We start from the raw sequence: 139,273 nt of genomic DNA on the forward strand, positions 1-139,273 counted from the left end.
CCTCTGTCCCTTCCTCTCCGGTTGCATTATCTCTCTGCACTCCCAGAAATGTCATCCTCAGACACTATAAAACTGCCTTGCTGTTGATTTCATACAAACAAATGTTATATTAATGTAAGTTAAGTAATAATGGATGAAATAAGTAGACCATTTGAGCAACAAGATGGTGATACATGGGGTATTATCATCTTCATCTTGTTGTTTTTCTGGTTTGGTTTTGAAATAAGGTGAAATGTGACTTTGAAGCCCTGAAGCCCTACAGGTAAAATAAACAATATTTGCTTCTACTTCAAAACAATAAGGACACATATTTGTGTTTGTTTTAAATAGCACATTATTCATTGTAATTATAATCTCAAAGCGATAGTGATTTACCTCACAGTCTGATTCTGCTGTGAAGCTTTTCGGCATTTAGAGAAAAAAAAAGAATCAGCTTCAGTGCCTGACTCACTGTTTTGTTTTCATTGACATAGTAATAAACTATTCTAATTAAATGTTCTAATGAGTCTCCCACTCAAAGGAAAGTTTTCGATAGAGCCTAATAACACACAGGCTCATTGTCTGTGTAGGCCCTCGGCACTGAGGTTAAATCTAATTCTTATTATGAATGGCGAGTCATACGTTGCACTGAACCGTCTTTCAACTCAGTTTCCGTACTTATGGAGGATCACGCCCAGGTCAATCCTGCATCTGGATACGCTCACACATCCAGTCAGAGCGAGGAGACAGCTCGGCACAGGGGATGTCAGATCAAAACAGAAGAAGGCAGCTTGGCACAGGTTGCGTCTGATTAAGTCAGCATCTAGAGAGGAGCAGCGGAGAGAGGGAGCTGAGATAAATGACACCAGCTTGACGGCCTTAGATGGAGACGATCTCCAAGGGACTAATCAAGCACACAATAAACAAAAAGCAAACATCATACGGGATAGGAGCTCATTCTGTTCAAGACAAAAGGCATTAATATGTATTTCTCTAATGAGCGCCTCCTCTCAAGGGGATGGTGGGTGTTTCATCCCATTGATTTCCACTGAAAATCACTTGTATTGAACATAAACCGGTGGACTGTTCTGCAGCATCATTACAAACCCTGCCTACAATATGCCACCCCAAACCATTTACAATTAAATAGCCCAACTCAAGATAATTGGGGTCTACAGTATGTCTAACTAGTTCATTATGTATTAATAAACTCACAGTGTGCGTAGAGATGTGTTAATTGGCTCAAGTTGGTGGTAGGCACTATACAGAACTTGCCCACTGCCAGGGGAGGAGGAGGTGGTGGTAGTGACTGTCAGTCAGCTCGACTCCTTAGGGAGAGCAGAATAAAGAGGAGAGGGAGAGGAGATAATGTAGTATAACAGTGGGCATCAGTGGCGGCGCTAGGGGGTGGCTAATTGGGCTCAAGCCCCGGATGTTTTCTGAAAAGCCCCGGATGTTTCACTCAAAAAAATAAAAAATAAAAATTTAAATTTAATTTTTTTGAAAACGTCTCGGGAGTAATGTGCAGTACCGGAGTCCACCAGAGAGGCAGCCACTGTGGGACATTAGCCTGCGTACTGCGTAGCCTGCCCTGAAGAAGAAGTGATCCTTCCTAGTGCCTGACGAGTTTTAAGCTAATAGCCTATACAGTTATGGATATTAGAAAGTTATTGTCATTGAAGCAGCCAGCGCCACAACCTGCAGCAGCAGCAGTATCAGCAGCTGACAACAATGTCATCACCAGCAGTCAAGAAATGGATGATGTTTCAGGTTTGTTAATCTAATGGTGATATCTGCACTCTGGCTGGCTGAGTAAGAAGTGAAAAAGATGTAACGTTAATGTTATAGCTAGTAAACATGGAGTAACCACACTAAGTAGTATACCCTTATATGTTAGTATGTATACAGAACATGACTAAAAATTATCCTAAGATGTAACGTTAACCCTTCATAACTCAGTCTACTTTTAAGACACTAAAATAACGTATTCCAATTTTTATTTTGTTTTCACGCGTGGAATTATACCGGCTCTCGTTTCAGTACACATAACAACAGAACTATGGAAAGCCTCAAGTGCCACTATTCGCCCGTTTTTCGCGCGTAAAACGCGCGTTTATTTGATCAAATAAACGCGCGTTTTTTTAATATGATAATGAGCCCCACCTTCTGTTTTGCATAGCCAGTACATTTAAAGTGTGTGCAACCAATCAGTGAAGAGTTAAGCCAGACTAAAGCAATCTGTTGATGAAAAGTTCCTGTAACCTACCCCATTGTGAGATTTAGATAGAAAATAATCACAATAATTAAATCTAAATTAAACATTTACAGTAAATAATATAAAGTATAAACATATCTACAGTCACAATTTCATTAATGTTATTCATACTTTCTGTTGTGTAGTTTATTAATGTTCCCGTGCTTTCAGTTTCCATCCAGTAATATAATCAGTAGAGGAAAAGTGTGTGTGTGTACAAGATAGATATTAACTTTACTCCACAATTTCCTACCGTATTATTAAATAAGTCTGCTGAGGGGACACCTGTAACTCAATTCATGTGATTTTTGGGTGATTTATTCAATAAAAACCTCTGTATTTTCAGAGTTAATCAAATGACAGCCACATTGTTATCTAAAGTGTCTCAAACACGTTTAAGGAGTGCAATGCAACTGAAAGGTACACTAATAAAAGTAAAACGTTGTACCAACAAAAAAATATTAGAGTAATCAATCACACGAAATATTTTACATTGACTCAATTTCTTCAGATCAATCTGTATATTTTAACACCAGAGCACATTTATTTGAATGAAAAACAAGTTGTTCACACAACCAGCTTTGGCCTCTGAGGCAGCCATTACCTGATCTTAGACATGTTAATAAGTACCACAGTTAAAATGCAGTAATATGTGGGCCGCTTCCAAACATCAAACTCTTAGAAAAAAGACTTGTCCTTATTATCCACTGCACACTTTTTTAAAGCAACACTGACAACGTGCGCCTGTGAGACATGTAATCTCTGAAAATGATTAGACATGCATAACTTCTACAGTGAAAATCGGTCATACTGTAAGTGCAACTTCTGAACACAACACTTTTTCGCAAATGTTTTACAATGCATAATTATTATAAAACCTTGGTTTTAGAAACCTTACCATGTAACAATGGTAACTGTGAGTGAGTGCAACAAAGTGTCTACCAGCTGGGTTCTCAGTCTATTCACTTTTGGGCTCATCTTTTTCCCCTCCATCAGGACTTTTTGCACAACTTCAAAAGTGGATTGCAGTTATTTCTGATATCTTAAGTTCAGTCAGACAACTCACGTGTTCCTTTAACATGTTTATTAGAAGCAGCATATAGTTGAGTTTGGCGACTAGGCTCGGGCATCATCACTCCATAGATATACATAGCACGATGAGTGATGATCAAATAACTAACCCCCGAGCCTACAGGTGGAAGCTGGGGTGGTGGTGGGGCAGCGAGCAGCAGCGACGTAGAGGTAGCTGCAGCAATAGCAGCAGCAAGCAATGCATGGAGAGAGATCTGGCAGGTTCAATAGAGCGGCACATTAAGGAGACTCTGTTTGGTTGGTTGTAGAGTGGCAAGGGGGCGTTATGTATGAATGCAGCATAAGTGCTCGAGTTGACTGCCTGAACTAGCTCGCAGGCGTCGCCCCATTTCAGTGCGTATATGAGCCCGAAGAGCATGGCAAAAGCTGTCGCAACCGAGGGCAAGCCGCTGAGGACCTCTGTTCCTTCGATGAGAACCTTGACGTCTTTGGGTCGATGAAGCTGATCCTCTTTCCCAGTGTCAAAGGCTTCCATTGTTGCCTGCTCCAGTTCTCCAGCCTCAGCGTCCTGCAGATCATGCAAAAAAAAGGGGAATGGATGAGGACCACAGAGTGTAGTTCAACAGGCCTGAGGCGTCAGTTCAGTCGGCCCAAGAGGAAAGCTCAGGAGGTCATCACAAATGACTATCTTTCTAACCAAGCAGTTATTTGCATGCAGTACAAATATGTTTTCTTTTATGAACAAACTTCTTGTGAGTGAGTGGGAGGTCTTACCTGGAATTCTTTGATGAGATGGTCAACAGGTTCACCCAGGTAGATCATTAGAGATTTGAGGATGCATTCTCTTCTGATGGCGATGTCCACAGTCTGAGTAAGAACAGAGATATATATAATAAATTAAATGCAAATAAAGGAGGATTCAGCCACTGATCCCACAGATAAAAAACTCATTCATAGATACCTCATCCAAAACCTGCAAGATCCCGGTGGTCTTCTGTTTCACAACTCCTCCCCTGCTCCTGATGACCTGAGTGTTTGTCCAACTGCGCCAAGAACTTTGTCTCCAATGGAATTGTTGTTATGCGCATTAACTCAGCATTTACCTAGAAAATATAAGCAGCATAGAAAACAAAAAACACTGAGAATTTATAATACACATGTTTTTTATAAAGAGCCAATGGTTTGATTAAAAGTACTCCAAGTCAGCTTGTATGAATGTAACATTTAAATTAATTAATCCACATATTTATTGAAAACCACCACCAAATAAAGACACTAAGAGCAATAGATGTAAAGCTTATATTGTGATATATATTAAAAAATAAACGTCAACATATTTGCCTCGGCTGTCTATAGTTGTTAGTTAGTTGGGCCCTCAATTCTTCTCCACTACAGGCTTACAATCAAGGGTTTCATCAAAATAATTACCTCTTCCATGTGAAAAAGTGCAGGCCACCGCTCCAAGAGGCCTTCAATGCTTGGCCTCCGATGCACTATTTCTTGTCTTCGGTATCCAAACGCCTTCGCCATCTTTTTTTTTATTGATTGCCGGTTGTTTCTTTTCTGTTGTTCAGCCAAAAGGGAAATTGTCTCTTGCTCCATGCTTTCTGGAGTCTCACCGAGGCAGTGCTAGGCGAGACTTCTTTGCTGGCTGGGTTGATCGTGATGGCTGTGGTGGAGGCCTTTGTCCCGAGGTGTATCTTAATCTTGTGGCAGATGGAGATGGAGGCCACTGTAGTGATGATGGTCCTCTGGTCCTTTGCGGTGAAGGCCCTTGAGCCACGGTAGATCTTGACGTGGGGGCAGGGACAGATGGAGGTTCTTGCTGCTAGGCCCAGGCAGCTGTGAAATCTGAAAAAATATATAGGACAATAATTACTACTAAGTTTGTAAAATAAAGTTCAAGTGGAATGTTTCTCAAGCACAAATAACAATGCACAACTCAAAATAAAATTATCTCTCTCTCTGGAGGAGGAGGAGGAGGAGGAGGAGGAGCGTGTGAGAGACAGAAAGAGAGAAGTTGTTAGTATTTGGTGCTAGCTCGGAGCTAACGGAGATTAGAAGCCATTTCAACAATAAGGAGAGGGAGAGCTCTCTCCTGTGGGACTGAGAGAGATAACGTCAGCTCAGGGAGGTTTGGTCATCATTTCCATCTATGTAATATTAGTTGTATATAAAATGAGTTAATAAATCATTCCACTGTGTGCAATAGGTCAGTACAAAATAAAAAACACAATTTGAAAGGGGAGTGATTAGTAAAATATGCATAAATAAAAAGAAAGAATGCAGACTAGGTAAGATAAAGATAGGAGAGGAGTTGATCAAATATGTGTTATTGCTTGTGAGCAAGCAGGATTTTTGATGATTGAAATATATACTAGTACCCCCCCTAGAGGATGTGAGGTCATCACAAATAAAACAGGTTCACATGGATAGGATACTAGATAAGTGTGCACACTCATTATATACACTACACATTTTTCTTGGATTTATTAACACTATAGTCCCTAATATATTTGTAGAAAGGCAGGAAATGGAATTAAATTGAGAAAATGTTTCATTGCCCCCTGTTTTGTGTCCCCCCCACTTCGCAAACCAAAGTTACACCCTTACACCCACACAATGCAAGTACACTATTACTGTAATATTTACATTTACCTATCTTCAAATGGATCCTTGTTGCTGTATTCTTCTTCTTCAGGAGAGTAGAAGCCTCCAGGTTCTGATGCTCCATCTCCACTGCTGCTAGTGTTACAAGTCCGCTGTGCAGAGCTGGTAATCAGATAATAAGCCTGTTGATCAGGAGAAAATAATGAAGCAGAGGGAAAGTTGCTGCCGTTTGTGTGGTCGTTCTAGCCAGAATGTATTAAACAAATTAATAAATTCACTTACAAATTATATCTGTTTTCTCTATTTATCATTCTTTGTGTAACCGGTCTGGATTGACGCCACATGTATCTCTGCGTTGTGTCGAATGAAAACGACGTCCTTCTTGTCAACCAGGTTTATTATCTGTGCAAACAGAATATAATGACAGCAGGAAATGGCTTCACCAGCTTTCTACCTCAATACTTCGCCTCAGTGAGGCCTGAAGCTAACTGAGAATGTAAACATACATTTAGAAAATCAAAATAACCGTATGACATATGTGTCTCTAATAAAAAATGGACATAAATCCAGATGCCATATTATGACTTTGATGAAGGATTAAAGCCTTTTTCATTTACAGTATATAATACAGTGATTACAGATAACACACACAACCCGGTCGACTGTACTCACTTTAACATGGCTGTTGTACAGGCACACTATTAGCATAGCATTAGCGCTTTAGCATTTAAATAATATGAACAATTATGACCTCAGACCAGCATTTCACATATTTATACAAACAGAATAAACTTGAAATGTAAGCCAAACTAGTGCAAGGGAGTCATACACATGGTAACATGGTAGAGCCCTACATTATTCAGGGAGCAACAGCCTGAGCTAAAGAAGCTAGCGGACGCCATTAGCCACACGCTAGTGGCGTAGCTCACAGAATGACATTAAACTACACATAAAACAGTTTCAAACACACTTCTTTGATCGAAATATGACATAATCTGTGTCCACACTACTAACCTGTTGAACAGGAGAAATGAATGAAGCAGATGGGAACGTTGCTGCCATGTGTCTGGTCGTTCCATGGATGTATAATCGTTCTTCTTCATCTCTCGGTTCTTTGGCGGATTACAAACAACTTTAAGGTGCATACCGCCCCTTACTGTACAAGAGCGTGTATCAACATATCATCCTGTCAGCACTTGTGGAATTATACCACTGTGTTTACGTTGTTTTCAATTCTTCCAATCAATCCTTTTTCACTCAAATACTTAAGAATGGCCTTCCTGGTAGCTCTTACCCCCTCACCTTCTGTTCCCAGTATCCCCATCAGGCTCCACTCTCCCTGTCTCTTAGTTTTTCCCTCTCTGTTTTGTACATGTTGCAGTGTAATATGATATGTTCCACATTTTTTTTAACTCCACAGTTCCTACGACATAGAGTAACATTCAATGCTGTGTGATCCAGTCTGAGTCTAGCTATCATGATTTCCTAGATTAAGTTATATGAGTAATTCTTCTCTGACAGTTGTTGTTGACTGTATACTTTTTTAAATGGATAATGAATCTGTGCATATCACCACCCTATCTGGTCTGACCTCTTCAACCCACTGTAATCCTATTATTACAGCCAGCATTTCTGTTGCACACTGATAATTGATCTGACGCTCTTTTTGAAATTGATATTTTAAAGTCTGGGATATATATATACCAACTCCAACACACTCTTCCTTGTTCTTAGAACCATCGGGCGGTGGTGGCGAAGTCCATAGGGGCTTGGCAACTGGAAGGTCACCAGTTCAAGTCCCGGAAAGACCAAGTGCTACCGAGTTGTCCCTGAGCAAAGCACCGTTCCCTACACTGCTCCCCGGGTGCCGTACATAATGGCAGCCCACTGCTCCTAACACTAGGATGGGTCAAATGCAGAGAAACCGTTTCGTTACACGGTACCTGTACTGTGTAATGACAATAAGTTGAATCTATCTATCTGTGTTGGCTATATTTTGAGGTAATTGTGATAATGATTGATTAATTGTTGATTGCACCTATACACAACCGTAATGCTTTATATTGTAATCTATCCATTTTTAGTAATGACGTTTTTGCTGCTGCTGCATATATATTATACACCCGTAATCCAGAGTTGTCCTCATAATTGCCCTATAGATGTCAATTAGTGCCTGTTTGTCTGCCCCCAGTCTCATCCAGCCACTGCTCTTAATAGGTTCAAAACTTTTTGGGATTTTGTTTCCAAATGTTTAATATGGTTTTTCCATGTACATTTACTATCTAACCATAGCCCCAGATATTTAAATGCATTGACCTCATTCATCGGCTTTCCATATGATGTAAGCTTCTCAGTCTCCATCTTGCGTTTATTTGTAAATGTCATGAAGCAAGATGTGCTTGCTGACAGTTTGAAACCCCAGTTGTATGACCACTTCTGGAACATTTCTTCCCCTTATCCATATGTCCCCGTCATCTGCATACAACGCAGATTTGATGCATCCGTCCAACTTAGTCAATATGTCATTTATCATAATGTTAAATAATATCAGGCTGATTGAACTCCCTTGGGGAATACCATTTTCTATATTGAAGTCTTTCGAAACCTCTGCCCCTACTTGAACTCTGAATTTCCTGTCTGAGCCAAGATCCTGTTACTGTCACTGTTACTGTCACCTGTCACTTAATTTGATGAGTAACCCATCCCTCCACATAGAGTCATAAGCCTTATCAATGTCAAAATATACTATTGCCATAACCTCTTTCATTTTCAGTGTCTTCACACTGTATTCCCACCTCATTGATCACTCTAACCAAAGCATTGTGGATCTTCCTTTGCGAAAACCAGTCTGGAAATTACTCAGCAACCCTCTTTGTTCTAAGACATGTCTATGTCATCTTCTCCATCCATTTACACAAGTGTGATGTTAATGCTATGTCTGTAGTTACTGAATACCTTGTTTTGTTCTTTAATAGCTCTGCTACATTCCTCATTCCACCACGACACCACTTTCTTCCTATACCCTCTGTTGTTCTTTTTGGTATAATTATATTTGCTGCTTCTTTAATGTGCATTGTGATTTGATTTGAGCACTCCTCTATACTTCCTTCTAATGCTAACAATTGTGCTGACTCCTTACAGCAAATTCTACATTTCTCCCAGTCTGCTTTACCAAAGCACCACCTGGAAAATATACTCACTTCCTATTTGTGTTGATGATAGAGAATACTGGGTAATGATCACTTCCTATGGTATAGTCACGTTTATATTCCATTCACACGATTTAACTAAACTATCCGTCACAAGTGTGAGGTCCAAACATGATTGTGTCCCCCTATTCACGTCTATTCTTGTTTTTTGTCCATCATTAAGGCAAAACAATGATCTTTCCTCTAACATCACCATTACTGTCTGTTTGACTGCTTCCGCATAGGCTGTTGTGAGCATTAAAATCACCACACCATACTTCCCTTCTATGACTCGTCCCTGCTATTGTCTGTAAAGTTTCAATGTGAAGATTTTTACACGGGTTATAGAAATGTACAAGCTTTATGCTTCCTTCTTTCATTGGGCTGCACATTTCTACTATGACACATTCCTTGTCTTCAGGGGATGGAACTATGCTATTGGGTAGTAAATGTGTTTAGGTTAGGTAATTAATCTGGTACTGAGAGTTATTACAAAGCACTGTTCCTAAAGGCTAAATATAATTAATTGTTTACTTTTTTCGTTGTCTACTAAACCGGAAGCTAAAGAAATGGGCGGGGCAGGGCAGGGCTGGCCCTGACCAATTTGCCGCCCTAGGCAATATTTTAGCTGGCGCCCCCCCCCCCCAAAAATGCAGACACTCACTATGACTCGCGTGTGCACGGTTGTGGCATGACCACCAAAACAAAGATATTGACACAAGATGTGTGCAACTGTATTTAGTTTCCTATCCATTTGAACATGATTTAAGTGGGGGGGGGACCTCACCTCCTCGAGTGGGGTCCGGGGGCATGCTCCCCCGGGAAGACTTTTTTTTTTAATATTGAAGTTAAAAGCATCAATCTGGTACACTTTGAGAGCAACATTAGGAGATCTATGGATACATCTCTCAACATCCATATGAAACAGAACTGTAAGCAGATTTTCTTTTTCTTTATGGATATTTTACAAATCACTCCCCTTTCAAACTGTATTCTTGTTTATTAATAACAACCTATTTGTACTGTCAGTATTTTATACCTGTTTTTCACCTATTCTCTTATTTTTTTATAACTATAATGATCATATAAAGATGTGCCTTTACCTCACTGAGCTGAGGTTATCAGAGCCTCTCAGTCTTTCAGGAGAGAGCTCTCTAAAGCTCGCCCCCCGCGGCCGCTCACACAGTAAATTCCAATGTTAATAAAAGCACACAGAAGCTGTGTAAGTTTTTTTGGGAGTTTGATTTATTTTAAATGAATACAAATACAAAATTAAAACCTATAATTGCACACTAAAACCCTTATTTTAAAAAAAGAACAATTTCACATAAACCTCTGGTTTTTACTGGGACTGGGGCAGTTCAACTTGGGCGCTGTACGCAATATAGGCGTAGTTCTGTTAGTATAAGATAATAAGATGTACTTTGTTGATCCAAAATCGGGAAATTGTGTTGTTATGAAATAAAAAAAGTTTTTTTTTAAATTTCTAATTTATTTATTTTTCGGCGCCCCCTATGCGCCCTTAGCATTCGCCTATATTGCCTATGCCGAGGGCCGCCCTGGGCACAAGGCAGAAGGCAGAAGAAGAATCTTAGTTGTAGAAACAGTAGACTCGTCGAAAAATGTCCACGAGAAACTTCATCTTGCATTGCAAAAGGACAATAAATGACTGCACAAGACTTCTCCAAACAGATGATGGTCATGCTGTGTTACAATCCACAATAGTGAGGTAAGGGCCCAGCCTATCGCTACTATCGAACACAAAGGAATGCAGTTTGTTTTTGCATGTAACTTACTGAGGGGCTGTGAGATCTTTCACACTTACAAATTATGTCTTCTCCCCTATTTCACCAAACCGTTTACTGGCAGGTTAGAAACAATGGAGAGGAGCATCGAGTGGTCACGGGGCAGGCTAATTAACGTCCATACAGATCTTTTACTTCAGGACCTTCGGGAATATATAGATGAAGTCCGGAGATCTTGGCCTACCACAACCGCACAACAAGGTAGGTCGATGTGATGTTACTTTGGTGTTCGTGACAGGTCCTGTTTTAACTGCTATTACATGAACACAAAAACCATTAATCATCACCACATTTAATGTAACACCCTTTCAAACTGTAGATATTGTATCAGACTACTGGTGGTATACATGAAAAACTGCAGTAAATATACAAAGAATATACACCTAAGGGGATGGGCACATAAGAGCAGGAAATGTATCAAATTGTTGCGTGTGCCAGGTGTGATTCACATGGGGGGGATGGGCACATAAGGGGTGGGGGTGTGTGTGTGTGTTTTATCTGATCCGGATGGTTACTAATTCCTTTTCATTTTGGCTGTCATTTTTGAGTAAATCATCCAAAATTCAATGAAAGTGGTGATCAGCAATTGTATTCAAATGTCTACTGTGAAGGATATCATAACGCCTTAATGCAATCGAATGTAAAACTAAAAAGTTATAATTGATGAAAGTAGTAAATCGGTCAGATTTGACCCGAACACAACAGGAGGGTTAAAGTAATTATTTTGTATTAAAATATCGGTAATACCAATACAAAAAGTTTTTAATCTGTAGTTGCCAGCTATTAATTAGCACATTCTGGTGAGACGCTGAGTCTGGAGTTGTCCACTGAAACCTTAAAACTTGACTCCAAATTCCACCTTTATCTCCTGCTGCACTAGATGCTATTCCCCCTCCCCTATCGTGGGAAGTCTGGCCAGCTGTCATTGTAGAACACATACCACGTATCATCAAACGTGGGAATGAGGACATTGAAAGTGCGCCAGAGGGGGAGTCTCTGGCCCTTTCTCATTTCACTAATTCCCCTCCTCGACTCCTATCCTCATGTCTTAGTCCTTAGTTTCAGAATCAAACAGAGCACTGTCATAATAACGTCACACTATCAGAGACTGGATATATCCCCATCCACATTTTATGTTTTTGTTCATACTGTATACTACAACTATAGTGTGTTGCATGTCCACTGGTTTAATGCCAAACTGCATTTCCTTTTCATCGTAACTTTTGGCTGGGCAATGACACTAAAGTGTGGGTTTCCGGCACAACGACAGAAATGCAACAATGACAATAAATGTAATCTAATCTTTTGCTGTTGTTGCAGGTCATTCTGGCTACCACGCCCCACTCATTCTGTTGGGTGGCCGAGGTCCCCCACAATACAGCATTTCGAGGGAGCAACTCTCTTTTTTGAGGAGCTGTGGTTTTACAGCTACAAAGATGGCGCAGATATTAAAAGTATCTCTGTGCACAGTGAGACGGCGTTTGAGGTATGTAGCAATTTCTTCAATATTGGAATGGGCTTCTTGTCTCTTTATTGTAAACATCCCAAGGAGGGGTTGTAGCCATGTTACACTATGCATGTTGTAAAGTAATTCTGAATACCGTAGGTCTCATATATTTAAAACATGTTTATGTTTCAGGCAGTTCCACAGGCCTGCACCTTGTCGTGGTGAGTGGGCTTTCAACCAAGCCAGGCCACACCGTTGAAAAGTACTGATCTAATAACAGATTTGTTCTTGAATCAACTTTTTCATGTAATTTTATTTCATTTTAAATAAAATGAAACAGTCACAGTTAATGTAATTAGATTATACATTATTAATGCCATATATTTTTGCATACATTCACAGTACATATTTATTCAGTATGATAGTCTAACAGAAGTTACATCCATTTCTCACTTATTCTGACAATCTACTTAACCCAAAATGAAAGAACCCAATAAAAATAGTTGTTAAATAATAGAGAAGTCACGTTATAATATGAAGTCACGTTGTAATAACAATAACTAATCTAACTAACTAACTAATCTCTCTCGTTCAGATTAATATTGTCGGGTGTTCTTTTTCTGCTTTGCCAAAGACCACTGTGTCAAGTGTCCCATTTGGGTTGCCGTATGTAGCAGACCATCTCGCACATGCGCAGTACAGATCGGGCAGGGGGTGCAGATCATGTGGGCAGATCGGTAGTGACCATGGTAGTGACAGAGGTAATCGTCGTAACCAGCAGTCTTCATCCGCCTCTATCCAGTCTTTGACACTTGGAAAACGAGCACATGTGATACTGGTAAGGATAAACTAATGTTTATATATATATGTTTATATGTTTATATATATATGTTTATATGTTTATATATATATAATTATATATATATATATATATATATATAATTATATATATATAATTATATATATAATTATATATATATATATAATTATGCAACGTATAATTATATATATAATTATATATATATATATATATATATATAATTATATATATAATTATATATATATATATATATATATATATATATATATAATTATATATATAATTATAATTTCACATACCGAAACGTTAACGCTTGTCTGAGTATATCTTCCGTTGACTCTGACTGTGGGTCTTACCGGCTGTTGATAGCCCTTATAAGCTAACGCTAGCATGCTTTATTCAGACATTAGCCTTTAGCCCGCTTGGATTTATGGGTGGCTAACGTTACTACAGTCCGGTAGCTCATTTAAGAAAATGTAACGTTATTTATGGGAAACGTTAGCCTACGTGTGTCTGGCCGTGACTGACTGAGTAGGCTGTAAAAGCTTGCGCTAATGTTTAGCATGCGCTAACGTTTATCTTGTGCTAATGTTTAGCATGCGCTAACGTTTAGCATGCTTTATTCAGACCACGCATTATCCAGTGAAGAACACTCAGCAGAGCATATATTTCTCAACACAACATTAACTGTAACGTTAAATGTTCTTAACCGAACTAGTGGACTGTAAAAACACTACCCACCCATGACTCCAATTCGACTACAGGCAGGGGCGGACTGGCCATCGGGACGTTCGGGACGAATCCCGATGGGCCGGTAGCCCGGTACCGAAGTGGGCCGGTCGGACCAATCGACGCGGCTCACTGCCCCACTCCGATCGGCCCACTTCGGTACAGGTGAAATTGTAATCAGCTTAATGCTTGGCCCATGTAGTGAACGTGGATCGCTTTATTTAGTGATCGGATACGATCGGAAAAGCATTCAATGTAAACGGGGCTATTGATAGGTTGTCAAACTTGTCAATCTTATGTTTTCGAAAGTAGGCTAATAGAGAGGCGAAGTCCCTCCCCTTCCGAAAGCCTCCATGGGACCCCGGAAGCGGAAAATTATACATTGAAGTCAATGGAGAGAGAAAGGTTATCTTTTGATCCCGTTTGAATTGTGCCACGAATGACACATATGATGTTTGTCAATTTAAAAGAACATTTTGCAAGTCAAAAAAATAAAAATGTGTCGTAAAACTGAAGTTACACATTTTTTCGTGTGAAACCGCTCAGTGAACTACAGGTCTCTCGTCTCGCACAATACGCGTCACCAACATAAAGATGGCCGTCACGTTAGCACATTTCACCACATTCTTTCAGAATGAGAATAAAAGTATTTTACGAGGTGAAAATCACTACAAGTCTGGGCACGTTGAGAGCTGTACCTATATGAAAGGGGAGTTAGTCGGTTCTGCAAGAGCCAGCATGCGGGACCGGCTTTACAAGGTTTCGGTGAGTAATATGAGTGCAATGTGTAACGTTAATGTCAGCTAGCTAACATTAGCTAACAAGGTACACTAACGTGTTTTGTTTTAGTAACTAGTTTTCTCCTTAAGAACTTCGTGGTCTCTGTGTATGCTGTGGATAACATTAGTGTTCACAAGAACAAGGTACACTCCCGTGTTTTGTTTTAGTTGCTCTTCAGATTGAAGCGGCCAGTTTTATATCGACTATACTGTATGTGTGATCTCCTTTTTCTCGTTGTGTCATTTGAGTTTATTTGCTGTGTGTCGATTCAAGGATTTTGGTTATCTAGTCACAGCTGTGTGTGACTCCCTCTGGTACACCGGTATGTGTTTTCCTAATGTAGAGAGCATTGATTAATTAATAAACTACACACTGAGTCTAGATCCTGACCAAATCCTTTTTTATTGTTGATCAAATGTTTTTCAAAAATGTATTCATACACATTTAGAAAAATACAATGTACAATCACAACCAATACAACACAAATTACAAAAAATACAGAAAAAACAAACAATAACAACAGACAAGAGGACAAAACTATGGAAAAATAAACCCTCCCACCCCCAGATCCGGACCATCCTTGTATTATTGCTCATTCAATCTATTATAGCATGCTAACAAATGGTACTTACTTTATTTTTACAGATCTGCATGGGAGACGATGGCGCGATGCAGAGCGCTGTCTGTGATTGTGCACAGGAGATGTACAAATGCAGCCACGCTGCAGCATTGGCAATATTTGCCATGTGGCAGATCAGCTCCACAGATGTTGAGTGCCAGTGGAGGAAGCCTGGCACTTCCAAAGTAGTCCAGCCGGTGTCTCAACTTTACCAACAGCGAGAGGAGACATACAACCCACTGGCCAGAGACATCGCCAACTGTCAACTGGGGGGTTGTAAACGAGGCCGAAGGGGTGAAGGCTTTTGTGGAGGCCTATCAAGTGACAGTGTTCGAATCGAGTCTGGTCTCTTTGTGAGTGAGTCGGGTGTTCTGGGAGCATCACCCGATGGACTTGTGCAGCCATCTGCCCTGCTGGAGGTGAAGTGTCCACACAGCCAGAGGAACATGACCATCACGGAGGCAGTCCAGTTACCATCCTTCTGTCTCCGTGAGGAGGGTGGGTCATATATTCTCAAGGAGAATCACCCATACTGGCACCAGGTCCAAGGGCAGCTGCACATCACAGACCGGAGTCTCTGCTACTTTGTTGTGTGGACCACGAAGGAGGCGATCATCATCCCCATCCCCAAAGACCCTGCATGGCATGGAAATCTCCTCCTCCTGGAACAATTCTACACCCAGCATATGCTCCCTGTGTTGGCCAGTAGAGAGGAGGACATTTCAATAAACATACTCTTAACACCCTCGGACTCTGCGTTGTGTTTCGTATGTGTGATGGGGTGTTATGCAGAGGGGAGGAAAACAGGACACAGCAGATTGGGATTGTGGTGGAGATGCTGAGCAGTTATTTAATTGTTGCATGTAATTATTATTATACTGCGTGCTTCTTAGTTATTCCATCTTTTGCTGTAACATGGATCTGTATGTAACTCTATATTTACTTGTTATCTACCACACTTCCTTCTACATCATACACCATCATTATACATGATGGTGTATATAGGATATATATATTTGTATACATATCTGTAAATTGTATAATTTTATTTAAACGTCTTTTTGATCTCTCAAACTGAGTAAGATTGACAATAAAGTTGACTTTGAAAAATATATATATTCTTTATGAAAATAGTTGACTGTTGTCAAATGAATCCAAATGAAACGTTGGACTGAACTACAACTACGCCTTTAAATCTCTACGGACTGTTTTTCAGTGGGATGGCAAGTTCCTATCTTTAAACATTTATTAGTTTTTTCTCAGAACAGATTTGATTTTCTGAAGTTAATTTAACTTTGCCGACCATGTAAGGTCATCATTAAAAGGTACAATCAATTTGTTTAGGGTTGACTAAAATAATGAAAAACATTCATTTGGATAATTTACTGACAGAATAAGAAACTCAATGATGCTCTACTCACCTGTTCCCTTTTTATAAAGTGAAACAGTTGAAACGATAGATTTTAGTAAACTTAAAAACAACCTTCTCCAAAAGCTATCAAGGAATATACCGAATACTTGTTTTAGAACTTTATTACATATTTTTATATAAATAGTTTGAATGATCCATAATTGACAGAAGCTTGTGTTTACACTGACCTGTTACTCATATATTAATGTCTTTGTAACTTCAGTAAACCACTACCTCACTAATTTCTTTCATTCATCACGGTTCAGTAAACTAAGTGATACATGAACCAGTTTAATCATTATAATAACGTAGGATTGCAACTCTTTGAAAATGTATGTGGCTCTTAAAAGAGCTGTTGTGTTTGGGTGTGCTGGTCTCAGGTCAGTCTAAGCCCTCTCTCCGCGGATGCGGCGGGCCAGCTGGATGTCCTTGGGCATGATGGGGACCCTCTTTGCTTGGTTCATCTTACTGGGGGGCAGCTACATGGATGTCGGTGCAGTCCACAATCATTGCGCAGTTGAAGGCAGAATGAATTTATTATTGACTCCGAATGAAGCACAACTTCATGTCATACAATGCAATGACTTTATTTGTAATTGTGTAAAAAAATATGAGCATTGATTAGCAAGCAGGACCTGCAGGAACAGAGAATGGTGATGGAGCTGGGAAGAGAGAAGAATAAAGAAAACAGATCAACTTTATTATCGGATATTAAAAATTCAATTTCAAAACAAGTTGCCGCTCCTACAGTTTTCTAGTATGTAAAGATGATTTCACATCCATCCATCCATCCATCTTCTCCCGCTTATCCGTGGTCGGGTCGCGGGGGTAGCAGTTCCAGCAGAGAGCCCCAAACTTTCTTTTCCCTGGCGACATCAACCAGCTCTGACTGGGGGATCCCAAGGCGCTCCCAGGCCAGCGAAGAGATATAATCCCTCCACCTGGTCCTAGGTCTACCCCTTGGTCTCTTCCCAGCTGGACGTGCCTGGAACACCTCCCTAGGGAGGCGCCCAGGTGGCATCCTAACTAGGTGCCCGAACCACCTCAACTGGCTCCTTTCGACCTATGCAAAATATCACACTCAATACATGTGTGTCTCTGGGGGGTGCATTGTGCCTTTGATGTATATAAATAATATACCATAACCAAATACTATTACGTACAGTGGAAATCAGGTTGCCAGAGCAGGTCAGTGTGCATGTTCCTCAACGTCTCAGCAGTTACAGGTGAGGTAAAGAAAATAAAAGAGAAAAAGGTCAGTAACAACACTTTAAAGTAACAACACTTTGAATAATTATCTCTTCTAACAATTTTCTCTCAATAAGCACACAACGACTGTCTTTCCAACAAACAGATTGTCATCACAATGAAACACGTCCAGAAGAATGTCATGCAAAGCTCCATGCCTGCCTTCGACTCTCCCTGAACTGCTTCCTTAGCACCCGGTGGAGGGCGCAGTAGGCTACTCTTCAAAAGTTTCACGAAATACTTACCATCATGTTTGGTTACTGTTTAACATTTTGGTTTACTTCATGTAATAAAATAATAACTTCATGGTAAGGCTACTAAAAATGACAAGGCTAAGTAATGTAATGCTAACTAACGTGCTCGCTACTCGTCGCTACTAGCTAGGTAGCTAACTTGACTATGTTCCATGCACAACATGTATATTACCTATGATATTACCTGATATGTCTGATCCAGCGACTCCTGGTCCTTTCATCAGACGGGAATCGATAGAAGGAGCAAGTGGTATGATCACTTTTATGACTACAACCTGGTACAAAGCACACAGGCATCTTGTAAAAGTGAATTTATTTTTAGCGATCTATAATTTATTGGAGGGAATAAATCAGTTATGAGATCTTCTTCTTCTTCGCTTTAATTACGAGTCTTATTATAAATCACCGAGCATGCCTGTGACATCACTTACGCGACCCAGAATGGGATTTGGGATTTGTAGTCTTTGTAGTAGCGTATTTTTCATAGTCTTATATTTCAGCAGTTTTACGACAAAATGTGACTTTTTTGACATGGAAATGATTGTTTAAGATTGACAAACATCATATGTGTAGTTCGTGGCACAATTCAAACGGGATCAAAAGATACGTGTTCTCTCTCCATTGAATTCAATGTAAATTTTTCGCTTCCGGGGTCCCATGGTCCGGAAGTAGATGGGCGTGACTTCGCCTCTCCATTGATGAACTGAAGGGGTTGGGCCGGGAGAGATGAGTCGTCTCTTCCAATTGTATAGAGGGCGAGGCCCGCGTCAGAGGTCCACTCATCAGACAAGCTCCCTAGCTTCGTTTGATGATTAATCAGTAAGTTAGCTAGCGAAATTGAGAAAGACAAGATGGAGAACAGTAAAAAAAGAAAGGGTGGGGCTGAAAAAGCCAGAATGAAAAAAACAAAATTGCTACACGAAGATGCTGGAACATTTTCGAAAATCACAGAGCTGTTTAGTAGAAGGGCTCCCGCTCCCAGTCGCAGTAATAAGGAGGAGAATGAGAAGGAAGATGATGAACCACAGACCCGGCATATAATGACAGCAGGTGCAGTGTGCAGGGCTGTGTTAATGTATGTTACTGTTAGCAATAGCATTAGTTGACTGAGAAAACCGTCAAGAAAAAAGTTTAGCGATGTTACGACTAGTATAATATGCCCACGGCTGTGATTGACAACCTGGACAGCCAGTCAGAAGCTAGAATGCTAACCTAGAGAGCCAATCAGAACCTAGAACGGGCTGCAGGGCTGGCCAGACTATTATATTGGGCATACAGTTAGATGCATTAGGATAGAGTCATATGCTCATGATATTCCAAGTTAAATTATATAATATTAATATTATAATTTTAAATAATTATATTAAATAATATTAATATTCAATAATATTAATATTGCATAATAAGGACACAGAGATGTGTGGCCAATTCACTATTGCATTCATTTTAGTGATTGACATTACTGTGCATGATATTGTATTCCTTGAAGTTGGTTATTTAATACTGGACAAGTGCTCTCATAATGACTATTAGAATCATTTGTTGGTTAGACCACATGGCATTGATTGAATATCTGAGCTGCATGTGCATTGGCACTTCTTTTTGTTTACAGCCAGGCACAGGCAACCATTTTTGACTATACCCATACTTTGTCCTTAATCCCAATTGTACATTCACGTTACTGACTCCTACAGTCAGCCCCTTTGACACACTTCACACATGACACAGACATTTTTAAGAAACCTTAACTAAAGGAAGGTTTCATTTTGCACCTTACTTCTGTTGTCCATCTCTTTTATGTTATGGCTTGACTCTGGGGAATCTAGCCATAACAGTATACAGTATATGAGCATAGTAGATGTATCATTCATTTATCTGTAGGCTACAAGGGTGGCCCGCATGCGTGGGCGGCGGCCCGGTGTGTGGGCCGGTGCGTCTGAACGTCCCGGGCTGAATTTGTGTCCCAGTCCGCCCCTGACTAAAGGCTAAAGTCAATGTCTGAATAAAGCATGCTAGCGTTAGCGGTCTACCAGCATGAGTCATGGCCAGATTCAAAGGTAAATATACTCAGACAAACATTAAGTATATTAACTTTACCTTTTCTTAACTGAGGCTTGGTGGCCTGTAAACAGTATGAACAGGTGGGCTGCGTGTTTTCTATTGTAAATAAATAGATAAGACTATGAATTTGTATTTATTACCAGAGTAGAAATTCTGGTGTTAAACGTCAATTTAAGGACAGAGTAAGTGTGTTAATTTCATATTGATGAGTGACTTTTTCAAGTTCAATTGATAAATATATTGTAAATGTAACTTTAGTTTACAACATCGTGTTATATATTTTTACATCACCAAAATGTTGACCACTGTCCTAAAATAAAGTATAGGCTTTGAGTAACGAATTTTAGTGGGCTGTCTTTCATTTTGACACACAGAACAATGTTATAATAAACATACATGCATGTATGTTAAATGGATATATCCGCCTTCTTTCATTTATCTTTCCATTCCCACAACAATATACATAAATAAATGACATATTTTGGACATAGTTCGAATGGTGATTAATCATGATTAATTAATTTTTAAGCTGTGATGTAATCGTTTGACAGCCCTAATATATATATATATATATATATATATATATATATATATATATGAACTTTGTATGTAATACTTTGTAAAGTACAACACAATGCAATTTGAAAAGAAAGAATGTATTGAGTGTACACCTGCATTTCATTAATTCCCTCTTCACATTTCTATTTCTATTTTTCTCTTAGAGCGCCATGGCTGATATTGAACCACCTGTTCGATTGCTGATCATCTTGAACGACCACAACAGCGTCAGACTGGAGCTTCGAAATGGGATTCCCAACTCAATGGAAGAGCTCATTGAGGAGGTCAAGAATTCATGTGGATTGGAAGATTACATAAGGCTACAGTATAAAGACACTGATTTTTGGAACACATTTGTTAATCTTACATCTACACATGCGATTAAAGATTTAACAGTTATCAAAGTTGTCGAATTAGACCCCGATTCTACAACTGTGGTCTTGTACCCAGTTGAGATACCATTAAATAGTACCCCTACAAGTGGACTGTACAGTGAAGACTCCTCTGGATCTGTGAATACAGATGACACAGTACTACTTAGCGGCTCTTCCTCAGAATCATTAAGAACACAGCAGTGGCCAAAAGTGTTTCCAATCCCGGTCTTCTCCTATGACACAGAATGTCAATTACAGAGAGGAAATGCAGAGTACACAAAGAACCAATCTAGACTGACACCAAGCTCAAATCATCTGCAGAGCTTGCTGTGAACTCGTTGAAGACCAAGTCTCAAGAAGAGTCCTACCCTGCGAAGAATTTTAAAGAGAGCCAGGCGAGCTGATGCCAACCATTTTCCATCCTTGCCGATTGGTGAGACTCCAGAAAGCATGGAGCAAGAGACAATTTCCCTTTTGGCAGAACAACAGAAAAGAAACAACCGGCAATCAATAAAAGAAAAGATGGCGAAGGCGTTTGGATACCGAAGACAAGAAATAGTGCATCGGAGGCCAAGCATTGAAGGCCTCTTGGAGCGGTGGCACTTTTTCACATGGAAGAGGTAATTATTTTGATGAAACCCTTGATTGTAAGCCTGTAGTGGAGAAGAATTGAGGGCCCAACTAACTAACAACTATAGACAGCCGAGGCAAATATGTTGACGTTTATTTTTTAATATATATCACAATATAAGCTTTACATCTATTACTCTTAGTGTCTTTATTTGGTGGTGGTTTTCAATAAATATGTGGATTAATTAATTTAAATGTTACATTCATACAAGTTGACTTGGAGTACTTTTAATCAAACCATTGGCTCTTTATAAAAAACATGTATATTATAAATTCTCAGTATTTTTTGTTTTCTATGCTGCTTATATTTTCTAGGTAAATGCTGAGTTCATAACAACATTTCCATTGGAGACAAAGTTCTTGGCGCAGTTGGACAACCACTCCACCAAACTACTGCAGGTCATCAGGAGCAGGGGAGGAGTTGTGAAACAGAAGACCACCGGGATCTTGCAGGTTTTGGATGAGGTATCTATGAATGAGTTTATCTGTGGGATCAGTGGCTGAATCCTCCTTTATTTGCATTTGATTTATTATATATATATATATATATCTCTGTTCTTACTCAGACTGTGGACATCGCCATCAGAAGAGAATGCATCCTCAAATCTCTAATGATCTACCTGGGTGAACCTGTTGACCATCTCATCAAAGAATTCCAGGTAAGACCTCCCACTCACTCACAAGAAGTTTGTTCATAAAAGAAAACATATTTGTACTGCATGCAAATAACTGCTTGGTTAGAAAGATAGTCATTTGTGATGACCTCCTGAGCTTTCCTCTTGGGCCGACTGAACTGACGCCTCAGGCCTGTTGAACTACACTCTGTGGTCCTCATCCATTCCCCTTTTTTTTGCATGATCTGCAGGACGCTGAGGCTGGAGAACTGGAGCAGGCAACAATGGAAGCCTTTGACACTGGGAAAGAGGATCAGCTTCATCGACCCAAAGACGTCAAGGTTCTCATCGAAGGAACAGAGGTCCTCAGCGGCTTGCCCTCGGTTGCGACAGCTTTTGCCATGCTCTTCGGGCTCATATACGCACTGAAATGGGGCGAAGCCTGCGAGCTAGTTCAGGCAGTCAACTCGAGCACTTATGCTGTATTCATACACAACGCCCCCTTGCCACTCTACAACCAACCAAACAGAGTCTCCTTAATATGCCGCTCTATTTAACCTGCCAGATCTCTCTCCATGCATTGCTTGCTGCTGCTATTGCCGCAGCTACCTCTACGTCGCTGCTGCTCGCTGCCCCACCACCACCCCAGCTTCCACCTGTAGGCTCGGGGGTTAGTTATTTGATCATCACTCATCGTGCTATGTATATCTATGGAGTGATGATGCCCGAGCCTAGTCGCCAAACTCAACTATATGCTGCTTCTAATAAACATGTTAAAGGAACACGTGAGTTGTCTGACTGAACTTAAGATATCAGAAATAACTGCAATCCACTTTTGAAGTTGTGCAAAAAGTCCTGATGGAAGGGAAAAAGATGAGCCCAAAAGTGAATAGACTGAGAACCCAGCTGGTAGACACTTTGTTGCACTCACTCACAGTTACCATTGTTACATGGTAAGGCTTCTAAAACCAAGGTTTTATAATAATTATGCATTGTAAAACATTTGCGAAAAAGTGTTGTGTTCAGAAGTTGCACTTACAGTATGACCGATTTTCACTGTAGAAGTTATGCATGTCTAATCATTTTCAGAGATTACATGTCTCACAGGCGCACGTTGTCAGTGTTGCTTTAAAAAAGTGTGCAGTGGATAATAAGGACATGTCTTTTTTCTAAGAGTTTGATGTTTGGAAGCGGCCCACATATTACTGCATTTTAACTGTGGTACTTATTAACATGTCTAAGATCAGGTAATGGCTGCATCAGAGGCCAAAGCTGGTTGTGTGAACAACTTGTTTTTCATTCAAATAAATGTGCTCTGGTGTTAAAATATACAGATTGATCTGAAGAAATTGAGTCAATGTAAAATATTTCGTGTGATTGATTACTCTAATATTTTTTTTGTTGGTACAACGTTTTACTTTTATTAGTGTACCTTTCAGTTGCATTGCACTCCTTAAACGTGTTTGAGACACTTTAGATAACAATGTGGCTGTCATTTGATTAACTCTGAAAATACAGAGGTTTTTATTGAATAAATCACCCAAAAATCACATGAATTGAGTTACAGGTGTCCCCTCAGCTGTGCAGACTTATTTAATAATACGGTAGGAAATTGTGGAGTAAAGTTAATATCTATCTTGTACACACACACACTTTTCCTCTACTGATTATATTACTGGATGGAAACTGAAAGCACGGGAACATTAATAAACTACACAACAGAAAGTATGAATAACATTAATGAAATTGTGACTGTAGATATGTTTATACTTTATATTATTTACTGTAAATGTTTAATTTAGATTTAATTATTGTGATTATTTTCTATCTAAATCTCACAATGGGGTAGGTTACAGGAACTTTTCATCAACAGATTGCTTTAGTCTGGCTTAACTCTTCACTGATTGGTTGCACACAATTTAAATGTACTGGCTATGCAAAACAGAAGGTGGGGCTCATTATCATATTAAAAAAACGCGCGTTTATTTGATCAAATAAACGGGCGTTTTTTACAAAAAACGCGCGTTTTAAACGGGCGAATAGTAGCACTTGAGGCGTTCCATAGACCAACAACCAATCACATGAATCTCCCGCCCCCGACATACAAAGCAATAGCAATGTTAAAACGAAGTAAACTGGATATAAAATCCCCAAACAGGCGAAAACCTACCAGTTTCACCCACTGTCTCTGCCTCCTCCCTCCATGCCTCCTCCCTCCATGCCTCCTCCCTCCATGCCTCCTCCCTCCATGCCTCGCTCCTCCGGTTTGTATCCCGGTAGATGAACAGAGACTGATCATACAGCACCGGGTGATTCACTACCGCTACAATGAATTTCCCCTCAATTTTTTTGAATATGAGGAAATGACCTGCGTAGTCTCTCCCAGCATACACGCGGTTTGATTGGCTATGCGATTGTACTGGCAGATTTGAATAAACGGGATTTCATTGGCTGACGCCTCCGTCGAGGCGTCAAAAGTTGAACATTGCTCAACTTTTGACGCCAGCTACGCCAGCAACGCTCCACGTCGCTTCCCAAAATGCATTTCGGCTAAAAGTGACGTCCCCCCATTCAAAGTGAATGGGCAGAAGCGTTGGAAGCTTCAACGCACGCCGCTGTGTGGACGGGCCGTTACCCCCTAATCGCACCAGGAGCGTCTGCGCCGCGCTGCGACCTCCTCCTGCGTCCTAACCCACCAGGCGCGTTTCAAAACGTTGCGGAAGCGGAGCGTCGTGTGTGCAGCCTCGCAGTTGTTGGATGAACATTCCACTTCCTGCCTGCGCCGCGCTGCGCCGCGTCAAAAATAGGATTCATCCTATATTTTAGAAATTCCTTGCGGCGAGGAGCTTCTGGGAATAGCACCCATTGACTAGAGTGGCCGCGATCGCTAAAAACGCCGCAGCGCAACGCAGCGCAGACGCTCCTGGTGGGATTAGGGGGTTACACTCTTTACGTCACAAACAAAGATGGTGGATGAGACTAGATCTATAAAACGATAAGCAATGCGCCAGAATCAAGGTGAGACTATCCCCATCCTTTAAAACTCTACGCACATTCGTTTCACCTTAATAAGTAAACGACTATTTGAGTGAGTTAAGGCATTAGTTTGCTTCATTAAAGGGTGTTAATGAGTGTTCTCCAGTGCCTTTTGTCCGCTTTAAGGTGTTATTAAGGTAGGGTTAATGTTGCTCTCAAAGTGCACCAGATTGATGCTTTCAACTTCAATATTTTAAAACAAATCTTCCCGGGGGAGCATGCCCCTGGACCCCCCGAGAGGAGGCGACGACCCCCCTAAAGGATGTTCGGTCCACCCCCCACTTGTAAAAAATAGCACTGCACCCCCCCCAACCCAACGACTCCTGGGCTAAGCCCCGGATCTCTTACAATCCTAAATCCGCCTCTGGTGGGCATGTTGGCGATAACAGTGTATCGCCAAAGACAGAACAACCATCAATGCTCTCTGCTCTGTCCTGACTATGTCGGACATTTTTGTTTCTTCCTTGTTGTCATTATGCCATTCACCAGAACATTGAGACGGCTTCAAACCTCTGATTCCCTGAAGGGGTCATAGGATCATTGAATGGCCTGAGAAGGCATATAGCCTTACTGACTGTCCCTTTGTTACAATTAAAAAAAAGAGAGATTTATAAATCTTCTGCTGTAGATATTAATCAGAAAGAACACAGCATGATGTATGACTAAACTATTACCATACACTGGACTGCCAAATGTGACATCTATTGTAATGGTGTCTTTCTTGAGGCTGAGAGCAGTGTACCGTTTATCAGTGACAGCAAAAATACACATTACAAAATAAAATACAATTAGTTGTACTCTTTGCTGACATTATCTAAACACACTTAGTGCCATGCCCATGCATGCACACACATACGCACGCGTGCACACACATACAAACACACACACAGCTACCAACACATAAGGGCTGCAGGGTGGTGTTGCCATAGGAACGGGGAAAGGTAATGGCCATGTTCTTGAGCTGATACCGCAGGGGGTGAGGGGCAAAAGGGGTGTGTGTGTTCGTGAGAGAGGGGGGCTAAGTGAGTCAGACTTATGGACTAATGATAACAGCTTTAACTTCCAAATCCATCAATTCACCACCACTGCACTGAATGAAAGCAACAACCACTGCAATCCCAGGGTAGTATAACATTTGGAGAGGTTCTAGGCAACACTGACACCATTTGCTGATAACATCCAGCTAATGTGGTTAGTCCTGTTAGCTTTGATGAAGAGATAACGGCTGGGCATCTCCATGCAATGTCTTCCCTCTCCACATCCCTGGGGTATGCATAAATGATCCCTAATGCAATGAGCTAACCTTTTAACCAACACTGATGACCATTGCTCTGAGTGTGTGTGTGTGTGTGTGTGTGTGTGTGTGTGTGTGTTTAAATATTACTGAGAAGTGCAAATAATATTATTCATACCTCAGCATAGGGCTGGGCAATTTGGCCTAAAAATAAAATCGCGATTTTTTCTAACTAATGGACAATTTTCGATTTAAACCTCGATTTTTTTCTGTTTTTTTCTAAACAAACCAGACCAAGGCTCTTTTAAGTGAACGACGGGAGCCGGCTCTCGCCCGCGAACGAGCCGTTTTTTTTGCGGAGGGATCTAGATCGGCATGAAGGCACATTATGCAATGTGCACATCATCCCGTTTATTACACATGGCCACATTCTCAACAAAGTAACGACATGACTCCCAATATTAATTGAAATGCTTTTATGGATTTAGAAAATGATTTTATTGACTTAAAAAATAGTTGTATGTATTGATTTAAATTGACAAGCATCCGCTAAGAAAAGTAGTCCGTTGTTACTGTTTGAACTAACGTAGCAACGGCAGGAACTGCTTCGATAGTGTTTTTGAGGAGCTTTTTGATTACAGATTTGAAAACATCGTTGCTTGCTTTAAAAGTAGCACACTTCATGATGTCAGACCTTGGGAAGTATCTAGATATCCCTGCCCTAATGCCAAAGTAACTGCCAACTGAATATGTGTCGCCGTTTGATGTCTATGTCTGGACCGCTGCGTAAAAAGGAGGGTTTCTGCCCCATTACTTCTCTTCTTACTTCTATAAGAATAAAACACGGAGGACTAGGGATGGGTATCGTTTGAAATGTATCGATTCCGATTCCGATTCCGGTTATCAATTCCGGTTCTTATCGATTCCCCGTTTCGATTCCAAAATTGTAAAAGAAAGAGGTCAAACGTTTAGATAACAAAAATATCTTTATTCTTTTCAGCTTTAACTGAAATTGTTACAAATAAAAAATATACATGCAATACAAATGTATTGCACAATAGCTGTGCTTTATTTTAACTGAGCTATGCCTGTGGCAAGCTATTAACACTGTGCCCAATTGTCTTTTTATTTTTTAGTGTAGTGGAGCCTCACTTCAGAGCGTTTACCGCGACCCATCTTTGGTGTTATGAAGTGACTGAGCTCGTGAACTGTCTACGGGAGGGCGGGGGGAGCCTCGCTGCGGGGCAACTGTGGACCTCTGTCGCCTGTCAGCGCAACTTACATGATGCCGTTTAAAAAAATTAAGGGCGGTGCCGGCCATCAGCGTACCGAGCCGGCCGTCAACGGCCCGCTGACGACCGGCCGTTCTGTGATTCTCCAGGTCCGCCCTGTATTCCACCGGGTCGCCGCGGTACAGACGGACCCGCTGGAATACAGGGTCTACCGCGTTTAGGAACCGTTAAGCAGAACCGAAAAGGTGTATTTTGTACGGGTACCCGGCATTTTCTTATCGGTTCTCATCTGGAACCGAGTTTCGGTTCCCAACCCTACGGAGGACGGAGATCTCTTTTCCTCGCCCTCTACAGACCGCCCAGCAGCTGATCTCAGAGCACGCTCCCCTCTCCTGGAGGGGGGCGTGGTCAGCTGCAGCTCACAGAATCAGCCTCTGCAAAAACAGCGCTGGAAAAAGCAAATGGAGCGAAATGAGGCATGGCTAAAATGCAAGATATTTTTGGTATTTTGAAAAAAATAAAATATTTATATACTTTATATAGGTCGATACAGTAGCCCCTTATTTTTAAAAATAGTTTGTATAGGTGTTGCTATCTGTTTTGTGTAGCGTGGTTCTACAAGCAAGTCAATGCATTCATTGGGTGGTATCAGAGATTTACACGGGTCTGTAAATGCAATGAAAACAATTGGCCACAGCAAATCATTTATATTAAACTTTATTTACTTTATTTACTCTTGAATACTTCAGTACAAAGGATGTATTGAATAATTTAAGTGATATATGTGTACACAGAGCTGCAAAAGACCTCATGAAAGACGACACAAGAAGTGAGGATACCCGGACCGGAGGAAGCCCGGGGTCCCCTTCTGGAGCCAGGCCCAGAAGGAGGACTCGTCGGCGAGCGTCTGGTGGCCGGGCTTGCCACGGAGCCCGGCCGGGCCCAGCCCGAAAAGGCAACGTGGGCAACACCTCCGCTTCTCCGTCCCGTGGGCCCACCACCTACGGGAAACATCGATGGGGTCGGGTGCGCTGCCAGAAGGGTGGCAGTGAAAGCGGAGGGTCTCGACGGACCAGACTCGGGCGAAAGAAGCTGGCTTTGGGGACGTGGAACGTCACCTCTCTGGGGGGGGGAAGGAGCCGGAGCTTGTGCGGGAGGTGGAGCGTTACCAGTTGGATCTGGTTGGGCTCACCTCTACGCACAGCGTCGGCTCTGGAACCTTACTTCTGGATAGGGGTTGGACTCTATTCTTCTCCGGAGTTGCTCAAGGTGTGAGGCGCCGGGCGGGTGTGGGGATACTCACAAGTCCCCCGGTTAGGTGCTTCGTTGTTGGAGTTTACCCCAGTGGACGAGAGGGTCGCCTCCCTACGCCTGCGGGTTATGGGGGGGAAAACTCTGACTGTTGTGTGTGCTTATGCACCCAACAGCAGTTCAGAGTATACGGCCTTCTTGGAGACCCTGGAAAGAGTCCTGTATGGGGCTCCTGAAGGGGACTCTTTAATCTTGCTGGGAGACTTCAACGCACATGTGGGCAATGATGGAGACACTTGGAGGGGCGTGATTGGGAGGAACGGCCCCCCTGATCTGAACCGGAGTGGTGGTTTGTTACTGGACTTCTGTGCTAGTCATGGATTGGCCATAACAAACACCATGTTCGAACATAAGGATGCTCATAAGTGTACGTGGTACCAGAGCACCCTAGGCAGAAGGTCCATGATCGATTTCGTTATCGTATCATCGGACCTGAGGCCGTATGTTTTGGACACTCGGGTAAAGAGAGGGGCGGAGTTGTCAACTGATCACCATCTGGTGGTGAGTTGGGTCGAGTGGCGGGGGAAGCCTCTGGATAGACCTGGTAAGCCCAAACGTGTAGTTCGGGTGAACTGGGAACGTCTGGAGGAGGCCCAAGTTCAGGAGGCCTTCAACTCACACCTCCGGCGGAGCTTTTCGGGCATTCCTGTGGAGGTTGGGGACATTGAACCAGAGTGGTCGGTGTTCAAAGCCTCTATTGCCGAAGCCGCGGCGGGGAGCTGTGGTCTCAAGGTCCTAGGTGCCTCAAGGGGCGGTAACCCTCGAACCTCCTGGTGGACACCGGTGGTCAGGGAAGCCGTCCGACTGAAGAAGGAGGCCTTCAGGGATTTGTTATCCCGGGGGACTCCCGAGGCAGTTGCAAGGTACCGACAGGCCCGAAGGGCAGCAGCCTCATCCGTCGCCGAGGCAAAGCAGTGGGTGTAGGAGAAGTTCGGAGAAGACATGGAGAAGGACTTTCGGGCGGCACCAAAGTTGTTCTGGAAAACTGTCCGACACCTCAGGAGGGGGAAGCAGGGAACCATCCAAGCTGTGTACAGTAAGGATGGGACGTTGTTGACCTCAACTGATGGAGTGTTAGGGCGTTGGAAGGAACACTTTGAGGAACTCCTGAACCCGACAACTCCGCCCTCTATGTTAGAGGCAGAGCTGGAGTATGACGGGGGATCAACACCAATCTCCCGGGGGGAGGTCACTGAGGTCGTCAAACAACTCCACAGTGGCAAAGCCCCGGGGGTGGATGAGATCCGCCCGGAAATGCTGAAGGCTCTGGGTGTTGAGGGACTGTCATGGTTGACACGTCTCATCAACGTTGCGTGGAAGTCGGAAACGGTACCGAAGGAGTGGCAGACCGGGGTGGTGGTTCCCCTTTTTAAAAAGGGGGATCAGAGGGTGTGTGCCAATTACAGAGGCATCACACTACTCAGCCTCCCCGGGAAAGTTTACTCTAAGGTACTCGAAAGGAGGGTCAGGCCGATTGTCGAACCTCAGATTGAGGAGGAACAATGCGGATTCCGTCCTGGTCGTGGAACGACGGATCAGCTTTTTACTCTCGCAAGGATCCTGGAGGGGGCCTGGGAGTACGCTTATCCGGTCTACATGTGTTTTGTAGACTTGGAGAAGGCGTATGACCGAGTTCCCAGGGAGTTACTGTGGGAGGTGCTGCGGGAGTATGGGGTGAGGGGGTCTCTACTCAGGGCCATCCAATCTCTGTACTCCCAAAGCGAGAGCTGTGTCCGGGTCCTCGGCAGTAAGTCGGACCCATTTCCGGTGAGGGTTGGCCTTTGCCAGGGCTGCGCTTTGTCACCAATCCTGTTTGTAATATACATGGATCGGATTTCGAGGCGTAGTCATGGGGGAGGGGGTCTGAGGTTCGGTGGACTAAGGATTGCACCACTGCTTTTTGCAGATGATGTGGTTCTAATGGCTTTATCGGTCTGCGACCTTCAGCACTCACTGGATCGGTTCACAACCGAGTGTGAAGCGGCTGGGATGAGGATCAGCACCTCCAAATCTGAGGCCATGGTTCTCAGCAGGAAACCGATGGACTGTCCACTTCAAGTAGGGAATGAGTCCTTACCCCAAGTGAAGGAGTTCAAGTATCTCGGGGTCTTGTTCTCGAGTGAGGGAACAATGGAGCGTGAGATGGGCCGGAGAATCGGAGCAGCGGGAGCGGTACTGCAGTCGCTTTACCGCACCGTTGTGACGAAAAGGGAGCTGAGCCAGAAGGCAAAGCTCTCTGTCTACCGGGCCATTTTCGTTCCTACCCTCACCTATGGTCATGAAGGATGGGTCATGACCGAAAGAACGAGATCGCGGATACAAGCGGCCGAGATGGGTTTTCTCCGCAGGGTGGCTGGTGTCTCCCTTAGGGATAAGGTGAGAAGTTCGGTCATCAGGGAGGGACTCGGAGTTGAGCCGCTCCTCCTTCGCGTAGAAAGGAGCCAGTTGAGGTGGTTTGGGCACCTAGTTAGGATGCCACCTGGGCGCCTCCCTAGGGAGGTGTTCCAGGCACGTCCAGCTGGGAAGAGACCAAGGGGTAGACCTAGGACCAGGTGGAGGGATTATATCTCTTCGCTGGCCTGGGAGCACCTTGGGATCCCCCAGTCAGAGCTGGTTGATGTCGCCAGGGAAAAGAAAGTTTGGGGCTCTCTGCTGGAACTGCTACCCCCGCGACCCGACCACGGATAAGCGGGAGAAGATGGATGGATGGATGGATGGATGGATGGACAGAGCTGCAGATCGGGTAGTCACAGGCAATGTGGCTGAGTTGTGTGCGCGTTCTGGAAAGTGAGAGAGTAAGCTACTACGGAGTCCCTTAAAGCAAAACAAATCTGCGGAGTCTAGAAATGTTTTTAAATCGCGATTTTTTGGTTCAGCCATTTCACAAACCGTAGGAAAGTAAAAATGCAAATTAATCGTTAAAACCGAAAAAATCGCCCAGCCCTACCTCAGCAGTCCATACCCTATAGCGAGCTGTAAAAGTGACAGAATGTGCTCCATGGTCTCATTCATATTTCACATAATGTCTTATATGGTTCTTGAAATGTTCTAATAATAATTTGTAGATGTTCAGAGTGAACTTGTACTATGACTGCATGGTCTCATTTATAATTTATTTTAAGGCTTGTATAAATAAATACCATGATATCATCAAGAATAATTAGTCTTATGTGTCACATGTAGTTGTGCTATGTGACTAAGTACATTTACCCAAGTAAATGAGCACACTTTTGAAGTACATGTACTACCTTGATATTTATGTTTAACCTACTTTACACACAAAACCCAACACTACTTCAATAAATATGATGCACTGATTTGAACGATACTACCTTACAGCATATTGAGTAGCTAAAGTCGGCTTTATCGTGACCAGCTACAACCTTGAAGTACTGCAAAATGTTAATTCACCAACACTAATGATCAAATGATATTATAGCACATTTTGCATAATTAGCGTTTGTAATGATCATGTCAGTACATTTTGTTGCTTATACGTATGTACTTATAGAAAACAATTTTTATTTTAGATGAATACACTTTGCTTGTAAAGCAAGGTGTTTTCTCGTTTTATTATAAATGTTATCTGTGAGCAATTATTTGACATATGCAATATGGCTATGTTTTGCAAAATAACATATAATCACATAAAATGTAATACAAATGGATATACTTGTATACACTATAAGAAAAAAATATTTCAAATGTGGGAACGAATACTTTAAATAACCCTTCATCTATAGCTTTAACAGCAATTTAAAGAATTGTCCCAACTAACAAGACAACATGATTATATTATCAAAAAAAACAGTGAAAATAAATGTGATATATTTCTTGCAGTATCCATCTTAAGTCTATAATTTCATGTTGTCTTAAATTTACCAAATGTGGATTGTATTTCTTAAGTGATATTTTTGAAGCACTCATTTTTCTTATTGTTCCTAACAAAAAGAAAAACATGCTTTTTTACAAAGGAGTGTGAGGTGTGTGGGCTGCACTGGTAATCAGGATATCAATCTTTAGACAACTTTGCCAATTAAAAATAGTTGGCTCATCCCTTGCAGAGTTGGTCATCACCTGATGCTGCAGTTATTCCCATCACCCCCCCTTCCCACTTCTCCTCCTACTTCACCGCTTGATTCTTCCCTTTGTGTCACTTTACCCACACAATGGCAGGGGGCTTTTAAAAATAGAGACGAGCCACCCAGATTACAGCGTTTTAATTACAGAGCTGTAGATGCGATGAGGGTGTAGAGGCCCCCAAACTGACAGGGAGTGGGGAGGGAAGGAGAGTTGGAAGGCAGAGAGGTACAGTGTAAACCGTGTGCTAATTAGTATCGTCTGCCATACTGACGCTCTGTAACCCTCCATTATACATGGCTTGTTGGCTGCATTCTGAGCATCCATAAACACACACCAGTGACCACATCACTGGTATGTTAAATAATAATAGCAGTAAAGCATCTGTGGGGAGACTGGGAAGTCAAGGCAAGGCTGCTATACTGTAACTCTACAACCAGGGAAAAACTAGAAAGAGGATACCACTCTGCATGGGCTCAGAAGTGTTCTCTCATTTTGCTGTAACACCAACATATACAATGTTGTTTATTTCTAATCTGTGAAGCCCACTGAGACAAACTTGTTTTGTGATATTGGGCTATACAAATAAAGTTTGATTTGATTTAATAACCTGAGAAAAATACTTAAAGGAATGCTCCACTCATTAGATAATTAATCAAAACTTCAGTATTTAGTGAAACATTATGTTTAAACCATACCCTGAAGAAATCAGCGATATTCCCCGGTAAATAATGATTTTATAGCTCTTTTTTTATCAAAACCTGTATATTCCGTCAGGCCGCTGCCATTTTGCCCATTTTCAGTAGTCACGTGATGGTCGTGACGTCATCCATGCGTTCACTTTGTAAACACACGAAAACATGGCGGAGTATTTGAGTTCGGACTCGTCAGCCGAGGAAGAAGTTTTGAGCAATATGAAGAGATTGGATGGGGGAATTCAGCCATACAGGTTCGAGCCTACTTAGTACTACTTAGTAGATACAATGATTTTGATTACTAGATATGTATGCATGTAGTACCACCCTTGCTAGCGATTCCCTCTCTAGTTTAGCATACTCAGCCTCGTTGTCCCTGGCCCTAGAACCACGATTTTATGGGGCCGGAAAAACTGGGGAAAAATACCCGCTAGCCGGTACTACGCTATATGGAAAGGCCACCAAAAACTGGCCTGGCCTGGACGATAAAGGACGTTTAAACGGGGCTACCCGCTGCAATGGAAATGCGCCATAACATACCTTATTCTTACTCCGAGCACTACTTCTGGTCCTCCGTCGCTTCACACTTGCAGAGGGCGATTTCTCAACTGGCCGAACTGGTGTCCTGGTCGGTGATGACACCAGAAAGACCGATGGTACTGCATCTCCATTAAGTAATGGTTGTTCAATAAATCCCATGTTATGTTTTATCATACTCTCAGAGTAGTCGTCTGGAAACTTGAAATGTTCGCTGCATACATGCGCCTGTGGATCTTTCGGTTCGGGCCGGCCACATTTCGCTAGCCACTGCCTCCGAACGTACTTCCTACGCTTACCTTTTGGCAACAGATGGAACCGAGCATTCCGTGGATTGTTCCTATCAGAATTGTGGCAATGTTTCGCGATACAATGAGGCATATTTGAAGAGAGTAACTACAGTAAATAACATGAACATCAACGTGTCCTCGAAACCAAACGCATGGTTTACGTCACGTTCGGTAAAATGGCGCCGCCCACAGTGTTGATGTTATTTCGGTAATTAATCAGTTTAAAATCACTGATAATGTCATCGGATTAAAAAAAAAAAAAAAAGACTGGCATTGACTGGTCTGAAATGAGTGTCATGAGCATACCATTCCTTTAAGTGAGTAACCCTTCATATTAGTCTGCAGCCGGACTGGTCTGCGACCTCCCCAAGTTCTCCCACACTACCCCACTCCTTAGCTTCGAGGCACACTCATATTGTTCGAAGCACACTCATATTGGAGTTATGCATAGAAACCTATCATGGCTTCCAGTTGAGAAACGTCTGCAATCTCGTGTTATCACTTTTCTAAAAAAAATCCAATTTCGCAACAAAACACTGTATTTTTATGATCAAATAGTTTACACAAGAGACGAGCATGACCATAAGACTAGACAAGCTACATCAGGCCATCTACTGGCACCTAAACCCAGGACAAATCTTCTGAAATCTTCTGTGTCTTATAGAGCTATAAAGGAATGGAACTCATTGCCAAACTACCTTGCTGAAATAGAGTCCAGAGCCTCTTTCAAGAAGAGATTGAAGGGCCAACTACTAATGACCATGTACCCTTGTGAGCTGTGAACCCCAACTTAATTTAATTTGATCGCATGTTGTTGATGATATTGGTGATGTTTTTAATGTTGTTAATGATGTCAGGACTTATGTCCTAAATGTTGCTGTATTATTGTTGTATTATTGTTGTATTGTTTTAAGTGTCGGACCCCAGGAAGAGTAGCTTTTGTCAAGAGCAAAAGCTAATGGGGATCCTTAATAAACATAAACATAAAGCTCCCTCAACTGGCTGCTAGTGGAGGGAAGAATCCGCTTCAAGACACTGGTGCTGGCCTACCAAGCTGTGAAGGGAACAGCTCCTTCCTACTTCCAGGCCTTGGTTAAACCATACAGCAGCACATGCACTACACTCGGCGTCAGCCAATCGGCTTACAACTCCATCGGTGGGACCCAGGTACCCCTCAAAAACACGCCCATTTGCTATCCTGGCTCCTAAATGGTGGAATCAGCTCCCTCAGGACAGCAGAAACTCTGCATATCTACCGTCACAAACTGAAAACGCATCTATTTTGACTGTACCTTGGCAATTAAGTTATTGCTGGAAAAAACTAAACTAAAAAACGAAGTACTTGTTGAGTTAATTTAGGCCTTGTTACTAATTCACCAGCAATAACTATGATATGATCTTGCTTGAAGTGAATATATCTGCACTTTCCTTGTTGTTCAGAGCTTGATTCTTTATGGTTTTTGCACTTATTGCAAGTCGCTTTGGATAAAAGAGTCAGCTAAATGATATGTAATATATGTAACGTAATGTAGTCTCCCTACCATACCTACCTGTATAACAGTATTAGCAGTATAAACAAATCATGTCAAATGCTATGGAGACAAAACATTTTGGCTGTGGTGCTCAAGATCAATTCAGTTGCTTCACAGGGGTTGACATGTTATGAATATCTAAAAAAAACATATTTTCATAATTTCCAAATAAAGTTTTAAAGTGTGTAAATCAATCAAATAAAAACATGAGTATGGATATAGAGCATTAAACTAATAAAACATTTTTAAAGCAAATATGTCAGAAAATGTTGTTCACCCTCACAAATCTGGAAATCTACATTCTTTCTCTGCTTTAAAAATCTCAAAGGACAAAAAAGCTGGGATTGACATTTTCTCTTTTTGAGACATGTTATAGACCAAATAATTAATTAATTAATCTAGGAAATAATTAGCAGATTATCAACAATTAAATATTCATTATCTGGAGCCCTCTATAAGTTAAGGTAATTTAATAAAAACACACAATATGTTAGATTGTTTTTTTAAAGCATTCATCAACTGTAATACTACACCAGTTAAGGTTGGTGTGTATAGCAGTATAGGTTTAACAAATACAAACACATATACAGACCACAACATACACCTACATCTCCTTACTAGTTTGTGCTATACTGTTGTTATACTATGAATTAATGTCATCTAGGAAATAGGGGCATTTAAATAAGCATTCTGCATTTTCTAATATAAACATATCTGATTAATCATTAGGTTGATGAAGGATGTAGTCTGTGTTATCACCTCTAGCAATATTTGAGCCATTATATGCCATAAAGCATCCTCTCTTTGCGTTCACATGGTCGGATAGAAAACGTGTCCTTTATTTGTGTATTATAAATATTGAATCTAATTGAAAAGCTATAAACATTTTCTCTATAATTTTAGAGACAGAATTGTGCTTCAAAATAAAATATTTATCCTAGAAAAGCCAGCATGCAGATTCAATCACTCACAAAATGTCAGTCACTTAAAGTCTAATCAGCTTTGTAATTACTTTCTATCTAGGTGGTTGTTAACTTATACATAAAGTCTAACGTCATTACAGACTGAGCATCTAGAACCTAAGTCTTCATTTTAAATCAAATTGCAGATCATTTTTAGCTTGACATTCAAGACCTTCGATTTCTCTTCTTTGATAAGTGTAATAAAAAAGTAATTGCTTCCACTGTGATTCATTGTAGAAAAAGAACATAAAAAGTCAAGAGTGGGTGGTTACTTTTATAGACAGTGTATGCTAGTTTTAGTTATTTTAGTTCCCAGCTGCTCTGCTTTTGGCTTCCAAAGTGAAATTAACAGCCTGTACTGCATACTGTAGGTCAGTGCGCTGATAAAAGAAGGAGGAAGTGTGTGTGTGTGTGTGTGTGTGTGTGTGTGTGTGTGTGTGTGTGTGTGCATATGTGTATGCAGACTCTTGTGTTTTGACACCTTGGCAACCTGCTACTTTGTGCCTCTGCATCTCAGCAAACAGGTTAGAATTACATACCGAGTATCTTGTATCTAATTAATATCACCTCAAGCTTTCAAATATGGCGTGGACAGAAGTTATTTATGAACACTTTGAGCCGTATGATCCTCAAGCTTTTGGATATTTCCAAAAGTGTGCTTTCTTTTTCCTCTTTTGTGGTTATCAGCTAAAGCCTCTTATCTTAGCAACAACTAACCTCCTGATATGTTTAGTTCAAACACAAACCAATCACTAAGTTCTTATATTACATACACTACATGATGCTTTTCTTAATGTTTGCATATGTGAAGATGTTCTTTCGATTTGTTTTACCTTCCTGTGGAGAAGAGCTTCACCTCCTGCATGTATTGATATAGTTTATTCTCAGCCACTGTGCCTCAAGGTAGACAGCCTCATTACAGTCCCATCTCTCCTCCCAGAATCCTCAGCAGCCTACCACTGTCCTGCAGCAGCTCCCAGTGACCATGGCTTCGCTCCTTCCCTTAGGCCTGGTGGTCACGTCAAGGAGTGTATGGCAGACTGTCACCACACTAGTCTAAATCTGAGGATTTCTCCCTCACTGCTGTTCTTGCCTGTCTGTCACATTACAAGCTTGCTATAAGCAATCACATATATTATTTATGGTCTACTCCTGAGCTTGGATATGACTTAAAATGTGTGTATGAGTTTGCAAGTGAGTGAGTGTGTGTGTGTGTGTGTGTGTGTGTGTGTGTGTGTTTCAAATTCATATCCAAGTACGTAAGTGTGTTTAAGTTAAGGTTTACCAATTCTTAAGGGATAGCATAATAATTAAATATGAAGTTATGTAAGACAGGGACATTTAACTTAGAGAACACACGCCAAAAAGTCTTTCAGCAGATTGTTTTTGTGAGGCAATGTATTAAAAAAAAGTCAAATAATTGGATATTGATTAGGCGTTATAACAGTTGGCTTTCTAAACCAAGCTACTGAGTCACTTTGAGTTTACTCCGGTTATAAAACAGTCCTATGCTCTAACTTATATATAAATCATTCAAAGCCAAACTTTTGGTTTGACACTTACTGTAAGCTGCATATCCAAACTATAAGTTATGATACAGATACTTGAAAAATGTCAGAACTCAAAAACCATATTTGAAGAGTTTTAGCTGATTGCATATCTGAAGTCAAGCTCTAGTGACTAGACAAGTGTAAAGCAGAAATCTTTGAAGGTCCATCAAAAGTTTTTTCTGATGGATCACACATAAATTCAGTTTTAACGTTTCAGGTTTTTTTTAAATGGTCTTATCAATAACCATATGTCTCTTTTTAGGTCATTATTGATCAGCAACATATCAATTAATTTGATTGATTGATTGAACATTTTCCATGTCACATGGCTGAGAAAACCATGTCCATTTTACCTTTAACAATATTTGCCAAAGTTTCCAGTACATTAGTAGCCACAATAAAAGCAACTGCATTTGTTTATATGTCATGTGGAGCATTCATTTCAAACATGTACTTAGTATCAAGCGCACAATCAGTTACATGTTTATGAATCTAGCAAAAGACAGAACACTGAATTCGAGAAAAAAGGTTATTTTCTAAGTGGACAACACTATAGAAGGTGACTGACAACACTGATAGAATAATTTCACGAGAGAGGATACAGCAGCTGGATGTTACAGGAAGCGTCATCTATGAGATAGAGACCAGGCTTATCAAGGCTAACCAAATGTGTTTAGCATGAAGAGTCCTCATACAGTTTTCATGTAATTACCCATTAAAAGGTATCACACAATGTGATACTGTACGTTGCATAATTGAGCTAACAAACTGCCCTTATATCATTCATAATGCCTGGAAAAGCATTTAATAATTTATCAGGGTGACAAATATTTCTTGAAAATAAGAGTGGAATCATCATAATTGAACATCCTAAAACTTGGTCAGAAAGTGTATTCCTAAGGCTGGAAGGACTGAAATCATTTTGCGAGCTGGTTGCCGAACAAAAATTGAGTGACAAGAAGGTGACGAGACTCACGTTCACCATCTCGGTTTAACACAATGTGGATGAATCACCTATTCACCCAGGACAGAATGGCAGGCTGATAAAAATACATAAGTCAATCAGACCACCATCAGATAGAGTTGATTGTGTGTGTGTGTGTGTGTGTGTGTGTGTGTGTGGATTCAATAAAATGAGTAGAGTTTTATTAAAACAAGTTTTGTAGTGGAACCTAAACAAATAATAAACAAAGACTGAAGTTGCTCATGAATTGCATTTTTGAATTTAATTGTGATATAATAATATGTAGAAAAGTGAATTGAGTTCTACCAAGCTACAACAAAACATTATTATTCCACTGCAGATCATAAACAATATCCAGATGTATTATAGGTTCATTTAATACCAATTCACCAAGTTCCTGATATGAATTTTCTTGAGATACAGTAAGTTGTATTTTTAATCAAATTCATGGAGCCTTGCGATCTCCTATAGCTCTAAATAATATTTTATTTATGAATTATACATTTAAAAAATGCCTTCCCAGTTGCTTGTGTTTCATTGGACTGGGTTGAAATCTGACCATCCAAGAAACATTAAGGATCTTTTACAAATTGCAAGTGAATAATAAATATATATAAACAATAAATGCATTTTAAATGCAACGTCTAAAGACCTGAGGTGCACAGAAAGTTTGGGCTGTAAAGATAAAAGATGAATCTTTTTGTATAGAAAACTATGGGCCACAGGTAGAACAATTGCATCATTTTCTTATTTCAGCAGGTGATCATTTTAAATTGGAATTTACTGAATCTTCCTCGCTGTCATTATTCTATAACGCAAACAAGACCATTTATTTTCCTTTTCTTACAGTATCAATCAGTGAACTCAAACTTAAGCAGCCCTGAGCCTTAAGCACAGGACTGTTGTTTCCTTCACTGTGTGTCAGGCCAAGAGAATGAGGCTGACCCAGAGATACAGTATACCTCCACATTAGCAGCCTGACCCTCAGCTGGCAGACATGCATGGCTCCTGTTTGGGCCACACTGGTCTACCAAGATCCACAAACACACTCCTTCTTTCCTGAGTCTTTGACATTTACTTTAACTAATTACTGGGGCATCAACTAGGCTACTTTGGAAAAATGCAAAACCAGAAAAGTACACAAAAGTACATAATGTGCTATTTCAGGCAATATAAATCGATGCAGTTCCCAGTTTTGTGAGCTGTCAATGTGGGTATGTTTGCTCAATTATACCTCGTTGTCCTAATTCTTCCCAGTTTGGTAATCGTCTCATAAAGATGTCTGATATCCTTAAAGTTTCTTCTTGAACAGTTACTACCACTTCCGAAAAAAAGGCGAACAAAACTTCTCTGACTAGCTAACGCGAGCAGTTAATCCTTTTTTCCCTGGAGAATCACTACGCGTTTGGTCTTATTTTTTCTAATAAGAGGAGTTGACAACAACAATATCAGAATCAGAATACCTTTATATCCAGTGGCTGGTGGGCACCGAGGTGTTTAATCTCCAATTCATCTACAAAAGGCAGGATTTAAAAAGTCTTACTAATTTATGTCAACAAGAACTAGCCAAAGTAGGCAGTATTTGGCAAACAGCCAATCAAATTGCACCTGCAGTCAACCCGGTTTTGAGCATGCGCAATGGCACACAATCGTGAGTTTGCCTCTTCTGGGGACAAGCACATTAAAACGCCTTCTAAAAACTCAGCCAAGGACCTGAAATGTAGAATAATAATACATGAATAATAACTCACAACAGGGATTGGGCATTTTCTTTTGTTGCCATTCGCACCAAATGACATTTCGCCTCTACTGGTGATGCAGGCGATTATAAAACAGTCAACCGCTTCTCGTTTCGTTAAAACACTAGTTTGTTCCTGCTCCTTTCTGATTATGGAATGTGGAATGAGTTTTGATTCATTAATAATAATTTGTGCAATACCATGAGAAGAATAGAAAAAAAAATGACATGCACATTCATCTTTCTGAAAATGAAAGGAAAATCCTTAAAACTAATCAGACACTCTTCTTCATTTCAACCTAATGATTAGTTTGTATGAAATCAATCACCCGAATGCACTTGCAGGCTAAGACATTTCCTTTATAGCAGGCACCCAAATCGAATATTCACAGAGCCAATCTCTGAGGTTTTGATTAAAAAGGGAAGCGGCATTTGCTCTCCAGAGGCTCCACCGTGTCAGGCAGATTCAACCTGTGTTTTCTTTTCATGAAACTCATCCCTTTGGCTTAAACCCATACATGCTCAAAGACATTGGGTGTTAACACTGCAGGTGTGGCCCTTACTTTAAGAACGATATTTGATACATTTTTGATACATTTAAGTTTAAGAAAAACATGCTGGAAATGTATTTTAAGGACCGTCAGATGATCATTGAGGTTCATTCATTTGCCAATGCACTGGGACCAACATCACACTTGCATAAAGTAAAACAAACACAGCATCACCCAGAAAATAGCCAATTAACACTGTCTGCTCCTGTATTGTCATAGGAGCCGTGAAAGCAAGGTGACAAGAGGAGCTGCATCGGCAGGCATTAGAGTGATTGTTTATTGATTGGGGATGTTGCAAGTGATTATGCTGGTGATTGTGAATGGATGAAGAGATTAATTCATCAGAGGCTTTTGATGTGTGTTATTTTTGTATTTTCTTTTCATACCAAACAACAGTACTGATGAGGCAGGAGCAGAGAGTGATCATCTATCCACTTGCCAGATATCTTGTCTGTCAAATTACAACTATGAAAACAAAATCGAATCTTGCATTCATTAGTATTCACTTAACGATCAATATTTCACACTGTGTATGAAATGTACTAGCTTAATGAAATTCAATATTTGTTATGTTAATGAGCAATAGATGAAACAAGACAAATCTATTTAAGTCCCATGTGAATGGTTTTTTTGCCTTTCTTTGTTCATCCTGCATTTCTCCAATCATCCAGTAGGGAGCAGCAACATATGTTAAGTGGTATGCTTAAAAGACCACAAGAAAGACTAATGTTGCGTTCCGATAATCCAAAAATCAGCTCCTAAATTCTAACCCTATCTCCTATTCCTTGACCTCTGAGTGAAACGCCACGAGGTTAAGGGATAGTGGATAGGATAATTCAAAAGGATTTAGGAGAAGAGACTGCGGTGCTTTAGAGAATCCGAATGCACTTTCACTATCTGACGTGTTTATGATGCGCCAGCGGACGTCATGAATGTGCGTCTGCTGCTGTGGGGAAACTATGAAAACTACAGCTTTCTATACAGCGGACTACAACATGGATGTTCAATAAGAACGAGGGACTACTGTAAACTCATCTAGAGACTCTGCACCGTGCTCTGATGCTGTTGTTTTATGCTTTATGAACGTGGACAACAGAGAAACATATTCTTCATGGGCCGAGGCTATATACAGGACGGTCCTGTACACAACGCCAAATGGCTATATACAGGACCGTCCTGTACACAGCTCTCTGAAATTGCTATATACAGGACGGGCCTGCACAGAAGCCCTGAAATGGCTATATACAGGACGGTCCTGTATATAAGGTCTCTGAAATGGCTATATACAGGACGGTCCTGTATATAAGGTCTCTGAAATGGCTATATACAGGACCGTCCTGTATACAAGCTCCGAAATGGCTATATACAGGACCGTCCTGTATATAGCCATTTCAGAGAGCTGTTTACAGGACGGTCCTGTATATAGCCATTTCGGAGCTTGTATACAGGACGGTCCTGTATATAGCCATTTCAGGGACCTTATATACAGGACCGTCCTGTATATAGCCATTTCAGAGGGTTGTGTACAGGACGGTCCTGTATATAGTCATTTGGCGTTGTGTACAGGACGGTCCTGTATATAGCCATTTGGCGTTGTGTACAGGACGGTCCTGTATAGGCTATAGCCAGTCCCTTCTTCATGACCAAAGTTGGAAGTGAAATAAAAAAGGAAAGTGAAACTTATGCTCATCACCCTCTCCCTCCGGTCCACATTAATACAAATGATCCCAATACGTATGATTGTATGAACTATGAAAATATCTTAAAATCAATACAAATATATTTATTATAAACGTTAGTCCTTAACATCTATCACTGTGTATATCACCATTCAAACATCTTTTAAAAGTTGAACAAACCCCACACAGCTCAGTAAAGACTGTGAAATGTTGACTTTATTTGATCATTTCAGTAAAAACTAACGTTCATATTTCTCTTTTTGATTATAATACTGATGAACGTTCAGAAAAAAGCACTTTGGCAACTTACCACATACGTTTTAAAATGCTTAATAAGCACCGTAACTTTCATGATATCATTTCTCGGTCATAATCGGTTGTTTCCGTGAACGGCCGACTGTTGAGTGACGGCAAATGCTGCGGCTGCAATGCATTGTGGGGCAGCATTTTCTCCTCTCCTTTCGGTTAGGGAGGTCCAGTGGTTCCTAAGCTAACGGAGGTTATAAAGGAAGTTTGAAACCTCCTTTCCTTTAATTTGGAGAATTGGAACGGCACTTATCATGGCTGCCAGTGACGTACTTCCGGGTCATTTCACTCCGTTAGGAAGGTTCCTAAGCTAAATGGACTATTGGAATGCAACCCTAAGTCCTGTTTTGACCTGGTGAACAGCTTTCAAAGTGACACTGAAAGCTATTTGCTGATGTAGGTCATAACATGCCACTGTATGGCATAGCAGGATTGTCACTACACACAAGATCGATTGCAGTGTATCACTGTCTGACCTTGTCTTTAAATACACTGTGATGAGTAGTAGGCAAACTGCTCAATCAAAAGCTAGGTTTAAATGAGAACAACAGTTGAGGTTTTATTTGTATTCTTCACTGATTCAAACTCAGGTGTTGAGTGTTGCATTAACTTAATGGCAATGGCATATTGGTTGAATTTGCCAAATGGGATAATTCAGTTAGCAGAATAGCTGAAACAGCTGAGTAGGAAAGAATTTCTATATCAATTTACAAGATGTTTTCCGTGACAACACATGGCATATCAATTCCCACATTCCTTGGCATACACTGAAAATAGTTTCAAGGTTTGGAGGCTCATTTTGAGTTTGAACTGTGACAGTGAAGGGTGCTGAGGACCACAGGATTCCATCAACACTGTGGGAGGGTCCTTTTAAAGATAGAGGCTGAAGGCAGCACACCTACATCTCTGATAAAACATGAGGATTAAGAGCTCAAGTGGTAAGGATCTGCCAATACAGCTGTCTCTGCACTGTCTCCACGGTAATGCCAATGTTTACCCAGCTATTAATATCAAACCAGCACACGGTGCCTATCATAAAGACAAGTGAGAGTGAGAGAGAGAGAGAGAGAGAGAGAGAGAGAGAAAGAGAGATAGGGGGGACCAAAGAAATTGGCAAATGAAATCAGAAGAGGAATGAGAATGGCGACGTATAATAAATGATAGATCAAGCTTATTATAGATTTAGGGAGCAAATGAAGAAGAGGTAGTGCAGTGCATTCAGTAAAGCTCTGCACACCAACAAGGGAACAGTACGCTCTGTGTTGGAAACTAACAAACACACGTATGGGAACATGAATGATAAAGAGGGATTTAAAGTGGTGAAGTGGGGCTTGCTCATGGGGTTGGTGGACACGGTCACAGTGTGTCTGTATCCAAATTATAGGTGAGAGAAATCCAGCTATTTATTTCAGTCTTTCTAGCACCATGGTACCACGCCCCTCAAATTAGTTTTTTCATTATCGATGTTTCCCTGTTATGGTTTTTTTCTTCTGTTTTACGGCTGATGTTATTCACATATTTTCTTTTCTCATTAATCAGTGTTATAAACCCTGTTTGATGTAGTTCTATTTATCCCCAGTTCTCTCTGTTGTATCCAGCTTTCTTCTGTCTACAACTCAATATCCGCAGGGAACAATAAAGTCCAATCTAATCTTACACAGTGTTATACAGTGATAAACCAAGTTAACTACAATAGTGTCGAGATAAAAGTGGGTACTTGGAGCTTAGCTAGAATCCTTGTAAACCAGGTTACAATGAGCTATGTTACTTGTCCATAAGTGTGCTATCATTACTTTTTCAGCAGTGTTTGAATGACCAAACTCTCACTATCCCCCAAAGCTTTTCCCATTCTCCATTGAATATAAAGATAATAAGTTGCATACAAGAGAAAACACATGTAGTGAGTTTCAGAGACGCTTTTATTTGGAAAAATATAAATATCTAGGTAAAATATTCCAACATGATCACAAACATTTTAAATCAATTCACAACACCACCATTCTCAGCTAATACAGTGACCTTTGGATATAAATATCTGCCACTCGACTAACAAGAAACACAAACACATATTTACAGCTGCAGCCAGAGCATTCTGTACTTTACACAGAGATCAGAGACTGTCAAGAGCTTGTATAAAAACCCTACTCCGACTCCTCACCCCCCCCCCCCCCCATTCCCCTCTGATTCATCTTCCTCATGCACGTCATTTTCCATCTGTCACTTTCTGCGTCATTGCATACCTTTATCAGCTTCTACAGGTATGATTCATGAATCTAATGTCCTCAAGAACACTTTCATTATACCTTTTCAATGCAAAAAAATAAAAAATAGTTGGGTCGCAGTAATTTCACTGATCAACAGATATGAGGCCAGCTGGCAAGCACAGGCTGGGATCAGCCCATGGCACAGCTGAGAACACACACCCTGCCTCTCCACCACAATGCCCTCACAACCATCTGTAATACCACTGACCACCAAATGCAGACGATGACTGGTGCTGTGCTCGCCAAGAAACACAGATAGCGCTAAAGATCTACAGCTTTTAATACGAGATTTCTGTATATATATTTTTGTTCAAGCCAATTCCTAAAACACGTACTATATTGACTATTGGCACCCATCTCGTCTTTCCCTAACATCCCCTCTTTCTGGTTTTGTTTATCAGCCTCTCTGGGCCTCTATGGACAGGGAGCGACGCAGGTCTCTGGGCCCTTTGAAGAAATCCATGGCGCCAGGCTTGACTGGAGGGAGGTCTTTGAGGATCTCGTTCACGCTCCTCTTGCTGGGACAGGCTCCATCTGGGGCCGTTAAGGGCAGCAGGTCCTCTTCTGTGTGTGGAGCTCCACGTCCGAGCCTGATGCCCAGCTCTGCAGGGGTGAATATGGGTAAGGGGAGGGTTCTTCTCTTTGGCAGCAGCTGGTGCTCCCTCACCCCACTTTCCACAGTGCCCACTCTGAAGACACCGGAGGGGCAGATCTGTGTCAGCGAGCGGGCCTGCCACTGCCGGGACAGAGTCTCCCTACGAGAGTCGTCATTCATGTTCATTGTCTGCCTGTGGGCATCAGAAAAAAAGTTGGAAACTGTTGGAGCATTCAATGTGATTAACATCTGCCTGATTTTGAACTGCCTTCGAATATGAGATCATCAACTATCGCCTGGTATACATGAGCAAGAAGCAATCTATTTCTAATGGTAACGTTAATGGTAACTCTTCAACTCTCATTCAGTGAGGGATCAGGGGACCTGCAGAAGGTTCTCTGATCAGTCTGTGAGTCTCACCTGTCCTGAGGGTGAGTCTTGAGACTGACACTAGTCCAGTCAGCGCTGTAGCTCTCCCTGTTAGCCTTGTTCTCCTCCCGTACGCTGCAGGCCAGCTCCGCTCCCACCATCACACCGTTTTGCTTCTCTAGGACGGTACAGAATGGCATCGTCTCTGCTCTAGGAAGATCTGTCTCAGATATTTAGTCTCAAATGGGTTTTGTTGATGGGTCTTCTGTGTCTGTGATGAGGGTCTTCTGTGCTCAGTGATGCTCCCGATGGCTGTGTCTCCTGGCTCCTGTCTCTCTTTTTGTGATCTGTCTGGCTGGGCTTACGTCTGTCTACGGCTTTTATAGATATCCTGTTGCTATTCCTGATGCATGTTGTCACTCTACAATCAGTATGCACTGACATCCAACACCAAGTGCACCGTGTCTCATTCCCTGAGAGCCCAAACTCTGAGGAGGGGTTACGGGTAAATGGGCTGTGAATCCCCCTGATTCTCAAAGTGTATGCCCAGCCTCCACTGTTATCGCTCACCCAAACACTTTCCACTTCAGCCGGGTTTCAGTGTCTCAGAGGAGAGAGTATCATGGAGACACTCTCTACCAAGATTATATTAACATGGAGACAGACAAACACAACAGGTTTAGTCTTCCGAGGAATCTTAATATACTTTGGCTTTGATGTACACAAAGTGACACTGTGTTAATGTGGAAAGATAACAATGATGCAGCTGTTTTACTGTACACAAAGGAAATATCCGACATGTATGATCAGAAATAACACATCTGTCACTTGGGGATAAAAGGTGAAAAGCTCATTATATCCTGCTGACTTTAAAATCATAATGCAGTTCAGAAGGAGTTTTTTTAACAACAGCTGTGCCCTCCGACAACATCAATGGCATTAAATGCCATTACAGTGCGCTGCCTCACTGTAACAGCGAAAGCTCTTTCCCTAGTGATTCATTACTTTAGTGACAGAGCACCTCAAGAGCCACACACACACACACACACACACACACGCACACACTCACACATACACACACATGCATACACAAACACACACACACTGTCTCAAACATACACACACACACACACACTGACAGTTGTCTGCTGGTATGATGTTACTACCGGTCCCTGGCTCTGACTCATTCATCCACATCAGGTACTGATATCACCAAATACCAGAGATCAGGTATCATGCACACGCGCACAGGTGCACACGCGCACAGGTGCACACGCGCACGCACGCACACGCACACACACACACACACACACACACTGCTACATGAAATATAATGATCCTAATGACAAGATAATTCACACTGACTTTAAATGTGTTTTTCATTAGTTTCACATGCAATGACAAAAGTATGCCATCTGCTTAAATATGTGCCTCATTATGACATCTAGCTGTTTCACTGCATATTTTCAAGCCTAAATGACTGCCATTCCTTTCCACTGACTGTGCATGGCCTGTTTATCTAATGTAACAGTTATGTCCCTCTGCCTGTTAAGTGTGACAGTATTTCCTTTCATTTCTGTCACTTCTCAGCAGGGGGACATTTCATTGGTAAATTATTGCTCAATGTCAGAGTGGGGAAAAAGAGCCTGAGTCTTCAGTCATGTTGTGACACCATGGCAACCATGAAATGCCATTTCAGAAACGTAGGAAGTCACTTTGCAGGGTCCTTCAGCGTTAACATTAGGCATTTCACAATATTAAGATTCTCTTCTAATAAATGTGTAGAAACACAATTACAAAAGAAATACATGAAAAACATAAAATAAACAAACTATTTTCTAAGTCTTATTAATCTTTGATTGCTGGATTTCATTACAGGTTTAGTCTTTTTTTGCAAATGACTCACAAACTTAGCTAGAATGCACAAGATACTGAGCAATATAGTGGTTTGTAATAATTTGGGTACTGGCCTGCTGAAACTGCAAAAGGACATCACAGGCTGTCTCATCCCTGCTGTTTTTGTGTGATTCATGCAATGCTAATGAAAGCCAGGGGTGTGGAGGGTCTGTAAAGGTGAACAGTGACTAGGTGAACCCTGTCACAGTGATCACCCTCCTCCCAATCCTCACCCCTCCACCTCTGCCAGACCACGACAGGACAGGAACAGCTTTGTGTTGCATAACAGCACGGCACAGTTGCTGGGAAATGACATTTAGATGAGCTGTCACTGACTGGAAGTGGGGGGGTAGAGAAGGGCAATTTCAGGATATATCCTGCCCTGTCAGGAAGTGATGAAGTTTGTAAGTCTGAGTAAGTCAGATCGTTTTTGTGGCAAATACATTGATTTGGGAGGACAGAATATCCACCTACACAAGTAAGATGTGACACTGTGCTTATCTAGCAAAAAAGTATGAGTAGAAGTGAACTTTCTATTGATTCATGCTCACAGTCTCCAACTCCACTCAGTTATCAGCTATTTCAGTATCAGTGTGTGTGTGTGTGTGTGTGTTGTGTCTGAGACAACGCGCCAGCAGGCTGGTGTTCAAACATGTGCCCTCAGCAGTGTCTCTCTTACAAAAAAACAGCAACAACAACAAGCAGCTGACGACCCAAACACCATATTCTTCGTCCATCTTGGAAACATGTTTGGTCAAAGTGGGATATTTAGAAAGTCAGGGAGCACCAGACTTGGATTTGAGGTATGTCTGTGGATCAGAGTGTAAGCCAGAAATGGGTAAACAAACAATCTAAATGAGGGCATAGGATCAGACCAAAGAGGACCATTGTTTCCACTGCAAAGGAATGTTTCTCTCATGCCAGAGTTTCAGTGAAACCAATGCTCACTTGATCTCCATACACATTGCCAATTTGTATGTATTTAATTTTTACATCCTCTTGCCATTTTGGATCAAAAGGAAACTCATAGTAATGGACAAAGGACACACCCTGGGAAGTAACATACCAACATACATGTGACACTGTACAGGCTTCAGGCTGGAACTTTATTTAATCATAAACTGGACGTGATCACATGCACAAACTTCCAAATGGCTTTCACATTTTCAGTAAATTGCTGAAGGTGAAAAAACACCCTTTTGCATTACCCAAAAGTCACATACACAACCAATGCAAAATGTTCAACATAATGTACTTCCATCTGCTATCTTTCCAAAATGTTAGACTTTAAAATGTTTAAAGTTACACAAATATACATTCTTATGAAACTTTTAAGAAAATCTGACAGCAGTTCAGTTGGCTATTTATTCAGTGTCTTAACCGATCATGTGATTGAATAAAATGTGGGCTGATAATCATAGGACAAAAATAAAGAGGCTCTTCTAAAAGGAACATCTCTACCCTGAAGGTTCACAACAGCTAAACAATGAGCAAGCTAACAGTAACATTTGGATGCTACAAAATCAGATGCTGTTGGTACCTGTACTTGTGGTTAAATATGTAAATTGTAATCCCTGTACATTTTGCTGTATGATGTCCTTTTGTTGTTTATGTTTTTATGTCTTCTTGTGGAACCTACTGCTGCAGGTCTCCCTTGAAAAAGAGATCATTGATCTCAATGGGATTTTACCTGGATAAATAAAGGTTTTGAATTGAATTGAATTTACCAGAATATCAGCAAAGCCACATAAGATTTCGACAAGAGAAAAACCCACTAAGACTCAAGCTGTATAATTGGTGAGAAACTAGAAATTGTTCAGCCTAAAACTGCCAAGAAGCAGCAAAAGACACTTGATGGTTGGATCTATGCATTTCTGTCATCCTGGTCTTCGAGGTTGATGGCTACTGCCCCCTGCCTTGTGTCTATTATTACTGCAGCCAGTAGGTCTCAAGATCTGTCACTCAAGTTTCCATCTCCCCCGTTCTCGTCCTCACTTTCTGCATTGCCTTTCCTGGCCTCCATCCTGGCCAGCAGCAGCGGCAGGTTTATAGCAAGGCCCGGCTCATCCTCTTCAGAATTATCCATTGGAGGATAGAAGCGCTTTGCCTTAGCCAGGAAATCGTCTGCTACATCTAGATAGAGGAGACGATCCTATAAAGAGGTAAAGAAAAAGTGGTTGAGGCAGTGAACCTAAATGTGATTGTAATGTAATATGGCAACTGATGTGATCTGAAGCTTCTTTTGACCAATTAAAACAATGATGGACTTTAACTGTAGAAAGATCATCAGAAAATGAATAGTATATTTGTGCAAGAAAGAGATATTGTGAATGTGGGAAATGGAGTGAATTAATACATGTTTCAATAAGATTCAACATGCTATTATTAATCCCTTGGGGGAGAATTAGTATCTAATAAGCACTGTCTTCATACTAAAATAAACCCTAACCTTCAATTATAAACTAGTACAATAGAATGCTTTCAGTTACGGTCCAATAAATAGAATTACAGTTGAACACATTAAACTGTTTGCTGTGGTCATTTGACTAGTTCAAAATCAATTGGCTATTGTTGTTAGTTGTTATGGTGACACAAAAGTAAGCCATACCTTAGTCACAGTTTTTTGGAGTCCTGTAGAATACCAACATTGCTACTAGACACCACAACCAGATGTTTTCCTAACCCTTATCGAAGTTACAGTGTGTCCGCAGACAGACCTACTAACTTCTTTGCAATGGCAGGGGTAAATATAAAAATGGCCGCCACTCTGACCTTCCCACTCTTTTGATATTGTTGGGAATGTCGATTTCTCCGTCAGTTTTTTATAGTCACAGTACATCAAGTTTAAATGACTGTTTCCTTTGACAGCCTTACTCCTTCCAAAATGTAAGAGGATCACCATAGGTTCATACCGCGTTCATGCGCCTGATCTCAGAAATACAGTAAAAGGCGTTCAAATGACTTTATGGATAATGAAATGAGTGGCAGTTAGACATACTGGATAAGACTGCATCAAGAGGATAGGGACATTACATATTGTTGTGGCAGGGAAAGAGTAAACAGGCCCCCATTTTGGGTCAGGTTATAGTTATGATGAGTGATATGTCCCACAGCACCCAAGGGTGTTTTTATAACCCTTAACTCCAAGTCACAGCAAGGGTGCTCTCACTTCTGTTTTGATGTTTATTATCACTGACCAGCCCCAGCTCTCACCAGGATTAGTAGATATCTTTCTGGGGGTGTCTCTCTGCTGCTGAAGAGGGAAGTCTCAGTGTGGAGTGTATGAAGCAGATCACGTGCTGCAGGGGCGTTACGCATACGGTCATGTGAGGCTCCAGCTGACACATTGAGTAGTGAGTCTGCCTCTGCCATGAAACCTAGAAAAAGAAGGCAGACCCTGTATGGTTACTTTGTCCTGTAGAAGTGACAGTCTCTCCCACATCTCCTCTGCCTGGCGTTACCTAAGTTCTCCAGGATTTGCCTCCATTTGTCTCTGACTTCCCGACGAGTATCTCTCATGGCCTCAATGTCAACACTCAGTCGCCGATAGCCCTAAACAAGACAAGGACAAAGCTTTACAAAAGTATTTCTTTGTGCCAGGTCACGTGTCATTTCTCTAATAGAAAAGGCTCTTCTGGTCTACTCTCTATATTAAAAAAAACATCATTGTCATGCTGCCCCAAAGCTGATTTGAATAACTGAACACTCAAATGGGGATCTATTTGTACTACTGTTAATTGCCTTAATTGTAATCATTTTCAGGCAAACATGATTTAAATTAAGCCTCAAATCTGTATTGAGTGTGAAGACAATACTCCATACCGTGGATCCCATGGGGGTCTTGGTCCTGGCCTGCAGCAGGCCGTACAGCACCCGGTCGTCTTGTCTCTCTGAGTGGCTGGGGTCTCCCGGTTCACTCCACAGGTTGGTCTCCTCATCACGACGCTTCTGGACTTCACGGTTAAAATACTCCAAGGGATCCTGCCTGTGTGGTCAGCAAACAAACAGAAGTTTCATACAGTGGTTGTACATGCATAATCAAACAGATTTACCACACATGAAACTTTGTGGATAGTAACAATGAAGTTGTATGTTCTGACAACACTGTTTCTGGCCTTTTAAATATCTTCTTACGGTACTAAAGGCTGCTTTTCGTCATCCTCATCGTCGTCGTCAGCGGTGCTGCAGCAGCAGCAGCAGCAGAACTTCATGAAGGCAGAACCCATCTAGAGTCAATGGTTGCAATTCCAGACGCACAATGGCAGAACAACTTCTTTTGGGTCTGTAGGTGCTCTTAAGGGTTTCTTTATACCTTATTCACAGCCTGTTTCAAAACAGATGTGTCAAAGTAAGAACAGTTAGCTGTCACAAGTTCACTTGAATAAATCTTAATCATTTGGTTTAGCATTTGTATCAGAAGGATCAACAGGTCAGAAATAGTAACAAAGCTAAAAAGTCAACTCTACCTTATTTTCAGCTTCCCATTTTCAGGGCCCAGCCGCGGCTCCTTGTTCAGCAGAGGTCCGTCCTGCAGATTATAAACCAGAGCCCGCCCAGGAGGAAGGCAGCCCGTCGACTGGTGCTTCTCATTAGCCTGACATGAAGGACAATGAGAGCAGTGAGACGCTCGCTCTCTCATCGATGAAAAAACACACATATTCACACACCCACAGCCTCAGAAGACAGTCACAACTTAATCATGTGAGCGGCTCCATCTCTTGTCCTTAGCATTGTGTTTTGCCCCAGGGACAACGCATATCGTCTTCAACAGTACTTACACACACTCTGTTTCCATGACTTAACCAGGGCTGTATTGATTTTAGGATCATTTCCTTTGATTTGATGGATTAGTTTGAAAGATTGTTGATGTTCACTTGAAAGGAGAATTTAGTTTCCAAAAAAAGTGTTTTAATGAAAGAGCAAAGGTCTGGGAAGGAATTGTGAACATTATGGCCTTCTCTCCAACTATCATCCATGTGACATATGCTCAAGTCACAGGGTACAATTGTTCATGACAGAGAAATGGCCAAAGTGGGATAAAGTGTGTGTAGAATCTAGTGTGATAAGTCGAGTCTCATTCACCTCTAATGCTGTCTTCATGTGTGAGGGGAAAATAAAATAGAAAATAGAATAAAAAAATCGGTATAATTGCAAAAAAGTTGTATGTACATATGCAATGTACTCAGAAAGATAAACAAAGAGGTTTATATGATCCACTTCTTTTGTCTAAATGAGATTTGGAAGCTGTCATGAGTTCATAGATTTTATTAAACATAAGACACTGGTTAAGACTCAGTAACGGTTGGTCAGTACTGCTGTGATGGCTTTAAATTAACATGCCTGATGAATCATTGATAAGCCACATTCAATGTATTATACAAAAAAATATATCAAAGAGAAACAAGTCCTCTAAGCAGACTCTATAAGCATACATTGATTCAACTGTATAAAATAAATGCAAAGCAAAAGAAAGGGCTGACATGTAATGTGTCTTTGATAAAAGGCACCAAATTGTTTAATCGATTTAAAAGTGACGCTCTTTGGTCTCTACAGCTATTTGAACCAATAATCAGTCCTGTTTTAGTTTTATAACTTCCTCTGAGGCGGTTCATTTTTCATTTTGGTTTCCTTGTTATAAAAAAACTACAAGCCAGATTTTCACGACTCTTGGTTCAGGCCAAAGGAGAACCACTTACATAATGGAGTCATGGATCTGATACAGACATCATTTTAACTAATAGAATCAGCCGCTCGTTGACTGAGCTTCTAGTTACATATGCATTAAGAAATCACGATTTTCCGAGGTACATAATTTGAAACAAAGCTTAACAAGCCAGGGGCAACATTCTCTAATTGATTAAAAGAAGAATGTTATGCTTGATGAGGTAAGAAATGAAAGTAAAACATCATTAAGTGTCACATCTCAGGTCTGAGGGAGGACAGAAACATAATGATAATTAGTAGCAGAGATATACATTTTGATGACAAAAAGTGAGTCAGCTTTATAACACAAGGCCACAGGAGGTCATTGGCACCAAAGACAGCTCTAGTAAGCACACTGCAGCCTAATGTAAGCTGATCTTTTGTCTTAATGAGCTCGTAATCCATTTGCAACACAGAACAGCCTCCTGATCTGACTCAGTTGAGGATGATTACATGTAGCATTGGATATCATTTCACAAACTCAGAATGTAGATCAGTGGTGTCTCCCTCTAGTGGGGACAGGACTGAAGGGTGACTTCTTTTCACATCTACCCCAGTGAAGTTGAGAAGAATATACTGTCGGGGGTTAGTATTAGGGCAGGTGCAGAGAAACATATACAAGATGCTGCAGTGAAAACATGCACACAAAATGATCTTAACAAAGAAAAGAAAAACAATGGCTAGCAGTGTGTGCAGTAAGATAAGGCTCAGAGAGACAGCTGCTTCATGCTATTGCACCACTTCTGTTTTCACAAGTGAGATACCTTCATCAATGTTTCAGTAATGTCCATCCTGCAATGTCATTGTGAGGAAACACAGCTTTCAATGCACACAAAGGGAGACACAGCCAAACATATACAGGTCCACATTAAAATATATGTGACCACCCTTGATATTTGAAATCTGAATAACTCCTCTTCTATTGAGACTGAAATGTGGTGAATGTGTGGTCACATGTCTCATCTCCTATGCTCAGAAGTCCAGTATTTTCAGTCAGGGTAGCACATCCCTTTAGCTCAGGGTACTTCTGGAGTCCTCCAAACGCAAACACAGACACCTGCTGGGATGTCCCTCCTGTTTTAGGTGAGGTGGACGGAGCGGAAGGAAGGCCGCAACTCAGTGATGCGTTGGCGTAAATAGGACATGAATTCAAACATGGTGGCGGCCAGACTCTGGTGGATGAGGTAGCGGGGCAGTCGGCCCTGACAAGACACAAAAAGGGATTTTAAATGGTGTTCTTCAATCACATTGAACACTTTTGAACTGTTATATACACACATATGATTTAAACGTATGCATTTTGTTTATTTTCAAATGCATCTTGAATCATCACCCATTTCATGGCTCTATGGATGGCAGCTTGATATTGAAATATCTCCACTATATTAATGGATTGCTCATAGATAAAGGACTTATATAGGTTCTTGTTTTCTAATCTCAGGCCTTCGTCAGGTCAAATATCAATTTGTTTAGTCACAGTCCCATCAGGGAACCGTTTGTTTGCCTCAGTAGGGCTATACAGAAATCTCTAAGCTTTATTCTTAACGTTGGAATTCTAACTAAACGCTCCACAATTTTTCTTAATTCTTATTTTGCTTGTCTATTTATTCTTTGTAAAGCCAGGATTTCTCCACGGTTACAGATAGATTAGGCTACATTAATAGTATTAGTGTCATACTTTTGGTAGAATTAGATTCCAGTGGTGGCTGTTTTCCACTTGATCAAAACATTACCTATAACTCCAGTGTTGTAAAGTCCAAAGGTAAAACATTATGGAAATAAATATCCAGCTTCATGACATATTTGTGGGTTTTAAGCTTCCAAAAATAAAATAAACTGTTGGCTCATGCTTTTTTGTTTTAGGATGAGGACATCATAAACTGTGATAGATCAAATTTGAAGCTTTACAAGAAAATCTTAATACAAACTTCAGCTAAAACAACAAGACATGGCTACAGCCCTTTGTCTCAGTGTGTTCTGTATTTCAAATGTTTTTCAGTGCAGACTGTTATTCTCACCTTCAGGTCAGTGTTGAGGACCCAGATGAAGGTGCAGACGGACGGGTTGCTGCTGGATTTGAGAACCACAAATCCTCCAGGACCGTTCTCCCCCCTGATCCCGACAATCAAAAGAAAGAGTAGATAGGAAAGTTAGAGAAGAAAAAGAAAAACAACCGCACTTCTGTCAAATCGATAAGATGTTCACGGTCTGACCTGACGTAGCGACCGACTGGAGGTTTGGCGTGGTGGTCGGTTGCCATGCCAGCAGACAGGTAGCAGTCTCGTTTGCGCTCCACCCGCCGCACGTTAACAAAGTCCCTGAAACAAGAAAAATCCATCGGTCAATCAATTTACTTTATGTCAGACCTGCAGTTTGAAAAGAAGAAGAAGAAGAAGAAGAGATGAGAGGAGAGAGGCCTGCTGTTGTACCTCGCAGACACCACCCCCCCTGCTGCTCCTGAGGAGACATCGTATGATACCAGAGTGTTGTCGTCCACCCTCTGAAGGATCTGAGGAGAGGCAGAGACCACTGTTACAGTTTGGAAACACACAATGACAAATGTTCGGATCCAGATTGACTTTATTGTCCCACACAGGGAGAAGAAACACTAGAATATCTTATAAACAATATGACTACAACTTTAAATCATAAATGTGTCAGTCCAAAGCCCGCAATACTTAATTTGAAATGATAAAGCGGAGAAAACCCATACATTTTTCATACTTGAGAGACCGCAAAAAACACATTACTTCATTTTCAAATAGTTTGTGATCATTTCATCAACTAATGGTTGCAGCTCTAATCGTATAACAATAATTGTTCAGATGGATGGATAAAAGGTGTCACCTGGCAGGAAGAAACCGTTTTGTTCCACTGGACCATCTTCTCTGGTTGCAGGATCACCTCCTGATACACAAGCTCCGCAGTGCACTGCATGAGGCCCTGAACACAACAAAAATACACAAACATTTCAAAAGGAAGTTTTCCAACCCAGTTTTTTTGTAAACCGTGTCACTTTCCCTCTGATACCTCATTCACACCAACGGTGTTTCAGGGCCAGTTCGGAGCTAGAGCTTGAAAAGCACCGGGTTTTCCTCTTCACACCGCAGCGGAGCAGCCTCTTAGCTCCGGAATCCGGTTCGTTTCAAGCAGCAAAAAATTGTCCGGCCAGAGCAAAAGCACCACATACGTCACGCTTACGTCGAGGCGGGGGCAGGGGCAGGGGCGGGATCAACTCCTGAACAACAACAAGAATCCCGCGTTTTATCCAGCTTGTACACAACGATGGAGAAACTTAACAAGCAGCAGTGGTCCACTGAAGAGACCAGCTACCTACTGGGAATCTGGTCTTCCGAAGAGGTACAGAGGAAGCTGGAGCACAATCGGCCATTGTTGTTGTTGTTGTCGGTGTCAGCTGTGAGGGGTTTCCGCGCGGTTTGGCTTTATGAAGCAGGCACGCAAACGGTTATGTCACGACGCAAACGATGACGCAATGACGCAGCACCAGTCGGACTCTGGGCGGTGTGAAAAGAGCCTCCGCTAAACCGAAGAACCGGTTCTGAACCTGAAAAGCTCTAGCACGGAGCTTGAACCGGAGTTGCGTTGGTGTGAATGAGGTAACAGAGGACTAGACCGAGAGCTGGCTACATTAACCAAAGAGGACCTGAACTCACATGCTTTTATTTAATAGAATGGTTTTTTGATGTAGTTTTGTGTTTTGGTCATGGATACATCTTATTTTCTTGTTTGTGAACCACTAACCAAAGATCATTTTCTATCATTATGCGATATAAAAAAACAATGCTTTTTGAATCTTGAAGAGAAAGCTTCTTCTTGGTGCCTATCTCTAAAGATTTTCTTTAGAACCAAACACTGCAGGACAGGACTCGACACACACAGGACATCCAGCTGAAGGGTTGCTATGTGACTCCAGTTGATCTGAAGCCAGTGGAACAGCAGCAGGAAGTCTCTTTCATTTCTGATCTAATGTTATACCACATCAGTAACAAGTTATTCCACCACCATGTCCTAGGGGTTGTATCAGCTGCAATGTGTACGTACTTTAGTAATGGCAGAGCAGAAAATAAATAGTGAATTCTGATATACAGCATGGCTTCACACTGTAGTACAGAATCTACACATGAATTCCAATGAGGCTCAAAATGGCTTAGAAATGATTATAATTAGTGTTGTGTAAACATAGCACTTGCAAAAGCCTATGTTCCATTTGGATGCAAAATTCATATTTGTTTCTTGCCATTTAAAGACTCTTAAGCATTTTAGATGTTGATGATTCTTGGGATATTGTTGTAAATAGCGTTTATGTTGGCCAGGATAATCAAGATATGAAAAATGTTCTATTATCTCATGTCCATTAGTAATATTTGACACATTTGAAAATATTCATGTTAAACAACCAACACCTAAATGACTGCATGACATGAGCGAGCAATCACATTATTATGGTCTAAATATAATTGACTTTGGATAACTACTGGGGGATGCCTCAATACGTTTTATAATGAACGGACACGGCGCTGCTTTACCTTCAGAATAAAAGTCTTTCCATGGAAGGGAATCTCCAGAGTGTAGACAGAGTCTCCCATGTCCTGACAGAACAAAGTACTGTTAGACACACTGAAATGAAAGGGGAAGCAGTATGGTATCGATCCAAACGAAAGTAAAATACTTTTTACTTTTCGGTTGGTAGAATACAATTCAGATCATGCCAGCGCCTGCGATTCATTTTTAGCACTGCAGTTTGGAATGATACCAAAACCAAAGCGGAAGAGCAGACACTTCTCTATTTGATACATTACAACATGCAAAAGTCAAATCGTATACTCACATTGTTTTTTTCAAACTTCCAGTTCTCTTCCTGGGCTAGGATCTGTTCCAACACGGACATGGCCTCACGACCCTGTCCCACATACTCCTTCTCCTGGAAGAAAAGGAAACAAACCCATGAGTCCTGATCACAGGAGGAGTACACAGACCCTCAGACTGACTCAGGTACCTGTGCAGTGACAGCTCTGCGGCCAAGAGCCTCCTCGTCCAGATCCTCCTCAGAGCCTGTTCAAAGCAAGAGGCAGATTATAAATGGATAACCACATTGGAAAACAAACACCCTCAGAGCAGACAAACAAAGACTGTACCTGTATGTATTTAAAAAGGGCTCCCACACCTTCTTAAAAATATATTCAATCACTTTTTAAGTGATTTCATCAGGTCAAATGTCATCAAATTCATGTACCAAGAGAACTCTGCTCCATAGCTTCTCTTGGATAACTGGACTTAAACTCACAATGTATATTTTACATTTAATTTAAATTCCATTCCTTACACACTTAATGTTAATAATATCCTGCTTTATATTTTGTTTACTGTAAATTAGTATTTCAACATGTATATTTTCAACTTTTTTGAATGCTGTTTAATTTCAATTTTGAGATGTTTACATTTTAGAATTGTTTAATTCTACTAAACGTTCTACTTATGTGCAATGCCTTGTCTTTTATGCTGCTGCAACGTAAACAAATTCCAAGTTGGGTTCAATAAAGTACATCTTATCTTATCTCACAGCATAGTTTAAGACACAGATCAAGGTCATGGCGTGAACTATTATTGATGTGCTGCAGGGTCTGCATCAGGCCATACTGCATGGATGTCCCGCAGATCTTTAACAAAGCAGTCTTTGTACGTCCTTGGTAAGACAAGAGTCCTGGAATTTACATTTTCCAGGCATAGCTGAAGGCTTGCTTAGCATTAGCGTTCTAGCTTGCAGCTCTTTAACCGGCATCATTTGATTTCAATCCCTGATGCACACACGTTGGGGCACGTTCTCGAGGCAGGTGGTGCAACTCTGGGAGAAACACGCAGGAAGATGACTGTTGACCATTACGATTATAGATATTTCTAAATACATTTTTATGGCCTTGATCTTTTCTCCTCAAAGTCACAAACTTTAAAGCTCACCTATTATGCTATATTTGAACAATATATTATAGGGCCATACCTATACAAAACATGTCTGAAGTGTTTTGCTGAAAATACCAAACAGATCACCCATTGTAGCCATGCTTCAAACCCCTCTATTTCAAGCCCCCAGGAAGTGCACCGGACTCTGTGCCCGACATTCGTTGTGTCCAAACGGCAGTACTGCAACTTCCGTATCAGTCTGTGACGTCACCTGGCCCAAAATAACTTTTTCCCATTGACTAACATGGGGAAAGAAACGTCTGTAAATCAGCGGATCATTTTTTTTTAACTAAATAAACTACCCAGTATGAACTATTTTATAGCTCTTATTATAATCATTAAGTCCTTAAAGTTGTAAAATGCACTAAAAGAAGAATCTAGATGTATTTTCTCTCTCCATTCATTCTAATGAGCCGAGAGTGGGAGCTCGGGGGGCAGGGCTTAAGGGGCAACTCAACTGTGCATGCTCTAGCCAGGCATGATGGGTAATCTGTGACGTTTCACTCTCTCAAAAGTTGGGCCATTTTGCCTTCATGCGCCAATGAGCAGCTCTCATAGGAAAGAACGAGACCCCGCCTCCCACGCTGTATCCAGTTCTTATTATACATCCATGCTCTATTTCAGCCCTGAGTACCTTTTTATATCCTGCTTTTTTACACATACTCTCTCCAGTATAGCGTTAGCTCTGAGTGTTAGCGATGCTTGCTAATTGTAAACACAGACCATATTACTTTTTTAAAAAGTTGCGCATTCTTTCTGATACAGCTACGTTTCTAGAACTTTAAAAGACTAGTGGAAACCATTGTTGTTACAATAACCGGTCTACATAGCAGCGCAGACATCACCTGCGATGGATTCAGGAGGGGAGTAGAACTGCCCGTCTGAAACAGCGCGGGGGTAGATCATGGGCGCTCGCTCACACGCTGCGTGGACCGCTGCCAGGTAGGCTGGTGTCAAAGGAGGAAAGAAAAGTTAAAAAAGGAGAAAAACATTTTTGTGGAGTCATGTTCAAACTTGTCAGGAATCTTTCACTCGCCTCTCTCATCCTCAGCCTCCTGAGTGAGCACCTTGAAGTCGAGGAACCAGGTCTCTAGCCAGGCCACCACGAAGGAAGTGATGGGTATAACGTAGCCAAAGGCATTTACGGAGAGGAGCTGTGTAGAGATAGAAACCAATACCGTCCTCAAGCTGCAGGGTATTAACAGTAAATACATATGGCATAGGTTTTGCTAAGGGTACTTCCATTTACTCTTACTATACCATCAGTCTTTAATAATCAATTTAAGTGTTTATTTTAGTGGCATTTTGTAACCAAACTGACAATTAAAGGGTTACAATTCAGAAAATGAATGAATATTTGAGTTGGGATAGACCATGGAAACTAATTCCACCTAGAATTTAGTATACCCAAAATAATAGATGCATTTTCCCTCTACTAAAAAAACTAAAATTATAAATAGAATGACCAAAACCAAAAACCTAAACTAATGTTCTGGACTGATGTCGGTAAAAGGTGTGCTGTGTAAGTTGCTAGGAAGAAGGTGAAAAAGATTCTCTGTGCTGCATTAAATAACGTGATCATAAAAACTCCCATCAGCTCATTTTCTGGTCAGCAGGCAGATTAGTGCCGTAGAAGCAGAAGTGAAAAGGTTTCTGTGGTTTCAACTGATTGCTGGCATGACACCAGATACACAAGTGTGAAGAAGGAGGGGACACTCACACTGGACACGATGACCTTAACAAGTAGGAAGACGCTGGTCACTAAGGTGGTAACCTGTGGAGGAAGGAGGAATACGTTTCGTGTTATAATCCATATCCAGATCTGCTAATGACAGAGATAATACAGTGTGTGTTTCACTGTGGCTCCCTTACCGCTATAACCCACCAATGCCTCAACCGAAAAGCAGCGTAGCCCACTAGTAGACACAGGAAACGAAACACAGCGAGGAGCTGAGACAAGGAGGAAGGAACAAAAATAGAAAATGTGTTAAAGACAAAGAAGCTTTGGTTTTACTCTAGATCAGTGCTTCTCAAAGTGTGGTCCGCGGACCACCGGTGGTCCGTGAGTATATTGGTAAAATGTCACATTTGAAATAAATAAATACATTTCAGTTTTCCGCACTCTCGCGGGAATATCTCCGCAATGGAGCGAGGTTAAGTTTCACTTTCAATTGCATGATATAGCCCAGCGCAACACCTTCATCACACATGTTGCCACTTGTTTGTACCATTTTCAGGCGATTTATAATCTGTTCTAGAAAAACGATGTGTTTTTTGATATTTGTGGAGTTAGGTGGTCCGCGAGTGTTTTTTATTGGTTAAGTGGTCCTTGGTATGAAAAAGTTTGAGAAACACTGCTCTAGATCAAGATCAAGTTGAAAGTACACAGACTCGGATTGACCCACTTACAAAGATATCAAAGAAGGATTCCCTGTAGTTATAAAGGACGACCTCACTTTTTAACCTCTCCCAGATTGAACTGGATATCTGCAAAAAAAACAGAATCCAAATTAGAGTTTTAGCCAAGTCTCTAAAGCTTCTGTCTTTGGAGAAACATTGACACTCACATTCAGCTCTATAATCCACAGAAGGGAGATGAAGAGCAGATCGAATGTCACGAAGAGACAGAAGGTGCGGCGGACATCAGAGATGGCCTTGCGCTCTGCGGGCGTTACCAACAGGTACGGGGACGAGAGGGACAGCGACTTAGAGTAGGAGGCATTCAGGGAGGCGATGGCAGGGAGGCTGCCCCCCAGCTCCCCATAGTCTCCACCCGGCATTCCTGCGCTGACACAGGATACTCCCCCTGCAACAAGGGAGATAAGGGCCAACCAAAAAATGAGGAGAATGTGAATAAAAAAGGGCAATAGAAATCTGAATGTTCACCCAATGAGGGGGTAAAACCCCCTTTTCAAAGCTGAGTATTAAAGTATAGAAACTGCTTCGTTTCCAATGTGTGCTACAGCAGCGTCCAACTAATAGGAAATGTTTTTGTAAAGGAGTTCTGATAACATTTATAAACTTGAGATTAAGATGAGGTCCACAAGTGTGCATTTATCTTGTTTTCATCAGGGCAACATCTTATTGAAAATGTGTGGTGAATAAACTATGGTGTAAAAGAGAATTGTTTTTGCAACATGTTTTAATTTGTATAGAAAAGTTTATACTAGTGTGTCAATTGTGTGTGCGTTTGCAAAAGGATTGATACCAACAGGGAAGCAGCAGAGTATGAATGTCTACTTCCTTCAATGTTTTCGCTGCCATGCGTGCAGTCTCATGACTTTGCTCACCTCAGGCCATTTGATCAGGAATAGGATACAGAAACACACATGATCCATGATATTTTTTGATGCCGATTCAAATATTTTGATGATGAAAACCTTTTTCCATGTTTAATGATTTATTGTCTAGCTAGATGAGATTGACACAAACTGTTAAAAGGTTATCACCTCTCTACATGTAGGCCCATAGTTTGTTTTGAAAATATTTGTTTATGTTGCAAAAAAACAACAACTACATGACACCGGGACGACAATCTGGATTACAAAGAATATGTTTTATCATCTATTTAATAACTTTATGTGCCGCAAGATGTTTGAAAGGTGGTCCATGATACAGGATACAACCTTCAGTAAAGCAAATAATGCACATTTTAAAAGGCAAACTGTTAGTATGTTATAGGAGGCTATTGGAGCATGTGTTTGAGGCTGTTGCTAGCACTGACTGCTTGATTTGTGGCACAATGGTTGTAAAAGGGAAGGAGTCTGTTTGAACACAGTTAACCCAGTGAATAACGATCAGTCAAAACCGAGCAAGTTTCAATTGTCTCTTTGGCTTTTTCTAGACAATACACTTGATGTTTACAAACATCATGTGACATCCTCGGTTTATATCTATACACCTACAATAGAATTACACTGCTACGTTAATCACCAGCAGTGGTCATGACGTTTTCAAATCTTTAAAACACTAATAAAATGTTGTTTTCACTTTCAGCTAAAAAACAAACAACTGTCTCAAGGGGCTTCAGTATCTGTCAGGTGAGCTAACAAGCTAACCTACCCATGTCAACAAGCGGTGCCAATAACACAAGACATAGAAAGATAATAACCAGGTTCTCAGATACACACTTATGGTTAACCATTTGAAACAAAAGGTTATACATCGATTGAAGTTTAGCTAGCTAATTTACAGCTGAGCTAAGCTATCACGGTTAGCTAACACCGGCTAACTTACCTTCTAAGCAAGTTACTCTTATTTGCTAACTGTTACCCCATGAAGAATCATGTCACACACACGTCATGTCTTTAGATAACAACTACAGGAAGCAACGCTATGAATCAAGGAAATAACGTGGATATTATTGAGCATTTAATTATTTCATAAAACAAAAAATGTAACGTATTAAACTTACTTGATTTACAGCACCATCACCATCGCCTAACGTTCCCAGTTCTTCCGGCTGATTTATCAAAGACTAATGTTGCCGCAAGAGGAATCACTGCCTCGCTGCTCCGAACATAGACGCTCCAAAGCGCTGATAATCACAGGACGAAACTCTGGCCGTTTCTCAATCGCAAGTAAAACTGCTGCAGAGCAACTATTTCAAATATACTACGTCATCGAGTGGCGCCGAAGGACTGTTTAAATGCATGTTAAATGAAATGCCCAGCATTCTGCGCCACTCTACAATTTTACTTACTTATCCTTGTACTGCCTGCTTCGGAAATCTTAGTTTACCTATGGTCATACGAATATATCTATTTTTTATTTAAATTGCGTTAGGTACGATTGTTTAGTCTTTAAGCTGTTGTGTTTGCTTTTTTTGACGGTATATTTTTTTATAATCCATAGTACACACTTCCCTCTGGTGGACAGAGTGTATAACTACATAACGCCGACTGGACTTTTATTTTAAATGGTTAACCGGAAGTACGAACATTTATTTTTACCTCTAGCTCAGGGGTGTCCAAACTTTTTAGGGCCACATGCAGAAAAATATACGAAGGGCTGGGCCACTCTCTAGAGGTGAGGTATATTGCCTCATAATTTCAGTTATAAGTTAGCAAAATTAATCAAATGTAGGTAAATTATGCTTGATACTTGAAAATGCCTTAAGAAACAAACAGCCTCCATCCCAGCTCTCCAGGGTTTCATTTATTGTGTTGGCAGCTCATGCCTTACAACAGAAGCCTCAGTTTGCTTATAATAAGGGGAAATATGAAGGGTATATTTCAGGCTTGTTAGGTAAATAAGTTAATGGGCCTTTTTTCTTATCAACTAAGATTTGTTAGAAAATGTTTTTCCAACTTTAATTGACTGAATTTATTTGAAAAGTGGGCTTATTAATACATGAATATTACTCTGTAATATATTTCTACATATATATTTAAGAAGTACAATATAAGACAAGCACACGTTTAATTTGTGGGCCGTATTAGATTGTACTTTTTTTAATTTGCTGAGGGTCAAAATGTCCACATTTGGCCGCCGGTCCGTAGTTTGGACACCCCGGTTAGCTTGATGCTAATATTATGTAGTTACTCAATATGACCACTAGAGGGTGCTCAGTGTACCAACGATTTACGTTCTCTGTATACTAGTGATGTTACGTTCACGAACGATCCGATTCTTTTGAACGGGTCTTTGGTACGAACGAAGGGAACCGAGTCGTACTTGGTGAGAGCCGTTCTTCAGTGGTACAGGTACGACGTGTTTATCGGGTGAAAAAACGAGACAAACGCGAAAACGCAGCAGCATTTGGATGCACTTCAAGAAAAACCTAGGCAATGATGAAGCGGATTGCAACATTTGTAAAGTCAAAATATAATTTAAAGCAAGATCAACAAATAATCCAACACAGTCTCACGGTATTTCGTGTTATAGTCACGAAATTAATCTATTGATTCGTGTTCACCAACACGATTTTCGCATTTTTTTTTCGTGTCACACAGAACGATTTTAAAAGCAATGTAAAGAACAAATTTGAAGGAAAAAGAGATTTAAAAAAAAATACAGATTTCAGTATTCTGACAGAACGATTTTAGAAGCAATGTATTTCTATTGGTAGTATGTTTCGTGCCTGCACCAAATAATAACAAATACAGATTTCAGTATTCTGAGGCTCTGAGCCCCGATTCTTTTCCTCGCGGACGGCAAAAAAACTCCGACATTATACAATTTAAAATAAAATGGTTAGGGTTAGGCTTAGGGTAAGATATTGAGTAAGAAAAAGTTTTATGAACCACACAGCTTCTGGTCTTCCAAGACCCGACCGGATAAAAAGACGTGGTGCAGGCACAAAATATAGGCCTATTACCAATATAAATACATTGCTTTTAAAATCGTTGGTGAACACAAATCAATAGATTAAATTAATTTCGTGGCTATAACACGAAATGCCGTGAGACTGGGTTGAATAATTTCCACCGCCACTTAACCACCGGCTCTTTGGAAAGGAACGGAGCCATAAGATCCGGCTCACTTAAAAGAGCCGTAATCCCCATCACTGTATAAATCCATGGTTGAAGGTTGTAACATTAGCTATACAGTGGTTACCAATGTTGTTTCTAAATATAATATAATGCTGGGCCGTTTAAGTTTTCTGCCTACACAAAGCGTAGGTTTTATCTTTGTCTATAAAGAATGAAACTATTCACATAAATATATATATATATATATATATAATATATATATAAAAAATACTTTACAATCATGTAGGATGGTTGGCAGTGTTTTTGAGCCAAGATAAAGTTATTTTATTTTTTTAAGGTTAACCAACAAATGCGTCTTAGTATTTTTTGATAATGTGAAGTCAGTAAAAAATTCTAATAATACAATGTGACTTTGATACCATTCATTTATACAACAAAGGCAGTCAAATTTTAAATAAAGCTTCTTTAATTGACAGTGCTTTAGTGGCACACCATGACTCAACCGCAGTATAGTTGTGAGTTATTAACACTAATGCAGAATACAGAATAGTGTGTTGCGGCCTTAAAGATAAAACCAACTGTTGTATTGCCACTTGATGCAACACAATCCTATATTTTCTGGTAATGTTGATTACATTTTAAATAAAATATTTTGTTTTGAAAGCTAGCTAGCTACTCTATGTCTTGATTAACCACACCTGGGTTTAATGGAGGACAATGACTGAAAAGAGATTTGCGTGAAAATAAATAAATAATGAAAATTCCTATTTCCTTGGATGAATTTAGACTCCACACATCTGTTTGAAGGAGAAAAAGGATAAATTGTTTATTTTAAAAACAAAAGCATCACATTGAGAAAGCAAGAGAATGGACAAATAAAATAAAGACAGAATAAACATAATAGTTCATACAAGTCTTTCCAGAGTTCTTCTGACCCGGTGGAGAGGGGAGGGGGACAGCGAGTCAGCTGCAGAGCCTCATCCACTCATCCCATCATTTGGGCAGGACAGAGGTCCAAGTTTCACACACTTTTTATTTACAAACCGCAGCTCAGAGGAAACAAACTAATTATTGTGGCAAAACTGGAATCCTTTGCACTAAAATAACAAATCCTTTATATTCAGCTAAACTGGAAATCAGATCAGATGCTGATTTAAAAAACCTTAGAAAAGACAGTGAATATCTTGTTAAAAAGAGAGCATTGCTAGAATGTCAGTTATACAGTAACCACGGTGCCTGGTTTTAGGCTTGCAAGTTAGATATAGACAGTGGAAACAGGACAGAGCTGAGCTACTCGTACACCGGACGTTAGATTAGAAAAATAGCTTTAACAACAGATCCTAACATACATTTAAAAAGATGACAATAGAAAAGCAATGACATACAAAAGGGAATTTTTGAGCCTGAAATTAGTGAACAGTATTATAATTTAAAATATTTTTTCTTCTTTCAGTTCACAATGAATCCAGTTTAAATGTGTGATGCGTGAAAGCAACTGTTTGGTATTTCCATCTAATTAGAGGTAGCTATGCCCTTTTGGGATTCATTTAGTGAAGTATACTCAAATGTAAAAAATATGGTATGAAATAATCAAACACACTCAATGGCTCTTGTATTTAACAGTTATAGACAAAACATTTTGGATCTTATTATTAAGTCTTACATAAAGTGATACTCCAAGTGTTTTCAGTATCTATATTTTATTAAATATATACTGATACTAGATTGCCTTTAAAAAAATGTAATGTATTTAAGATCGATATTAGCTGGAGTATCACTTTGAAACTGTCAATCCCATTTCAACCATAAGATGGCAGCACAAGCACGTTTTATGCAAATCATAACAATGATGTTTCAAAAATAAATTTGCATCATACCATACGTATGTATAGGCTTTTTTTGCATGGGTCTTCTAAGAGACAGATTCTGTGACAAATATATGTGAGTGTGTTTATTGTGGTAATAATTATCATCTTTAGAGAAACATTCATCTTTGTGTAGAAGCATTAAGGTATGAGGGAGGACTGGTCTTGTTGGTCAGGGTATTTGCTCATGTTGACCTTGTTGTCCCTCCACTCTCATTATAAACAAAGGGACATTACTGCTCAGTCAGCAGATCATTCCTCACCTGCTCATGAGGGCTGACTCCTCTCTGTCCTCTCTTTAATCCACCTTTCCCTTTCAATCTTTGGAGGTGAACAGAGATCTTTGCTCACTCTCATGTTTGATTTCATGGAGGTATTTTTCATTCAGCTCTCATCCTCACATCCACCAAACAGCACACACCCATTTCCTGATCTCATCTGAGGTCTTTAGCTTTTAACCATTTCATAAAACACCTTCACTCCCCCCAGTTCTTCCCCCTCTCTCTCTCTCTCAGTTATTTCCCCGCCTGTTCTCCTCTGTCGTTTCCTTCTCTTCATCCTCTTCCTCCCTCTCTTCCTCTTGTGCTGCCTGGATCTCGTTGGCCGTCTCTCTCACGCTGGAGAACTTGTCTGACTGCTCGGTTGTCGTCTCTGTGTGATCTAAGGGGACAAAGACAGATGTCAAAAGAAGAAGTAAAATCCCCAACTAAGTTCTGCTTTTGGTTAACATATTTCTTCATAGATGAAATGTACAATTTATTCTGGTGAAGGAGATGACTGGTGGGCACGAAGAAATTCATATTTAAAGTAGAGCTGGAATCATTAGTGTATTATTTCAACTAATTTGACAACTTATTAATTGGTTGAGCCAATTTTTAAAGAACAAATGTTGCAAACTGAATATCTTCTAAAAACTGCACAGCGCTTTTATTTTGATTCAGATATATTGACATCTTTTTTTATAGTACTTTTTCTAATTTCTATTATAAATGTATTTTTTTCTTTATTTATATTTCCTTATTTCATTTTTTCTTTATAAGTTTATGTAATCAACCATTAAGTCAGGGAACATTCCTTATATGTAACCTACTTGGCAATAAACCGGACACTGATTTTGCGCTGCTGGTCAGACACTGACAATATCTTCAGACATTTTAAAGACCAGACGATTAATTGATTATAATGACTAAACATCATGTGTTACTCTGTGTTTCAGCAGACTTCAACACAGAGGATTAATTGAGAGGCTGTCATCTGCGCTGACAGAGCAATCATTCTGGATAAAAAATGTTTTCATTTGACATAATGGAGATGAAGAAACGATCATTTTGATACATTTGACAAAATAATAAGGGAGTATGCTAAAAAGTTAACTTCAACATAAGATTTGTGGACTATTTTTTTTTTCTTCATGTAAATGGATTTCAAATTTCCACAGCTGTTCTGTTGCAGCACATAACTCAAACTGAGTTGTGAGTTGTATTAGCTTTATAATAATATGTTGGAGGGGTTGAAACAGAATACAGAGGATCAGAACAGACAGTGTTCTCTGTGAGCGTGTTACTGTCTGGCCTCTGCCTGGTACAGGTGTGTGTGCGTGTGTCCACCTGTAGTCAGCTGCAGGTCTCTGACAGATTCTGGGCGTAACACAGAGAGATAATATTATATGACACTACAGAGCTTCATCTGTGCTGCTGGTCCTGAGGAAATTAAGTTACCCTGAAAACCACAGCAGCCTTTAAGAAACGCATCTCTGTTCTACTGTTAACAAAAACAGTTTAATAGTTATTTCAGAGCAGGGGAAAAGTGGTGGTATTTATGGCCCTTTTAAGTCTTTTACTTTTGTTTTTCAGTCTGCAATCTTCATTCTCATTCCAATATGCTTTATAATACAAATACATTGATGTGTCCAAACTTGAAACTGAGTGCTGTCAGAAGAATACTAAAATATTACGTTTGTAATATTTCTAGTCTGGTCCATGTTTTCTCAGGTGATGAGATTATCATACACCACATTAGTCAGCATTCTGAACTCCAATAACTAAAAGTAAATCCTGTTTGTACCATCAAAATCTGATTAAAACGATTTAGAAATATTTTTCTATCCTATTAATAATATTAATAATAATAATAATAACACATGAGACTTGTATAGCGCTTTTCAGGAAACTCAAAGAAGAAAGATATATTAAATTAGATTGCAACCATGCTGGAAGTGTCAAGAGACATTTCTTGAATAATTCATTTTCCACCCAAGCAGGCTTATAAACGCTAGTGCTTTTTAAGGGCCACAGGATTTATTTTCTCTTGTGTCCTTGCTGCTGCTGTTGTGTTTTCCCAGACTGCGTCAGAGAGCCTCCCTCTCACCAGCAGCTTGGGTGGGAGATGTGTCCTCTCCCTGCCAGTTGTTGTCCTCCTCCTCCCCTTCACAAGGGTCTTCCAAGGGGGGGTAGATACCTAGGTGCTGCATATGTGCTTCGGCCATCTTCTGCACAGCTACACACAGGTAATCACAACACACATACACACACACACACAGGGAGACGGCCACACAAACACATGGACACAGGGATAGAGGGATATGTTGTTTTGGTTTTACCACGCTTCAATATTGTCCGTTTTTATCAAGCCTCACCGGGGATTTTGAATACATGCCAGGCAGGCAGGAAGCCAATTAAACACATGCACTGACAGACAGAAAGACAGGCGACTGCAAAACATTATCCCACACTGGTGTTTTTTAGCCTCCGCTGCTGTTTTCTATCCCATCTCTCACCCTGTTCTTCCACCTGTCGTTTGTACCCTCGTCTTTTCTCGCCTGCCCGCCATCTTCAGCGCTTTTTCTTTGGCAGTGCTGACTCACCCTCTTCTCCATCCCCCCATATGCACTCTCCTCTCTTTTTTGATATTACCTTAACTCCCCTTCTCACTTCCTCTGGGTCACCTTGACTCTTTCTCTCTCTCTCTCTCTCACACCCTCAGTGCGGCACTGCAGGTCACTCATTCAGGTTGTGAATGTAGGTTGTGTAATCAGAAATTATTCTGAGGTAGCTCTCTCTTCCCCTCTGTGCGTAGGAGCAAATGAAAGGCAGATTTCTGATGCAGGAATGAGGTTTTCCTGGCTCATTATATCATCACTTGATATGCCACACGTAACCATAAATCCCCATTAAAGGAAGCTCTGCTGACAAGCTCTGAGGGAATGTTTGCCCCTTTATTGACCACATGCAACAAGCAGAAAGCCACATGCATAAAGACTCAAATGAAACAACATGAGTTATATATCTTGCCTATATGTGTGTGTTGTGCGTGTCTGTGTGTGTGCGTGTAACAGCTGTATACACAACTGACTGTAATCCTGGATGATCTAGATGTTCCTAGACTCACACTCATTGTCTCACAGCTGTCACACACTAATCTCTCTTTCTCCCTCTCTGTCTCTCCGTCACACACTGTTGTGGAGTGTAGAGTAAGAGCAAGAACACATGGAAACAGGCCTGTGCATTTCACACATGTGCAGAAAGAGGCTTTTAATACATATCTACCCATCTGTCACATGTCAGCTATCAGTAAGCATGAAAAAGCGAGGAGGAAATTGACTGCGGCGAAGCACGGTAAAACAAAAAGGACTTAAACACAAGGATGAATCACAACACACAAGCGCCACCTGTAGTAGCAACACTGCTCACACCTACCTCTGAGTGATGGAGGCTGATACACATTTGGGTTGACACGTTTTGGTTTGAGTACTCCGTTCTCTCCTACGACCCACTGCAAACAGAGAGGCATCAACATCACCATTTAGTTATTAATGATATGGCTTTTCCACAAATGAGATCAGTTACATATTTGTTGGTGTATTTTACCCTTCTCCTCAAATGAAAAAATTACAGAATGTATAAATATGCAAATCATTTTCATTTCAAAAGTTCTACTGCTTCACATAATGTCTCCTTTTTTGGTGTGTGCTCTGGAAACACTTCAAATTTGCATTCTGGATGAGTGGTTCCAAAAATCCATCACTCCCTATGTGAGTTGAAACAGTAAATAACAGACTTCTGCACACACATTTTTCTGCACAGTGAAGATCAAATGTCCCAGTGAAGTACTAAATAGGAGAAAAATAAGCATTTTTGGCTCTTTCTTTCTACACATTTGATCCAAAACCTCGCATAAGAGGGCAAGGTATATGGCAATCTAATTATAAGGCTAATTGTATTCACAGTAGCAGAATAGATGATGATTCAGGTAATGATGCCGACATTAACAGACGTGTTCAAACCCAGGATGCAGTATTTTTCATTGCTGCAACTTTACATTAAAAATAGACTTTCTTTATTACTTATGGTGCATTTCCACTACACGGCCTCGCTCGGCATGGCTAGGCCTCGTTAGGCCTTGTTAGGACTGGCTCACTTTATGGCGCATTTCCATTACAGTTTAGGAACTGGGGTAGTATCTTCTATAGTAACGCAGTGTAGGCGGAGCCGTGACTCATCTTCAATGAGAGCCCCAGAAAAACAACACAGCTCTTAGCACTCAGAGCTCACAGATCCTCATATCTGTTCAGAAACTAGACAAAAGTTAAACAAGTACAAACCACAGACTGTCTGTGTCATGGCGAATACAGTCGCTGGTTTATTTATGTCTGTATAGGCCGTTGTTGTGAGTGTGGACGGTCGGAGCATTTACAACGTAAGCTTAGCCAATCTCCATTTAGAAAACACGCATTTTAAAAGGTTTTTCGCCTGCCGTCTGTCTGCAGACTTGTCAAAGCATTGATTCATGGTTGTTACTAACCGGTATCAGTATGTTGTTACTTTGGCATTATTTTGAAACGTGTATTACAATTAAATCACGGTCAAATATGTTCATCTTGTTGTAGTTGTAGCCCCCTTGCCAGCGATTCTCTCTCTAGTTTAGCATACTCAGCCTGGTTGTTCCTGGCCCTAGAACCACGATTTTATGGGGCCAGAAAAACTGCGAATTAGGACCCGCTAGCCGGTAGGCTACTAGGCCAAGTGGAAACAAAACCAAAAACGGGCCCCATACGGCTCGGCACGTTTAAAGCGAGCTCCGTGCTGCAGTGGAAACGCGCTATTAGACTCCCTTTTTTGGTATTGCAAGGTCACTACATGTCAGTCATGTGATGCAATATTTACACTGTGGTGACACCATGTGGGACCATAATTCACCTTGCTTATTGTGTCCGAGTCCGACCCTTGTCAATTAACTACAGGGGTCCCTCAGGGCTCTGTTCTTGGTCCCCTCCTCTTCTCCTTGTACAAAAACTCGCTCGGATCAGTCATTAGCCCGCATGGTTTTTCATACCACTGCTACGCTGACGACACCCAATTAATTCTGTCCTTTCCCCGCTCAGAGACCCAGGTCGTCGCACGCATCTCTGCTTGTCTAGCTGACATCTCTCAGTGGATGTCTGATCATCACCTCAAGCTCAACCTTGACAAGACTGAACTGCTTTTCCTTCCGGGAAAAGATTGTCCCACTCTTGACCTAACAATCAACATTGGCACCTCTGTTGTTTCCCCGACTCAGACTGCAAGGAATCTGGGTGTGACCCTAGATAACACGCACACATCATGCGGCCGCTGTATGAAGCGTTGAAAGGCAAGACCCCCGTCCAGTCGACTGGACAGCAGAGGCGGATGTCGCTTTTGCTGAGGTCAAGACCGCGTTGGCTCAGGCGGCTTTGCTGGCACACCCATCATCTACGGCTCCCATCACCACGGACGCGTCGGCGCAGTGCACGAGCAGTGGGTGGAGGGCACTTGGCAGCCGCCAGCTGACGCCCAGAGAACGCAGGTACAGCGCCTTTGACCGAGAGCTCCTCTGACTTTATTTGGCCGTGCGTCACTTCCGTTTCATGCTGGAAGGCCGTGAATTTACGGCGTTTGTCGACCACAAGCCGCTCACCTTCACCATGTCAAAAGTGGCGGAGCCTTGGTCGGCACGTCAGCAGCGGCAGCTGTCCTACATATCAGAGTTCACTACGGACACTAAGCACGTGGCTGGCAAGTCGTTGCTGATTGCCTCTCCAGAGTCGTCATCGGTGCCGTCCAGTTGGGCCTGAAGGTGGAGGGCGCGGGGCTGCGCTTGGAGGACGTGGTGTTCGGCGACGCGGGCGTTACCCTCCTGTGTGACGTCTCCACGGGCCTGTCGCAGCCGGTCGTTTCCCGCCAGCTGGAGGCGCCCTGTGTTCGAGGCTGTGCACGGACTGTCACACCCCGGCGTTAAGCCTCCGGTGCGCTTGGTGGCCGCGAAGTTCGTCTGGCATGGGCTGAAAAAGGACGTGAGGACTTGGGCTGGTGAGTGCGTGGCTTGTCAGCGCGCTAAGGTTTCCTGGTGCCTGAGAGGAGGTTTGACCATGTTAACATTGACCTGGTTGGTCCGTTGCCCTCCTCTCAGGGCTTTTTCTACCTCCTCACCATGGTGGACAGGACGACCCTTTGGCCGGAGGCGGTCCCGCTTGTTTCGACGTCGGCCGCAGATGTTGCCCGGGCCTTCATTGCAACGTGGGTGTGTCGTTTTGGCACCCCGTCGGACATTTCCTCAGACAGGGGCTCTCAGTTTACGTCCGAACTTTGGAACGTTGTGGCAGGCGATTTGGGGGTTAAGCTGCACAGGACTACCGCTTACCACCCTCAGGCTAACGGCCTCTGCGAGCGTTTCCATCGCTCCATGAAGGCGGCCCTCAAGGCCAGCCTTACGGACGGTAACTGGGTCGACAAGCTGCCCTGGGTGATGCTGGGCCTGAGGACCGCGCCTAAGGAGGATCTGCAGTGCTCTACGGCGGAGATGGTCTACGGGCAGCTGTTGAGAGTTCCAGGGGATTTCCTCCCGAACACATCAGCTCAGGTCTCAGGCTCATCAGGTCTGCCACAGCCCAGCGGGTTTTCCTGAGAGACGCAGCGGAGGCTTTTGCTCCGGTTCCGACTACTCAGCACGGTGCACCAAGGTCTCAAGTTCCCGCGGAGCTACGCTCGGCTGAGCACGTCTTCATACGTCACGACGCACACAAAGGTCCCCTGCAGCCCCCTTATGATGGGCCTTTCCGGGTCTTGGAGCACGGCGACAAGCACCTGGTGGTCGACATGGTCAAGGCTGAGCACGTCTCGGTTAACCGGGTGAAGGCTGCTCATTTGGACGTGGACCAGCCGGTGGGGCTGGCTCGACTGCCGAGACGGGGCCGCCCTCCGGCTTTGATTCCTGTCAGGGAGTTTGGACCTGTTGTTCCGGTCCCTCCTCTGACGGGGGCCGCACAGGCGGAAGTCGCTGTGCCGGCTCCGGTGCGCAGGACTCGTGGGGGTAGGCGTGTTGTTCCTCCCCGCCATACGGATTTTGTTTACGAGTGAATTCTGGGGGGGCTTGTGTGGTGACACCATGTGGGACCATAATTCACCTTGCTTATTGTGTTGCCACATGGACCCTTTAGTGGAAACACCTGTAGCTTTGGCTGCCATTCCTGCTAGCTCGTCAGGCAGAGCAGTTCATGTGTTAACCTCTCTGATATTAATGGATAATAAAGATTGGAACTCCATTATTAATACACCGCCTCCGACTCCCTTTTCACAGCACTACAACACTGACATTGAGAAATGCCATAGTGCTACTGCACACGTGCAAGGACACTTTTGTTCTCACTTAGGTCATAACTGCAATTAAAATGTGATAAAACACTGAACATTTAATCTCAGGGGATTTAAAATATGAAAATTTGAATTACACTTTTCTTGGGGATTAAAAAATGGTGTGAGTTTGTGATGGACACAAGCAAGGATGAAAGAGTATTTAGAAAGACTAAATCTATACTTTGGGAGGTGGTATTAATAAGGCGGACAGCAGCTTCTGGAAAAAACACAGAATAATGTTGTTAAACAATTAAATGGAAACTCCAAAACGAGGTTGTGTGCATTGTTTTGAGTTCATGGGATAGGCTTGAAGGAAATGGTGGTGGATTGAGGAGAATGCACAGACACTTCGAAAAGTGTTGTCACTTCACCTTTACCTGATGGGTGGACTGATCATCCTCAGGAGATGATTGGTCGGCTACTCTGAACAGCGTGGCAGGTGTTGGCCTCCTGCGCCGGATCTATAAACAAACACAAACATAAAGGGCAGCCATAAATAAATAAGTAATCTAACTGGCCAACATTTTATATAATAATAATGCAGCCCTATAAATCAAATTGAGATTGTTGAGAGTTGATGCTGGTGAAAGGAATGCTGCGGCTGACACCATCAGTGCTGCTGCCCAGTTGGCTGATTGGTCGACAAGTTTCAGTGCACACGGGTCAGGTCAGATGCCAAAGTGAGTAGAGGAAGACTCATTATGTAGCTTGTAACAGATACAGTGAAAGGTATGCTTTGAAAAACAGCAGAGAAACTCATGCTATTTGCTCAAGTCAGAAATGATCCTGCAATTAAGACAAGCTTAAACGGTATACCACCCTCACAAACAGAGGGACCATGGAAGGTGGGATTTTAGACTTAATGAGCCCCAGCATTCAGACACTGCCCTCCATTGTAAAGGCCCAATAATCAACACAGGTCTGCACTTTGCATATGGAAAAAGTCACTACAGTAAACTCTCTACCCTCACAGGAACAAATGCCCTGCTGTGCCCCGCAGCTCGCCAATCCAATCCAATCCAGCCTGTGGTGGTGTGGGTCTTTTTTTCTCCTTTTAGGATAAGTATTGTGAAATCCCATATATTTTGCTTTACTGAAAAAAGACAGATATATTAAGGCAGGGCAAGGCAATGCAAGTTTATTTATATAGCACCTTTCAACACAAGGTGATTCAAGTTCAAGTGCTTTACAAAAATAAAAGACATTAAGAGCCTTAAGAAATAGTGCAGCGGAAACACGTTATGAAATGACATTTAGGCTGTATTATAGCAAAAAATACAAGTATCAAGAAAAATATTCAAGAACTATTTGGATAATTCATTCATCATTTAAGTCATCAATGAACAACAGTTATTAGTAGCAACCATTTGCAGCTTTGAAGCAGATTATACTTAAGGAGTGGTTTGAGAGGTTTTTCTGGACCTTCTGCACCATTAAAAACTGAGAAGTCAATTTTGAAACAGCTTCTGTCAATCATGAAGTTGCAACCTTAGCAAGTAACCTTTTAAGAAATCAGGAGGGGACTGTGTGTTACACAAAAGAGAAGAATGTCATTAATGAAATATACTGATAAAACCCCTGAGAAGAATGTGTGAGGCCCAGAAAAGAAAGCGTGCAGATATAAAAACTTTCCCACAAAAAGGATATATAGCTGACATGTATAAAACTACCTTTTGAAAACATGTTGTTTAAAAAGTGTGCTGACAATGAAAGCAGCTAGCTAAGTGGTCTTGGCAAGTCGAACAAACAAGGTATTGAAAAGTGTCCATGTGGAAAGAGTCACCTTGTCCATGGCATGAACCCTGGCACACTCTTTAATGCATGAAGGAGAGTTAATCCTGGCTCTATTTTGCGTTAAACTGCTCCATACTCAGAGATTTGTTTATGGTTGGTTCCCCTTCTTTTCGTTTAGGGAGGTGTGCGTCATCGCAGTGAGGCGTATGTTGCCAAAGCAGAGGCTTGCTTGGCCACATGTTGGAAAGCTGCGGCTGTCAATCACGACAACACAGGGTAATAGAGCGTGCATTTTGCCCTTATTTATGACACCCGACACACATTTTAATCCCATCACGCAACTTCCAGCTGTCCCGTCAGCCCCTGAATCTCAAGCACTATCTGTCTTTATGTCGTTCACCTCTCGTTTCCATCTCACTTGATCCTCTGCTTCCTCTATCCTGTTTACTTCCATACCCATCCTTCATTCCTTGACATTTACCTCACTTCTCCCCTCCTCTCCTCTCCATCACCAGAATGCGTCATAACTGAAATCATGATATTGATTGGTTTGCTAACTTATCTGTATGGTAGAAATGTATCACAAGTCTAATTTAATTATATATAATGTCACTGTAACTTTATTTGCTTACAGTTTAAATTCATGCCTAGCTACTAAATGTTCTCAGACAGAAAGGTGCCGCTTTGTCCATTGTCAGGCAATTATCATATGGATCTTAGGTTTGTAATTAGTATGCAGGTTAGTCAACATTTCAATGGCCTGTAATGTGAATTCCCTATCTGAGACCTCCCCCCCTTTTGTCTTTGTCCTGTATAAAGTGCTTGTTTTTCTGTTGTAACAGAGTCAGATTCTTGTACTACGTTGGTGGTGCAGGGTTATCTGTCCTTCCGGCTGGAAATAGATTGATTCTGTTAAATGCTATAACTCTTTATTAAATAACACAACTTTGGTTCAAACGTATTTGTTCATTCCTTACCAGAAGGTCATTAAGTGTGGAATTTCCACCACAGTCTGTCCTTTACCTTTCCTCAAGTGACCTCTTTATTTCTCTCTTTACTGGCAGAGAACATCCACAGGGCCCACCTCTCCCTGGGCGAGGTGTGGGGGCCCGGGGCTCCATGCTGCCTCTGCCTGCCTGACACCTGCTCCCAGCCTTGCAGGGCAGCCTGAGGTGTCTCACACAGAGACCCACACGAGGGAGCAGACACCAGATGTTGCCATGACCGAGCCTATGCCCAAGTCCTGTGGCATTAAAGCCATTAAACTGGGAAATCCTCTGGTTTGTCCCCTTATTATCCTCCATTGTAGACATTGTGTATGTAAGGTCACGTTAAGGTTGTTCTACTTAAAGGTAACTTATTATGCAAAATCCACTTTTTTCCATATTGTCTTTTATACATAAACATGTGTCGCCTCTGTGTAAAGAGATTCTGAAAGTTTCAGAAAAAAAGATTTGCTCACATTTTGTTCTTATCCATTTATATAAAAACATTTTTAGATTTTAGAGAAAAGACAGTATAACAAGGGACCTTTAAGTGAAGAGAATGAGATTTTTTTTCTTAAACTCCCAATATTTGATAACTTCGGCTATTGATAAGGAAAATAATTGTTATCTGCAATCAACAGTTGCTCATACAAATGTTCACATAGCTTACAGCAAGGTGACCTTCCCATTTTAGTGTTCCACAAATGTGTAGCATAAGCCTAAGCCTAGCTATAAAATAGCTGCCCTTTTTTTATTCTACTGTTTTTGTTATGTTACATTATTTTGGGGAAAAAGATCTGAATAGAACTCCAGCACTGGATAAATCCACTGGACCAATATTCAAAGAAAAACATTTCTCAGCTGCACATCAAACATCAATTTCCCCCCAAGGACTTTTGCCTTCACATTTTCTATTTCTATTTCCTGGAAGCAAACAGAAGAAAGAAATGTGCATTCTTCATAAATTCTGAAATCCATTTTTTGACTCCGCCAATGACACTTGAATGAAAGAGATGGTTGCAGAATGAAAGCATTTAAACTTAATAACAACCGCGTCCTGCCCTTTTATTCGGATGGACATAGGAAGAGATGTGAGATAAAAAGAAGGTAAAGTGATTGTGTAAGATAATTAAGGTCACTGAGAAGCGTAATTTGTAAATCTGCTGATATATTTACCTGAATAACAACGCTCACATGCAGTGTGTGTGTGAGGGCTGTCCTCTTAATGTCATCATTTAATCATCATGGCAATCTTGTGAAAATGCCAGGACATGACCTCCGTAACCATATAAAAGACAACACTCCACCTAAATTGCAAAAGTAAAGTAGATGAAAAAAACGGTCATCATGCAAACATGCATTTTTAGCTAGCAAACTGTATTTTCCTGTCATTCACTGCACACAGTGATGGTGGCGGTGACGTGCTACTGTATGACATTGGCATGCCAGATGACATAAACACACATATTGTAGTGACTCTAGTAATTTTCCAGCCTTCAAACCGCACTCTCCCCAAGTTACATAATATGTGAGCATGTGAGATTACTCCCGCTATGCTTTATCCCTACAGACCCTCCCTCCTCCATCCTCCATCCTCCACCTCTCTAAACCCCCTGTCCCCTGCCCAGGCCTCCTAACCCCTCTCCTCTGTTGGCAGCCATTTTTTTTATACCAAGATCAGTAGAGCTTTCCGTGGCCTTTCAGCAGCTCCACAGGTGCGGGCCTGCAGGCTTCCCTGAGAGGCAGCAGCACCTCACTTCAGTTTCATTGAAAGACGTGGCTGATAGATCATAGCGTAGAGAATAGATGCACCAGCGTATCTAAAGCTGAGGATTGAACTTGAGTATCCTGCTGACTCTGCAATGTGTCACAGGTGAGAGGCAGAGAGAAACCTCTAGATTCCTTTCTTATTTCAATGTGTTTGCACGATAGACAGAGCTGAAGAAACACAGCATAAGTGAGGAAGCATGGTGTGCAGATGACATTTAAAGAACCCCTAGAGGCCTAAAGAAGGAATCTCACCTCAATAAGCAAGCAAAGTCATGCAATCAACAAAAGTAAACAATGACACAAAAAGAAAATATAAAGTAAGCAACAGATTAATTGTGGCACGGCTGATAGATTGACTAAACTTCATTTGATAAATTATAGACTAGCTTTACTTGGTGTGTTTTTATGTATTCCTCTTTTATTACATTAAATGATCATGCTTTTATTTACTTAGTTTCATTGATTTATCATTGATTTCCTTAAACCTCCACAAAGCCATTCGGACATTTGTTTTGAAACATGCCATATTATTTAAAATGCTGTAATCTTATGGTTGAATCTTTAGAAGTCTGTCAAGTTTATTTGGGGACAAGGCCGCAATCCAGGAAGAACTCCGTTACCTAACTCTGTGCTCTGTGGGGTGCAGGAGTCATTGGGAAATGTTGACTTTGCACATGTGTGTATGCTGTGCACAGGTATGTGTGTGTTGGCTCAACACACTCTTGCATGGCAGCCCGGGTGCAGTTTGGCTCATGTGGGTCTGCTCTCTAAAGACCATCATCCTCTAAGCTGGTGCTCTCGGGCCGCGCCTATAAAAAGCAGCAGTAGTAGGACAGCATAAACTAGATCGGAGGGGTCCCTGGGGGCTCGGTGGGATGAGACAGAAAGATTCTGAAACTCTGGCCTGCACCAGCCGACAGTGGAGCATCTCAAAGGGAGTCAGTTGTGTCCTGGCGTTAAAACAAATACAAACACAGAGAGAAATACACCTCAGATCTCCTTCCCTGTCAGATAACATCCCTGGTGTCCGATAGCCCTACATTATATCAGGATATCCTCTTAAGCAGTTTCAACTCTCTCCCTCGTGGTCCAGCTGTAACCCAGCTCTGGATGGACACATTTGTACAAGATTGATCTGGAGGTATAGCATCTGCCCACAGGGCTGTGCAGTGGTATCGGAAATAAGTATGTGCATGGCATTCAGGACACCAATGGGAACATAGTCAAATGTTCAGCCAAAGAATGAGGGGAGACATATGGAGTACATTTGTGCTGTAAATGCAATGTAGGTCTTGTGTCAAATGCTGGTATGTTACCAGTCAGATAGAGTTTCTGAAGGTGAAGCTCTGTTCTTCCTAAGTTGAATACAATATTTTTTTTATGATGCTGAAATGTTGGTATTTATTTAACTGTAGGAAATGTACTCAGGCAACACATACACCATTCACCCTGATCATTTCTGCCACCTTCATTTTTTTGTATTTCGTCTCCTCTGGAACATCAGGTGCTGAACACAGAGTCCCGTCTCAGCTGTCGTAATCTTTGGCCTGTTTAGTCTCTGAAGAGCAACTCAATTAAGCACTCATGCTGCCCCCCCCCCAGTGAGCCTTTTAAAAATAAGTGGCAGAGCCCCATGTGGTTCTCTAAGTGCAATCTTGCATTGAGTTCAATAACACAATGAGCATGAAAAATGATCCCTGTCAGTATGAGCTGAATGATTTGTTTTCCTTTTGCACGTTCAAACGTATTTCTGAGAGATAAGACACACGTTGTATGTTTATGTTTCTGGATATTACAAATGGTGGAACAAAACTGCATCAACCTTGCAAGTTTAACAATAAAAAAAAGACAAACTTTTAAATATGAATGCATATTTGCTATTAATACAAGAGTGCAATGGGTGATAGTTAATTAGAAATTCAAACAGGTTTATCAAATTCAAAGTATAAATGTGTTGTTGTTGTTGTTGTTGAAGGAGACATTTTGTTGCTGTTTTTGAGCTCCTACATATCAGCACACTTTACTTTATCATCTTTGCCAGATGTTTTGCTTTTTGTGTGCATATCCACAATGGAATTAGAAGAATTTGATTATTTTCCGACTTTGTGTTTTGCTAAAAGATTTGGACACACAGTTGCCATGATTATCCCAAAATACCAGCCACCCAGCACATTCCAGACAAAGCTGGCAGACAAAATGTTTCCACATAAGCATGGCAAATACAGAACCAAAGGTTAGCGACCAGATATATCATGTGACAAACAGCTCTGTCCGACACATTCAGGCTATACTTCGGTGTCACTCAAAGAAAACGCTGCCAGGTAGTCTCAACAAGGCTTCACTGAGTAACACCAGCTTTTCGAGGTTTCCAGCTGTTTCAAACAAGGTCAAAGACAAGGCTACGCAATTTACAACCCTAGCTGCAGCTCAGTGAAGTCCGTGGTCTGTTAGATATGCATGTTTAGCTCATTCCTATTCAAATGAACAGCATCGTTGAATTCCCGTAAGTCAGAGAGGCTGCAGTATGTTGCTTCTCAACATTCACGCGACACTCCTGCAGCGACCTTTAGCCCCAACACCAGCTAACTGAATACACAGATGGGCAAGCGATAGCTGCTGGAAGGGCTCTCTGTTGACCCCAACATAATGATGGCAGAATGATATCACCATCAGAGACCATCCCCCTCTTCCTCCTTCTCTTCGGTCTCACAGTTCCCCTACAGCATTAACGTAATTAGGTACAGGGAGCCGTTGTTCCAGAGACTCTTGATAGAAAGTGTTGCCATTACGTCACTAAGGAGTTAATGTACCAGACTCTGATGAGTGACAGGAAGCCTCCTGCCAGGTCACAGCGCACGATGCAGCGAGGTGACAACAGGGGAGATGCCAATCAAAGCCTTCCCAGAGACGATGGCCCCTCTTACAGCCTGCATACAAAGAATCATTCTGCTATTCTTGTTCATGCACTCAAACAGAGAGATGTTATATTGTGTATCGGACAAAGACCAGCTCCAGAGGTCAACAGCAGGTACAAACAAAGGACAGAGTAGCCATAGTTACTGATTTGCAATGTCATATGTACTGTGCCCACAGGTACATGAAAGAAGATTATACTGTTGATGGTTGCTATGAATTTCACACATCATTGCTTGGATGCAAATGGCATGCATCTACCCTAAGTGTACATTTTAACATCACATAATATTTAACTCTAGGGTTGTGTTTTCCTGTTGGCACCACAATGTTTCTAACATCTTTTTCTTTGAAAATTAGCATTCATTTGAAATCTAAAAACCGCTAATCTATCATCAGTTTACACATTCCAAATATAACTTTGTGTTTCAGCACGACAACCATGTGTTACTTTGATATTTGTGCATAACCTTGTTTCTGAATCGGGACATGCTCCTAAAGCCCATTGAAGATGACCTGGTGTGTCCCTGTGTAAGCTCATTAAGTTGCAGGCGGATAAACATGAACAAAATTCTCTGAACTGCTGTAACACAAATCAGAGATTACAACGGGCACGGCAGCAATAACATAATGCCATGGCTTCTCAGTGTTGATGAAACAGCGATCAAGACCAATCCCATTTGTTTTGAGTCACGCCTCAGTGCTCATCTCAATATGCCTACATCAGTCTGACCATCCTGTGGCTCTTTGAACAGAGCTAAAGGGACTCAAGCCCGTCACAATGGGAAAAGGAAAATCAGGAGGGAGGAAGGCAGTTACTAAAATGATGTCTGACGAAATGTGGTGACAAGGCAGCTCCTGATTTGATCCAGCCCAATTTCTCTTCCTGCTGAGTAATACTCACTCGATTCACTTTCATTTATCAACACAGTCCCAGATAGAGAATACAAGGATATGTTTGGTCAGTTAGAGATGGATTCATGCACATATGGGGCTGTATGTGCTCACTACAGCTTGACTTGGTTAGATTAACAATGACCCCTGAAGGGACAAGTGAGTGACTGAGTGGGATAGTGACACCACCTGACAACAGAGGATGTGTTGACCTAATGTGGAAGGCTAAGTGTGTCATTAGCATCATTGCTGGCCTCCACCAGCTTCTGTGACCGACGCCGGTGCCTGAGGTGCAGCGGGCATTGTTGCGCATTTTCATCTCACTGTTTACGGTGTCATCAAAGCTCTATCCAAGCTCAATATTTACGTTTCATAAAGTGTTTACACATTACACACAGCCATGCACACAGACTATAGATGTTTAGTTAATACACTCATCAGGACAAAATCATTTTGAGACAAAAATATGAATAGAATGAACTGGCTTTCATGCACATGCGTTTCTTAAACAAAGTGGGAAAGTACCATGAAAGGAACCTTTGTGCTAAACTGCTGACGTGAAAATGTTTCTGCAGTCATTTACTAATCAAATGCCTGGACTGTCAAAAACAAGGAGGAACAAACACATAGCAGCCTTCAGAGGACAGAGGTCCATTGATTGTGTATACATTGTAATAACAATCTGTGGTTTTCAGCAAAATCCTTTCCCTATTAGTTTTGCCACTACAAACATCAACAAACTGCTTTGGGCATGCAACTTTGAAGGAAAATAAACACAAGTGTTCATAAATTGGACACACACGTCATTGGGCTGGGTCACACCACTACAGTGACATTCTATCCGTGCAGGGAAAGATCACTGCACCCTCTTGCTTTGTGCCAACCAAAATATGTTCTTTCTGGAAGTGCATGTTGACAGTCCCCCAGACCGCTAATGTTTACCCACAAACACACACTGCATCAAAGGTCGTTGTTTGACTTTTAACCCAGAGACTGGACCGGGGAGGGCTGAAGGGGGGCGGGATCAGATATAGTGTGAGGAGAGTAGGTGGGGCAGAGGAACCTAAATCATACATAACTCCCTTAATAAAGATTATTGTGCGAAGTGATTGATGCCCTTTCCTGCCCTCTAATATTGCCTTTCATATTATTATTTCCTTTCAATTGAGAGGATCAACACAAGATGACAAGATCAAATTGAGTTTAAAGAGGAGAGACATAGAGAGATGTCTGATTTTTAAGTCCAAAGGGAGGCAGACTTGGAGGGAATCACGGACGCAGCGCCTGCACCATGACCCTAATCTCTGTCCGTGGTGCACATTACCCTACATCATTTGCTAAACACGTAGGATTGGTGTGTATTCGTGTGTTGTGGGGGGAGGGATGATAAACACAAACCATGTGCTTCTCCGTGTTGTTGCAAAAAACACAACTTTAATTATGTCTGTTTCATAATGAGTAGATCATTTATGTCAGATGCTAAGAGAGCAGAACAAAACTGCAGATCTACTCAGAGCTGACAGTGATGGCGTTGGAAAACCAAATATGTAAATGTGATAAAAAAAACTCTGATCAGGGCACTTGAGAGCGAGAAAGTGAGAAAAAGGTGTTAAAAGTCTTTCAGTTAAAGGGGACCTATCATGCAAAATGCACTTTTGTACGTCTTTTATACATGACTATGTGTCCCTGGTGTGTCAGGGAACTCACCAAGTGTCAGAAAACACAACCCTCTCTCTTTTCCTCCATACCCAAATCTCTAAAAACGGGGCTGCAACGGATCTGATACAGACTGATACAGATTTGAAATTGTTCTGACGTCAGAAACGGGGTGCTCCGCCTATGTGGGTAATTCTCCACCTATCAGGGGAATGAAAGGTTGCGTGGCATGGTAACAGCATGGTAACAGCATGGTAACAGCATGGTAACAGCATGGTAACATGGCGCTCGTGCCTCGCCCCCCTCCTTTGCAGGGGGGCGTGGTCAGCTGCAGCTCATTTGCCACAGAATCAGCCCTTGTGAAGACAGGGCTGGAATAGAGCAAATAGAGCAAAATGAGGCATGGCTAAAATGCATGATCTGTTTGGTATTTTGAAAAAAAAACTTCACAGACATGTTTTATATAGGTATGGCCCTACAATATATTATACAAATATAGCATGATAGGTCCACTTTAAGTGAGAAAACTTCACTTGCATGAAAATGTTATGTTGTCAAGATTATCCTAAAAATTGTTAATTAAGATAATTTTGTACATAAGAAAAAGTAAATTGTCTAAGCTCAAAATCTAATTCACCTCAAATGGAAAGTAAAAACGTGTTGGGGTGTTTATGGTAGATGTGTGCAGATATTAAAAGTAGAATAGATTCCTTCAAAATAAACATTTAACAACAACAGGAGATACATGTCGAGGAGTAATATCTTACACCTATGGAGGAATGTACACATGGCTGCTGTTTTTCTCCCACAATGTGCAATATTTTCACTGAGTGGGAGGTATGGAAATGTATTTACATAAACACACAACCCAACAAAGAGCATTCACACATACAGAATATATCCACATGTAAGCACCAATGCATACCACCTATGAGACACACAGTGCTGTCCATTAAAGTTGACCTTTAAGATGCAAACTGTGGGGGAGCTTTTGGCAACATAGTTGTGCAACCTGTCCCCATAGCAACAAGGCCCCATCATTACAGTCGATAGCGGTTTTGGGGTTTGAATGCCATTGGAAAGAACAGTAAGGAAGAGTTATGGGTTGTGTAAGAAGTTTGGAAGAATGTTACAGTCAGTGCGGCTCATTAGCAAAGACGGACTTGTGGGCGACAGTAATTGCTAGGGAGGGGAGGGGAATGAAATGAGTGTCATTAAACGTTACTCCTGCCCACCCACACGTCCCCAGAGACTCCCCTCAGCCACCGGCTAGATGCTATCTGCTTTTAAGCATATATAAACACATTCTCCCCTGAACATGACTGCCAACACAATCACATACAAACATCAAGATGGATCAACAACAACTTGAGGCTTCTGAATGACAAAGGTGTCTCGTAAAGCAGCAACAATGGCACAGAAGCTTTAGCACACACACACACAACCTATCTGAAGGTAAAAGGCCAATGCCGGCCTGCAGGGGGAGAGCCAGCCAACAAGCCTAAATATAGCTGATCACTGTTTGACCATCAGGTGATTGCGAAAGAAGGTCCCCCCCAAAACAAAAGGAAGTGAGAGAATATGAAGCGCACATATGGTAGATTAATATCCTGTAGTTTCTTAGAAGCGATGATAGGGATCAGAGCGTCGCAACAGGGCATGAGAGATGGAGAGAAAACGAGGGGGAGGAGGAGAGCCAGTGCTTATGTATAAATGTGAGTGTTAGTCATGTGTAGTGTTGCAACACATTTCCATTTTAGCAAGTCCTTTAGTCTATAATGCAGCACTAGCATCTCAAATGTGTTTACAACAATATTAAGGTTAAAAGCTGCTAAGGCAAGAAAGTTATACTTGATTCAAGAAAGCCTGGAATAGAAAATGGGCCTGAAAGTGAAATGATAAACAGTTTCTCACAAACAAACAAGGTATGAGTGTTTATGAAGATCAGGGGAATTATGGAGCATGGTTTGAGGCCCTTTATGTTAGTCAAAAGCCTCTTTGATGCAAGCTGTGAAACAGGGACAGCTACTGAGGGAACTGTCCCCAGACAGGTGGACCTAGATATTGGGTTGTGTATCTTTCTGTCTCTGCTTTCCTTCATATAGAACATCTCTATATCTTGCTTTCGCGTCCAATCTCTGCTCAAGCTCTCGTGAGGGATGAGCCATTGGCCTCGATCTACCTCAGCTCCAAACGATTCTCACTTTGTCCCACTTTCTCTGCTCTAAAATAGGAGCCACCAGCATTAGAGACAAAAAAAACCTTCAGATTTGTCCTGAGCAAAAACATTTCACAGAATTGTACAGGCAATGCTGAGTCAGCCATAATATAATCTCTGTGGGCAAAGCAATGCTGATGAATTGTACTAAGAAAACCTCCGAAAAACAAGGTCACGCACACGCAAAACAAGTTGCCAAAGATGAAAAAAAGTCATTAGAAACAGTGTGAGCAATGTGAGCAACAAAATGTCAAGGCCTTGTTGTTGCTGCTCTGTTACAAAAGGCTTTCATACGCAAGATAATGACTTTCGTACACACTGTTAAACAGATCAAGATGAGACAGCAAGGCAGTAATCTCATGAGGAAACAGCAACAAGGAAATGTCATCATGATTTCTCAATCGTGTCGCAGATTGGCACCCAGCAAACGGACTTGCAGAAGGTGGTGAAGAGTTATGATGCTCTAGAGTGGAGACACTTGGTCAGTTATGCTACAGCACCTCATAGCTACATTAAATAAGGAAACACCCTGCCTTAATGAGTGGAAGGAAAGTATTGACACATTTGGACAATAAGAAATCAATGTGTGAAATACTTAAAATTCAAATGAAACAGCTCTAACAGAATACTCTGGCTCAAACACCAATCTGTCCCCTGAGTGCTCACCATCTCCACTTGTCGAGGGTCCAGGTTGGAGGGCACAGAGGCCGGCATATTAAAATGGATCTTCCTCTCCTTGGGCTCGTCTTCGTCGTCAGATGACATAGCAAATTGGATCTTCTTCCTTTCCTTGGGCTTCTCCTCCACCTCAGTTGTCACAGCAAATTGGATCTTCTTCCTCTCCTTGGGCTTTTCCTCGACCTGGGTAGACACAGAGGGCTCCATGGCTTTGGATCCTGGGGGTCTGACTCCCAGCAGAAAGTAGGGGTCTCTGCCGAAGATCACTAACACCTCCTTGGAGGTTGAAGGCAACTTCCTGAGTGGTCCCGCTCCTGAAGACTTGTCTTATCTCTTCTTTACCTTACCCTCACACCCTGACTCAAAGCAACACACTGAACAGAAACCCTCTCTTGTTCACCTCCAGTCTTCTTCCCTCTCTCCAGCAGCTGCTAATATTCTCTTGTACCTCTTCTGTTCTCTCCCTTTCTCTCTTTTTTCACTGGCTATAGAACCTGTGCAGCTGGAGTGAATGAAGCAGGTCCTCAGATGTGGCTGTAAGGGAGAGAAGTGGCAGGGGAGGGGCCAGGGTCCACAGGAGGGTGGAGATATCAGGCAGGAGGGGAGGAGCCATAGCACATAGGGGAGGAGAGGAGAGAGGATGTAACAAACAGGGTGGTGGGGGCAGCTGTGTTTTTATAGCTTTCTAAGCTGAGGTTGATTTGTAATCAGAAAAATAATAATCTCATCACATCAGTTGAGCCTCTGTTGGCCTCTATTTGTGAATGAGAGATTTATGGTGAGAGAGGGAGGGAGCATGGAGTGCAAGGAGGGATAAACAAGAAGAGAGATGTGTGGAGTATACAAGGGGCAATGTACATGTGATCCAGCAGCTAAACCCATTCTACTGACAACACTGGATGTATTAGGCTGAATGGTGTTATACGTGGTGCTATGACCAATCATTTGTATGTAATGCCTTATCAGAGTTGCAGTGACATGCTTTGGCTTCGGTCTTCCATCCTGTTGATATTCATCAATAACTGAGACAAATCAGATTAAATGTGGGTTTTTCATCGTACAAATAGCATGCATCTAATGACAAAACAGGAAATGGAGCATCTTTAAATAACAAGATCTTTTTTTAAGTGGAAAAACACAGACACACAATGGTAGGAAGGACAGATTGGCAGTTCTAGCGCCATGATGAGGGCCTTGTTGTTATTTCTCTCATATGGCAGAGGGATTTGGACAGTGAAAGCGGTGGAGTTGGCCTCGGGGCAGAGTTTAGCTTTGGCATGGGCTGGAATGGAGAATATATCTGGAGGGATGTTGGAAGAGGAAGAGAAGGAGGAGGAAGAGAGGTGGCTGGAGGGGCTTAGTGGGCAGAACAGAGAGGAAGGTCAAGGTGTGTATGGTGCCCTCGGAGTGCATGTGCCACGTTAAACAGGCAACAGTGTTTATCCCGCCGGTCAGAGCAACCGGAACATGCCAGCATGGTATTAATTCACTGCAGCGTGGGAGGGTGAGGGGGGGGTTGTGGGGTGTTGCAAAGCATCATCCTCCACATGCCTGCAGGGGGAAACTCATCATTGCATCTATGAAGACTGAGAGGATGTTGTTAATGACAAGCTAGACAAAATACAGACTGTCTATGTAGTTGCTGAATGTTTTTGATGAAATTAAACCTTTTTCAGTCTCAAGCTGCCATTTGGTGCACTATTTTGGCATGAATTGCGCAATACATCATGAAAAGTGTGTAATAAATAAGCTTATACAAGAAAAGTTAAATGAAACAAGTGACTGTGTTATTGACGAATAATAAATAATATGCTTCTTTGTTTTTATCAGAGAAGCCAATTAGAGTTTTAATAGTGCTGTGTAAAAGCAGGATATGATAAACACATGCATCCCAGCGGCATCTAAACAACCAAGATAAAGATTTAGACTGAATCTGACCTGTGCAAATATGCTGAACACTTGTTTGGTTTAAGGGCAGTACAAATGAGCTGTGGAACAACATGGGAAAGAGCTGATTAGCTGGTTTCAGGTCAGCAATGTGGTCATTAATGGAAGCAAGACACAAAGGGCTGAATATCAAAAGATCCCCCTCCTCTCAATCCACCTTGTAGTCACACCTAGCCATTTACAGCTATGGCTATAGAAAAGAAGGATTGGCATCAATTGAAAAGGAAATCCAGCAACTGAATTGAAAATAAATCCATTAACTGGGCCAACACAAACTAATGAGTGTGCTCCAAAGTGTGCTCTGTTGCCTCTTTAACCACACCTAACAGAAAAGTAACAGTGTCCTGGAGTACACTTGTATGTCACTGCAACAAGGTTAGAAAGCTAAGATTTGAAGAGACTAATCCTTTGTGCCATCTGCCATTTTCTTGCAGAAATCCTTTTGCTTTTTCTATTCTATTCCACTTTATTTGTAGCACAACCAGAATGAGCAAACCTGGAAGGCCAAGATAACATGAAAACATGAAAACAGTCAAACAAAGACTAAACAAGTGCAAAGCTGACACAGTTATCATGAATAGGAAGACCAGCTGTGAAAATAAGTCTTTCAGGTTCGCAGATTAAGTGAGGAAAGGAACTGCGAATACATACACTGAACAAAAATATAAATGCAACACTTTTGTTTTTGCTCCCATTTTTCATGAGATGAACTCAAAGATCTAAAACATTTTCTATATGTTACGATTATTGTGTTATGTCACGTTTTCTATGTCGTATTTTGGGTGTTTTGCTGTTCTCCCTGTCATGTTTTCCTCTTGTTATATTGTCTGGTCCTTTTCCCTGTGTTTTTCCTCCCGTCGTTAGTTTCCCTGGTGTGTCTAGTTGTCTGATTGTTTTCACCTGTGGCCCTTGTGTTTCTCCTCCCCTGCCCGGCTGTGTCTCGTCTTGTGATTACCCCTCCCTGTATTTAGTCTTGTCTCTTCCTGTGTTCAGTGTCGGTTCGTCTTGTGTCATGACTAGTTCGTCGGTGAGTGTTCTGTTTTGTCTTTGTTTATCACCTAGCCTTGAAATAAAGGAATTTTCACTTTAATCTGCATTTGGGTCCTGCCTGCTTCACACACCGTAACATTACGAACCGACCACGATATGGGCCCAGCAGATCCGTTTGAGCAGGAACTAGTGGATTATACCTTTTCTTTGTCTGAATGTGCTCATCGATGGATAGGAGCGGTCAGGGTTCAGCAGTGAGATGCTGCTCTGGCAGATGCATTCCACCTTACGATGAGGAATCAAGATTTGGTTAAATTCTTACCGGCCTGGCTTTTGGATTACCTCACGGTTTGTTTTCCCGATCCTGATAGACCCAGGTCTCCAGATTCCCTTTTTGATACCACACGCATTGGTGTGGTCCGTTTGGCGTCAGCCCCTGCTTCTCACCCAGTGTTTGCTACAGTCCAGGAGCCATTCGCTGGTACTCGTCTGGCTTTTGGAGGTCCACGGAGCCTCCAAACGGCTCCTAAGAGGAGTCGCAAGGCCAGGTTAGCAGCACGAGCCCAAAAGGCCATGGTTCCAGAACCAGTTCAGCCCCCAGCAGCCATGTTTCTGGCTCCAGAACCAGTAGCGTGGCGTGGGGAAAAATGTAGGGGAAGCCCATTTTTTGGGTCGGGGGGCGGTCAATAACGTAACCAGATGAGTGATTACAGCGCCCGGTATCATTTTACACACATTTGTATCACACAGATGCAGGACTTGCACACGCCTGTTATCTAACCGACAGGTCCGCACGCACTCTCCAGCTGAAACTCTCTTCTTATTAATTTAAGCATTTTACTTATTAATGTATGCAGACAATCACACAATCTATGTGATTTTTGGATTTACCGTGCCTCTCAATTGCCCGTGACAGGTTGGCAAGGTCGATGAATCCTGAAGTTGCCCAAGTATTGTTCAGGGAGCACGAATCCTTGTCAAAAAGAAGACATGGCCAGCCAAATAGACGCTGAAGTTTAGCGCTTCCAGTTAGCCACTCTGTGCGGACATAATTGTCCCCGATTATCTCCCTTTTTCCTCTGTGTACACACAGCTCGAGTGCGGGCATTGGCCTGTCATCTGATTTAATTTTTAGTTGCTGCTGTAGCGGAAGTTTAGTAAAGTTATGTTTGATTAAGTACGCCAAATCTCCACCCTCCATAATGCTTCATTTGCTTGATAATTTCTAACGGCGGTGATGACAGTTACAGTATTAAAACTGATGTTGATGTGATTTGATTGGATGGCAGTGTCCAATCAAATCGCCAGCCGCCAGCCGCCCCTGAAGGGAAGCTAGAGGCGGCTGGCTTCCCTTGGCATGGCCCTGACCAATCACAGGTTGGCAGGGGCATCACGTGGGCCTCATCTGATTGGTCAATCCCTCCATTTTTTTTCACCAAAGGAAGCCAGATTCGGCTGGCCTCCTCTCGCAACAGTGAGTGCAATCTACTGTTTCACCATAACATCTAGAGGGGCGCTGTTTGTTTCACTCTTTGTAAAATACTCAATGAGAATGGGGGAGAGACGGGCCGGCAGCAACACACAGCAAAGGAGAATTATCGAAACAAAACAAAGTGTTTTTATTTATTTATTTAAATTATAACTACAATCCGAAAAAACAGAGGAAGCCTGGCTTCCCTTGGCCTCCGGGAGAAAACGCCACTGTCCAGAACCGGACCTTACAGCCATGATTCTGGTTTCAATTCCGGCTCCAGAGCCGGCCCATTCAGCCATGTTTCCGTCTCCAGAACCGGACCTTACAGCCATGTTTCCGGCTTCAGAACCGGACCTTACAGCCATGATTCTGGTTTCAATTCCGGCTCCAGAGCCGGCCCATTCAGCCATGTTTCCGGCTCCAGAACCGGACCTTACAGCCATGTTTCCGTCTCCAGAACCGGACCTTACAGCCATGTTTCCGGCTCCAGAACCGGACCTTACAGCCATGTTTCCGGCTTCAGAACCGGACCTTACAGCCATGATTCTGGTTTCAATTCCGGCTCCAGAGCCGGCCCATACAGCCATGTTTCCGGCTCCAGAACCGGACCTTACAGCCATGTTTCCGTCTCCAGAGCCGGCCCATTCAGCCATGTTTCCGGCTCCAGAACCGGACCTTACAGCCATAATTCTGGCTTCAATTCCAGCCCCCGCAGCCATGGTTCCAGACCCAGCTCTGGCCCCAGCTGCCACAGTCCCATCTCAAGTTTCCTCTCCAGTTCCCTCTCCAGTTCCCTCTCCAGTCCCCTCTCGAGTCCCCTCTCGAGTCCCCTCTCCAGTTCCCTCCTTTATTCCCTCCTTTAGTCCCCTCTCTTGTCCCCTCTCGAGTCCCCTGTCTAGTTCCCCTCTCAAGTTCCCTTCTCTAGTCCCTCCTCTAGTCTCTCCTCGTCCCCTCTCTAGTTCCCCTCTCGAGTCTGCTCGAGTCCCCTCTCGAGTTCCCCCTTGGTTCTCCTCTCGAGTCTCCTCTCGAGTCCCCTCTCGAGTCACGTCTCAAGTCCCTACCCAATGTCCTGGTCCGTTGGAGGCCCCGTCGACTACTCCTCTGCCGGGGGTCCTACCAATCGTATGTCTGTCCCGTTGGAGGTCCCGCCATCTACTCTCCTACCGGGGGTCCTGCCAGCTCCTTGTCCTGTCTCGTTGGAGGTCCCGCCGACTACTCTCCTGCCAGGGGTCCTGCCAACCCTTTGTCCTGTGCCGTTGGAGGCCCCGCCGACTACTCTCCTGCCGGGGGTCCTGCCAACCCTTTGTCCTGTCCCCTTGGAGGTCCCGCCGTCTACTCTCCTGCCGGGGGTCCTGCCAGCTCCTTGTCCTGTCTCGTTGGAGGTCCCGCCAACTACTCTCCTGCCGGGGGTTCCTGCCAACCCTTTGTCCTGTGCTGTTGGAGGCCCCGCCGACTACTCTCCTGCCGGGGGTCCTGCCAACCCTTTGTCCTGTCTCGTTGGAGGTCCCGCCGTCTACTCTCCTGCCGGGGGTCCTGCCAATCCTATGTCCTGTGCCGTTGGAGGCCCCACCGACTGCTCTCCTGCCGGGGGTCCTGCCAATCCCGTGTCCTGGTCCTCTTCCGTGGGGGATCCTGCCGAGGCCTGTCCCACCAGCTCCGACACCGGGTCCTGCCCGGCCTCCGGCGCTGTCCCGTCAGCGCCTTCCTGCCCGGCCTCCGGAGCTGTCTGGTCTTCGCCCTCGAGCCCGGCCCTCTGAGAGCCGCAGTCTTCACCCTCGATCCCGGCCCCCTGAGAGCCACGGCCTTCGCCCTCGAGCCCGGCCCCCTGACTTTCCCGGCCGCGGCCCTCGCTCTCATGCTCGGCCCTCTGAGTTCGCCTTCGCCCCTCCATAACCCCCACCTTGGACTCTGTCTTGCCCCCGGGCCGTCCGCCCGAGTCCCCCTTCTCAGCTTCTGCCTTGCCCCCGGGCCGTCCGCCCGAGATCCCTTCCGGGTCCTCCGCGGTGCTCTTGGGGTGTCAGCCCAGACCCGTCCTCCGGACCCCCTCCACCCACCCTGCTGGACATTGTTTTTTTGGACGTTTATTGGACTGTTTTAGGGACGTCTGGAATCCGTCCCTTGAGGGGGGGGTTCTGTTACGATTATTGTGTTATGTCACGTTTTCTGTCGTATTTTGGGTGTTTTGCTGTTCTCCCTGTCATGTTTTCCTCTTGTTATATTGTCTGGTCCTTTTCCCTGTGTTTTTCCTCCCGTCGTTCGTTTCCCTGGTGTGTCTAGTTGTCTGATTGGTTTCACCTGTGGCCCTTGTGTTTCTCCTCACCTGCCCGGCTGTGTCTCGTCTTGTGATTACCCCTCCCTGTATTTAGTCTGTTCTCTTCCTGTGTTCAGTGTCGGTTCGTCTTGTGTCATGACTAGTTCGTCGGTGAGTGTTCTGTTTTGTCTTTGTTTATCACCTAGCCTTGAAATAAAGGAATTTTCACTTTATTCTGCATTTGGGTCCTGCCTGCTTCACACACCGTAACACTATATACACAAAATAACCATTTCTCTCAACTATTGTTCACAAATCTGAAAAAATCTGTGATAGTGAGCACTTCTCCTTTGCCGAGATAATCCATCCCACCTCACAGGTGTGGCATATCAAGATGCTGATTAAACAGCATGATTATTGCACAGGTGTGCCTTAGGCTGGCCACAATAAAAGGCCACTCTGAAACGTGCAGTTTTGCTTTATTGGGGGGGGGTCTGGGGGGGTCCGAAAACCTGTCAGTATCTGGTGTGACCACCATTTGCCTCACTCAGTGCAACACATCTCCTTCGCATAGAGTTGATCAGGTTGATTGTGGCCTGTGGAATGTTGGTCCACTCCTCTTCAATGGCTGTGCGAAGTTGCTGGATATTGGCAGGAACTGGAACACGCTGTCGTATACGCCGATCCAGAGCATCCCAAACATGCTCAATGGGTGACATGTCCGGTGAGTATGCTGGCCATGCAAGAACTGGGATGTTTCCAGCCTCCAGGAATTGTGTACAGATCCTTGCAACATGGGGCCGTGCATTATCATGCTGCAACATGAGGTGATGGTCGTGGATGAATGGCACAACAATGGGCCTCAGGATCTCGTCACGGTATCTCTGTGCATTCACAATGCCATCAATAAAATGCACCTGTGTTCGTCGTCCATAACATATGCCTGCCCATACCATAACCCCACCACCACCATGGGCCACTCGATTCACAACATTGACATCAGAAAACCGCTCACCCACACGACGCCACACACGCCGTCTGCCATCTGCCCTGAACAGTGAAAACCGGGATTCATCCGTGAAGAGAACACCTCTCCAACGTGCCAGACGCCATCGAATGTGAGCATTTGCCCACTCAAGTCGGTTACGACGAACCGGAGTCAGGTCGAGACCCCGATGAGGACGACGAGCATGCAGATGAGCTTCCCTGAGACGGTTTCTGACAGTTTGTGCAGAAATTCTTTGGTTATGCAAACCGATTGTTGCAGCAGCTGTCCGAGTGGCTGGTCTCAGACGATCTTGGAGGTGAACATGCTGGATGTGGAGGTCCTGGGCTGGTGTGGTTACACGTGGTCTGCGGTTGTGAGGCCGGTTGGATGTACTGCCAAATTCTCTGAAACGCCTTTGGAGACGGCTTATGGTAGAGAAATGAACATTCAATTCACGGGCAACAGCTCTGGTGGACATTCCTGCTGTCAGCATGCCAATTGCACGCTCCCTCAAAACTTGCGACATCTGTGGCATTGTGCTGTGATAAAACTGAACATTTTAGAGTGGCCTTTTATTGTGGCCAGCCTAAGGCACACCTGTGCAATAATCATGCTGTCTAATCAGCATCTTGATATGCCACACCTGTGAGGTGGGATGGATTATCTCGGCAAAGGAGAAGTGTTCACTATCACAGATTTTTTTCAGATTTGTGAACAATATTTGAGAGAAATGGTTATTTTGTGTATATAGAAAATGTTTTAGATCTTTGAGTTCATCTCATGAAAAATGGGAGCAAAAACAAAAGTGTTGCGTTTATATTTTTGTTCAGTGTATAAAGATGTTTGTTTAGAAAAAAGGATTCATCAAGTGAGAAAACAACGCTTGCCATCTACAGCTCCAAGGAGCAGTTGTGTCAGGTTTGAGTGAAATGTGAAGCTGTTAGGTATTGTGTTATATGGAGAAAGCAACATAAGCAGCCTCATCTGTGTATTACTGAAAAGACACTTTTTCAGTAAAGCTCTCAAATGTGTAAACGCAGAAGTGTCAGAGCATCAAGGCATTGCAATTTCTCTGGCCGTCATGTAACCAATATGACTCAACATGTCTGACACACTTACAAGGAGAACACATTGCTGTAATTGGAAACCAGAAGGATATTTCTTAGTTAATGAACTCATTTGTGCCTAAATGCATCAACAAAGAAATTACCTCAAAGAAAAACTTTCTTTGTTCCGGTTTTAGCTCAGCTGACCCTGATATTTCCAATGCTGTGCCACCTTAACTCATTTGTTAATGTTTGATCTGCTATTGGTATAATGTTATGTAACCAGTGCAAGCCTCTTTACCTTGATTGTGGGTTTGAATATCCCTTTGGGGAACCTCTAATTAAGACTGATGTGTAATTTGATCACATTTCTATGCTATTATTTGTATTACTGACATACCAACATCAATTTTATTGCATTGCATTTCACTATGTTTATATATTTATATATATATATATATATATGTATATATATATATATATATATATGTATATATATATATATATATATATGTATATACATTTTGATGTGTAAGATATGTTACAAAGTTAATAGTTTGGATATTTTTCAAATAGGCATATCCAAGAAAAAACAACCTTAAAAAAGACGCTACATTTTAAATGAATACCATTTAACCAGCCCTTTCCAACAAGAACATGAAGTTGTTTCCGATGCGCGCTTACTAAAGTCACCAAACTCCATTGACAAAAACCCTAATGTGAAGAAGAAGGGATTTTTGAGTATAAGTTTAATGACTATTTTTGCCAAGGTGGTTCGGTTCCTTTCGGCCGAGCATACATGGATCCAACAACTCTATTGTGAAAAGAGCTCTCAAAGCAAAGCAGTAAAAAGTTTTTTTAAGTGTACACTTCAACTGATTTAGATTGTTTAGGCAGGCTAAAAAACATTGCCCCCCTCCACCAGTAAGACATTGCATCTGCTTGTCAAAACTGGGGTCACCCGGCCACCTTCTTTAAACACTCTGCTAGCAAATCCAGCTATAAAAAAGATGGATCACGCTTCAAGGCTGAAAACCCAAAATGTTGCAATAACTCCAGCAGCAAGCAGGGACATGCTGTACGAAATGTGTGACATGTGCACTCTACACACACTGGAGACACTCCAAGCTAGCTCAGGGACAGATTGGGAAAAAGTATGTAATTGTATCTACTCCTTAACCGGGCAGCATGGTAGTCAATGGAGCAAGAGCGGACAACAACCTCCCTGTTCTGAAAGTGATTCAGAGGCCCCTCTACAGATGATACTCAACCTGGACTAAAGACCAAATGTTTTCTGGTTCGTTCTCAGATTCAATTATAGCAGTAATAAGCTGATACATTCACAGGGGATTTCAGGGACAAACATCACTGTAAAAGGTGAAATATTCCATTAATCAGGATCACAGAGAGGCTTTGTACTGCCATAGCAGGTGTCCTGGTAATTCTGTTGAGGGACACAGAGAAGCATTGCCCGCCATTCAACACTCCCCACTCATCCCCCTCCATCTGGTTATATAACATTCCATCACACAATAAACAGATACGGCAAGCATGAATAGCCAAAGCCACACACACAGGGAAAAGATGCTCTATAGGCAGTTTCATTTCTGGTTGCGTAGAAATGTGTTGTTCATGAGGGAAGCACATGCACCATCTGCTGTCCTGTTGGGGCTAATACAATTTAGAATGGCAGGTCAACATTCATGAAATTTCATTGAATCTTTTGTTATCTTTGCCAGAGGTCAGGTTATCTGAGTTCATTAAACTCAGATCATACTTTTCTCTAAGGCAATGTATTGATCTTCCCATTGCTTTGATATGTTCTTTTTATTTAACACTCTTCTTTGACTTATGTAGAAGTCAATACTGTTGTTTGATTGACTCTTCTTTGTGTAACATGTGGACAATGAAGAACTTTCTAAGAAAGTGCTATAATGTTTTTCTTTGTTAGTCTTCTGCAGAAACCCAAGAGGTGTCATGAAAATATGGCAGAAAAACAAAGGGATAGACAGCGGATTACCTCCTCAGCTTCTTATCATTGTATTGTTTGATGCCAGGGAACCTAAGTCCATCGGGAATGTGTTGGGACAAGAGAGCACATGATGGGATTAATGCTGAGAATCAAGAGAGGGATCACCAGTAAGGAGAAAATAGGAGAAAAGACAAAAAACAAGGACTGAAGATAAGATGACCATGGGGCATCAGAAAAAAACATAAAGTGCACTATTTGAGCAAATATGTGGACTGTTGTTGAACTGTGTACAGTGTGACCAGTGTCTGTTAGGTTGCACTCTGCACAGGATTTGGTGCACTTTCAGCTGGACAAAACATGCAGGACTTTAATATATCCCTAAGGAAAACAACACTTCTATGGCAGAATTTGTGTTTTTTCACATAAAAAAGGTCTGGTTGGAAAAACGGATAATTTGTCTCTTGCGTAGAAATTACTTAATTGGTCCTGATGGGCAATACGATTTATGTAAGTTCTCTGGAAGGGGGACATTATATAAAATGATGGAGTTGTATGCTGTTATTTTTTAGGGCACTATAAAAGTAAAGGCATTGCTTTCCAGAAATTATTAGATTTTCGTGTTGGTCAGTTTTATGGACAGAGGTCTTACAACTAAAAAGTGTAATACAGATTATACAATTATCTCAGAATGGTTGTAAAACATGTAAAAGCTGATCATTACAAATAACGTCCAGAAGATGGCAGCCTTTTGTTAACTTTGGCTCCCATGTTGAATGGATGGAGCTTTCTTAACGGGGGTTGACATTGAAACTGAGGTGCTGATTTAGGATTGAAGCAGATTTAAACATGTCATCACAGAGGAACATTAAATGGATGGACCAATCACTATTAATATAATCTGGCAGCTTGCAAACTGATATACTATGGAGATATAAAGAGATACATTCTTCATAAATGATACCCAAGAAGGTGAAGGAAACATTGAAAAGGTGTGCAATACCTGGAAAGGTGAGATGAGTGGAAGATATTTGTAAACTCTGATTTGAAGGTTGGAGCGAGGTAGAGCTGGGTGAAAAATAAATATCATGCAGAAAAACAGCGTGAGAAAAAACAACAGATGCATGAGCATGTTTGTCTGAGTGACAATATGTATAGGTGGGTGTGAGCAGTGAAGTAGGGTGGGGTGTTGAGATGTAGCAGGTGGAAGACATGGTGGAGGCAGAGACAGAGGAGGACGTGGCAGTAGGGCAGTGATTTAATTAGCACCCTCTACCCCCTCCAGCCCTTCACTCATAGCATCAATAATGCATGGCCCCTTGTTTCCACTGCCATAATTAATCCTCTCTTACTATAATTAAAAGCCAAAAATCCCACAAGATGGTTCAGCCTGGCCAGGCACTGGTTGGGTTGGCACGGGAACTGATGGAAAACTCCAGAGCTTCATACGCACCCTGCGGACGGATGGACAGAGAGACAGACAGACAGACAGACAGACAGACAGACAGACAGACAGACAGACAGACAGACAGACAGACAGACAGACAGACAGACAGACAGACAGACAGACAGACAGACAGACAGACAGACAGACAGACAGACAGACAGACAGACAGACAGACAGACAGACAGACAGACAGACAGACAGACAGACAGACAGACAGACAGACAGACAGACAGGCAGGCAGGCAGGCAGGCAGGCAGGCAGGCAGGCAGGCAGGCAGGCAGGCAGGCAGGCAGGCAGGCATACAAGATAAGATGAATGAATTTGAGGGACGTGAAACTCTTTCTTGAAAATGTGCTTTTGTGTGCCATGTTTGTGAATGAGTGAGAAAGTGACAGGAAGAGCGAGCCAAGCACAAATCACCCAACACCAGTTCCCCTCCCTAGAAAGAAGGACGGATGTAGGAGGATGTGCGCGCACACACACACACACACACACACACACACACACACACACACACACACACACACACACACACACACACACACACACACACACACACACACACACACACACACACACACACACCACACACACACACACACACACACACACACACACACACACACAAAGGCATCCTGCTCCCAGATGAGGTTTGTCTCCACAGCAGCCAAGACGAGACGAGAAGAGAGGTGGAGCTTTCTGATGCTGCAATTAGGACCACACTGTCTGGGCGAGCAAACAAGAATGAATATTTCAGTCCGGAGATCTTCACGGGTACCTATGGTGGGGGCCTGGCATACACACACACACACACACACACACACACACACACACACACACACACACACACACACACACACACACACACACAGACACAATTTACCACGGCTGCCAGAATTATTCACCTCCCAATCACAGATGCACAATTATCACATCAGTATCACTGCGTAAATGATGCCAACTGTTATGCTCATTGAACTATTGTACGAGGCGTACAATATCAGTATACATATGCATCAGTAGGAGCAGTCATAATATGTAGATGGTGGTTTCTCCTGAAAATAGGTACAACGAGCCTCCGAGCTTGGCCACATGCCAGGAAACAACACAGTTGGTAGAGCAGAGGTCATATCTCTCATATGCAACCTACATTTCTTATCCTCTCTCTTTATCTTTCTCACTTCCTCTTTGGACAGAGAGTACGCATCTCACTCAGACACCTTTTCAGGCACTTCAGCAATTTTTAAATGGTGCTTCACTTCTGAAGATCCAGTGTGCACACACCCTCTTCACAGCCCACTCTCACACAGGGCTGGTACAATAGGAGCCCTCCCTCTGGTGTGGGTTCATTGTGGATGCTCCGCACAGCCCTCCTCCTGCCCCACCGTCCTCGGCCCCATCTCCACTTGATTTATCGCTCTAAAATACCACTGCACTAATTAGTCAAGTAATTAATTAATAGGCATTTGCATTTGTGCATATGCAATTAGGGGGCTGGAGAGAGGAGAGTGCAGATGGGGTACGGGAGTCTGGTGGGGGTGGGGGGGGGGGGGGTGTCCATGTGCATGTGTGTGTGTGTGTGTGTGTGTGTGTGTGGTGTGTGTGTGTGTGTGTGTGTGTGTGTGTGTGTGTGTGTGTGTGTGTGTGTGTGCGCGTGTGTGTGTGTGTGTGTGTGTGTGTGTGTGTGTGTGTGTGTGTGTGTGTGTGTGTGTGTGTGTGTGTTGTGTATTCTATTTGTGCCAGCAGAAGTTTGCACTTCTTCTAGAAAGACAAGTGAAGTGCAGGTCGTCACCTCGCATGTCTGACAGTGAGAAGAGGAGAAAGGGGGGGGGGGGGATGACAAAGGTGGAGGTGTGGCTTGGTGACTTTGAAAGGCAATCGGGTGTCATTTGACCATAGAGGGAAAAAAGAGAGTGATGGAGAATTTGATGTGTTAAAGGGGAAGGGCTGCAATTTTGCATTTTGATGACATGCATTTAGCCTATGAAAAAGCAAAGCAGGTGGCCCTTACTTAAGATTAATCTGCATACAAACAGGATGCGAAGTCCTCCTAAAATATCATAATTAAAAACAAGCTCTCCTCCAGCGTTTCAATATCAGATCAAAGCCTCCCTGATTGGAGTCGCCTCTAGCCCGGCGCTGGCTAAAGCCACACTGTTGACATTTAACATTTATTTTGGCAAGGTGACCTGAAGGTTGTTTGGGACTTGTTGAGAAGCATCATCCCCTCCCTGGCAGCAGCATCCCCCCCCCCTCCTTGGTGCAGCTGAGGTAGGATAGGGCACGGATTTGGCTGGCAGTGAAGCTGGATGCCCCTTTACTCCCCCTCAACACACAAACACTGACACAATCATCCCACCATATTTGTGGTAGTGCCAGGCTACCATCCGCTCATCCCATAATGGAGAATACACATTAGTGAATGTGCAGTATCCTGGCTCCCCAACCACAGCTGCCACACCACTGGTGACCCCACAGATGACCCTGCAACCCCCCAAACGCTCCCTAAGTTGTGGCTGCCGAGGAGATGTAGGGGTGATCCTGGCCCAAGGACATGATAAGCTTCTATCAGCTATTTCTCAGCCACCATGTCCCTGTTCCCCAAGTCCAGTGGGTGTCTTTGTGCCAAGTTGGACTTGGTGGTCATTGAGCTAATTTCTCCCACATTAACTCCACTAATGTCTGCTAAATAGAGAGATCTCGAAGCTGGGACGGACACAATGCAGCGAAGCAGACAGGGACTAAGATGTTGGTGGTGAGGAATTCAAGCAGCCACCACTGTATGCCAACATGCCTCCTCCTAAATCTTGGGCACCTCTGCCAGCTCCAATCCCCTGTCATCTATAGCGAAACCCCCCTTCCTCCTCATTTTTCATACATCCCTAGTGGGCCTGCACACCTGGGTCTCACTCTCACTGTGTCTCTCCGTGTGGCCCCTGCAGGCGCCCCTCTCTCAGCTCTGCATGCTTGAAACACCAGCAGCAGCTCTGGCAAACCTCGCACATTCGGACACAGCTACCAGTGAACATTTGATCTTCACACTTAACCTCATGAGCACCAATCCACACACATGCAGCAGAGGCCTGTGTTATAATATTCCTTTCAGTCGGACTCATTCGCAGCTTGGGCAAGTGGGTCATCTGCGGCCCTGTTGTGCCCACAAGAGTCAGAACAAATCATAATTGGTTTGTTGTTACTCTGAATACATTGAAGCATAATTTGATCCAATTAGGTAAATAAATAAACAATATGCCTTCTGTTCCCTGGCCTTAATGCACTTATAATGCATCCCCATCCCCCAACCTGCATCTGAACCAGATATGTGATGGAGGGTAAACCCTGAAACTAAACCCAGTTTACCCACTTTTTATCAGCTGAAGATTGTATTGTATTGCATTACATGTAGCAATTCTAAAACTTGTGTATGAGAAAATAAATATTTTACAGGGGTTAATAGCTTATATGATTTGCAGAACATATGACTTGGGGCTTATTATTTTTACTTAATGAAAAGATGCCTTATAGACCCTGAGGACTAATCACTCTAAAATCCCTATTAGATGCTAATGTGGCCTTATCTTACGTGTTTAACACCTATAATATCACTATTATCGTTCTCATTGGGACTGAGGGATATCTGGGAAGCTTAATTGGATTAAACATTGACGGGTGGGTTTGGCAGGTGAACGAGAAAATGCACAGGTTTGATTACAAATAAAATAAATAGTCTACATCCCTTGAAGCAGCAGCACAGGTCAACAATGATGAGTTTTTTTGTTCCACCATTTTATTTTCTCCCTCTCTTCTGTTTTTTACTCCTTTTTTTCTGTGTGAGCTCTATAGCGCGGTGACAGATGGCGGAGCCCTCCTCCTCCACCTCCTACCTCCTCCTCCTCCTTCTCGCTCTCTTTTTCTCTCTCTCTCCCTCTCTCTTTCTATGTCTCTCTTCCCCCGAGGGCAAATCTCTGCGAATGCGGGCGCATGTCAATCACCGGGCTCTCATGTGATGGCTCTTGCCGGTGACGTGCCAGCCATATGGGCGCTGGCATCGCAGTCTTAGCTGGTATGTAACCCCGTCCCCAGTAGCTCACGGTTGCCACACGCGCACTCGCACACACATGCAGACACACGCTCACTTACTCTCTCACTCATATACACACAGACACGCCAAGACGCACGTTCAGTTCACGAGCTCCGGTTATTGGAGTGTGCGCGCTGGGAGAGAAGCACCCCTAAACAACCCATCCGCGCGCTGCCTTGCACCCACACACTCACAGGGAGCGTTGGTGCGCTCGTGCGGTCCCTGAAGATGGTCTGAAACTCAAGCGCGTTTTTTCTTCCCACCCCCTGTGAAGAGCTCGAGTCGAGGTAAGTTGAATCACAATCAACAATAACAGCTGAAAATAAATAAATGAATGAATACAAGAAAACTAAATAAAACCTGGATGCTTGAGTCCAAAATGGTGGAGAGCATTTATCTAATAAACAAATGCAGGCTATTATTGCAAAGTTGTCATCTATGTCTAACACAGTTCTGAGGTATTTGCAGTCGTTTTGAGGAATTAAAACCTTATTATCTTTTACAGTTTTAAGGTAAAACGCCACTGGCAATATAATCAATTTGGAAATGTAACGTTTATTGATCAACGTGTATTTATTTAAATCTGGTGATGGCACACTTTGAAATCCATTCCAATAAAACAAAATGCAATTAATGGATATACAAGGCATTTCCATGTTTGTCTTTTATTAGCTGTCCGTGTGAGAGCGATCGCTTTATATCTCCTCGCACCCCGATCTCCCTCTGCGTGCCCTTCAACTTTTGACATCCAAATCTACTTGGATTATAAAAGCTTATTATGAAATACCTCGCTTGAGTTAAAAGGCAAGCGTCTCCTGGTCCCGGTTGTTGTTCCTCCAGGATTATTTACAAGGAGAAGTCCTGAGGATGGAGTATCCCCGTACAGCATCACACAGGCTGTACTAGATCATACCGGACACTAATTTGATTTAGAGATTCCTGCGTCTGGAACCTGAATCAGAGCAACAAAAGATATATGCAAGATTAAAACAATTCGTGGTAGATTTTGACATCAGCACAATTGCCTCAGCTAAGGACGTCCTCGAGCTTAATGGGATATGTATTGATGATTTTGTCGATGATTTGCACATTCAATCTTGGAGCAAATGAAAGGGTGGGACAACGCCATTGACTGTGACAAGCATGTGTGCAGCATGATTTATCTCTGTTTGTCTAGTTTTATCTTCAACAATCTATCTCGACATAACATTGTCTGAACCACAGACGTTCCGTTGAAGGGGGGCTATTGCAGTCTTTTTTTGCGAGATTGAATAATTGTGTTATGTTTTTATATTTAACGAGGGCTAAAAGGATACATGGGATTTCCATCTGTGAATGGTTATCGCTGCCTAAAAAGTGCTTTGAAATCACGCACTCGTGCATACTGAATTATGTGTGAAATCTATTTCGTGTAGCTGCATGGTCTGTTAATTAAACGTTGTTGTGTTTTTTTCTTCTAATTGAGCAAACCTCCTGAGCCTGAGATGTAAAAACTAGATTTTGCCCCTGGCACACCCCCCAAGATAATTAGCCAACCATCACAGCCTACCTTACTATGTTCTGCAAGTCTGTCTCCTGCTGCACTATAATAATAGATGGGAAGTGAAACATGTTAGAGGGGAAGCCAATGGAGGCTTATTGAAGCTGTCAAAGATCACCTCGTCTCTCAGTAGCCATTTTTTCTGGATTGGACCGCATTTACTAATCAAGTAGGCTAATCTCTATTTTTTGGGCGAATTTTAGATTGATGATTTAGCACTTTTTCTTAGTATTCAATTGTGGATGGTTAATATACATTTCGTTATGTTTCGTTTTAACAGAGCCTTGAATTATTATTTGTGCAATTTTGGAAATAGCTTAGAATAAATATTGCGTTTAAAAACATTGTTGTTCTTATTTTGATTATTATTAAAGCTAGCATAATTCAATTTTGACTTTTTTTCCAAGTTGTCATAATTGTAGGCTTGTTCTTGCTTATAGGCCATGCATTTAAAAGCCTTTTTACAGTTTGTCTGTAAGCCTTAATTTAATAATCAGCGTGACTTTAAACGGAGCTACAGCCTATCAATTAAATGAAATCCCCTTTGCCTCCTCTGAGTAGAGGTGTATGGTGTGGATGAATAGTGCTGGAATGCAGCCAGGAGTATATATGGGCGTCAGGAGGAGTGAAAGTGGGGGCCCCCATGGGACCTGTAATGTGGCCCCTGCCGTTGGGACCCGCTGCGAGAGGACGCGACAGGGCACACGGATGACAGCAGGGAATTAAATGGGGATCCGTCTGGCTGCAACTCAGCGCAAAGCTTTCAGAGCTGAAGTCTATCTCTTTTTTATTTCCCCCAAATTAACACTTTGTCCTTTTGGCAAAAACAACGTCTCTGATATATTTTATGACAAAAGTCACTTTGTTCATGATGAGCTTTAGTGACGTTACAATTTGAAATATATGTGGAAATTCGATAATACCAATATGTGGATGTTTACTCGTGCGCAATAGTGAATTTAACCTCGTATGACTGCGTTTTCATAATATAGATCATGTCTTCGTTTTTTATATTTCCATATCCTACAACATTGAGTTGTTCTGTCTGTGTTCCTGAGGCCTGATTTTCCTTTCTCTCCTCTCTAGAGCCATAATGTTGACGAGGCTTTTCAGTGACCCATCGCTGCTCCCCGATGTGCAGAAATACTCGGGCTGGGCGGAGGACAGCGATGAGGAGGGTTCAAAAATGAAAGATGATGATCAGGACATCCAGGACGACGAGGGATCAGAGCTGAGAGGAAGCAGCCGAACTCACTCCGAGCATGCCGGGGAAGACGATGAGGACGACGACGACGACGAGGTAGAGGAAGAGGAAGACGAAGAAGGGATAGAGGGGGACATGCCCAAGAAAAGAGGGCCCAAAAAACGAAAAATGACCCCGGCCCGTGTCGAGCGCACCAAGGTGAGGCGGACAAAGGCCAACGCACGGGAGAGGACCCGAATGCACGACCTGAACTCTGCACTTGACAATCTGCGCAAAGTGGTTCCCTGCTACTCCAAAACGCAAAAACTTTCAAAAATTGAGACACTGCGTTTGGCCAAAAACTATATCTGGGCTTTATCGGAGATATTGCGTTCTGGAAAAAGGCCCGACGTTGTGGCCTACGTCCAGACGCTGTGCAAGGGACTCTCCCAGCCCACGACCAACCTGGTAGCGGGGTGCCTGCAGCTAAACTCCCGTAACTTCCTAACCGAGCAGCAGTGTCCGGACGGGAGCCGGTACGCTTCCGGCTCCTTCTCCATGCACTCCTACCCCTACCAGTGTGCGCGTCTCTCCAGCCCCCACTGCCAGCCGGGCTCGGGCTCGGGCTCGACCTCGAACTCGCATCCACTGAGGACGCAGGGCTACTCGACTTACGACTCGGTGTACGGTGGGAGCGGATCCCCGGAGTACAACAGCCCTGAATATGAGGCGCCCCTCAGCCCGCCTCTGTGCGTTAATAATGGCAACTTTTCCCTGAAGCAACAAGGCTCTGCGTCGCCCGAGAACGAGAAGGGGTACCACTACTCTATGCATTACTCCGGCCTGCCTGGCTCCAGACCCCCCGGGCCCCACAACCTAGTGTTTGGCTCTTCTGGAGCCCGGAGCGGCATTCATTCTGAAAACGTCGTGCCTTACCACGACATGCACTTACATCACGAACGTGCTCCGGTGTATGACGAACTGAACGCGTTTTTTCACAATTAAAATTAGAAGCCCACCGTGCAGCACCTGCAATCAACAATCTAACCACGGCACACTTTTCTAACAAGCTTACCCGCCAGGATCCAGGCATTCTGGAGAGATGTTTCACTTGTTGTCATTAGTATTTTCCTTTTATTTCTCCCGTCTTTACTATTTCTTAAGCTATAGTCAGAGATGTAGTGGAAGATCATCCACCTAAACCACCACCTGATTCTGTACAACAGCTTAAATCAAGCTGAAATAAATCTCTAAAAGGAAATTTGCTGAGCAAATCATATTAAGACCAAGATGATATGGGATGTTTCCAAAATGTTAATGTTTCTTAAAGTGTAACTTGTGCGTGTATCGGTGGTTGTTTGCATTTTGATGACTGAAAGTGTACCCACTTATTTATTTACCACTACATCACTGGCTACAGCTACCTTGACATTGGCGGTGACTTTCTATTATAAAATCAAAAGAAGTCAATGAACAACAAAATGCAAATCGTCTGTACGTGCGAGATTTGGTTTTTGGAAATAGTGAAATATATAGAAATGCAGTTTAATGCTGAACTGATTTAAAAAAGTGCTGTTTGTGTTGTGTAAGAAGAGCCTGCAGCAAATCACTCATTTCGCATCTATGCAAAAGCCAACGAGACCACAGAGCAAGGCAACAAGGCCCAAACAGATACTGTACACACACACACACACACACACACACACACACACACACACACACACACACACACACACACCACACACACACACACACACACACACACACACACCACACACACACACACACACACACACACACACACACACACACACACACACACACACACCAATTTTGCCAATGGCTGGGCTGGTCATAATCGTTCGGTTTCTAAAAAAAAAAATCTAAATCAAACATGTATTTTATAATTGTATTCACTCTAATTTATTCATATTAGCCGTATTCTTCTTCTTGAGCCATTGCACCATATTTTGGTTTCAAATCAACATTTTGGTTAAACCTTTTCGTTTTGATTTGCAGTGCTATGTTGAAATATGATTACTATTATTATCATTATTATTATTGCACGTATTTATTGTGTTGTTTCTTTGTAATTAAAGGTAATAGTCAATGGAACTGAAGGGATCCTATGTGTTGCTAAGCATTTTTTCATAAAATTCAAGTCAACTTTGTATTCAACCAACTGTGTGGTAAAATAAAACAAGAATAAATGAGACTGTGCATCTTGATTCTTTGTCCCCTATCGAAAAGCCTTGGTATTCTATGAATCATTCAACATTAACCAACTTTCTTATAAGCATGTACTTTTCAATTAATTCATTCGTTTTCTTCCATCGAATTTAAATAGGACATTTGTAATATGAGGATAAAGAAAAACATGAACCTGCAGCAGGCTTTTTGTTATTGGAGAAAATGGGGCTGAACATGCCTGCTGCCACAACCTGCAGGAGTCCCTCACAGAGCCTCAGGGCCTTATGTTGTAAACTGGGACAGGAGGAAGAGGGTTAATGCTGTCATTCTTCAAGATTAAGCAAATTGGTGCCAATGCGTAATTTACCCTTGGCATACAGCTTTCATTTACAATGCAGTCTTTAAAAATACATAGAATGATTTAAATTGCAGGAGGAAAACAGATTTGGTTGGTACGCTTATTAAAATCTGGACAATAATTCAAAAAAATGCATGTTAAATGTTTGCAAACACTGCATTGTATTTCATCAGGAAAATAACTGAGGTCAGCTTCATATTATCTTGACCGTTAAGACAAGAAGTCATGTGTCTCAGCCCGCGGAGAGCTCCTGCAGCCCCCGCTGATTCAGACGGTTTGAGCTTCAAATTGATAAAAATCCAAACAATCTATACATATTGTAGGCAGTATGTGTTTTGCTAACAATACTAATAATATGATTATCATTATCATATTGCTTTAGTGAACACACTACCCAACATCTCCAGAACACACAGGTTCTGCAGGTGTGTTTCATCAATCCACAAGAAATGACAGGAAAGGAAAACCAATGTCACATCAAGACATTAAGATACAAATAATTAAGAAAAACATAATCCTAAATCAGGAGATGTGTGTTAATTCAAGAGTAGATACTTGTTGAAAGAAAATCGTTACTTTTCATCCTTTCGAATCTGTGAACACAAAAATGAACTTTACGGCAATAGAGCTTTGACACCAACTGACACAAGGTAAATATTCATTTTTTTATCTTAGATTTCCATCTCTCGATAATGCATTAAACATCACATATGAATTATGAAGACGACCCCCCTTCGCTACACCTCTTGTTACTTTTAACACACATCTCATATTAATGTCAAACATCGATTTGGATGGCATTATAAATGTATCCAAGGTTGTTTAAATCAATTAAATAACTATGTTTGTTGAATCTATGTAAACATAACACTCTCAAGCTTTTACGTACGTTTTTAACTGTTCGTTCATAAACGAAACTGAAATATCAGTTTTAAAATGTGGCGACCACACACACACAAAACACAGCACACACACACAAACACAGTGCAAAGGGCAGCCGTTGCCACCCCGGCTGAGTTTGGAGCGCTGCCCCGGGACCCATATGTTACCCAAAATGTCCTGGGTGCTCTCTACTGTAGGGACACACGCTTTGGATGACGAGTGCTGACCAATGTAAATACGAATATTAATATCAGAGGCTCCAATATTTTAACTCAGATTATCTTGCATTGTATTCCAAATAAATCTGCGTGGGCATCAGCTGTGGGTTTTGGAACAGAAAGCTTCAATACTAATCGTGTAATGTTGATAATCAATTATATAAACATGTATAAATAGCCTTTCATTTCAAAGAGGAGCATCTTTTCTGGATCAACTGATTTAGCGATTTTTCTAGCAATGTTTTTCTTGTCTACAAGAAATGAATCTCTTGCATGCAGGTTTAAAAGTTTTGATGGTAAAGAAGTAACATATAATAAATAAATCACTGCTTGTGCATAAGTAATTCTACAGAATGTAGGATCATTTCAACAATTGTGGGCAGTCTTTGGAATATTTGATAAAAATGGTGGTCTCTGCTTATTTCTATAAGGCATGGAAATTACCCGTATAACTTTTTAACAATTACAAGTATATAAACTATGAAATATATCTGAAGGTTTTATTGGTCAAGTTTACACATAACACTTGTGGGTTCATGCTACTGTGAATTTCGTTCTTTGCACTTAATAAAAGAGCAGAAATATTATTATTATTATTAAATCTCATCGTCATGTCAAGACGATTGATAGTAGCCTATAGTCCGTGAAATACTTGTATACTTTTTAAACAGGGAATAAATTCAGATACATTTCGTTTTTATTTTATTTATTTAAAACAACTCTGTTTTTAGGTTAATTTCAAACCACTTTCTTAAATTACTTTGGCCTCAGCAATTGGCAGGCGCCTATTAATTCATGTATTAAAAACTCCAGGTTGGGAATCAAACCCGCAGCTCTGCAGTACAGGCTATTTTTTAACCCAACAACCAAATGCTTGTGTTACACTTTTTAGTTGTAGGCCTCTAACTCTTTCTTTTTTTGCCCTAATCAGCAAATTAAAAAAAGTTGCTTGCAGTTCTGGAGTATAGCAAGCCCAAAAGAGAGGCCAGCGAGCTTGCATTGGGAGAGGGCATCTATCAAAATACTCCCCGACCCCCTCACACCACCTCCTCCTCCTCCTCTTCCTCCACAGTCCGGAGAGAGTGGGAGAGAGAGGCTGGCAGGCTGGCGAAGGGGAGCCGTGCCAAGTCCCTTAATGTTCCCCAGCAGCAGCACCAGGAGCTCCGGAGAGGACAACCCAGTGCGCGCCAGTGTGCCAGTTCACCGGGCCAAAGTGGCACTGCTGGGAGGAGTCGATGTTTCTTTCCTAATTTTTGCAGCATCTGTTCATTATCCAGGACGTTTAAAAACGAGAGCGCTCATCCCGAGTAACCCCTTCTCACGCACACACTCACACACAGATACATAACACTGAGGCCTTTTGGTAAAGAGTTGGCCTGGATATGCATACCTCTTATGTTATGTTGTTCATGAGCTCATGCATCGAGAGAAGGCTGGGTTGCATCTTTAGAATTCACTGGTTGTTGTTACCAGTCCTGCAACAAATAAGAATCGACACAAAATGAAGCCACATTTGATTGAAGGAAAATGACAAAATGTTGGTTAAGTTTGAATTAAAGGAGTTTGCAGTATGATTTTTAGCTTTGAAGGAATTTTTGTTTTACTTTAACAAAAAAAGAGAATCCGTTCACTGGACATCGTTTTATTTGTCAAATGTTCAATGTTAAGTGTTCATAGTGATAAAGAATCAAGCTTCAAGCTTCTGCAGGACATGTGTGTGTGTGTGTGAGTGTTATTTCATTAAAACAACTTTTTACAAAGTTTCCTAAAAAAAATTGATAATATTTGACATTGAAAATATAAAATATGAATGCTTTAAAAAGTGTTTTTAAATGACATAAGTGATATTTAGATACATTAAACAGATGTCCACAAGCTTAATTTGTTTTTACACTTTTGCAAATTAATACTTCAATTCTTTGCCATAAACATGAACAACAGTAACTTGCAATTGCAGTCAGTCTTGAGAAGAAAAAAAAACAACTTTCAATGACACTCTATGCTCCACTCAAGATGAAAAGTGAGTGAATGAATCTCGCTGTTTAAATTATCATGTTCATGCCCACTCTTTTTCTCACTCAAGTTGGTAAGGGAAAAAAATCAAAAGTGTTTGTCCGACATAACAGTCAATAGTGCGATTATCAAAATGTCACAAGTATTATGGTGTGAATTCCAATTAACGTGTAGCTAAAATAATAACCGAGTGTTTTTGCAAAATGCAGATATCACATCATAATATGGATGTAAAATATGTGGGGAATAGAGGCATTTAGGAGGAAGAGCAGATTGGGGCAGGGGGTAATCTGATCATATGATTGTGAGCATTTGTAATCTGTCAGTGATTTTTTTTTAAAAGCATGAAAAAATGAAGTTGAGATCTGATATTCAAAAATACACACACGCACACACCAATTTTCAACTCTCTGGCCCCACACTCCTGCAACACCCACATTGTTACACATGTGAGGAAACAATAGTGCACATTTAGGCCAACATCTTTGCCAAACTGAGAACAGGCAGCCCCCCCCCCCCTCCTCACATTGCCAGACAAGGGAGAGCAGGCTTGTCATTGGCACAGTCCATTCAGAGGAAATTCCACAACATCTGTTTGTTATCACACAATGGTGCACGGTGCAGCACGGGCACTGGGGCAGAAGACGAGGCAGAAGCTAAACTGAGGGTGTGCTACTGCTGGGGGTCCCGCCAGGGGAGAAACAAGGTCTGCGGGAGGGGGAGGATGTTGGGGGTGGGGGGGGGGGGGTGAACAGACAGAGGTGGAGATCCGGGTGAGCGCCAGGTATGTTTCAGGCCTTTGGCGGGTGGCCAGATGTTGACGGGGGTCGGGTGTAGTGTTTGTTCGGAGAGTTTTACTGGTGAGTGAGACAATCTTTCTGACCTGACCGACAGTTCTCCGTCATTCTCACGCACGCCCAACGCCGGTATGTTGCGGAGGGTCCGGCGGTATTGCGGGGCGTGGCTGGCCCCTGTTTAGGAGGTTAAGTAGGAGCGTGCACGGGGACGCAACTGGACCAGAGAGGAGGGGGGTGGGGTCGTTGCTGGTCTGCACAGATGGCATGTGTGCGTGCGTGTGCGTGCGCGTTTGTTATGATAGGGTTGGATGATGCCCTGGTCACATGGGCAGCAGTAATTGGCCTCCATATTGACCAGTTTGCAGCGCTGGGGGGCGGGCAGTCTCCCAGCTGGACCTGTCAGATGGCATCGCATTCACCTCACTGATCACCCCCCGGACGACCTCCGTAACTCTCCCCTCTTCCTTTCATCTCTCCGTTCTCCTTCATCCCTCTCGTCACCTTTAATCTTCCGTTGCCCGCCTTTCTGCCATTGCCTGTCCATCACCAACGCTGTCTACTTTCCACAGCTCCTCCAAACTTGTAGGACTTTTTAGAAACTTTCTTTTCGCAAGATCCATATGTTTGGGTAATCAGGGTCGGTTGATTAAGACATAGGACCACTGTAATTCCACTGAACCTTGACCTTGAAGCCAACCAGATTAAGCACATTTGAGCTAGTTTGTCTATTTTGGTTTGTCTTCATAAAAGTATTTCTTCTGATGTTACCCCTGCTGCTGGGGATTCATTGATTGACACTCATTTTGGGTGACAGGTTAAATATGCATGTGATCTTCTGTCCTGCAAATGCTAAACGTAACTGAAATCAATCAAACAAATCTGATTTGGGCTAGTGAACAGTTTTTGGAATTGCTAAATTGTTAAAAAGCAGACAATTATGATTCTTACAAATACCTCTTGAAAATAAGGGCAGATCATTCCATCAACAAAATGTCATTTAATACCAGGATAATTCAATAAAAAGGATTCAATTTGAATTAGCTGCTCAAATGTTAGGTCTTAAGTTTTGCAGTGTTGGTGAAAAACAGACCTTTGTGTGTATCCGACTGACTTTTAGCGTGGTGTCGCCCTCCCATCCGGAGCAGTAATGGTGTGTGTTTTGCTGTGAGATGCCCGACTGTGAGGAGTTAGCGCTATAGAAAGGATTTCATCCCAGACTTGGCAGGGGAGGGTCTCTGGGTACGTGGAGAACAATCGTCTCTCCTTCGGTCCTGACAGCCAGCAAACACAGAGAGCTGGCACACGCTCAGTGGGAAAAGATCGGGAGTGACAAGGGGATGCACACACACCATCACACACTCAGACACACTTCTGCCCATCCCTTCCTCACAGTACCAAAATGGGTTCTGATGATGCCGCTGGGGATTGTGGGTTGACAGGCCGGTTCTACAAAGTGGATGGGAGGACCTCATGAAAAAAGACTGTTAAAATGACCAGAGTGTTAGCCTGTCAGACTAACAGACACAGAGAGGGTGGGAGGAGGAGGAGGAGGAGGAGGAGGAGGAGGAGGAGGAGGAGGAGGAGGAGGAGGAGGAGGAGGAGGAGGAGGAGAATAGAGGAAGATAAAGAGGGGAAGAGCAATACAATGCCCGCCATCCATGCTCCTCTGAAAGCTCACATGGGATTACATATATAGGATTGTCAGTGTTCAATATACACTCAGGTGGACACGTGTCTTGACCCTGCAGCTCTTTTGCTATCTGTGTTTCTGAAAACATGTTGATGCATGAGTGTAACTCCATGCTGTGTGAGTATGCATGCATGTGCGCCTTTACGCGTGAGCAAAAATGATGAGGAGGTGGAGGATGAGAGGTGGGAGAGGAGGGCGAAGTGTGTTTGTGTGTGTGGAGGAGGAGGAGGGGGGTGGGTATGCACGTTTAAATTCGGTGACATCTGTTCATTACAACTAGAGTGTGTTTATTTTTATACAGCCAGCCACAAGCAGAGAGCTCGGCTGGCACCGCTGGTTAATGTACCAGCCTGCTACGACAGAAAGCAAATGAAATATTAACCGGCAGACAGAAAGAATGAGGAGAGGGAGAGAAAGAGGAAAAATGATAAGATAATATGTGACAAAAATGCGCACATACAGCGTCTCCACTCACGCACACAAAGTCCTCATTCTGATCTGATTAAGAGAGAGACACCATCAGCAGCTCACATGGAAAGGCCTAGAAAACTGCACTCTTTGTCACTGCAAGGCAGAAAAGGAACATGAAATGTGTCCAAAATGTGAGGCTTTATGGGAACAGGTTGCTGTACGTGAAGAGGTGTCTGTGCTACTATTTACTCCAAATGATCAACCTTTATTGACAGTTGAAAGCAGTAACACTGTATCTGTTCAAGCTAGAAGAGGACACTGCAAAGAAACCGATACATCACAAAGAGCAAGATGGAAAGAGTCGGAATGAATTCAAACTATAGGTTAATATGAAGGCCATTTCCTGTTTGGGTTCAAAGTTGTAAAAGTGTTGGTTGACTGGCTTGTGATGCGCAGATAGTCCTCAACATGTTAGGAAGGCCTGTGGCCACACGCTTATGCATAGCTTGTGATATTTGTTGTGTGATTTCATATTTATTCATATTTTGGTGGTTCAGATTCAAGTGAAATGCTCTTATGCTTTTCAATCAATCAATCAATCAATGTTTATTTATATAGCCCAATATCACAAATGTTACATTTGTCTCAGTGGACTTCACGGTTTGTACAGAATATCAGTATGACAATACGACACCCTCTGTCCTTAGACCCTCACATCGTACAAGGAGAAACTTCCGGAGATAACCCACAGTTTAAAGGGAAACATGTGGATACAAATTAAGTGATATTGTTTGACTCTTTATCCGTGGATAACCTTGACTGAGTTTTATGATTCTACTGTTTTAGTAGAATGATGTATGTGATTTATTGTGGTCTGCGTGCATTTTCTTTTTTATTATTATAATTGTTTTAGGGTGATACATTTGTGCGTTTGGGATATTTATAAATGCATCGATCAGTGCATTGGGACAAAATCTGGATGCCATTCTCAATGTGAAAACTGCTGATGCGTTGAGCTCAGTTCAGGTCACTGTGTCCTGCTTTAAAGCCACAACTCATGAACAAGGGACCAAGGGAGGCGACCCTAACACCCCTCCAATCATCCTTAGCAACCAGACCTTTGCATCAACAAGCCCCCTCCCCCAACCGCCCCCAGTCCCACTACCGCCCGGCCCCACTCCCATGCTCCCCTGGGACGTCCTGCTCTGGAATGCTGCTCATGGGGAAGAATCTCGCTGCAGGCGCTCAATATGTCACATGTGTCTCAGAGAGAGAAAGAGAGAGAGAGGGGCGGAGAGAGAGAGAGGTGTGGCAGGTATGGTGCTGTACTCCTGCAAGGCGGTGACAGGTTGGCTGTGTCTATGTGTTTACGTGTGTGTGTGGTTGTGTGTGACAGATTCCCAGATGAAAGGTTTAAAGGGTTCAGATGAACAGGCTCCGGACACAGTGCCCTGCTCTGAGCAAAAGGGAATTGGGATGGCATTAACGTCTCCTCTGCACCAGCACATTAGCCATTCATTACCGTGTGTTTGCACAATCAGTACCAGGCAGCCCCTCACTCCCCTCTGTGTTATTGCACTCATGACAATGTTAACATGTCGCGATGCTTTGTTATTCATAGACCATTAGCAGGTCTATAATTCAACTATTACTTATCATCAGGCAATTGTCACTATAGAAAAAAGTCATTATTATTACTATGTGTGATTTTTTTAATTTACACCCTTGCACTGCAATGCCATTTCTGATTTCTGCTACACAACAGTATCTATTTTGAAAGTGCTACATGTGAGATTTTCACATCAGTACATTATCATATCAAATGTGATTGCTAAAAAACAAACACAGACAAAGCGAGGAAAGCTTGTGAGCCACAGCTGCTCTCTGCACTGCACTTCTATGTTGTGTTCTCTGTAAACAAAAAAGCAGGTATAAGGGTTGAGTCGGCTTTTAAGGTCTAAGGTCTAACATTTGTTTAGTACATTTTTTTAATATTATATAACCGCTAAAATGGAACAAGTAACCATTGCCAATGGTTTTTTTTCATTCTACAGTGGATGTCATGTTTGTGTTTTCCTCCCCAATCCAATTTCTCCTTTTTCTAAACTTACCTAGAGAGGCAATGATAACTCAGCTATCAGTAAGTAGAAAATAATAAAAACATTTTGATTTGATTCATCGTTAAAGTTATCTTAAAGGCAAACATGTCAGAAATTGCTGTCACATGTCAATGTTGTGTTCACACACACAAATAAGCTTTTTGAGGTCTATAATGCAACATCCTGTTTTGCCCAGGAAGCAAGATGGTGCTTCGTAAAGGTGGTGTCAAATGTTGTAAATACCATCAGGACCCTAGTGTGAAATCAAATACAGGCTTTTAACTATGGAACATTGTATAAATATACTGAGATATCTCAATAAAATTGGCATTGTAAATTGATGTTTGAATAGGCAAGTGTTAAAGGAGATGAAAAAGCTCCCACAGAATAACACGGCAATTAAAGTAGAGCACAACTCTCGACTGCAAACTTTTCCGTGTTGTCTGTGCGCCTCGCTGTGCCAAGAGAGATGTGAAGACATGGATTGACACACCATCTCTCCTCCAAAGCCTTTCTCCTCATCCCAGCCAGATTAAGGGATTACCAGGGAAGACGAGCGCTAAAGCTGGCTAATTCTCACCCAAGCACAGAGAGCTAAGGCTAACAGAGCCTCAGAGCAGCTGTGGTGCAGCGAGAGCCGGAGCTGCCTCCCTCTGAGGAGAAAAGAGGGAGAAATCAAAGCATCAATCAAACACATTCACATAGTGTTATGTATGCTTAACACAACCATACATAATACGTCAAATAACAACCTTTATCTCCATTCCTCTTTTCGTGAATTTCACATGAAATGTTTTTAATGTATTAATGTATTGTTGTAGTGTTCTCCAGTGCATGAACTCAGTTTAATGACGACTCATTTTTTACACCTGTCAATGCAGTTTTTATTCATTTCTAAAATGTGTCCCCGTTTATAATAATTGCTTTTTATCAATAATGTTCTCCTTTTTCTTATGTGTCTACTATTACTTGCTGCTCAAATAATCATAACAGTTTCATTGAAATGACTAATTCAATTAAAATGAGCAAATCAAGGCAAACAGGAAGGAATACAGTACAATATCCTAAGTGAGAATGTGATTACCTTTTGCAGTAAGAGTGATCCAGGCCCATCTGATGTCAGCGAGAGCTCACACTGATTCACTGACGATGGAAATGTCAACTGAAAACACACTTATTGGATAGAAATAAAACTTAAATGAATATTTTTTTATCTTGAAACACAAAGGACCTTGCGTTTTGTACTACATGTACCTCTCACTGTTGAAGATGCTCCAGCAAAGCAAAGCTGTCTGTAACGTCTTGATCTCGAGCAGTGACTTCACACTCAGGATCCTCTCTGCTCTGACTGGTCTGTATCGTAAAATCAACAGGGAAGTGGACAAGAAAAAAAGGATTCAAGCAACCAATCCATCATGGGGGCACACAACAGATTAAATTCCCAGATTTTCCTTTGACAGCGATCCAAGCTATCGACCATTTACGACAGCACTATAAAATAAGATATACCTTATTTGGATGAAGGTTGGGAAATTGGGGCGGGACACAAAGGCAGACAATGAGGCACGGGAACAGGATTTCCCAACAGTGTTCCATCACAAACCCATTCATCTTAAGTTTCGGTGCACTTTGGAGACCGAATGCAAGCAAGCGACATCCATCTCAGTTCACGTACGGTAAACAAGAGGGAAAAGAGAAAAAGAGGGGGATAAAGACAGAGGAAGAGAGGGATAAAGACAGAGGAAGAGAGGGGCCACGGCTTTGGCGCGTGCTCTCCAGCGGGCAGAGGACAATGCAGAGCTGGCAGAGTCGGGGCCTCGTGCCAGAGGGAATAGAGTGCCACATGGTGCCCCTTATGAGCAGGGCAAGCCTGGAGGGGGATGAGGGCCACAATGCATGTACGTGTGTGTGTATCTGCCTGCTTTTGTGCATGCACGTGTACATACATGTGTATGCATGACCATCCACACATACGGTGTCTAAAGGCGTAGAAACAAGAAAGATGGAGCTTCAAGTTTTGGGTGTAATATATGTAGAATAATTAAGTGTGTTTGCAGAGTGTAAAACTAGTTGTGTGAGCGCATGTGTGTGTGTTGGAGGGGTTCAGAGAGGTGGGGCACGGGTTGTGTATGTGTGTGTATACGGAAAGAGAGGGTGGGGGGGAGTCCCAGTTCCCTTTTGCATCTTAAATTCCTCAACATCTGTTCATCCCTTCTCCGCGGTAGCAGCAGCGGGTTGTGATGTCTGCGTGTATGTGTGCGTGTACGTGTGTGTGTGTGTGTGTGTGTGTGTGTGTGTGGTGTGTGTGTGTGTGTGTGTGTGTGTGTGTGTGTGTGTGTGTGAACAAGTGCATATTATGTGCGTGTTGAGTGTTTGTGTCTGTCTGCATATGTGCATGCTCTGCTGAAGGTGCTGGTTGTTACCCGCACCTTAATTAGAAGGAGACAGAGACTCATTTTCGACAATACTTGCAGGTAATGTGAACCGCTCGTAGTGAATACAAAAAGAGATCTATTCACCTCCAAAAGCTCCACTCACAAATTACAGCTCAAGTTCAGAGTCTTTGATCAAAGCCATGATGCATGCTGCAGGTTGTCCTGTCAGAAAAAACAACACAGAGGTTCCTTATCAAACACAGAGTACAGAAGAGTACGGCTGAGAGGAAACACACAAACCAAGTAGGTCAACCTACATGACACAGGAGAGAGTCCTAGCTGCAGTTAGGCGTTAATACGCCTGAGAGCATTTAGCACAGTATTCTAGCACATAATTGAAGAAGTCAGCGAGAAATGTGGGTTAGCAATAGCATGCCATGCGCACGTATGAATGTGGAATGACAAAGATTTTTGAAATTAAATATTTAAGTCCTGTGTGCCATCTCCTGAGCGAGAGCGACAGGAGTTTCAAAGCAGCTGTGGGGCTCGTCAGTGTTGAAAGGTATGTTTTCTCAAGTATGGAACGCATTTGAAGTGCTTACACTATATTTTTAAACAATTTACATTGTGGGCTTCTTTATATTACTACTTTACAAATTTGGATTGTACACATATAACGCATTGCTATATGTAGAATGATATATAACTTAGATTAAATTAACTCCAACTCAAACAATTATAACATTTAAACAAAGCTTACAGCGCATTTCCCGTATAATATGTGTGTACTTTAAATAAAGTAAATCTTGTGTGGTAGTGCGACTTTTACCTCTGACAAGGCAAGTTGATTTTGTTTGTTTAAGGGAAGGATGTAAACACTTTCAATGTCAGTGTCAGAGTTAGATACGTAAACAAAGAAACTGCACTCCTCCCAGACACTGTCCACTCGGCCCCCCTCACTAACCCGATGCCAGTCTTATGCCACCTTGATGCCAAGCCTGCCAAACTTATGTCACATCAGAGCAGACCCGGTGTCAACTCCTCACAGTACATATGCCAACCCGATGCCCTCCTCATGCCAACCTCATGCTACATCGGTGGCAATACTCAGACAACAATATGCCACCGGTGGACCTCTGTTTGGCCCAGTGGGCAGATCCCCTGACTGTGGGCACCGGGAGACACGGTATGGAAGTGGAAAAGGTCAGAAGTCACTAGTGAGTTAGGGTTCAAAGACAAATCTGTCGTTTTGGTTCTTCTTCAGTAGATGCAATTAACAGCGAAATCCGGCTCCCAAGCCCCGCTTAAGCTCTAATCTCAGAGTCTGTGGGCTCCTTCCAGCCAGCCTCCCATCAGCCCGTCTCCCACCAAAGCCCCTCACCTCTGCCTCTCTCTCCATCTCTCTCCCTCCTGATGCCTGCTGGCACTTTGGGAGCAGTGCCCCTCCAATCCCTGTACCCCCCCCCATCCTTCCCTCCCTCCTCTGGATGCCAGCCGACGGCCCTCACAGTGTGGCACGCCATCTGCTGCCGCCCGCCCCGGCAACCCAACCACCCCACCCCTCCTCGCTAACTCTACCCCCCCACCCCTGCAGACAGCAGCTACCCACAATCCCCCTCTGCCTCAGCCGCGCGGCACGTAGAACAGGAGGCTTTCGCACAGATCACTTCACCCCCCGATGCCCCCGCCAGAGAAGAGGAAGCTGGGTAAAGTGTGTGTGTGTGTGTGTGTGGTAGAGGCGTCAGCGGCCTTACAAACAAAGTAGTCAAGCTTTTTGTTCTGTGTGTAAATAAAAACAAACACACACACTCGTTATAAAACACAACTCTGTTTCTGGTTTAGTGCTGACATGCATTTACATTCAAAAGTTATCGGTTTAAACCTACAGTCTATGGTTTAAACACACACACACACACTACCCAAGGACGTTTTTAGTTTTTTGGTTGATGCGTGCGCCCATGCCTAGACGTCAGAGCTAGTCTACGGATTCCCATAAAAATATTGGTCTGTGTTGCGATCGTTTTCCTGTAAAAATATGTTTACAATACGAATAACAGAGCAATTTGTCTCTCCTAATATCCGTAATACAATTCTATGTACGTGTTTTGTTTTGGTTATGGGGCATCTTCTTTTTCATACGCATAAATCATCATGGAATGCACCTACGTACAGGTATGTTTAAAATGTAGATGTCCTCACACACACACACATGGTGGTGCTGTTGGGGATCCGATGGTGGCTTTGTGGCAGAGCTCTCTGATCAGCGTTTAGCTTTGAAAAAGGGAGAGCATAAGATGAGAGACATTAAACTATAGCAGGAACATGCGGGAGAGAGAGAGAGAGTCAGTCCTACATCCATCTTGTGTGGGTATGGAGCCTCATGGCTGGCACTCTATCCATCAATGAGCGCAACATTAACTCTCTGGATCACAACCAACATCCCCAGATCTCTCTCCATCCTCTGCCCCTCCCCTCACTCTGCCAAATACACACACCAACACACACAGACACTATTAGTATTCCTCTAACATCCATGAAAGACCTCAAAATACACCTATCTACCTTACCCTCGAACACGATCAGATCCTGGGGTTTTATGTATTCAAAACTCTATAACTCTATAAAATCCCCAAAACATTTCCAAGTTTCTCTCTTCCTCTCTCTATCTTTACACACCTTCAGCACCTAACCAGCTAACCTCCTCAGCCCCTCTCTGATGTCTAGATCGTCTCGATTCACCTCCTTTTTTCTCCTCTCCAGATCTCCTCTCCGCTGAGCTGCCTGATCCGCTCCTCTCTTTGTCTCTCCCCCAGTTGGTGTTAATAATTTAACTACTGAGCTGCTGCAGAGCTGGCTCCCGTCCAGGCCTCGGATTGGCACTGTCTGTCTATTTATGACACTGTGTGGCGGCACACATGTGTGGGATGTGCAAGAGTGAGAGGACGACAAGTGTGTGTGTGTGTGTGTGTGTGTGTGAATTTGCGAGTGAGTGTGTGCATGTATTTCTCTATTAGACTTCAGGAAATGAGCTGTCGCCTAAATGGAAGTCAGAAAGAGAGATGTGTGTTACAAACACAGATTCCTCCTGCGAGAGGGATTCTCTAAATTACTATTCACACAAAATTGTTTGAAATAATGTGGTAAGTTGGAGACACAGTCTTATCCAACACAATGTTATAGTGTTATTAGCTGGCTACTGGTCTTTCAGGCTATGATATGCAATACTAAAGGAGGTCTGCTTGGTAAGAATTCTGAAATAATTTATTGAAGAAATAAGGCGGAGATGAGAGGAAAAGGACGAACTATGGGACCTCCAAGTCACATAACACTGATTTATGACATATAAAGAAGCTAATATGCAAAGAATGGTAATAATGTCATATGTTATTCAAAATAAAGGATGAAAATATGACATGACTATCAGATTTCTCAAAAAAACAGGGGTTATTCAATCAATGATATTGCCCCTCTTTATCTTCAGAGGTGTCCTGCATAAGCAGACAGCCTCAGACTAAGTGGTTTGGAAATTATGTAGCAATAGAACTGGACAAGACAGAAATAATTAGCACCCATTGAAATGTAAAACGCTACACTTCATTCTGTTGAAACTTTGCGTAAAAACTTTAACAAATATTCTCCAAAATCTGTTCCAGCACATTACCTGAAGACACTATACACCACGGATTCAACAGTTCTGAAAAAAAAGAGGTGACATTTCCGAAGAAAGTACGTGACACGGTGTGAATCTCGATGCCACCTCCCACACCTCTCACACCCTCCTACAATCCTGCCCACAAGAGATCTCTGCCGGGTAAAATCAGTGCAAGCAGCTCACGACATTCATGTATTCATCACTGGTATCATCAATCATCCTTAGAAACAGACGTCATCCTTTTTAAACATCACTAACGGTATTTAAATAATCCACTCATTTTACGAGTGCTTTTCCTCAGGGCTATTTTACTTAAATGTTAAAACAAACAATGAGATTTCTACAGATCCAAATGTCTTTGACCTTGCCTTATCTACACTTTGCCAACAATGCTTTTCACACTCAATTTGCTCTTCTGGTGTCTTCTCTAAAGTGTCACCAACAAATTAGGATTGTTTCCATTTGTTTTGTTTAGCAATGCATCTGTCAAAGTCATTTAAGTTAACTTGTAAATCTTGTGTATTGAATTCATCGGTTGATCGGTTAAGGCCTTCTCGGGGATTCATAGTAAACAGACATATGCAAGGCCGCCCACCTTACCTTATATACATTTGATATCTCATAAGGGCCTTTCACACTTGCCGGAAAACATAAACACACCACAAATGGCTGCATGAACACAGAACCTGCACTGTCATTCATTTCAGAAACGGAGGGAGGTCAGTGTACCAGACGGTGTTTGTGTGTCTGTGTGCAAACATGTGTGCAGGATCGCATGGATGTAGATGTGTGCTCACATGTATGTGAATGTGCACGTCAAAAATGCGGGAGGGAAACATGCATGTGGAAGCACAAACACACACACGCACCGGTGGTGACAGGTGGCTGTGGTAAAGAGGTGGTCCCTGAGCTGGGGTCTGCCTGTCTCTGGCTGAGAGAGAGAGAGGAATAAAAAGCTCCCAGCAGCTGTCGCCCTAATTCCTCTAACACGGTGCTTGTGCTCTGATTAGAAAACAGATCTGGCCTCTAATTTACTCCTGACATCAACTAATGCTCTATATCTCAATTTCTCCGTCCCTGCTCGCCACTGGCCTGCCTGGCTGGACACACACACCTGGTGACTAAGTGAGTAAGAAACGTACAGGCATAAAAGCACACAGAACACTGCAAACCGAGAATAACATAGAGCCATAGTCCTTACCTGGTATCACGAAATATCACGCTCAGACACGCTGCTACTGAGCTATGAAACTGGATTGTTCTTCTATCCTCAGTCTGAAAAACCAGGCTTGAAGAGGCTTCATGACAACTTTAGTTATCAAATTACTATTCATTTCCCATCATTATCGGCTGGTAATACCTTTAAAATAAGAGTCAGCCCTTAATCAACAGTTGTGTATGTCTAGAGAGATGTTTTGCTTTTTATAATGGTTACAAATTATGACACCAATGCAGATGCGAAGAAGTGTATCATGAGGTTACTTAAGGTCTATGCATTTGCTGAAATAGAAAATAGTTTTAATTTAATTAATGTGTCAATTCATTCCATGTTTTCTGGAAATAAAATCATTCAGAAAAACAACTGTGTATAAGTACTACTACTACCAATCCTCTTTTTATCCTAAAACATATATCCATCCTTCCTAAGGTCTCATATTTTGCTGCAAACAAGGGGAAGGGAAAAAAGGAAAAAAGTCACATAAAAATGTATTTTTATAAAGGTTTCTTTGTGATATACTGGATAGAATAAGTTTAAAATTAATTGGGCATGCAATTTAGTGAAAGCTAAACTTCCCAACATTTAAAAAATGATACTGGCAGTAGAGTTACAGATAGACAATGCTTTCTAATAAAGCTTCAAATGCCAAATAGTTTTGGCATGTCTAATATAGATTACAAATGACTACATGTTAGTAGGTCTATCTGTTTCTCAGAAAAGTTGAAGTGAATGATGGAGAGAATGGAAGTGATGTTCAGTGATACCAGTTCATCGGGGGAGGAGAAGGCTGGCCGGGTGTCGGGGTGCTGTGACGGGGTTGGCCCAGCAGGGGGCAGAGGTGTGATGCAGGGAGTGGGAGGTGACAGCTCGGTGTCACACTGCACACAGGGTGTCACCTCACCAGGCTGGGAGAAAGAGAGAGACAGAGAGAGACAGAGAAAAAAGGTGAAAGATCTATCTCACTCTGCGTTCTTTTCCTCTACCTTTGTGAGGACTTGAGTTTAAGACCATAAGGACATTTATGTAACGTGAGGATGTATTTAGATTAAGGTTAGGTTTAGTGAATGCTTTATTGTATTGTGATCAAGCTATACCTGATTCAACTGATAAGGAAACACACATGAAACCCCATTAAGAAACCCAGCTTAATGTGTGTGAGCATGTTGCTGTGAAGGGCTTGTAAGAGGATACTAGTAGGCTAGGTTTCTTTGTGTAAGTGTGTGTGTGTGTGTGTGTGTGTGTGTGTGTGTGTGTGTGTGTGTGTGTGTGTGAGAAATCCTTTTTATTTCCTCTTTCTTCTCTCTCTGTCCCCTGTATCTGTCTCCTGGGACTCACTTGGCATCCCTCCCTACTTTTAATTCTCGCTCCACAAACTGCTGCTGTCTGAACACAAGCTGGCATCACACACACACACACACACACACACACACACACACACACACACACACACACACACACACAACACACACACACACACACACACACACACACACACACACACACACACAACACACACACACACACACACACACACACAACACACACACACACACACACACACACACACACACACACACACACACACACACACACACACACACACACACACACCTCCCTTTAATGGGCAATGGAAGACACACACAGCCGCCCCACTTCCGGTTCAAATGCAACACAGACCCTTTCACATCAGTGTCATCTGAAATATTGGAAATCATTTCACAGACACATACAAGGGACATCAATGATAAAGTACAAGTTGAAATCAGAGAGAAACACACAAATACACACGCAGTAATGAAAGACCGAGATGCTAACAGCCTCCCAGGAAATACACACTCACTCCCAAACGCACACACATTTCATCACTGACAGTAGAGACACAGAGAGACAGCATCTCTGCTTCTCAGAATACAAATCCAGTGTGAAAGAAACACACACAAGATGAGCCCTTAAAACACAAATCGAGGAAGTAAAAGAACATGAACATTCCACATTTATTTGTTTATTTTTCTCTCCCTGCTAGCTGCTCCTTTAGTTTCAAACGGGCTTAATAACACAACTGTCATCGGTGCTCACGCAGCCAGCCGCATGCATACAAGTTCTCCAGCAAAACATACATACTCTGACAGGCAGCCCAACTTCAAAAGCCAGAAATAAATAAATGAAAGACGAGTCTGATAGGGATGGATGAATAAATAACAAGAGAGAGAAAACAGGAAGGAGTGTGCAGCAGTTAGAGAGGAAGCAGAGAGGGAGATGCAGTGATTTCTGGAATGAGGCTGGAGGTGCAGGCAGAGAGAGTGAAGAGAGGCTGTCACACACACTTCTCATCTCATTTAAGTTAAACTGGCATGCAGAGATGGAAGCACACTCCAGAAATAGATATCTGTGTGCAGCCATGCGTATGCTGCAGGTGATGAGTGCAAAATGCAGCATGAGACCGAGTGACTTTCTTCTCTTTAGAGTTTAACACTGTGTGTCCTTTCTTTACAATTATTTGGAGAAGGGTGTGAGTGTGAATGCAAATATGCAAATGAAACGGTTATTATTGCATTGCTCATCAAGCAGCGCGGAGCAGACATTAATAGGCTGATGAATATGCATGTAAATTTGTTAATTAAGTTAATTATTCTGCTGAAAATGCATTTGTCTTCCAAGGACATCTTCCCCAGGATTCCAACCTGCTCCACTCATTAGTCATGCGTATTTTACACTGGGCGCCGGGACAAGAGGTAGGAATGGGAGGGGCAGGAGGGGCCACCGGGGTGGATATGTATACAATATAAGGGCATCATGGCTTTCAAATCAACTTAAGAACAGCAGTAAGAGCCTGAGAAAGAGATAAGATGGCATGATGATGGCATCCAATCATTCATCAGCACTTCAAAAGTGGAGGGTCAGTGAAGGAGACAAAGCCCCGCGCCCTGCTACAGCGGGGCGTAGACGCTCCTAGTGGCCAGCCATTCGCTCCATCTCTGCTTTTCTCTTTCCTCTCCAGTAATTCCCCCTCTTCGCTGCTTTTCCTCTAATTGCTTATTAAAACCCTCTTAAATGAACTTTTTGTGCCAACTTTCCAACACATTAATTAATTGTTGTAGCCAATTAAGTGTCGCTGCGCAAATGAGCTTCAGCACAAATGGTCCTGCAGGGCCCGTCTAGCCCCCCCCCCCCCCCCCCCCACCACCCCAACCTCCTCCGCCACCCTTTGCTGACTGCTTTCCCAGCAGCCCCTCTGCCCTTAAAGCGGCAGCATCAGCACAGACAGGCAAAAATAATGTTGCCTTTGAATTGAATTGGTAATGACATGACCTTGGAAATGTACTTTGCTGTGCAAAAGTGCAGCATCATGCAGAGAGGTTGAGGTTGCTGATTTGGAGAAAACTATTAAAACATAATGAATAAATACCAGTGTGTTCTCACTTTTAAAGGTCCCATGTCATGGCCATTTCTACTGATCAGAATTCCATTGTTGAGGTTGACTAGAATAGATCTACATTGTTCAATGTTCCAAACTCACATTGGTTTCTCATACAGCATCTCTGTATAGTATGTGTATTCACTCTGTCCTAAACGGCTTGTTGGAGCTCCTGACCCCCCCCTCCCTATGAGCCCACTGTGCTCTGATGAGTCCACCACCGTTACAGCGGAACATCAGTGGTTATGTGTTACAATGGCGTTTGCAACCAGAAAATGACACCAGTATCGACAAACAGATGAGAATGCTGCGTGGGGTCTGGGTGCCGTGTTGGCGGGACGTTGCGGGGCTCGCTGCTCTGCCCCTTTGAGGCTCGAGGAGCGGACAGTGTGAGCTGTATTACTGGTGTAGTTTCCTGGTTGCTGCGTGGGGTCTGCGAGACAGCTCAGCCTGTGTGTGTGTGTGTGTGTGTGTGTGTGTGTGTGTGTGTGTGTGTGTGTGTGTGTGTGTGTGTGTGTGGTGTGTGTGTGTGTGTGTGTGTGTATGTGTGTGTGTGTGTGTGTGTGTGTGTGCGGAGATCCGCGGCTGAGAAAAGATAAGGCTGAGTGAGTGTGTGTGTGAGGAGCCGTTACGTCACTATGACCGGGAAGTAAACGATGGAAGAAGAAAAATCTCCAACGAGGCGTTCTGGGGCAGCATAGACAGGTATTTTCTGTGTTAGAGTTGTACTCGCTACAGGGTGTACTTTGAGGGTTTGTGACTCTGCAGACCGTTTACATGTATAAAAAGCTGCATAACACACAAGGGGACGGGTAATAACCAGAAAAGCATGACATGGGACCTTTAAGCTTTCTCTCTTTACAGAATACTCATGAAGTGGACACTAGAAAAACTTCAGTAGAAGGAATGTATACCAAAGGAGTTACTGCAATCCTGGATCATTTTTTGGTTTATGACCTGGCACCAGCAACTTTATACAAAATCACGAAACATCTGTATCATCTGCCAATCCCAAAGGCTCCTAACAATTATTTGGTTGGTGTCGCTGCTGTTGAACGATAAAGGAATAACGAGTGTGTGTGACAGCAGTTTCTCACAAAACTATAAACTGAGTAGAAATGGAGATGGTGTTATGGCATCAATAAAGCACGCTGTTGCAGCACTAAAGCATATATCACTGCCGGGATAAAGTCAATCAATTTTCGAAATATCACATAAATAAAGATGTAGCCATAAACGGAATGACTGACATTACATTTTGCTTGATAGAAGACAAAGAAGGGATCTGATGAAGACAGCAAATGTTGCTCACCACCCAAGATGCATTCATAATGGCTTGGTTTTTTTCTGTTGCTTTGCTATAAAAGGGTGAAAAGGGAGCGAATGTATTTGTAATCTTTTGATTTTTACATGATCAGTTAATACTCCACGCTTTGCTCTGTTCACGCAGCACGTGTGTGTGTGTGTGTGTGTGTGTGTGTGTGTGTGTGTGTGTGTGTGTGTGTGTGTGTGTGTGTGTGTGTGTGTGTGTGTGTGTGTGTGTGTGTGTGTGTGTGTGTGTGTGTGTGTAGGTCCCCTTCTCCCCTCGCCAAGTTTACACATAGTCATTGATCAAACAGCCTCAGTCATCAAACTGTAGCATTGCTCAGAGACAACAGAGGCCCAGATTTAAACAAAGGAGTTAGCGCAGACACAGAACCACACAGGCTAGCACATAGAAAGTCAGTAAACGGGGTATTACTACAGATCCCATCGTTTTACCTTCGATTTGATGTCGAATTTTATTACAGTAACGAGTAAGAGTCATAAAATATGAGTGACTGAATTTATGGACTGCTTCAGCAGCAGAATTCATAGTTATGTTTTGTCTGGAGAAGCCTTCATCAGTCTCTAACTAAAACTGTGCACTTAGAAATGTGAACAAGGACAATAATCTAATGTTGAATGTATTGAAATGTTTACCAAAAACATTAAATGAAGGATTACTCACTTCTTTCTCCCAAGCCATTGAATGTCTTCCTTTTCCATTACTCTCGCCTTCTCCATCCCAGATGCCTTCTTCTTTATTTTGCATCCTGAGTGAGTTTTCTGCCAAATTGAAATGTAACAAGAGTTCAGACAAACAGAAGTTTTAGAGAACTCTTACATGTTTGTTGTGACAAGCAGATAAATGATAAAGAACGTTTTGGAGCCTCTAAACCAGACTTTATAACAAATAGAAGAAATGTACTATGATTGAATGATGCATGTGTTTTGTAGTGGATGCTGTGTGTTTAGGTAGCTAAGCGCTCTTTGCAGTCAGTCAGAGTACAGCAGATGTGTGATGTGTGAGCTGGGTGCATCCGTTACCATACATTTAGAAAATAAGCAGCTATTTGTTGAAGGTTGCCAGATTCTACATAAGGGACAAAGGATACTTAACTGCTGAGAGTGGTAAAATATGTCTTAGATTTCAAATGTGTGCTCCACCAATCCCACTGCACAGGGACTAATAAGACAAAATCCAAACGCATACTTATAATGTGGCATGTATTTAGTGAAATTAAGTGCGTGTCCATTTACTCTTTGTCTGGAAGTATACCAAAATCACTGCAGCAGACAGTGAAGCGACAGCATTCAAAATGGACGCTCCATTTTGAATGCCGCCACACCGTTGCCCGTCTCTGCGTACGTGCCTCAGACTGGCAGCGTGGCACATTTATGGGCATTCCCCATAAGGTGCCTTCCTGATTGATGGCGCAGCCTCGTGCACCTCCCTCTCTTCACTCCTCAGTCCTGATTTATTCGTCTAGTCTCTGTGACTTGGCACTGGCATTGCCCACTACTTCTCCTGTGGAAACTCCCTGTGGGCACATTCACTATTATTTGGTGTCCCAATGGGCAAAAGCATCAGACAGAAACATACAGGCGCACACACATACAGGCGCACACACACACAGTGCACGTCTCATCTCACTCACACTGGGCCTGTGCTAGAGGGCAGGTGAGCCTCCCACTGCCTCCACTCTGAAAGGATCTCTCAGCATGCTTGGTGGGCCAGAGGGGTAAGCGGCTCTGTAAGCCTGCCAAGTGAGGAGCTGGTCCGGGTATGCATGAGGACGACAACACACACACACACACACACACACACCCACACACACACACACACACACACAACACAAACACAAAACACAAAAAAACACACACACACACAAAAACAAAACAAGCAACAGAACACGAAACATACACACAGAAGGAAGAGAGAGAGAATTTTTATTTTTCTGAGACTAGAAGAAGAGAGAGCGAGAGAGAGAGAGTAGAGAAGAGGAGGAAGAAGGAGAGAGAGGAGACGGACAGCGAGAATAACAAAGAGAAGACCTAGCAAGAGAGATAGAGAAGAGAGAGAGAGAGACGGAGAGAGAGAGACAATAGACCGAGTCTTCGTGAACCTAGCAGGCTTCTTCTCTTTGCCAATCTGCAGTTATGATCCTTTTCCGCCTGTCATGATCTTCATAAAGAGATCAAGACCCAAGTGGTAAAGAAATCAAACACATAAATAAGATGGTATGCATATGCAAGCACTTCACATCACTGTCTGGCTCAATCTTTGTTTATACTATCACTTCAGTTCAGCGCGTGATATGAAACAATTAATTAAAAATAAAATACTTTGATTCAACAGGGAAAACCTAACCGTAATAAATATATAGTTTTTAAAATATGCCTCCAGCCCCGTGTACCAATACCAAATTCATTTGAAATAAGGCATACAACATATACATAAATAATACAAATATGCACATTTTCATAAACATGCCTTAAATATTGAAAAAGCGTTTCCAATAATTAAACGGGATGGACAACATAGTCTTTACCATGTTTAAGATGTAGCATTGCATATTCATTGGGGTCAATTATTATTTTTAAGACTTTATGTCTTTCATTTCAGTTGATGTTTGTTATGTTTTTGGTCGAGTCATTTTAATTGTGTTCTTGTACAGTGTTCCTACAATTTCGAGCACTTTTTCTCCCATTAGTTTATGTAAATTGAAAAAAACATATACACTTTACAATTGTTGCACTTTATTCAAGATTCAAGCACTTCAAGTGTCTCGCTGTCTCGCAGACCCCACGCAGCAACCAGGAAATCGAGACCAGTAATACCATGGATGTATAATAAGTAATAGCCTACAGCTCACACTGTCCGCTCCTCGAGCCTCAAAGTAACGCGTTACTGTAATAATTCAGTAATCACACTACAGTTACTAACATTGCCCCGACACGCGTTACTTCGTTACTTACTAAAATAATAATATTAATAATAAAAATAATAATCAAACCTCAACAAACACCGGCAAAGAACACATGCTAAGGTGAAGCTAACGCACAGCTATTTGTTGTTTGTTTATATCACGTAGTCTGTTCTTCTGCTCTGTTTTCCGGTTGTTGCCTGTTTTGAATGACGAATACACACTACCGCCGCCTGCTGGTAAGGAGAGTTATTGCCACTCACGCATGCACAGTGAGATGGGTCTGCCTGCAGACCGCAGCAAGGAGGCGGATCGTATAGGGGCGGATCGTATAGGGGCGTTTCCTAACTTTTTTTATCCAATAGAATAATGACACTCAGCAGAAATACATACTGTAGGTGGCAGTAATGCAATTTAAGGGATTCCAGCTGCTTTTATAAATCCTCGCAGAATAAGTCATTCGTTCTTTCACGATGGCCGAACAACAAGTTGAAACAGCGGTAATAGTATTTTCCAGAGATGCATGTTTATATTTATTGTAGGGCTGTCAAGTTAACGCATTAATAACGCAAAAAAAAAATTAACGCCACTAATTATTTTAACGCGATTAACGCATGTGTATTTTTTTTTCCTCGGCCGCCCCGTAGTTTCAGAGCGCATCGAGTTTAAAATACCATCTACAAGCTGATGCTGACAGCCCCGCTCCTGCCGCCCGCTTGTGGCAGACCACACTTCCACGCTCACCGGCAGGCACCGACTGGCTATCTGGAGGACCGGGAGGGTGTGTGTATGTGTGGCGAGACGCGAGAGCGAGCGAGAGAGAGACCTTACGTGCATTGTTGTTGTTAGCATCTGGTGCTAGCTAGCTGCGCTAACAGATATAAGGAGCTGTTTAAATGAAAACAGAGGAGCGACATTTCGCCGACAACTTCACTTTATGCAGGAAGCCAGACAGTGGGACATTGTACGAGAAGTCAGCACACTCAGCACGGATAGTGCAACATGATTGCAGCGTCCAGGCAGCTCCCGTTCGAGCATATGCCTTGAGTTGCACATAGCTCCAACGATCCAACACACACACACACACACACACACACACACACACACACACACACACACACACACACACACACACACACACACACACACACACAATTTTTATTGTATTAGGTTCCAGGTTGAATTGAGGCAAATATTTGTAATGTTCAGAAGTTGTTGTGTTTAATATTCATGAGAATATTTGTCATTGTTCAAATGATAATAAACATTAGCATAAAGCATATTTGTCCACTCATATGTTGATAAGAGTATTAAAAACTTGAAAACTATTCCTCTAAGGTACATTTAAAACAGATCAAAAATGTGCGATTAATTTGCGATTAATCGCGATTAACTATGGACAATAATGCGATTAAATATTTTAACCGCCTGACAGCCCTAATTTATTGTAATGTCATTTTTCTTAACACACAATTGTCTCGTTATCAAAGTACAACATCGACTGTCCAACCTCGTTAAGCGTTAATAAAGTAAATAATAGTTGTATGTGGTAAAAATGTTTGTGGTATTAAATGCTAACTTAGCATGATGGTATAAACACGTTGGCCTATAGTCCCGTTTGCAACCAGGCCTACTCTACTGTTGTAATAACGTTAAATTTAGATAGGTCAATAGATTATCAGGCTCGGTAACAATACTGATTTGTGTTACCAAAGCTGATCATCTAATTGACCTAAGGTTAGCGTATATGCTGTGATGCTAACCAGCACTTAGCATGATGCTAGTGTACTGTTGTATTATCTTGGAAATATAAGTAGGCCTGCCCTACATACTGTAACTTAATCAAATAATATGGTATGGATTCGGATAGACAACATGGCTAGCTTGATTAAGGTTGTAACTGTAACAGTTTGTAACTACTAGTTGTAATGAACCAGACGAGAGACGAACGCATCCTTTCAGTAAATGTCGGCTGCTAATCAATATGTAAAAATAACACTTCGGATGTGTCTTCTATAATTATGTAACATTAGTTATGGCATCATCAGAAATGTGGTAAAGTAATATGATTAGAGAAGAGTCACTGGTCATCTAACACATGCTTAATAGCTCACCTAACACTATTAAAGACAGGTTAAAGAATGTAACATAATAAAAACTTCATAATATCGATAAGTAAAAACACTAGTTATATTATACAAATTATGTGACCCTTTGAGCTGCATAAACTAATAAGCAATCCAATTAAAATATAAATATCAAAGCTCATTCAAAAACTCGGAAGGCTATAGGGGACATGGGCGCAGAGGACAACTCTCTGGGATGTACTCGGAAGATGAGCTGGCAGGATTCTGCAGCATTGACTGTTTCTATGATGCTGGAGGCACCTTCCAAGAATAAAATGTTTGTTTAATAAAGACTTTCCTCTTTGTATGTACTATATATATTATTTTTTTTTTTTAAATTAATCTTACCACCAGACACAACATGAACAAATGAATGATACACATCAGGACAGTAACTTAAACTTCAGTATTTTAGGTGTACAGAAACCTCTACTCATGTTGTTAAATGATATACAGCAATATCTTCCATAAAACGTAGTTGATTGATTTGAATAATAATTACTACCACTGCACAAACAGTGAAAAATGATATGCCTACAATTTATGCATTTGTCTTCTCTGTGGGTTGTATACTCTTCATTCTTTATGCAAATTAATTATAGTTATTATTTTTCAAAGTTCGTTTATGATTCATTCAAAGCATTAAAATAAATGAGAAACAGAGAGCGTCATATACCTTTAAGAAATACGTGGGGGCGGGGTTCATAACCCTTTAGGAAACGCCCCTATACGATCCGCCCCTATACGATCTGCCCCTATACGATCCGCCTCCTTGCTGCGGTCTGCAGCCAGACTCTATTGTGCACAGTTCGTACGTGCTCGGCTGAAGTCTTGGCGGTGTATGGTTCCAGTGCAACACATGGTGGCCAACACGCAGGAGAACACGCCGACGCAACAGCGTGAGCAGAGATATACTGCACAAAATACAGATAGCAGGAGACAGAGGACAGCCACGGTCAGATAGGAAAACATTCAGGAGCTATCTGGATCAGTCTTATGCGACAATGGAAATGGAAACTGAACTAAAAAGAACATTTGAAACTTTAATTAGCAGTCTGCGTGATCTGCCTGTAGGGAGGGGCGGGCCTATGGGCTCAGAACAGTCTCATAATACACACGTACACACAGAAGGATTCACACTTGTATTTCATGATCCACACTTGTGTTTTTCAATGCACACACAAATGTGTTCCGTTTCATATACATGTAAATAAAATCCAAATACAGAAAAAAGTTTTACATATGTATTTTTGATCCTCACATATTTGTTTCCGTTTAAATCGCCTGAACCTGCAAACACAAACCACTTTCTGTGCACGGATCGCTGTGCATTCGTGTGTGGGTTTTTTGAGACTCCCCTGACGGTCACCCGATTCGTACTTGTAATTTTTTCTATCTATAACCAATCAGATGTCTCCTTCATTCTAAGCCAATTACATGAGCGCGCCCCCACGAGGGTATGATTTCTTGCGTTCATGACACTTCATATGCGCATTTTGCGTATTCAGCTCGCTAAACAGTGGGCGGGGCTTCAGGTGATTATTCAGGTGACACTGCAGCTTTTCGAAAATCTTGGAGCTGGGCTTGTCTGAAAGCTTGGGGATTTTTTGCGAGCAACGCGACCAACAACCAATCACATGAATCTCCCGCCCCCGACATACAAAGCAAAAAAACCCGGGGATTTTATGCGAGCAATAGGCCTATATATAATATATAAAATCCCCAAACAGGCGAAAACCTACCAGTTTCACCCACTGTCTCTGCCACCTCCCTCCATGCCTGGTTCCTCCGGTTTTTATCCCGTTAATAGTTCTGGTCGTAAAGAACCGGGTGATTTGCTACCGTAATTTCTCGTTTGGAATATGAGGAAATGAACTGCGGTCTGGCTCTCCCTGCTTACACGCGGTTTGATTGGCTAGCGCTTCTACTGTCAGATTTGCATAAACGGGATTTGATTGGCTGACGCTTCCAGCTCAGCTTCAAAAGAAGAACATTGCTCAACTTTTGAATCCTGAAAATCTTCGCTTCGCTCCCCCACAATGCAGTTCGGCGAAAAGCGAGGCAAAGTGACGTCATCTGTGTGACATCTAAGCTAACCTGTAGCTGCTCCCTCCACACTCTCAACAACTTCATACAGACATAAATACAGGAAACACACATTTAAAACGGTTTTGCCTGCCGTTTTTGTGTACACAAGCATTCATCAATGGTTCGGAAAGTGGCGCTGTACCTTAATAATATAAAGGCTTGTATTTGCGTGCATTTCCTGTTCGGAAAGTGGCGCTGTACTGAGAGTGGAGGTGTCCTGAGATTAGCGCCTGCAGGCAGGCTCCATAGAGCTGTCAGCTCCGGACGGCGCAAAATGCGTACATGAAGCTCTACGTCATGAACGCAAGAAATCTACCCTCGTGGGGGCGCGCTCATGTGATTGGCTTAGAATTGAGGAGACATCTGATTGGCTATAGATAGAAACAATTACAAGTACGAATCGGCTGACCGTCAGGGGAGTCTCAAAAAACCCACGCACGAATGCACAGCGATCCGTGCACAGAAAGCGGTTTGTGTTTGCAGGTTCAGAGGTTTTACACGGAAAACAAATATGTGAGGATCAAAAATACATATGTAAAACTTTTTTCTGTATTTGGATTGTATTTACATGTATATGAAACGGAACACATTTGTGTGTGCATTGAAAAACACAAGTGTGGATCCGGAAATACAAGTGTGAATCCTTCTGTGTGCACGTGTGTATTATGAGACTGTTCTGAGCACATACGGGCCGGCCCTGCGAGTAAAGTAACGAGTAAAGTAACGAGTTACTTTATGTAGAGAGTGACGAAGTAGTGCAATATATTGTTTTGTTTTTTTTAAGTAATATGAAATATATTACTTTTTTTTAGTAACGACCCCATCTCTGTGTAACACACATGAATATTTTTCAATTATTTCCAACACCCATGGGAACCTTGC

At 42.3% G+C, this 139,273-nt stretch overlaps 5 protein-coding genes and 2 long non-coding RNA genes across 15 annotated transcripts; 1 reads left to right on the forward strand and 6 right to left on the reverse strand.

Annotated features, from left to right (window-relative positions):
• Positions 1-2,525: 2,525 nt before the first annotated feature.
• On the reverse strand, positions 2,526-6,992 carry LOC117548284. 3 transcript variants are annotated; one of them, XR_004569317.1, is made up of 6 exons: positions 6,158-6,375; positions 5,918-6,057; positions 4,694-5,116; positions 4,227-4,368; positions 4,040-4,132; positions 2,526-3,833 (listed from the first exon to the last, which is right to left on the reverse strand). It is a non-coding gene; the product is annotated as an uncharacterized LOC117548284 (long non-coding RNA). The 3 variants fall into 3 exon arrangements; XR_004569316.1 differs by having other exon boundaries at positions 5,924-6,057; positions 6,158-6,363; XR_004569318.1 differs by lacking the exons at positions 5,918-6,057; positions 6,158-6,375 and adding an exon at positions 6,890-6,992.
• A 39,018-nt stretch (positions 6,993-46,010) lies between these two features.
• tcap (titin-cap (telethonin)) lies at positions 46,011-47,710 on the reverse strand. The gene is made up of 2 exons (XM_034220096.1): positions 47,390-47,710; positions 46,011-47,162 (listed from the first exon to the last, which is right to left on the reverse strand). The coding sequence occupies exons 1-2, from the start codon at positions 47,536-47,538 to the stop codon at positions 46,772-46,774; spliced, it is 540 nt and encodes a 179-aa protein (XP_034075987.1). The 5' UTR covers positions 47,539-47,710; the 3' UTR covers positions 46,011-46,771.
• A 2,601-nt stretch (positions 47,711-50,311) lies between these two features.
• mreg (melanoregulin) lies at positions 50,312-53,963 on the reverse strand. Its single transcript, XM_034220004.1, has 6 exons — positions 53,701-53,963; positions 53,369-53,558; positions 53,057-53,219; positions 52,696-52,786; positions 52,448-52,611; positions 50,312-51,386 (listed from the first exon to the last, which is right to left on the reverse strand). The coding sequence occupies exons 2-6, from the start codon at positions 53,458-53,460 to the stop codon at positions 51,183-51,185; spliced, it is 714 nt and encodes a 237-aa protein (XP_034075895.1). The 5' UTR covers positions 53,461-53,558; positions 53,701-53,963; the 3' UTR covers positions 50,312-51,182.
• A 520-nt stretch (positions 53,964-54,483) lies between these two features.
• stard3 (StAR-related lipid transfer (START) domain containing 3) lies at positions 54,484-65,525 on the reverse strand. Of its 4 annotated transcripts, none has more exons than XM_034220007.1 (15): positions 65,331-65,525; positions 63,484-63,725; positions 63,326-63,403; positions 62,789-62,866; positions 62,637-62,690; positions 61,953-62,070; positions 61,762-61,863; positions 59,955-60,010; positions 59,787-59,879; positions 59,485-59,547; positions 57,785-57,880; positions 57,367-57,446; positions 57,151-57,255; positions 56,956-57,049; positions 54,484-56,139 (listed from the first exon to the last, which is right to left on the reverse strand). In XM_034220007.1, exons 2-15 carry the CDS (start codon positions 63,694-63,696, stop codon positions 56,017-56,019), a joined length of 1,353 nt encoding a protein of 450 aa, XP_034075898.1. In that variant the 5' UTR covers positions 63,697-63,725; positions 65,331-65,525; the 3' UTR covers positions 54,484-56,016. The 4 variants fall into 4 exon arrangements, with proteins under 4 accessions (XP_034075898.1, XP_034075899.1, XP_034075897.1 ...); XM_034220008.1 differs by having other exon boundaries at positions 63,484-63,744; XM_034220006.1 differs by having other exon boundaries at positions 63,484-63,747.
• Positions 65,526-68,150: 2,625 nt separating this feature from the next.
• Positions 68,151-90,278, reverse strand: ppp1r1b (protein phosphatase 1, regulatory (inhibitor) subunit 1B). Of its 2 annotated transcripts, none has more exons than XM_034220209.1 (5): positions 89,702-90,278; positions 77,236-77,325; positions 72,911-72,986; positions 71,583-71,711; positions 68,151-69,875 (listed from the first exon to the last, which is right to left on the reverse strand). In XM_034220209.1, the coding sequence occupies exons 1-5, from the start codon at positions 89,918-89,920 to the stop codon at positions 69,727-69,729; spliced, it is 663 nt and encodes a 220-aa protein (XP_034076100.1). In that variant the 5' UTR covers positions 89,921-90,278; the 3' UTR covers positions 68,151-69,726. The 2 variants fall into 2 exon arrangements, with proteins under 2 accessions (XP_034076100.1, XP_034076101.1); XM_034220210.1 differs by having other exon boundaries at positions 77,242-77,325; positions 89,702-90,272.
• Positions 90,279-105,787: 15,509 nt separating this feature from the next.
• LOC117548311 (neurogenic differentiation factor 2-like) lies at positions 105,788-110,857 on the forward strand. 3 transcript variants are annotated; one of them, XM_034219488.1, is made up of 2 exons: positions 105,788-106,193; positions 108,533-110,857. In XM_034219488.1, the coding sequence occupies exon 2, from the start codon at positions 108,540-108,542 to the stop codon at positions 109,632-109,634; it is 1,095 nt and encodes a 364-aa protein (XP_034075379.1). In that variant the 5' UTR covers positions 105,788-106,193; positions 108,533-108,539; the 3' UTR covers positions 109,635-110,857. The 3 variants fall into 3 exon arrangements, with proteins under 3 accessions (XP_034075379.1, XP_034075380.1, XP_034075381.1); XM_034219489.1 differs by lacking the exon at positions 105,788-106,193 and adding an exon at positions 106,270-107,615; XM_034219490.1 differs by lacking the exon at positions 105,788-106,193 and adding an exon at positions 107,733-108,220.
• A 15,691-nt stretch (positions 110,858-126,548) lies between these two features.
• Positions 126,549-134,324, reverse strand: LOC117548811. Its single transcript, XR_004569368.1, has 3 exons — positions 134,268-134,324; positions 131,939-132,036; positions 126,549-127,438 (listed from the first exon to the last, which is right to left on the reverse strand). It is a non-coding gene; the product is annotated as an uncharacterized LOC117548811 (long non-coding RNA).
• Between the last annotated feature and the right edge of the window lie 4,949 nt (positions 134,325-139,273).

The sequence above is a fragment of the Gymnodraco acuticeps genome, unplaced genomic scaffold, assembly GCF_902827175.1.
Source record: "Gymnodraco acuticeps unplaced genomic scaffold, fGymAcu1.1, whole genome shotgun sequence".
Classification (NCBI taxonomy): Eukaryota; Metazoa; Chordata; class Actinopteri; order Perciformes; family Bathydraconidae; genus Gymnodraco; species Gymnodraco acuticeps.

Coding starts and splice junctions, on each gene's coding strand:
- tcap (XM_034220096.1), bottom strand. CDS start 47,538: ATGCCATTCTGTACCGTCCTAGAGAAGCAAAACGGTGTGATGGTGGGA. Junction 47,163..47,389: donor AAGACTCACCCTCAGGACAG/GTGAGACTCACA, acceptor TGATGCCCACAG/GCAGACAATGAACATGAATG.
- stard3 (XM_034220007.1), bottom strand. CDS start 63,696: ATGCCGGGTGGAGACTATGGGGAGCTGGGGGGCAGCCTCCCTGCCATC. Junction 62,867..63,325: donor AATCCTTCTTTGATATCTTT/GTAAGTGGGTCA, acceptor TCCTTGTCTCAG/CTCCTCGCTGTGTTTCGTTT. Junction 57,447..57,784: donor AAACGGTTTCTTCCTGCCAG/GTGACACCTTTT, acceptor GCCTCTCCTCAG/ATCCTTCAGAGGGTGGACGA.
- mreg (XM_034220004.1), bottom strand. CDS start 53,460: ATGGGTTCTGCCTTCATGAAGTTCTGCTGCTGCTGCTGCTGCAGCACC. Junction 52,787..53,056: donor AGACCCCCATGGGATCCACG/GTATGGAGTATT, acceptor TGTCTTGTTTAG/GGCTATCGGCGACTGAGTGT. Junction 51,387..52,447: donor AAAGATATCTACTAATCCTG/GTGAGAGCTGGG, acceptor ACCTCTTTATAG/GATCGTCTCCTCTATCTAGA.
- LOC117548311 (XM_034219488.1), top strand. CDS start 108,540: ATGTTGACGAGGCTTTTCAGTGACCCATCGCTGCTCCCCGATGTGCAG.
- ppp1r1b (XM_034220209.1), bottom strand. CDS start 89,920: ATGGAGCCCTCTGTGTCTACCCAGGTCGAGGAAAAGCCCAAGGAGAGG. Junction 77,326..89,701: donor ACCCTCGACAAGTGGAGATG/GTGAGCACTCAG, acceptor GTTTGTTTATAG/ATCCGGCGCAGGAGGCCAAC. Junction 71,712..72,910: donor TCAGCCTCCATCACTCAGAG/GTAGGTGTGAGC, acceptor ACCTGTGTGTAG/CTGTGCAGAAGATGGCCGAA.